This window comes from Trichosurus vulpecula, chromosome 4 (assembly GCF_011100635.1).
Source record: "Trichosurus vulpecula isolate mTriVul1 chromosome 4, mTriVul1.pri, whole genome shotgun sequence".
NCBI lineage: Eukaryota > Metazoa > Chordata > Mammalia > Diprotodontia > Phalangeridae > Trichosurus > Trichosurus vulpecula.
Genome location: NC_050576.1, coordinates 385,666,501 through 385,810,679, shown reverse-complemented (window position 1 = coordinate 385,810,679; position 144,179 = coordinate 385,666,501).

Genomic DNA, 144,179 nt, shown 5'->3' with positions numbered 1-144,179 from the left:
TACTGGGATGTAGTGGCCAGAAAGCCTCTCCCCAGCATGGAGGACATCTGAAGCATTAGAACAAATGTCCACTTCTGTGTGTCCTTCATTTGTGCCATTGTATGCTAAGGACCACTGGGCCTTTCCATTTGACTTGAACCTGAAATTTTCTTTATGGGGGAGACAAAGTCTCCTCGTATTAAAATGTATACTCCTGGGGGCAGCTAGGTGGCACAGTGGGTAGACCACTGGCTCTGGAGTCAGGAGGACCTGAGTTCAAATGCGGCCTCAGACACTTGTCACATGTATTAGCTGTGTGACCTTGGGCAAGTCACTTAACCCCAACTGCCCTGCCCCCCCCCAAAATGTATACTCCTTGAAAGAGGGTTATTGGCTTGCCTCTCCATTTTTATTCCTGGTAGCTTAGTGTTTTGCATGTAGCAAGCATTTAATAAATGCTTTCTTATTCATTCATTTGTCATGCTAATTAATCAAATTTCTTTTACATTAAACTAACGTGTCCTCTGCTACACTGAGAAAAGTAGACACATTTGTAACAGTTTGCGGACTACGGTTTTTGAGTGAGCGCTGAATCCCTGAATGCCTCAAACTTGGGGTGTCTTTTCTTGAAGCTCTCATGGGAGGAGATCGCCAGGTGCTGCGGGTAAAGAAATTGAGACCTAGAGACAATACATGTTCTGCCCAAGGGAATACACAAGTACAGGGACAGTTATTTAGATACTGCAGTCTAGTTGCAAAAGTCAGGCCCCATTAAAATTTGAATCACAATCTTTCAAACCAAAATTCTAAAAGCATGAGTGCAAACAGTTTAGATTTGTTCAGAAGGGGCTAATTTCGCTTGACAGCTTGAGTCCTTTGTAAAAATAGAGGAAACCCCTTTTCTTATCAAAGCAGTTCATGTAGATGAGAAATGAGCTTGTCTAGGAAGTTACACATGCATTCAGATGAAGGGTGTTCCACTCTAAGAATTCCTCCAACTATAGTTTGTTTTTTTTTTTTCCAGTTTTACCTCATGTCCTTAAATAAAGTTTGCAAGTTTCTTCAAAAGAGCTAATGATTTTTTCCAAACATCTACCTCATTCTAAAATTTACAAACAAATCCCTCAGTGAAACTTAGGACATGTAGCTGCCTTGGGCCATGTTGTTGTTTTCGTTGTTGAGTTGTTTTCAATGGTGTCCGACTCTTCCTGACCCCATTTGGGGTTTTCTTGGCAAAGACACTGGAGCGCTTTGCCATTTCCTTCTCCAGGTCATTTTACAGATGAAGAATTGAGGCAGACAGGGTTAAGTGACTTACCCAGGGTCACATAGCTAGTAAGTATCTGAAGCCAGATTTGAACTCAGGAAGATGAATCTTCCTGACTTCAGGCCTGGAGCTCTATACACTGTTAGTACTGATTACTTCTGTTTTGTAGGATTGTATTATTATCCTTGCAAGAGAAATTTTAGATTCTCAGAAAGTTTCCAGAAATCCTCTTACCTCCATCCTGCTTCCCCACAAATCTTTTTGTTTCAATTTATTTATTTAACATATTTAGTTTTCAGCATTGATTTTCACAAGAGTTTGAATTACAAATTTCCTCCCCATTTCTACCCTCCCCCCCACTCCAAGATGACATATATTCTGGTTGCCCTGTTCCCCATTCAGCCCTCCCTTCTGTCACCCCACTCCCCTCCCATCCCCTTTTCCCTTCCTTTCTTCTAGGGCAAGATAAATTCCTATGCCCCATTGCCTGAGTATCTTATTTTCTAGTTGCATGCAAAAAACATTTTTTTTTTGTTTTTGAACATCTGTTTTTAAAACTTTGAGTTCCAAATTCTCTCCCCTCTTCCCTTCCCACCCACCCTCCCTAAGAAGTCAAGTAATTCAACATAGGCCACATGTATATCATTATGTATTACCCTTCCACAATACTCATGTTGTGAAAGACTAACTATATTTTGCTCCTTCCCAACCCATCCCCCTTTACTGAATTTTCTCCTTGACCCTGTCCCCTTTCCAAAGTGTTTGTTTTTGATTACCTCCACCCCCATCTGCCCTCCCCTCCATCATCCCTCCCTTTTTTTTATCTTCTTCCCTCTTCTTTCCTGTGGGGTAAGATACCCAATTGAGTATGTATGGTATTCCCTCTTCAGGCCAAATTTGATGAGAGCAAGATTCACTCACTCCCCCCTCACCAGCCCTCTCCCCTCCTCCCACAGAACTGCTTCCTCTTGCCACCCTTATGCAAGATAATCCACCCCATTCTATCTCTCCCTATCTCCCTCTCTCAATATATTCCTCTCTCATCCCTTAATTTGATTTTATTTCTTTTAGATATCTTCCCTTCATCTTCAATGAACCCTGTGTCCGCTCTCTCTCTCTCTCTCTCTCTCTCTCTCTCCATATATATATATATGTACACATACATATATACATACATGCACATTCACTTATACATATATACACACATAAACATATATATATATATATATATATATATATGCATATTCCTTTCAGCTACTATGATATTGAGGTCTCATGAATCATACACATCATCTTTCTATGTAGGAATGCAAACAAAACAGTTCAACTTTAGTAAGTCCCTTGCAATTTCTGTTTCTTGATTACCTTTTCATGCTTCTCTTGATTCTTGTGTTTGAAAGTCAAATTTTCTATTCAGCTCTGGTCTTTTCACTGAGAAAGCTTGAAAGTCCTCTATTTTATTGAAAATCCCTATTTTGCCTTGGAGCATGATACTGAGTTTTGCTGGGTAGGTGATTCTTGGTTTTAATCCTAGCTCCATTGACCTCTGGAATATTGTATTCCAAGCTCTTCGATCTCTTAATGTAGAAGCTGCCAGATCTTGGATTACTCTGATTATGTTTCCACAATACTCAAATTGTTTCTTTCTGGCTGCTTGCAGTATTTTCTCCTTGATCTGGGAGCTCTGGAATTTGGCAACAATATTCCTAGGAGATTTCTTTTTGGGATCTATTTGAGGAGGTGATTAGTGGATTCCTTCAATTTCTGTTTTGCCCTGTGGCTCTAGACTATCAGGGCAGTTCTCCTTGATAATTTCTTGAAAGATGATATCTAGGCTCTTTTTTTGATCATGGCTTTCAGGTAGTCCAATAATTTTTAAATTATCTCTCCTGGATCTATTTTCCAGGTCAGTGGTTTTTCCAAGGAGATATTTCACATTGTCTTCCATTTTTTCATTCCTTTGGTTCTGTTTTATAATATCTTGATTTCTCATAAAGTCACTAGCTTCCACTTGCTCCCATCTAATTTTTAAGGTAGTATTTTCTTCAATGGTTCGTTGGACCTCCTTTTCCATTTGGCTAATTCTGCCTTTCAAGGCGTTCTTCTCCTCATTGGCTTTTTGGAGCTCTTTGCCATTTGAGTTAGTCTATTTTTTAAGGTGTTGTTTTCTTCAGTGTATTTTTTCAGTATTTCTTGGGGTCTCCTTTAGCAAGTCATTGACTTGTTTTTCATGGTTTTCTCGCATCCTTCTCATTTCTCTTCCCAAGTTTTCCTCTACTTCTCTAACTTGCTTTTCCAACTCCTTTTTGAGCTCTTCCATGGCCTGGGACCAGTTCATGTTTTTCTTGGAGACTTTTGGTGTAAGCTCTTGCACTTTGTTGACTTCTTTAGGCTGTATGTTTTGGTCTTCTTTGTCACCAAAGAAAGAATCCAAAGTCTGAGACTGAATCTGGGTGTGTTTTCGCTGCCTGGCCATATTCCCAACCAACTAACTTGACCCTTGAGTTTTTCGGTGGGGTATGACTGCTTGTAGACTAAAGAGTTCTATGTTCCACGTTTGGGGGGGATGTGCCAGCTCTGCCACACCAGCACTCCTCCTTCCCCAAGAACCCCCAACCTGGACTGGGCTTAGATCTTCAGCAGGCTGTGCACTCCTGCTCTGATCTGCCACTTAATTCTTCCCACCAGGTGGGCCTGGGGCTGGAAGCAACAGCAGCTATAGCTGCCCACCTCCGCTGCCCTGGGGGCGGTGGCCCAACCAAGAACTCCTTCCGCTCCCTCAGCTTTTCCCACTAACCTTCTCCGCTGTCTTTGGTGTTTGTGGGTTGAGAAGTCTGGTAACTGCCGCAGCTCACTGATTCAGGGTGCTAGGGCCCGCTCCGTCCGGCTCCTGGTCTGGTTGGTCCGAGCCGCTCACACTGGGCTCTGCTCTGCTCCGCTCCCAGCTCCCAGCTCCCAGCTCCCAACTCCCAGCTCTGTGTGGGATAGACCTCACTCAGAGACCATCCAGGCTGTCCTGGGCTGGAGCCCTGCTTCCCTCTGCTGTTTTGTGGGATCTGCAGTTCTAGAATTGGTTCAGAGCCATTTTTTATAGGTTTTTGGAGGGACTCGGCAGGGCAGTCACGTTTGTCCCTGCTTTCCAGCCGCCATCTTGCCCCACAAATCTTTAACAAAGAAGTAACCTTTTCCTCTTTCTTTAGTACTCTTATATCTTTCAGATGAGGACTATTTTACTCACTTACTATAGTTCGATTTGTATTTCAGGGATTTATGGACACATCTTTCCCCTTTTGGAATGGAAACAGCTTGAGAGCAATTCAATCCAATTTAACAAATATTTATTAAATGCCTTATATTGCCCTCTAGACTGTGCTTCTGACTCGTTCCACTTAGTTACCATGACTCAGTTCCCTTCTCATCCTGGAGCTTTCCTTAGGGCCTGGATCCTTCTTACTATGGAACATTTCTGTGCTATTCCTGCTCCTTTCTCTTAATTGAGGCACCTTCCAAGGCCTGCCATTTTGGTGATGGACTCAAGCTGACTTTGCTTAATTCTCCTCCCTCTTGGGCTGCTGACTTACAGGACTTTGCCACCATGCCCTTGCCCAGGTACCTGCACCCCACCTCCCCCAACCTTTTAGCTTCCTTTTGTGTTTTTTTTTCCTCCTGGTTTCCCAGGACTTAGGTGGCACAATGGTTAGTGTGTTGAGTCTAGAGTCAAGTTAGACCTCAATTCGTATCTGACCTCAGATCCTTAGCTGCCCGATACTGAGATGGTCATTTAACTTCAGTTTTCTCAATTATAGAACGGGGATTATAATGGTACCTACCCCCATAGTTGATGTGAGGAACAAATGGCACATCCTAGGTACTTATTAAATGTTTGTTTCCTTCCTTCCCCATTAGAATGTAAGTTCTTTGAGGGCAGGGACTCTTTCTATTTGCTTATATTTTAGAACAGTATCTAGTATATAACTAATGCTTTATAAATGTTTCTTGCTTTGCCTTGCCTACTATGTGCCAGACATTGTTAGGAACTGAGGAAGCAAAGATTAAAAAGAAAGAGACAGACAGAGACAAAGACAGAGAGACTGACAGGGAGGCAGAGACAGAGAGAGAGGGAGGAAGGAAAGAAGAAAGGGAGGGAGGGAAAGAGAGGGAGGGAGAGAGAGAGAGAGAGAGAGAGAGAGAGAGAGAGAGAGAGAGAGAGAGAGAAAAGAGAGAGAGAGGAGAGAGAGGGAGAGAGGGAGGGAGGGGGGGACAGAGAGAGAGAGAAAAAAAAAGAGAGAGAGAAAGAGAGAGAGAGAGAGAGAGAGAGAGAGAGAGAGAGAGAGAGGAGAGAGAAAAGAGAGAGAGAGAGGAGAGAGAGGGAGAGAGGGAGGGAGGGGGGGACAGAGAGAGAGAGAAAAAAGAGAGAGAGAGAGAGAGAGAGAGAGAGAGAGAGGGAGACGGAGGGCAGGAGCAATCCTGACCTCAAGAAGATTATATTTTACTAGAGTTAGGACCTTTTATTTCATTTTTGCATCCTCAGCTTCCAGCATAGTACCTAGACCATTTATGAATGTTTTCTGATTAGAATATTGAATGACACTAATAAGGAGAAGAGGCTAATGGGGTTTGAGAATTTCTAAGCTCTGCTGGCATTCTTAAAGCATCCCATAAATCCGTTTACCTTGAGGGTCTTAGAACCAGGCCCAGAATTAGCCCTCCTCCAATTTGCCTAAAACTATTAAGGAGTAATTAAGTGGTTAAAGGGTGTTTTCCAGGTTGTCTGAAGTTTGGTAAGTGGGCTGGATTAAAGAGAACAGGCTTGCTCTTCCATTAGCTGACCTTGCAAGCTAATAAATTCATCCTGCATTTTTCTGCTACTGCCAATTTATGGCATACAGGAAACTAATCTTGTACAATAACTACCTTCCTGTACTTAGTTCCTAAATAGAGCCAAATGGATTTGGTGGCGGAAGAACTCCGCAACAGTTCCTGTGAAACAGTGCTGAGCCCAGCAAGAACCGATAGAGGCTTGTTGCTGTTTATTGACTCTGACAATATAATTATGTGCTCATTTGGCTGCTTTGCACTTAAGAATAATAAATTTTTTTTAAAAAGCTTCTACACAAGGGCTACCACCATGATTTCAACATCAAACAAAAAAAATTATAAGTGTATTTGTTACATGCCAGATTAACACAATCACCTGTGATTTTCAGGCCTGGAACACATAGGCAATCGATACTACACACTGAAGGCTTTGATAAGAAATGTTTGTGGGCTCTGTGATATTTTTTCCCCTTAATCGCAAAGGACCTAGCTTAGTAATGACTTAATAATGGCATTGCATTCTCATTACAAAGTCAGATGCATTAAGAGATGAGAAGACAACAGAGAAGAGGAGAGTAAAGGAGGGGAGAAGAGTGGAAAGAAGGGGAGGGAAGAGAAGAGGGAAGAAAAAAACAGGAGGGGGGATGGAAGAAGAGATAAGAGGAAGGGAGATGGGAAGGGAGGAGAAAGAAGGAGAGGGGGAAGTAGAGGGGAGAGAGGAGAGGAAACTAGAGAGGAGGTGGAAGAGGACAGAACAAGGGATGGGGGAAGGGGAGAAGAGAGGAGAGGAGAGGGGAGGAGATGGGAGGGAAGAGAAGGAGAGGGGAGGGGAGGGGAGGGGAAGGGACCTACTTAAACCTATAGCATATTACAAACAATTCTGAACTTGATCGTTTTGGGGAAATGATTTTCTTCTAAAAACAGAACCTTTTAAACAGGCTAACACTGTTCGTACACACCTGACACAGAAGTACCACATAGGGTTGTCATTAAAGGTTAAAATGAAGACTTTTTTCCCCCTACTGAACAACACCACAATTTATCAGTCTGGTATGGCAAGAATTCCTAGCAACAGCTCTAGGCCTAAACTGTCAAACCTTTGTTCAGCAGTCAATTACAACCAGATTGAAACAGGTCTAAATTAAACGCAGAGTGCATTTACCAGAAGAAAGGAGAATAAGTACCTGTGATTTGGGGGGACCACACATAACTAGGCTGTGTTAGAGTTAGATTTTGGTCACTGAGAAGCAGTCTTCTTCGATTAATCTTTGAAATCAAATTGACCACAACTGTTAGCTCTTCCTCATCACAGAATGTGCTGCTGCTATCTCCCCAGATCTGATTAGTTCATTTCTATATTGATTAGTCCCAGGTGGACCAGATAAACTTTCTGTGTTAATTTAGAGTATTATTCTAGAGCTGTAATAAAACAAATGATCCCCAACGATATAGATCCCTTCTAGCAAAGTGACTGCCAGAAAACCCAGAACTACAATCAAAAAAGGGATGCTTTTGTCTGGATTCTTAGCATTTGAGTATCTGAATACAGAACCCTCCTTCATTGCTTCTCTTTTTCTTTTTTTCACCTTTGACACTAATTTAACTGGATTTTTAAGGAGGTAACTAAATGTTTCAAGGTCATGATATCTGGCCTGGCAGAGTCAAAAGAAGAAGCCACTTACTGGTCTATCAACTTAACCTTTTCTCATCTATATAATAGCTAAAATACATGTACCATCTATCTCACAGGAGTGTTCATGAGCACAGAGCTTTATAAAATGTGAAGTCTGGTAGAAACATGAGGCTGTTGGGAAAAGTTGGGATGATAGGTGTAAGTAAGAGAAGCTTAGAACGTGTATGATTCATATAGATGCTGTGGCTAATATGGAGATCCAAGGGGTATTGGTAGATCAAAGGCAATTGCCCTCCTTATCAATTTAATAGTCACAGGCTTGTCTTACAGGAGGCTAACCTAAATCGAGAAAGCACATAAGAGAAAAAACCAAAATGGGGATGCATTGCCTGATTCAGGCACCCAAACTGTTAGAGTCATTCTGATTTCCCAGGAGGAACCAGTCATCAGGGTTAAATTATGTCCACGAGGTGGGCTGGGCAAATCTCTGATTGCAAACCACTAGGCATGGCTTCCAAAAGTATAGGTTAGGGCAACACTTGGTGACTGACAGATGACTGACTCTCTCTGTCTCTCTCTTTTTACTTGACTCAAGTTAAGTTGATTTTGACGATTAATTTAGCATGAATCATTTCACTCCTTTTTTTAAGTCTTCTATCATCATGTGCCACTATTTGAGATCATGCTGGTCCATTCTTTTTATTTCTGTTTTGAAATTACTTTTATTAGGAACTTAGACCATCAACACACATGCTCATTTTCATATACAAAGAAGAACAAAAAAGAGAATTGTATACAAGTTTTTACTTCTCTCATGTACAGTTTGTTTTAAGCATCTATTAAACTTAACGTGGCAGTAACAAAATTGCTTTTCTGAATTTGTCTTTCTTCTCAGTATTTTAAATACTTTATTGATGTTCTTTCCTTTTTTGCATCTCTATCACTACCTACTACATCTCCTCCCTGCCACAAACACCAAATAAAAGCTCTCCCTTGTTTCCAATAACCAGGGTTGAGAAAAACAAATCAACACATTGGTCATGTCTGAAAATACATGTGTCATTCTCTACCTCTAGCCCATTACTTCTTTGCCAAGAGGTGGGTGGAATGCTTTATCATTAGTCTCCTAAGTCATGATTCATCCCTTTTACTTCTGGGTGTAGACTTATGTGTACTGAGGTTCCCTGTTCCCTCTTTGGGCTACTTATTACAAAATAAAATTAGTACAGTACTTTGGGCTGAAATGTTTGGTCTAATCTATAACTATAAATTCTTTCACTGAAACCTTTTTGCGTCATTCTTACTGAAGGCTTAACCAGTTTCTAAAGGGAAAGGACTAGTCAGTCTAGGAAAGACTCTTCCCTGAAGTGATTGAAATAATGATCAGATTAAGAGAAGGAAGAAGTCTTCTTTTGATTCCTTTCATAGAATTATCTTTAAAATTTACCTTTTACCATTGGGGAAGAAGAAAACTTTAAGAAAGCGTACTTAACCTTTTTTTTTTTAACTGTCCTGGACTTCTTTGTCAGTCTAGTGGAACCTATGAAACCTTTCTGAGAATTATATTTTTTAAATACATAAAGTAGATTGCAGAGGATGAAAAGGAAATGATTAGATATCAAGTGGCCAAAAGGGGATTGAATAGTTTTAGGAAAATCATTCTCTATGTTCCACTAACAATGAACTATTTTCCTGCTTCATGAATCAAAACTGTTAACTGAACTTTCACCTGAGCTCCCTTAACTGTGTTTTAACTTGTTGTGGAATTTTGTTTTGGCTTAGCACAGTGTCTGGCACATAGTAGACTGGGTGCTTAATAAATGCTTTTTGACTTGACTTGTTTGAGAAGACTATAATATTGTAAGAGGAAACTGGGTCAGAGAGATTTACAAAGGCATGGGGAAACTCTACCCTTTTTGCATTTCCTTTTCTTTTTCTAAGCAGAGTTAGTTAGAATTAGAATAATTGAATTAATAAATTTATCTTTGGCAAGCTTGTGCCAATACACAGAGTACTGAATTTTTTTCTTTTATATCAAGTATGGGTATAGTTCGCATTATTTCCAAATTCGTTCCTGGATTTTCAATCTATGCTTAATAATAATTTCACTCATTGGAATAAATTTACCTCCACCAAAGTCCTACTTTGGAACTTTAATTTGACATGGAGGTAAGTGCAGGCTCTCAATGGATGAATGAATGAATGAGAAATTTATTAAGTGACCTATGCTGTAGGAACTGTGCTAGATGGTGAGGATACAAATATAAAAGTTAGACAGTCCCTGCCTTCAAGGATGTTCTATTTAATGTGCAAATAGAGCACAGGGGGAGGGGAGAGGGGTCAAATCACGTCCAACTGTTTCAACAATCCGACTAGCAGCTGCTGTGGTAGTGAAAAACCAACACAAGTCCAACAACAAGAATGCTGCCAGCATAGGTTCTTTTGATCTCCTTTACAAAGGAAAGCAAGGTTAAGGGGCTGACAAGTTTACATTAATCCAGCATACAGACTTCATTCACTTAGTTCAGGGGAAAAAGCCAGCACCCTGAACTCAGAGCAAATACAAACAAATTACAAATATCAACAGACAGACCTTGTCTGTTTCAAATCCCAGTACATAGTTACCAGAGTTTAACAAAGTCCCAGCATCCGGGTTTTTCAAGCTGGAGGGCTCTTAACTACAACTGCCCAGAGTCTCCACATTAGCAGGCCCCTGAGCAAATAGCTCTGTCTTCTCCTTTTATACAGTTTCAGAATCATCAAACTTAGGCTCCTTCCATTGGCTCTGGTGTTAGCACCACCTTAGTTACCAATTCACACCCACATAGGCTTAGCACCTAATAGGGGTTTGGGCCTGGGGCTTAGCATCTAGTAAGACTCAATAAAAGACACTGAATTGATCAAAGGAAACAAAGGCCAAACTCTTCAAGGATCCCCAATACACCAACCAAGGTGTTTTTTTGTTTGTTTGTTTTTTTGGTATAGGTTTATGTATGTGTATGAGAGAGAGAGAGAGAGAGAGAGAGAGAGAGAGAGAGAGAGAGAGAGAGAGAGAGACAGAGAGAGAGAGAGAGAGAGAGAGACAGAGAGAGACAGAGAGAGAGAGAGAGACAGAGAGACAGAGAGAGAGAGACACAGACAGAGAGACAGAAAACAGAGATGGTGAGCAGAATAAGAGGGAAGTTGATTAACATGCCATTTCTAGAAATAATGGTAGTGTTGATATGATCATAGTCCTCAGAACAAGAAAGAGTAAAGAGGAATTGATGCAGCATATCCATGGCAGGGTAGAAATTGGCCAAGGTAATGATGGCTGGCTAAACATAGAGGCTCTCTCTAGGAAGGAAAACATAGTTTTAGAGCAGTCCAGGGGCAGCAGAACATCAAGAGTGGAAAATATCTAAAATGAAAATTCATGGTTGGGTCTAGGTCTGGCTAGTTGTAGGGGCATGTACCAATCAGACTAGCATAGCTCTAGAGAAGGAATTCTAACAACAGCCACAATAGCAATACCAAAATGGAAAGTCTTGGAGGAGAGACCCCATAATAAACCATGTGAGTTTATTATCTGAGGACCAGATGAGCTTAATTTAAAGACTCTATGACCTGAGAGTTAACTACAGGAAGATAGTAGCCCCGTCTATGAGGCAGACATTGCTCTTACTGTGGTTAAAAAAAGCCACTAATTTTACAAATTTTAAACTAAATTTTCAAGATGAGGGAGGCATGTTGAGACATTAATGGTATGACAAAGATCTGGAGCGTTTAGTGGACTATAAACGTAACATGTCACAATTGTAAAATGGCAGCCAAAAGAGCTAATGTCATCTTAGGCTTCATTAAGAGAGGCATCATTCCCAGGAATAAGAAGCTGATAATCCCACTGCAGCCTGACATGGCCAGGGCACATCTAGAATACTGTGTTCAGGTTTCTGTTATATTTTCGGCAAGGCATTGATAAGCTGGAGAGTGTCCAAAGGAAGGCAGCCAAGATGGTGAAAGAATCTAAGTTTCTGCTACCATAGAATCAGCTGAGAGAACTGGGATATTTAGCTTGGAGGAGACAAGACAAAATTCAAGAAGAACATGATAGGTGTCTTTAAGTATTTGAAGGACCAACCCATGAAAGAAGTAATAGGCTTGTTTTGTTTGATCCTAGACAGCAGGAGAAAGAACAATGGGACTGAAGTTGTACAGAGGCACATTTAAATTAGGCTTTATGGTAAAACAAAAAGACCCCTAGTCCTCCCCTTAGTGGTATCCCAAGATGGAAAAACACATTTGGGGCTCTCACTGAAAATCACCAAGTAAAGGCTAAATGACCAGTATGGAATGTATGTGTGCATGCATGCATGCATGCATATATGCACATGTGTATTGTGTACATGCATGTGTATGTATGTACATGTGCATGTATATATGTATATGTATGTTACATATACCTTTATACTATATACATATATTCATATAAGCATTTATAGTGTATAGATACCATATATTATATCATATATGCTATTTATATTATACTAATATAGTAGACATACTAATATGTTCACACATGCTCATATATGCATGTACTTGCACACACGTATACACATACATACATATGTGTGTATAATATCTATATCCATATCTATCTATCTCTGTGTGTGTGTGTGTGTGTGTGTGTGTGTGTGTGTGTGTGTGTGCTTTTTCAGGTTTGGGTTTTACTAGGCAGCCACTGACGTCCCTCTCAACTCTACAATCCTATGAAGGTGAACTGTATATACTATTATAGCCTATGACTGGATTTCAGTTGAATTTTCTTTCAAATATATTTATTGTGTGAGTACACTGGGTAAATCCGAATCACACAGAATAGCTTAAAGATAAAATATTCTTTAAACCCATTTTAATGGTTGCATTCTAAAACAGCCAGCCGAAATGTTGCTAAGCAGCAAAGTTAGCGTGGTGGCTGGGTTACTGTTCTTTCGTTGACTCAATCTGTCTTTGTTTTGGGCTCAAGGATATAAGTATCTCTTATTTTCCCAGAACCAGAGAATCTCTATTTCACATTCACCCACTGGAATGAATCTTTTCATGCTGTCTCTGAATCAATGAGCCTCGATAGGTATGAGAAGATGCAGGATATTATGGAGCAAAGATTTTATGGGTCTGAGAAGGAAGCACTGAGGACTTACAGCCTGAGTTAAAAACAGAGTATGTTCAGCATTTATCAGCAGTTGTGCTGGACCAGTGTGCAAAATGAACCTACAGTCTTTTTTTTTTTTTATGCCTGGCACTAAGTTTCTCCGTCTTCTTCTCATGGATTTGACAAGATTCCAAGAAGAGGTGCCAGAAGTTTCTGGAATTCCTCAGGAAGAGTCAACCTTTTCCAGTTCACATGGACTACTTGTTGATTTGGTCTCATTGTCCTTTATTTAGGATGTAGTCATACTATAATGGCTTTCAACACCGTGTAGTGCTTTGGCATTAGACAACATGCCTGTCTCATGGCAGCTGAGAGTCCTGGGGCCTGGGATCTTTTCCAGGTCAAAAGAGAACCAGGTTACATTAATACAGCATAGGAAATTATACTATAAAAAGGGATCAGGGAATGGCCAAGGTAGTGATTCATTTCCACCAGAGGTCCTCTTTCTGCCTTCATGAGTTAAAGTACCTCATGTGAAATGTTTTGATGCTTTGGAAGATCCCTGGTTTTAATGATACACGTACTCCTTTCTCATCCTGAATATTTTTGGTTCATTTTTCCCCTCTACATTCTCCATAGAAGATTTGGTCAATATTCTGGAGGACTTCCATGTACTTTCAGTGCCACCGAGGACACTACTTGGACCATATAACTATTAATATCTTTCGTGTTCAATCCATGACTACCCTTCATCTTTGTTTTTGGTCATACATGGTTTTTGATAATGTTATATATGCCACTAATCATATGCAGTCACCATGTTTCCTACTGGTAGGACCTCCTACAAATATAGGCCACCACTTCGTACTGCTTCATATCTCATGTATCCATCCATTTGAGTTCTGCCTAATAATGATCTTTATGAATGTCTTTGCCTTTACTATCAATCAGTCATTTTTACCAGATTCCAAATGGAATCTGGCATCATGGAAATGGCATCATTCTGTTTTTGAAGAGAATCAGTCACATGAAGGCAAGATAGAACATATCTATAGTCAGATTTCTATTCTATGATGCCTTACTTGAAAACAATGTCTTCAATTATACAGTTCTTTTTAATAGCCGGACTTTTATTTGCGATGGCTACTCACTTGGGTTTGAATGTGCATTAAGTTCAAATGTATAGCTTTTTATCCTTCCTCCCTGATTCCTATTCTCATATTCTACTCTTCCTCTATTTTACTCCCTTTGTAGCACTTGTTTCTGATTCTCTCTGGAGTTTTGTCACTGCGACTGAACTGCCTTCTCTCCCTGGAACTTTCCAGAATGTGGGGCCTTCTTACCTTGCTACATCTCTCTGACATCCTGGCCTCTTCTCACACTTATGAATTCCTTTTGCATGGCCTCCATTTTGAGGATGGACCCAGGCTGCCCATGCTTCTTTCCCCTCACAGCTATGCTTCTCACTTTCCCTATTAGGCTGCTGTGCAAGAATTTTAATCATCACACACATACCACCACCACCACCACCCCTTTTCAGCTTTCGTTTTCTATGCTTTTCTCATTAGAATGTAAGCTCCTTAAATAGGGACTCTCTTTTTGTTTTTATTTGTATCTCTAGCACTTAGCACAGTGCCTGACACTTGGTAAGCACTCAATAAATGCTTGTTGCTTCTTCCCACCTTCCCTTTTTTCTTTCACATCGGACAATAATATGTTAAATGTTGTCAGTTTAAATGTATTCTTTCCAAAGTAAACATTTGAGAGGCAGCCATGGCTAGAGAATGGTCAGGTCCTATCTTTGACATGCAGTGTAGTACAATGGAAAGAAAGTTGGCTGGGCAACTCTAAATCGCAGACACAGGCAAATCTTAATTAGTAAAGATGGTTTCTTATATCTATGAAATCATAGATCCAACAACAGCAACAAGATACAACTCTATAGAGATCTACTTACTTCTTCCAATAATAACTATGTAGTGCTTTAAAGTTTACATAGCATTTTACTTATTTATCCTGAGAGGGACGTGGTATTATTTATGCCCATTTTAAAGATGAGGACACAGGAGCTGAGGAAGGTTAATTGAGTTACCCTTGGTCACAAGGATCTGGAGCAGGATTTGAACTTAGGGCTTCCTGACCTGAGGCCTCACACTCTATTCAATGGGCCACCTAGCTGCCTTTAAGGTTCTATAAGTTCATCAGTAAGGGTACTCCCTCTATCAGTGTAGCTAACAATCCCTGCGTCTATCAATGCTTAAGCTGCTACATCTGAAAAATCTTCATTAATTAATGGTCAACCTCCTGGTGTTGGACTTTTCTGAACTGCTGGACCGGTTCTTGAAAAATTAACAACAAAAACACATTGTCCAACCCCTAGCCTAGATCATCCTTGAAGCCTTCCAACTTGGCAGGATCTGGCAGAGCCTGTTCTCTTTGAACACTGCCCCGGAGAAGCCAATGTCACCTCAATGCCATGATGAGGATTTTGATGAGGGCTTTAGTGGAGTATACAGAAGTTGTAATCAATCAAGAAAAATGGTGAAATTCTCCTGACAAGAGAGCTTATCATAGAATCCTGACTGCTACAATACCAGTCATGCCTCCTGGCTCTTAGAAAAACAAATAATAAGGGAAAAAAAACCCAACATTTTGCGGTTTTGTGCTTGGAATCTAGTCTGGGTACAGATCTTGGCTAGCCTGTCTAATAATCATTTTTGAGAGACTGTCACAAAGCCTATTAGAGCATTCAGTTACTATAGTGATCGGGTTAAGCTAGAAGCCAGCAGGTCTCTTAAACACAACTTGGGACTGAGTACAAAATCACACAATTTCTCAGCTAGACATCAGGACAAAATTTACTCTTGCTGAATGGAGGCAGTAGGCTGGCGTTACACTATTCAAAAATTTCACAAGCATCTCTCAGTCCCCAGTTAATTTTTCCTGTGGTTACTATTAAGCTGATGAACTTGAGCCAGCTTTTTGTTCAAGCCAGGTGCTTGGCAGGAGGGGAGCCTCAATTTCATTTTTTTTTCTTTCAGAGACCTCTAGTACTAGCTTTCATCATCTCCTTTTCTTTATAGCTTTGTTGATTGGTGAAAATATGTACATTTGTCTAAGAAACACGACAGGGAAACAAAAAGTCCCTAAGAATTTATAAAAGAATAATGAGCAAAATACTTACAAATGAGGACATAACAATGCAAACATTCGATTCTTCCCACCTTTCAGATGCAATGATTATTGAAAACATTCTTTCAATAATGGCTTCACCACTTGCCATCTCAACATATACAAGGTCCAAATTGGAAAGGCAGACTGTAGGGAATACTCAGTACTGGAGACCCAGCTTTCACATGAATTAATTGGCTATTTAGAAGACTTTTTTTTTGATGAGCATGCCTTAAAGAAGAAAGCATGGATGCCTTTGAGTACATCAGTGATGCTATAGACACCATAGGCTGGTGTTGTTGAAACGGAAAGAGTAAACATTTGGTTTTATCTCTCTTCTGCATCAAGAACACAGCTGAACCCAGGTTAGTGATTACCTACTCTCCAGAGAGATTATTCCTTTTAAGTAACTGGTACTAAGGTAATTAGGTTGAAAAGCAACCAAGCATTGCCTAAAGGACTCTGCATCCTGTTTACTAAGCCTGATGAAAACACTGTGCATGAGTCTCCCTCAGTGGTCTGAAACATGGCATCTTGCAAAAGAGTGGTTAACATTATTATTCTGGGTGGTCATTATTACCAAACAGTATTTTTCCTAAAGAGGAAAGAAGAAAACAGTTATTAGATTTTTTTTTAAAGCACCTTTTTCTGAAGAGCTCAATGAGTTGTGCAAATAACTTTCAAATGGCACTAATAGCTCATAACAGGAACACATTTCAATGTCCCAAGACTGAAAATGAGGAAGGGAAGTGGGAGGAGTAGGGAATGGGGTGAAAGGGGAAAAATAAACCTGTAGTTACTTCTGTAAAGGGAATCAGATGAGGGAAAGGCCACACTTCTCAGTACACCATACAGCGAACACTCATTCCATTAGGAACTACATTTCCTGTGATGCTCCAGATTCGAAGAGTTAGCCTGATGGCAGAGGACAAGACAAAGTTTCCACAGGGTGCCACAGCTGGATGGAGCACCTTAGCCTGGAGCCAGGAAGACATGAATTCAAGTCCAGCCTCAGACCCTTAACAGCTGTGCGATCCTGAGCAAGTCTCTTAACTATTTGCCTCAGTTTCCTCAACTGTCAAATGGGGATAACTATAAAATGTACCTTGCAGGGTTGTTGTGAGGGACAACCATTTCTAAGGAGCACTTAGCACAGGGTCTGGCACATAGTGGGTACTATTTCCTTCCTTTCTCCCACCCTACCACACCCCTCCAATAGTGGCACAGGTATGTATTCATTGTGAAGAAAGAATTAGAAATAAGTAGAAGCCAGGTAAAGGCAGAGTTAGCAAGAGTCTAGCTAACCAGAAACTGACCATATTTTTGGCTAAGCTGCAAAGAGGAGAGTTATCGGAAGTGAGTAAACTGCCATGGTCTTTACTATGTAAAGAAAAGTTGCTGCCAGAAGATAGAATCACAACTGAAAGCTGGAGCAAAGCTCCAAAGTTTTATCCTTATTTTCTTTAGTACACATATATACATACATACATACATACATACACATATATATACACACACACATACACACATATACACACATATACATATATATGTGTGTATATACATACACACATATATACACACATGTATATACACACATATATATATATACACATATATACATATGCATGTGTGTATGTGTGTGTGTGTATACTTTCAGGTAAGGAAACTCCCTACTAGTATAGTCTTGATTAGTTTCTTAAAGCAATGATGTTAAATTTAAATAGAAACAGGGAGGCCACTAAACAATACATATGCAGGCTGCATATTGACTTAGAAAACCATTTATTAATATTATCTATGTTTTATTGTATTTTAAAATTTATTTTGTTAAATTTTTCACAATTACATTTTGCTCTGGTTTAGGCTGCACTTGAGAATGTTGTGCCCCCATAATGTGTGACACTTTTGTCCCAGAGCACTAACCCCAGTGTGACTTGTCAGGGTCACACAGTCAGTATGTATCAGAAGCAAAACTTGATCATGTTCCTTCTTGGCTTCCATGTCAGCTTTCTATCCACTCTACCACATAAAACAGGCATTAAACAAAAGTTTACTTGCTTAACTGGTAGCCTACAATCGCAAGAGAGGCCTTATTTATTCTCTAAATGAGGACCAATTTGACCCTTTGGGAGGAACAGTCAGAACAGTGATCTGGCGAAGGTGGCCTGATTTCAATCTTACTGGTCTACACCTGAGAGTCCTGGTTACAATCCCATTAAACTCCCTTTTGTTACTCCACAATACTCTCTCTTCCCTGAATTCTCCCTCTACCCAAATAAATAGATATCTACCTTTCTGATGAACTCACAAAATAGTAAACTATATGTTAATTTAATCTGAAGGTTTTTACCAAATCCTTCCCAGAATTCCTCTGCTTCCTCAGCCTATACAACCGACGTCGGTGTGTAATTTGCAATTATCATTATGGTGGTCTTTTTTGCAAATATCAATCATGGACAGTGTTAGGTGAGATGACAGTGACTCTCAGGAAATCATGTTTCTTTTTGCCTTTGGGCACACAATAAAATCCAATTCTGTCCACTTCATTATTTGCCTTGCGAAAGAGAGCCTGTGATTTATCCTTCAATTTAGCTGCATCTTCCATATATCTTTTGGGTTCATTTATATTGAGAATCTCAAACTGATATAATTCAGTTCTTCCAGTCATCCCCTTCGTACTGGAAAAGCATTTTAAATTTAGAGCACTGATCATAGTATCATAGATCTAGAGTAGGTTATCTAGTACAGTTCCTTCATGTCGCAGGTGAGAGATTTCAGGCCTGCAGAGGTACAGTGATTTGCTGAAGGTCATACAGGTATTAATCAGCAGAACTATGATTTGAACCCAGCTCATGGGATTTCAAAACCAGCACACTTTACATTATTAATAGTGAAGGTTCTTATCCTGTGGTTTTTGTAGAGATTTCAGGGGGTCTGTGTACTTGGATGGGGAAAAAATGCATCTTTATTTTCACTCAACTTCGGTTTCTTTTATAGTAATATTTATTTTGTTAGATGTATTTAAAAACATTCTTCTGAGAAGGTGGTCTATAGGTCTGACCAGGCTGCCAAAGGTGTCTATGACATAAGAAAGGCTAAAAATCTCTGGTTTATAAATTATACATTAGTTTGCAAATTGCATTACTGTAGGAACTTACAAAGGCCATACCAGACTATGGGCTTTTTTTTTTTTTTGTATTTTTTGTCATTTCATGGGATGACATGGCCAAAGAGAAAATCTCCTGAGGGACAACCTACTGGTAGTAAACCTTTTACAATTTCGCTACTCATACCCTTCTTGAAGATTGGTGGAACCCTTCAGAGCTAGAGCTGCATGCTCAGCCTCTGAAAGCCCAAGGCCATTGCCACCTCCAGGCCACAATGATGTATCAGAGAAAGGATTTTGTGGAAATGGGAGAGGGGGAACTCATTTTAAGTGGCATTTCTTTCGAAGAAGAAAGATTTGATAATAATATAGTATATAGAAGAAAAAGGGGCAACTCAGTATTGTGGACCTCTTTCCAAGCTCTTCCTTCAAAAACAATAATTTTTTTTTCATTAAATTTTATTTTTAAAATAAACTAAGATTAATTTCTCTCTTTTCTACCACCCTCTTCCCTTCCCTCTCCTTCTTTTCAGGAACAGAGGGAGCTAGGAACAAATATGCATGGTAATTCAAAGCAAATTCATGCATAGGCCATATATAAAAAGACCTATCTTATTCTGTATCTGTATATCAAAACCAGTTTTTCTTCAGTCCCACTCTTCCAATGTTTCTCTTCCTTCTTCAGTTTATAGTAGTATTTGCTCTGTGGCCTAATTGCCAAAGTGGATGGATTTCCTGCAGTCCTTATTCTTAGTGACTCTCCTGGAGCCTTTAATACTGCTGAAGAAGCCCCTCTCAGACTTTCCTCTGTGGGTTTTCATGACTCTGCTCTTGCTGTCCACTGGTTCTTCTCCTATCTATTTGGCCACCCATTTTCAGGTTCATTTTTGATGAATCATTATCCATGTTCCAGCCCCCTGTCTATGGACACACACACACACACACACACACACACACACACACATAAACATACACATACACATATACATATACATATCCCAAGCTCTCTTCTTTTTTCTTTCTGTGCTCTTTCTCTGTGATCTTATTAGCTCTCATAGAGTCAGTTTGTCATCTCTGTGCTGGCAACTCACACATTTATATAACAACAATAACAGCTAACATTTTTATAACATTTTAAGTTTTTCAAAGAATTTAATATACAAAAATAACTAGTATTTATATAACACTTTAGGGTTTTTTACATATTTATCTTAATTCATCTTCTTAGCAACCCTGGAAAGTTGATGCTAATATTAACCCTATTTTGCAGCGAAAAAAATAGTCCTGAAAAAGTCAAATTTCAAATAAATTCATTAAACATTTATTAAACACCTGCCATGTGTCAAGCACTGTACTAAGTGCTGGGGATACAAAAAAAGGTAAAAGATAGTCCCTGACATCAAGGAGCTAACAATCTCCCTTTCCCTCAACCTCCCCCCCAATAGTATTTTATTTTTTCAATTACATGTAAAGATAGTTTTCTACATTCATTTTTATAAGATTTTGAGTTCCATTCTTTTCTCCCTCCTTCCTTTTCCTCCCCCCTCCCCAAGATGGCAAGCAATCTGAAATAGGCTATACATGTATGATCATACTAAACATATTTCCACATTAGTCATGTTGTGAAAGAAGAATCAGCACAAAAAGGAAAAATCACAAGAAAGAAAAAAAAAGAAAAAATGATATGCTTTGATCTGCATTCAGATTCCATAGTTCTTTCTCTGGATGTAGATGGCATTTTCCATCTTGAGTCTTTTGGAATTGTCTTAGATCATTATATTGCTGAGAAGAGCTAAGTCTATCAAAGTTGGCCATGGAACAATGTTGCTGTTAGTGTGTACAATGTTCTCCTGGTTCTGCTCACTTCACTCAGCATCAGTTTGTATAAGTCTTTCCAGTTTTTCCTGAAGTCTTTCTGCTCATCATTTCTTGTAGCACAATAGTATTCCATTACATTCACATACCACAACTTGTTCAGTCATTCCCCAATTGACAGGCAACCCCTCAGTTTTCCAATTCTCTGCCACCACAAAAGGAGCTGCTATAAATATTTTTTATACATATGGGTCCTTTTCCCTTTTTTTATGATCTCTTTGGGATATGGACATACAGATAATACAGTAGTATTGCCGGATCAAAGGGTATGCACAGTTTTATAGCCCTTTGGGAATAGTGGAGCTAACAATCTAATGGGGGAGATAACATACAAACAAATATATATAAAGAAGATATCTACAGAATAAACAGGAAGTAATTAAAAGACTGAAGGCACTGGAATTAAGAGTGATTAGGGAAGGCTACAGAATAGAGGATTTTAGTTGGTACTTAAAGGAAGTCAAGAAAGTGAGTAGTAGGAGTGGAGGAGGGAGAGCGTTCCAGGTACAGGGAACATCCAGAGAAAATGCTCAGAATTGAGTAAGGGTTTTGTTATGGAAAACCAAGAAGCCAGCATCACTTGATCAAAGACTGCATGTTGGGGAGTGAGGTGTAAGAAGACTAGAAAGGTAGGAGGGGGCTGATGACTTGCCCAAGGTCACACAGCTACTAAAGGTCTGAGGCAGGACTCAAATACAGATCTTTCTGACTTTAAGGCCATTGCCCTAACCACTTTGCCCCCAACCCAACTCCAATATCTCCCTTCAACTTCAATCCTAAATTACCAATTCTTAGGGGACATCTTTGACTGGATGTTCCATAAACATTTCAAATGTCTAAAACAGTATTCATAATCTTCTCCCCTCCCCCAATTCTTTCTTTCTTCTGAACTTCTGTTGAGAGTATCACCACTCTTTTAGTGACTCTGGTTTGCAACCTCATGGTCATCCTCAACTTTTCCTTTCTCCTCACCTTTTATATCCAGTTAGTTGTTAAGCTTTTTTTTTCAGTTTTAACTCCATGATATCCCTTTCATTTATCCTTTTCTCTACGCTTAAATTGGGGCACCTAGGTGGCACAGTGAGTAGAGCATCAGACCTTAAGTCAAGAAAACCTGAGTTCAAATCCAGCCTCAGGAAATTCCTGGGCAAGTCACTTAACCCTGTTTGCCTCAGTTTCCTCATCAGCAAAATGAGCTGAGAAGGAAATGGCAAACTACTCCATTATCTTTGCCAAGAAAACCCTCAATAGCATCACCAAGCATTGGACACAACTGGACAGCAATAAGGAACTACAGTGAGATGGCCATCACCCTAGTTCAGGCCCTCTTCACTTCTCAAGTGGAATATCATAAGTTTGTTCATTGGTCTCTCTTCAACCTGGCTGCCAAATTGATATTCCTAAAGCACAGGTCTGACCCCACATCTCACTTGCTTAAGCACTCCAGTGATTCCCTCCTGCCACTCAAATAAAATAGAAATTTCTCTTCTTGGCTTTCAAAGCCTTTAAAATCATGACTCTCCTTCACACATTTGATATTCCAATCAAACTGGACTATTTGTTAGTTCTCATACCATCTCCATCTCTTTGCACAGGTGTTCTGTTCTCCATATCTTAAATGTGCCCTTTCTTTGCTTCTGCTCCATAGAATTGAAAGCTTCATTCAAAATCTAACTCAAGTGCTGCTTCTTAAAATAAGTCTTATTTGGGGAAGGCCTAAATAAGCTATGGTATATGATTAGAATGGAATATTATTGTATTGTAAGAAATGACAAGCAAGATGATTTCAGAAAAACCTGGAAAGACTTACACAAATTAATGCAAAGTGAAACAAACAGAACCAGGAAAATATCATACACAGTTACAGCAATATTGTTCTGTGAGGAACTGTGACTGACTTAGCTATTCTCAGCAATACAATGATCCAAGACAATCCCAAAGGACGAATGATGAAGCATACTATCCACCTCCAGACAAAGTACTAATATTGATTCAATACAGATTGAAGCATGCTATTTTTACTTTCTTTTTTCCTTTCTATTAGAGTCTTTTTATACTAAATGAGTAATATAGAAATGTTTTACATAATTGCACATCTACAACCTATATCTGATTGCTTATCATTTCCTGGGGGGGGAGGGAGGGATGGAAGGGAGAGAGAAATAGAATTTGGAACTCAAGACTTAAAAATGTTAAAAAATTGTAAAAATAAACATTTTCCAAATAAAAAATAAGTTTAGCTTAATCCCCCAGTCTCTTCCTCCCTCCATGAAATTACTTTGTGTATACTTTTTGTGTATTTTTAAAATTTTACTTTTCTATGTACTTAGTGCTTCTACCCAATAGAATGGAGGCTCCTCGAAGGCAAATACTGTATTGTTCTTTATTTTAACCCCAGCATCTAAAATAGTGTCTGATGTGTAGTAAACATTTAATGATTAATCAATAAAGTAGTATTTATTAAACCCTTAGTATTTGCCATGCACTGTGCTAAGAACTGGTTGTAGAAATAAAAAAAACAAAACAGTCTTTGCCCTCAAGAATTTACATTTTAATGTACATAAAAAGTCACATACAATTATCCCTTCCATATAGCCAGAGTTAATGGTTCGGTGTCCCCACAATCTGGAAAATCCCCATAAAATTTTTTAACCCTCCTTCATACCAGAGAAGAAGTCTGAATTTTTTTCTTTTCTCTTCTATGGGGTGTTTACAATACCTTATTGTAAAATTTGGGCTAAGAATTTGGTTATAAGTTCTGCGTGATCTGCTGGTCATTGTATGTCTTCTGCCACTTTAGCAAAACTCTCAAAAAATTCCCATTTAATTTCTTATGCCAACCCATGATATATTGAAACCGCAAAGGGGAAAGTCGCCATATGCAAGAGATAAGTGTTAATGTAGAGTGAATACACAGTTGCCTTAGAGTGAAAACCTTTGCTAAAGCATGGAGAATTGAGAAAGGTATTCAGGAGAAAGTGACTTTTTTGAACTGAGTCTTGACGAAAGCCGAAGAATCTAAGAGAAAAAGATGACTGAGGAGAGCATCCTGCAGTGAATAAATGTGACTGGAAAAATAATTGTTAAGCTTCCCTAGGCTTTCGTTCTCTCCTCTGTAAAGTGAAAGGGTTGAACTCATTGTCCTCTGATGTTGTTTCCAGTTCTGGTTCTATGATGCTATCATTCTAAATGGTTACTGAATGAAAGAAAAATGCAGTGAGAATTTTTTAGCATCTTGAGGACTGACCTGTGGAATGACTTCCATCTTGAAGCACTTATATAGTTGCTATTTGCTTCCTAAAACCTATGCCTTTATCTTTGGTGATACTGTCAGAAATGCCTAGAATAACTTAATGTATTTCATTCATTCATTTGACATCTATTTAAATCTCAATTGTGTGCAGAATACTGAGCTAAGTACTGAGGTGACATATCCAGATAAGACAGAGCAGCAGTTCCAATCTTAAACTGTGACTAAATTATTTTAGTAAAATTAATTTTGGTTAAAACTATAACTCATTTGTATTATGATTTCTTTCTGTCTACCAAATTCTTTCCAAGTCTGGAGTTCAGTGGTCCATTTCATTACTATGAAAGTTTCCTAAACCATATGTTTACACTGGGTACCTTGGTACTTATTTTGACTGTTTGGGTGGAGGAAAGCCATTTTTTTTCTGCCTTAAATCACTTTTTTCTCTGCATTTATGGCTGCCTAACACATGATGGAAACAACAGCCTTAGGACACAGGTTGGAAAATATTTCCATTTAACTGCAGTGGCTATTTTGGGGACAGAAAAAGACTTGTTATCTTGATTTCTGTGACTGAGCACTACAAAACTAAGAATAATACAGGAATTTTGACTGATGATATGAAAAAAAAGACTGTTTATTGGATTGTCTTTCTCCCATTTGTTCTTAAATTTGTCTGACTCTTTCTGACATGCCTTTATTGGAAAAGGTTAAAAACTAAGTATGGCTCATAGATTGGTCTGCTGAGACAAGTACATGATGGTTTCTGAGCTGTGGCTGTCACTATTGTAAAGCATTTATGAGAAATTATCCCAGCTAGTCCACTAAGGCAGACATGTTCATCTCCAATAGCACTCAGCAGGGACAAATATGAAATCCACTTAAGGTTTTATTTTTTTTAAAGGTTGGCAAGATTGTGCCAAAATCAGGAATGAGTTAATGTGATCAAATGCTGGGATTTTTATTTATTTATTTTTGTTTTTCAATAGCATTTTATAAAATTATTGCTGAACCCTACAGGCAAGAGTCCCAGATGTTCCATATTCAACCCCATCTCTCCTTGCCAGAAAGAAAATGTTATGTTTGCAGTACCTGGCCATTTTGAGTTTGTGGTGTGAGAGAAGCCATCCAAAAAGATGACCAGATTTTGTTGCTGTTTATCCCAATAAGCAGATACACCACCTCATCTCTGGAGCATGCTTATATAAGCAACTTAGGATTTAGATATAAAATTTGATGGTAGAACAGAGAGAGCTTTTGTTTGCATTCTTAGATATTAGGCTCAGAATATATATATGTGTGTGTGTATGCATGTATGAGCATGTATGTATGTGTATGTATGCATACGCAAGTGTATATATGTATATATTATATGTAATTTATAGTGTTTAGTTTATTTAATATTATTTACTTAAGTATTATTCATTTGAATTATACGTACATGTATTTGTATACGTGTTTGTTTGTACATACATACATGTGCATACAAATATGTATGCGTGTGCATGTGTGTATGTATGGACACCAAGTTTGACCTTCTAACCATAACACTTCACTGTCTCTTTCTAAATTCTATTAGAGTTGGCAAATGATTAGTGGTACTCTCAAAAGAAATAGGGAAGTTGCTTCCACCAAGGGAGATTAGATAGGCTTATAAGCTTTGAATAAACTTGTCAGTTAGAACTGGTTTTTTTTTTCTGTTTTATATTATCAGAATTTAGCAAGCACATTTATGATTTTTGTTGCTGTTTGTTTTAAATGGACCTGTGATTTTGCAGGTGTAGGTAGTTCCTAGTGAGGAACTTTGCCAATGTAAATTCCAACCATTTCTCCAAATGTTAATTGTAGAGTTGCCTGGAGCACTAATAGGTTAAATGATTTGTCCAGGGTCCCAAAGCTAATATAAATTTCAGGGAAGACTTAAAGCTTAGGTCTTCAAGGCTGACTTCCTATTTATTGCCCCATGTTGCCTCTCCAAAACAATATAGACTATTGATTCTGATTTTCCCTTCTGATTTTCCTACTATATTATTTTCCCTTTTAATTAATATTTCTTTTTGCATGTGTAGGAATCCCTGGGAATTGGATTAAAATAAAGACACACAGTCTAAAACTCATCATTGCCAAACACTTTAAGAGATTTTGTCAGGATATCTTCAAACATTGATGCTCATTTTTCAGTTCTACCAAAAGAACATTGCTGTCTTATTCTCACCCACTTGATCCCAGTAGTTTATCCTTCTTCCCATTCTTTCAGGAACTTGGAATATGGGATGGTGATGTTGAGATAGAATATGGAATGTGTCTGGTAATGAATGCATGGTTCTGGGGTATGAGAAAGAATGGGAGCAAGTTCATTCCAAATTCCACTAGAGATTGTGTTTCCCTAAATCAGTGAACCAGGGAAGGTTGCTAGGATACCCTAGCCCCATCTCTTCCTAGGGAAACAGAAGGAGGGAAAAAATGGCTCACCTTTTGCCTATTTTGAAAGAGGAGAATGCCCGTTTCCTTTTCTTCCTTGCTCTTCTTCATAAGCAGTGGTAGGTTATGTAGGTCAGAGCTGGCAAAGTTAGAATACATTGCTAAAAATAAGAAAAGTTCACAAAAAAGGCAGCCTTAGCTCCATTAGACAGCCTTGATTATACTCTTTGTGCCTCTTCTGTGGGTCAGCAAAGGTATGCTTTGGGAATAATTTTCCCATATGTTCTAGAGAAATAGAAGATATACACATGTATGCATACACAGAGACACACACACAAAACATGGGAAGTCTTGCCCTCCTACTACCATTTTCATATGCACCAAAACATGCAATACTCATTTCTGTTTGTATGTGTCTATATGTAGATATGTGTTTATCTAGATATAGCCAATCGACATGTATGTTTGTAATATATCCCTTCCTCTATATAAATTTTGGTGATATATACACACGTGTTTTGGCACATATCTATATCTGATATCTATTCTAGATAGATATCTCTAAGCTACATAGATATAGATAGATATCTATAACCACATTATATGTGTTGGTGGTAGGGGGAGGAGGATAAATCTCCACATGTGTGTATATACATACACACACACATATATATACAAGTATATATATATGCACACACACATGTGTATTTATGGATATATAAGGAAAGAAAGGCAATTCTCCATGTTTAGGGATTAGAGGGATAATAATGATAATGATGATGATAACTAACATTTATATAGTGTTTCCTATGTACCATTCACTCTGCTAAGTGCTTTACAATCATTATTTCATTTGATCTTCACAGCAACCTTGGGAGGTAGGTGCTATGATTATCCCCATTTTATAGAGGAGCACACTGAAGCAAACAGAGGTCAAGTCACTTGCCCTGGGTCACATCACTAGTAAATGTCTAGTAATGAATTTGAACCCAGAACTTCTTGACCAGGTCAAGCATGACAGGACAACGTGGCATACTTGAAAGAACCCTGGGCTGGGAGTCAAGTGACAGGTTCAAGTTCAAACTCTGTCCCTCACCTATCCTTGGACAAGTCACTTCCCCCCAGCCTCAGTAACTTCATCTGTAAATTGAGAACTCTAACATTTTATAAATAACTCTAAAGGGAATAAGAACAAATCAGGCTGTTGAGTGATCTTATATAGCATTTTGTCTTTTTGCTTTCCCCTTCTGATCTAGTTTGTCACTCCTCTAAAAGATCAACAGAAATTCCTAGAGATTCAGCTTGTTGGTCCTATGCTATGGAAACTAGAAGCTAACAAGGCACCTAGTAGCAGCAACAAAGTTGGGGAATGTGTCTCACTTATACCACTAAATTTTTGCTCTTGGAAGGACCTCTGGATTACCTCCAAAATGCAAGTTAGGACCTCAGAGGGCTTGTTGGAGAATGTCTAGTTTGATGATATTTATTATGTGTGACCTTGGACAAATCATTTAATATTTCTGGGCATGGATTTCTTCATCTGCAGAATAAAGACTGCAATAGATGGCCTTTGAGGTATGTTGGACCTGGTGATGTTTTTCTGGAGAGGTTCTGCATCTAAAGCAGTGGTCTTATTTCATTTTTCATGCTTAGCAAGTTTGGGGAGCCCCATATTGTTCATAACAATGTCAATCAGTACATAAGTTATCACCCATCATTTCCTAGTCTTCCTAGAGCGAGAGGAACTTCTATGTACCCCCACTTCTTTTGACAGATCTTTTCAGAGCAGGCTATTTTAAGCTTTCCAACACATTAACCTCTCAAAATAATCTAGTTCTGGGTCTGGGGAGAATCTTTGGTGAACTCTCTGTACCCATTTTATAGATATTTCCTTTAATCTGTGACTTCCTGGGTAGCTCCTCCTTGAAATTCCACTGCAGCATCATCCATTTCTTTCAAGAGGAAGAAAAGAAAATGAGAAAAGAGATATGGCTATGAGTCACAATTTGATACTTTCCCCCTTAAATCCTTAAAGAATAAAGGGGTCATTGCTATTGGAGCTTCAAGCTGACCCTTCACAGAGTGCGATCTATCGGTTCTCCTCTTTGGCCAAGTCCCCCAATTAGAGTTAATTCCTTCCTAACTAGAAACGGGTTTGGACTGACTTCCTCTCCAAACACCCTGGGGAGGTCTTTGATGGAATCCCAGTTTATCTAAGTTCAAGTCAGCTCTGCTCAGACCAATTGGGCATGTTTGGGCTCATCTCTGATGAAGATAGATAAGGCAGATACAAACACATTCACTGCACATACGTCCCCATTCTCTCTGTCTCTGTCTCTCTCATCTCCTCTCTCTCTCTCTCTCTCTCTCTCTCTCTCTCGCATCTCCTCTCTCTCTCTCTCTCTCTCTCTGTTTCTCTTTCTTATCTCTTCCTTTCTCTCTTCTCTGTCTCTCATCTCCTTGTCACACGCGCACACACACACACACACACACACACACACACACACACACCCCTATCAAGCTTTTGGTAAACACATCTTTAAGGTATTTCATGGTTAATCTGCCTCAACCTTGTAAACGGTATATGTTTACTTCTTGGGGTTTTCTTTTTTTTGCTCTCAAAACTTTCTTTCATAGATCACTGCCTTCATTTGCTTTTCCTTTTCAAATGTTACATCTCGTTTAATAAGAACTGACAGGGACAGAACAGTATGTTCTAAGTGGAACCCTACCAGAGAATTCTGTTACAACATTGCTCCCATCATTATCACCTCCATGGTCTTGTGGAGTTCCTGCTGGGTGTGTTAGCCAAATGATTGTTTAACCCTTTTCTGCCAGAGCTGGGAGCAGTACAATAGAAAGCACACTTGTCTTCTTGTGTTCCTTTAAATGCATGCAGACTCACATACTCAAATGTAAACACATATAATTCACATTAGAACACCAAATACACTAATTTCAAACATTGCATAATTCTTCCCTTTTGCCTTGGGCAATTCAGTTTCCATGAGTTGGCAATGATGTTAACAAACAGAATATCTATATTTCTGAACTCTGCAAGCGTGCTTTGCTAGTGACAACATTTACCTAGGCCTAAAAGTTCCTTGTTATCTAGGAGCTGGCATATTCAATAATATATTTTACTGGGGAACTAGAGAGACTATAACAGCTCTTACTAGGAAATTAATGAAGGCAGAAGTATATTAAATGCAAGTCAGTATAAATCCAAAAGGTTCCACAACCATCATGTTGCCAGTGAGGTCAAATTAGCTCCTAAACAGAAAATGAGCTTCTTTAAGTTATATAATGGGAATAAGAAGCCACAGAAAGAAAGGGAGCCGTTAGCCACACAGAAGAGAGGAGAAAAGACCATCTCTAATATCTTTTTTTGCATGTAATCTCTATTTTGCAATAATGTACATTGTAATAATATAATATATTATGAATATATACAAATAAATCTTCTCCTTTTGGGTGGTAAAATGGTAACTTTTCCTGTTTATAAAAACATAAGCTGACAAAATAATTTTCTACTTTTCCACATCATTGACTAGAACTTTAGAATCTACTTCAGAGATTCTTAACTGCCTTTGTCAATGTAGGTTATTTTAGTGTATGTGAGTAACCTAGATAGACCATTTTGTTAAGAAGTAATGTGTGGGAGGGGAAAAGGAGAAGAAAGGACAGATAGGAAAGAAGAGAGGGAAGTGAAGAAAAGAAGGGAAGGAAGAATGGAAAGATGAGAGGGAAAAGGAAGAGAAGGGAAGGAAGAAGTGAAGTACCTGAAAAACAGGAGGGAGGCAAAAGAGGGAGAAGAGAATGGTAAGAAAGCAGGAAAGGAAAGCTGTGAGGAAGGCAAGCACACAGGAAGGAAGAAAGGAAAGAAAAGAAAAAAAGAGGAATAAAGGAAATAAAGGATGGTTCTTTTTTTTTTATACTATAATTCTTTTGCCTGAATGATTTATACAATTGCTCTGTCTCCATTTCACTTCTCCCTCCAAAATTCATTCAAGGATCAGGAGCATGCAGCAATTCTCTCTTGTGTTCCTAACCCTGGGTCATCTTCTTTGTGGAGACTAGCCTGGTAGATCATTGAAATCCCCAAGCATTGCCATCTGACCTGCCCACAGTTCTGAAATTTGCCATCTCTCCTCTGGCTGTACCCTTGGGATAATGGGACCCTTCTATCTGCCCTGCAGCTGAACATGTCTAGAAATATTGTCTCTTCAAATAAAGTTGGAGTTTTTATAGAGTTTTGGAAATTCCTACCATGTTGGAAAAGTTTCCAGAATAGCCCTGGCAATGTTTTTTTTTTCTCCAAGGGGGTCGGCATTCAGCTTAGCTAAGCTTGGCTGATAAACTGACCATTTGCTAATGAAATCTTTGGTCACAGAACCAATAGAAAATAGACTTCAGTCCTCTAAGACCCTTTTCTACTTCTTTAGTGACTGGAAGAGTGAGAAAAAAGGCAGGCCAGGGTGCTAACAATGATATAGTCTTCAGATTATCTTTAAACTTTCACTCAGCTGTTGTATAATAAATAGATCTTTGTTCAATGACCAACAAGTTGGGCATACTACTAGACATACAGAAATGTATCTACCTTGACAATCTCACTAAAAATGAAGACAGGATAAAAATATTGATAATAACAATAATAGCCATATGTACGCTTTAAGGTTTGCAAAGGCACTTTTATGTATGTTATCTCAGGTAGATGGTATTATTATCTTTTTTGGACAGATGAGGAAACTGAGGCACAGAGGGGAAGTAACTTTCCAGAGACAAACAGCTAGCAACTGTTTGAGGAAGGATATAAACGCCTCGCTCTAACTCCCCTGTTCTATCCACTCACTGTGCCACCTAGTTTTCTAACTACCAGAAGACAGAATCAAGTTGCAACTAAACAAAAGCACAGCTCACTGGTTGTTCTGGGAGGGACAAATTAAAAAAAAATGGGTTTATCTTTTGTTCAAATGCAACAAGAAATGTTATTTCATGGAACATTTGGTCATTGCATATTATAGTGTTCATAACAAGTATTTGCACAGTGACCACTATGCAAAGCAATTGTAGGCAATGTCCCAAGGCTTTTGCATAGAATAAAGAGGTAGAGCAATTCTGGGGCCTGAGTGAACCCCTCCAAATTAATTTGACATGTACTTTGATACCCAAGCTACCGTCATTGTGGGTATGAGTGAGGATGGGAAAATATATTGAAAATATGGATCAAGAATAACGCATGAGAGAGCCCAAATCTGCATGCACCCAGAAGCTTAATGCACATACATTATGAAAACTTTCAGAAAAGAATAACAAGGCCTTAAACGTAGTAAGCAATGAGAAACATCACAAAAATGAATTGGTTCTATTTTGATGGACTGCTTCTGTTACTACCCATGTGACCTGGGATGAGTCACTAAATCCCCAAGTCTCATTCTTTTCCTGTAAAATGAAGGGGCTAGATTAGATGAGCTCTGAAGTTGCTTACAGCTCTATACATATGACTCTGCTATTTTATATTCAGGGCAAGGAAGATGCCAAGGCTTAAAAATATTGAGAAAGTAGCTATGAGAAATGTAATTTTTTGTTGGGAGTTAAGTGATAGAGGCGGGAGATTAGGTAGGTTTTCCCAGGTGTTGGACAATTGGTTGCCTTGAAGTGAGGGGCTACCGGGGCGGGGGTGGAAAGAGTCCTTGCCCGAAGACCTAGAATCTAACGTGTCATATTGAAGACTGGAGAAGCGGATTTCTTTGGGGATGTGTGCATGAAAGTCTTTGCTAGTCAATTTCACAGCCATGAGTTTTTAAAAAATATTTTATTTTTTCAATTACATGTAAAAACAAATTTTAACATTCCTTTTTAAAAAATTTTGAGTTCCAAATTCTCTTTCCCCTCTCTCTTCTCTCTCCCTAATTGAAAAGGCAAGCAATTTGATATGGGTTACACATGTGCAATCATGCAAAACATATTTCCATATTAGTCGTGTTACAAAAGAAAACACAGACAAAAAAAAAACCAAAACAAAAACAAATCACCAAGAAAAATAAAGTTAAAAAAAAAAGCTTGCTTCAATCTGCATTCAGACTCCATTAGTTCTTCCTCTGGAAGTGGATAGCATCTTTCATCATAAGTTCTTCATAATTGTCTCAGATCATTGTTGCTGCGAATAGCTAAGTTGCTCACAGCTTATAATATTGTTGTTACTGTGTATACTGTTCTCCTGGTTCTGTCCACTTCGCTTTCTTTTTCAAATTTTGTTGGCATGGCCCAGATATTAAAATTTTATTTATTTAAGGGGGATTTTATAATTGAATCTTTATAAATCTTGAGAGTGCTTTTATAGATTAATGCCTAAATATTTTAGTCATTTGGTAATTATTTTATATAGGATTTCCATTTTTAGTAATGTATCTTAGATTTTATTGTTATTACATAGAAATGCTAATAATTTTGTGCATTTATTTCATAGTCTGCAATTTTGTTGAAGCTATTGTCTCAATTACCTTCTTTTCTGATTTGCAAAGATTTTCTAAGTATTAAGTATATTAAGATATTTTTGTCTCCTCTTTGCCCAGTTTTAGGCCTTTATTGCTTTTCTCTTATTACTATTTCTAGTGTTTTGAGAATTATATTATAAAGGAGAGGAAAGGGCATCACTTGCTTTACTCCTGTACTTACTGGGAAAACTTTTAGGGTATTGCCTTTGTATGTAATGCTTGCTTTTGGTTTCAGCTATTTTTTAAAAAATTAAATTACAAAGATTTCTATATGCCTAAACTTTGTACATTTTTAAAGCACAAATGAACACTGTATTTTGTAAGAGATTTTTTCACCCTTCATCTATCAAATTAATTGCTCACTTCACTTTGCATCAGTGTATGTAAGTCTTTCCAGGTTTTTCTAAAATTATCCTGCTCATCATTTCTTATAGCACAATAGTATTCCATCCCAATCACATACAACAACTTATTCAACTATTCCTCAGTTGATGGGCATCCTCTCTACTTCCAATTCTTTGCCATGACAAAAAGAGCTACTATAAACATTTTTTACAAACATAAGTCCTTTTCCTCTCTCTTTGATCTCTTTGGGATACAAATTTAGTAGTGGTATTGCAGGATCAAAGGGTATACACAGTTCTATAGCCCTTTGGGCCTAGTTCCAAATTATTTTCCAGAATGGTTGGATTAGTTCACAACTTGACAAACAATGTAGTAGTGTCCCAGTTTTCCACATTCACTCCAACATTTCTCATTTTCCTTTTCTGTCATGTTAGTATATCTGATAGATGTGAGGTAGAACCTCACAGTTGTTTTAATTTTCATTTCTCTGATCAGTAGTGATTTAGAACATTATTCCCCCATAGAACTAAAGACAGCTTTAATTTCTTCATCTGAAAACTGCTTGTTCATATCCTTGGCCTATTTATCAACTGAGGAATGTCTTATAAACTTGATTTACTTCTCTATATATTTGAGAAATGATCCCTTTACAAGACAAATTTGTGGTAATTTTTTTTCACAGTTATGGTTACAAACTATATATTTCTCTCCATTCTATTTTCCTGTTTATCATTCTCTCTCTGTCTCTCTGTCTGTCTCTCTCTCCTTTCACCCTGTTTTTACCACTGGTCAGGCACAAATAGTGTGTGTGAACATTTGGGGAGGTAAATGTGCTCATCTCACATTTCCTTTAAGCTGCTTCAATTCTGGTTTGCTCATAGATCACAGCACTTTCTCTGATATGGGCACACCATGCTGACTGGTCCTGTGCCAGTGTTTCCCATGTCACACAATCAATTCCAAAGTTCTTAAGAGAGACTTGAGAGTGTCCTTATATCACTTTTTTGGTCTATGTATAATCCTTCTAACTGCCCTAATAATGATAAAGTTCCTAGGAGTTACAAGTAGGAATATAAACAGTTTAACCTTAGTGAATCCCTTCTGAGTTTTCTTTCCTGTTTACCTTTTTGTGGGGGCCATCTCCAATCATCCTGATCTATATTTTGCCACTAGACCCAGATAGCTCCAGAGGAGAAAGTGAGGTTGGTGACTTTGCACAGCCCTCCCTCACTTAAATCCAATTAACTTGCAAGTCATGACATAACCTTCTTGAGATCGTGGTCCTCTTCTACAATGAAGGACAAACAAAAACAACGTTTCTATGCTTCTTTTCAGTCTTATGTTTGAATGCCAGATTTTCTAATTCAACTCTGGTCTTTTCATTAAGAATGCATGAAAGTCTTCTATTTCATTAAATATCTATTTTCCCCCTGAAAGATTATACTCAGTTTTGCTGGGCAAATGATTCTTGGTTGTAATCCTCATTCCATTGCCCTTTGGAATACAATATTCCAAGCCCGCCAATCCTTTAATATAGAAACTGCTAAATCTTGTGTCATCCTGACTGTGGCTCTACAATATTTGAATTGGTTTTTCTTTTTATTCTTTTTTTTCTTTTAGGGCTGCTTGCAGTGTCTTATCCTTGACCTGAAAACTCTGGAGTTTGGCTATAATATTCCTGGGAGTTTTCATTTTGGGACCTTCTTTAGGAGGTGCTCAGTGGATTATTTCAATTTCTATTTTATCCTCTGGTTCTACGGTATTAGTTTTCCTTGATAATTTCTTTAAAAAATGTTTGCTAGCCTTTTTGTTTTTATCATGGCTTTCAGATAGTCCAATAATTTTCAAATTATCTCTACTCAATCTATTTTCCAGATGAGCTTTTTTCCCCAGTGAGATATTTCACATACTTTTGTTGTTATTTGGTCATTTTCCCAGCCTGTTTCTTGACTTTTAACTTTGTGTTAAAGTTGGGCTCTGCTCCCAGGTTGGAAGGGGCAATGTCCCATGCTTCAGGCCTTTCTTGAAGCTATTTTCAGAGCTAGCTTGGGGGATGGGGGATCTGTAACTTTTTAGGTCTTCTAAGGTGGCATGATATAAGAAGAGGTATAGTCACTGGTCTCCTAGCCTTTGCTCTGGTCTGTAGGAATCCACAAGTACTCTTCTCAGTCCTGGAAGAGTGACCTGGATCCCTACTCTCTTGTGGCTTCAAATTGTAGTGTGGTAGTGCTTCTCTTTGTCCTTGGACTATGATCCATAACCTTATATGGGCAATGCAGCAGAGTCCTACTTCTCATACCATTAAAGGGTCCCCTGTAATTTCCTTCTGAACAGTTGTCTGACCTCCATTACCATTTGTGGGCTGAAAGCTCCCAGAAGCTGCCACCACTAATTCAGTCATCCCTAAGGCCTGTTACTGGCTTGCTGGGTGTGATTTGCACTGGGCTGTATTGCACTCTCCCTGCAGTGAGATAGACCCTTCTTGCTGATCTTCTAAGTTGTCTGGGCCTGGAAAATTGTTTCCTACCATCATTTTGTTGGATCTGTTACTCCAGAATTCATTTTGAGTAGTTATTTTAAAGTTGTTTGAAAGGAAATTTGGGAGACCTCTGGCAAATCTCTGCCTTTATTCCACCATCTTGGCTCTACCTCCTCCTACAGCTATGAATTTTGAAGGGGGCAGAGCCAAGATGGCAGAGTGAAAGCAGGGACACGCCCAAGGTCTCTCACAAATTCTTTCAGATATCTCTTGAGAAGTGAATCTGAACAGATTTGAGAGAGGTAGAATCCACTAGGAGACAGAGTGTGGCAGATTTCCAAGCCAGGAGAGTCCAGAAAATCAATGAGAATGATCTGTTTCACAAGGCTGGAAGAGCGCTGAGCATGCGGAACTACCCCTGATTGTACTGGAGCACCACACTGGAATGAGAGCAGGCGCAGCCTGTTGGCTGCAGTGATGATCCCCAGGCCTCTTGGGGCAGGATGGGATTCTGTTGGAACTAGGTGAGACAGAAGTGCAGAGCCTGTGGCAGTAGTAGCAGCCACTCCTGGGGCTATCAGCCCAAAGCTTAAAGGTTTGAAACTCACCTTATTGAACTTCTGGGAGCCGTGATGACTCAGTAAACTCTAAGAGCTCTCATCCTTCTCCTGCTGACTTTGAGTAACACAGAGAATACTTTCCTAGGAGAAACCCTGGAATAGAGAAGCCAGAAGTGGGGGTTCAAACATAGCCTTTTAGTTCAGGAAGCTAGGGAGACCCCCTCTTACAGTGATGGAAGATCAGTGCAGGAAGGGAGGGATCTCAGCAAGCTCCGCCTTAGCAGGGAGTGCCTGAGTCCTGTGGGGTGGGGTGGAGCCAGCAAGCACCAACACCAGGACCCCAGGTGTGCCTTTGCAAAGCCAGGGGAATTGGCAGACACCAGCGCAGACCGACTGCTGAGACCACCCATGCTACATAGTGCAGCCCTAGGAGAAGAGGAGCTTTCCAGTAGCCAGACCACCCCTCCCCAACACCTCACACTGTGAGCTTCAGTGTAACCCTGGGGAAACTCAGAAAGATATCACTGGGCCTTGATCCTTGGCAAACACCAGCCAGCTCCAGCTCAGCACCAGGTGAGCTGTAGCACTATACAGCTTCTAGCTGACAAAACCAGAGGCCACAGTGCACAAAGCCAGTAATCAGGCCATTAGCTCCCAACACAAGAAGCTTGGGACAGAGCCCCTGAGCCCCAGAAGCAGAGATCGACTCTAAAAGCCAGGAAAAAGGCAATAAAGAAGCAAACTAAAAAAAGACCATTGGATCATATTATGGGGACAGAGAAAATCAAAGTAAGGATTCAGAAGAGGACAGCATTGCCACTATACTCACATCTGAAACCTCAAAAGAGAATATGATCTGGTCTCAAGCCCAAAAAGCATTCCTGGAAGAGCTCAAGGAGGATTTTAAAAGCCAAATTAGAGAGGTAAAAGAAAAACTACAGAATCTAACAAGAGAAGATGAAGCCTTGAAAAGTGAAATTGGCCAAATGGAAAGAGAGATGCAGAAGCTATCTGAAGAAAATAATTTGTTAAAAATTAGACTTTGGCAAGTAGAAACTAATGACTCTATGAGGCATCAAGAATAAGTCAAATAAGATCTAAAGAATGAAAAAATAGAAGAAAATGTAAAATATCTCATTGAAAAAACAACTGACCTGGAAAATAGATCCAGGAGAGATAATCTAAGAATTAGTGGTCTTCCAGAAAGCCATGATGAAAAAAAAAGAGTATCTTCCAAGAAATCATTAAGGGAAATTGCCCTGAGGTCCTAGAACCAGAGGGTAAAATAATCATCCAAAGTATCCACCATTCACCCCCTGAAAGAGATCCCATATTGAAAACTCCAAGGAATATTGTAGCTATGAATTTTGAGGAGGTTCTTGACTTGGGAACTGATGTTCAAATTGGTCCTGTTCTAAAGTGCAGTGAGTTGTTTTAAGCATTAATACATTCTTCCTTGATGGTAACATGCAGAGTTTAGATGGCCACATTTTTTGTATCATGGGTTTATGTGTAGGTATGAGTCAGAATAGGTGACCTCTGAGGTCCTTTCCTACTCAGAGATTCTGTGACTTTATATCAAAGCTCAGACCAAGAACAATACCATTAAGTTAAAGTGAGTAGCTAAATGTACTATAGGGATTATGGAAAACTAGAATTAATTCATAAAAAAGTTTTAAACTTTGAACCAATGACCTTTTCACCATAAGGTACTATCTTAATTGCTATGATAACCTGTAGGGTTTCAGAGTAAAGAAATAAATGGGAAGAATGGGTCTTTGCCTTGATGGGTACATGAGGTTTGGGGAATTGCAGTAAACAAGGAAAAGTGATAGCTGTTTGGCACTTATAGAGGCCACTAATTATCTAAGATCTGATTTGCTGGCAGGAAAAAAAAGAACGGGGTTGTGAGGATCAAGAGGCCTATTGCCTCACGTGATACCACATATGGACATAAACAGTTTTGCTCTGATCTGCTTTCACACACCAGGAAAAAACCAATCTGGTCTCTGAGTCTTATTAATTTGGATTTAGACTGGGTTAATGCTTTTATGCTGCCAGAATCTGGAAAGGGTCCAAGATTGTAGAAAAACATACAGTGCAAAGCTACAGAATTTCAAGGACAATTCCCCTCTGTCCTCATAATTTCTTTAAAGAAGGATTCATTTCATACTGCATCTTTAACCTTCCTCTGTTTAAATAATAAAAAAAGGCTTTACTATTTCCCATGGCAAGGTTTTGTCTATGTTTTTACTTGGTACATCTATAATGACATTTACACTTTTACAGCCTAAATGTCACCTAACTACTTTTCTTTACTTACTTTTTATATGCATCACATGTGTCTAAGGAATCTTTATCTCCAGTTCCCAATAGTTAATTTAGATAATCTTTCATAAATCTGGGAGGTGATCTGTTGTCTATTCAGATATATGGAAGTATTTTTGCTTTTGGACCCCAGTTGGATAGGTTTAAACACTGAAGACATCATGAAAGATTTTTTCACTTTGGACAGTTCAATTTCTCACCTGAAGATTGAGGCAATTATTTCTAATTAACCCAGTTCCCTGATCCCTGTGGGGAGAGGCCTACAACCTGTAGAAAGCTCTGTAGGGACTAAGCTTTTCTTACGAAATAGGATGCTTGATGTTTTCCTTTTGGAACTATGTGTATGGTTTTGAGTAGAAGGGCCCCTTTAGGGGAGAAGGACTCTTGGTCACCCTTGGACCTTATGCTATTATTGTTATTAATTGGGCTATTAATGTTTAGTAGCTGAGCCTAGAGTATTGATTTCCCCCCACAGGAGAAGTACAGGAAGACAACTTGAGCCACCCTGGGGGCAATAAACTAGAATGGCTACACAAGTGCAAAGTCAAATCAGTTTGGGTTCTCACCAGAGGATAAAGGAGTGACATCTAGTCAAGCCCAGGTCTTCAATCTCTGTGATGAGAACCCCCAAACTCAGGAAACTCCCTAAGAGACAAGGCTTTTCCTCCTCCCAGAGTGGCTAATTCCCTACTTTTAAAAGTTATTTTTAGTTTGGAAGGCCTTTTGCAATGCCTAAGACAGGCAGCAACTTCTTAGTAAAACTTTGTAAAATATTGTTGGCTTGTTAAATTGTAAAATCATTCATTTGGAAGTGTGAAAGAATGTTAATTACCAGATTTTATTACAAAAAGTGCCCTTTTCTGAGACTCTTGAGTAAAAGGCCCTGGGGAAGTTATTTGAAATGAATATCCGGAACCTCCTCAAGTCACTAAAGAGCTATTTCGGATTTGGAACTATGGACATACCACTCATGCTTCACTAGGTTTTCCAGGAACCACAAATATGAAAACTGGGGGAAGATTGTAAGAGTGGGAATCTACAGAGTAAATCAATCAAATTACCCCATCCCACCTAAAGCAAGTGATAAAATATCCCATTATGCTAACCAATAGGGAATATTGACTCAATGAAAACAAAACAATCAAAGGCATTCCAACTAAATATGAAAAGGTCTTTATCAATTTAGTTATCTCTGAGGTGCCATTGCATGAACTGGAAGTGATCTTATGTTACATAGGAAGAGTGTTCAGATTGGCTAAGAAAACCTGGTCAGGGATTGTGGACAAAGTATCAAGCCATTTTGGCCCAAGAAAGATTCAGGGTCAACTAAGTGTCTGGCCAGAGAGGACCTTGAGAATTTCGGCATTCTGAAGGGCTTCCCAAATCCCCATAGCATCATAGCGTCTCTGGAAAAACTGAGAACAATGGCCTCAGTAGGAGACAAGGACAATTCCAAAGCTCTACAAATAAGTGAACAGTAAGCCACACCATGCCTAGGAGGAACATTTTAAGGACTTCAGCAAAAGAACTTTCAGGAGCTGTGCTTTTGCCACATGTGATATCTAAGCTTTCTATCTATCCAACTCTTCCCTGTACTCTGTGTGTGCTTGTAAGATAGAGTGTCATAGACTTTTGGGGGAAGGTTTTGCATTAACTGTTCTTTCTATCATCATAGTAAATACCTCTTTTGAAAGGCTACTAAAATCTAGCTGAATAAATGATGTCAAATAATTATATTGGGTAGAGCACACTAGAATGGGGACTCAAGTTTTTGGCATTTTATTTATTTTTTAAAATAAATTTATTTTTTATTTTTATTTTACAACAATCAGTTCCACAAGTTTTTGGGTCCCAAATTTTCTCTCCCTCCCTCTCCTTCTGCTCTCCCCCAAGACAGCATGTAATCTAATGTAAGTTCTATATATACCTTCACAATGAAGTTATTTACATAATAGTCCAGTTGTAAAGAAGAATTATAACCAGTGGAATGAATCATGACAAAGGAGAAACAAAACGAAAAAAGAGAACAAAAAGTTTGCCTCAATCTGCATTCTGACTCCATACTTCTTTTTCTGGATGGGCATAGCTTTTTCCATCATAAGTCTTTTGGAGCTGTCTTTGAACCTTGCATTGATGAGAGGAGTCAAGTCCATCAAAGTTATTCCTTACAGATACAATACCCACTAACCCATTAGAGGCTCTCCTAGAACCCTATAGCTAGAGTTCTATAGAACATAGCTATCCCTTGCACTGTAGGATGCAAATTATCAGTGCTAATGTTAGGATAGTAGGTCCATATCATGTGCTATATAAAGATCAAAAGATATAATGTATATAAAATGTTTTATAACCATAAAATGATATATAAATCCAAGTTACTATTTGCAATTCCCATTAAGGGCAGTGAATTATAAATAATAATAATAATAACTGAAAATGGCTAGCCTATCTTTGTGTCATTCTTGAATCTATTTTCTTGAATTTTGCATTTTTCTAGAAAATTTTCCAAAATATTAACATCTTTTCATGGCTTTGCTTAATATTACAAAAGAATTATTACTAAAGATTCCCATTTCAAGTTAAACATCGAAATAGGAGTTGTAAATTTCTTAGTATTGTCATAGAATTGTTATATATATTGATAAGAAGATAGAAAAATAAATCCTTTTTATAATTTTGGCCAATAAACTAATGTAATGTTACCACTAAAAATGAACATATATTTCTACATTTAGTGCTAGAAGAGACCCCAAAGGCTATGCAGCTTAAACCCCTCAATTTGTAGCTGAGGAACTTGAGACCCAGTGAGGTTAAAGTGACATCCTGAAGGTCACACTGACTTTAAGCATCAGAGATGGCATGCAAGCACTTTCCTACTGACTCCAAAGCTGTTGTTCTGTCCTGGAGACTAGCAAGTCCCCCTTCCTTATCTTGTAGATGAGGAAACTAAAGCTTTGATAGTTGAACCAATTTATTCTATATCATGCAGCTGATAATTTGAACCCAACTTTTCTGATGCAAGAGCTACTGATCTTTCCACTATGATAGACTGATTCAACTAAGAAAATGTAAAATAAAAACTTATAAAATCCCTCCCCCTCCAAAAGGGGGTGCTGGTAGAACAAGCATTTATCAAGTGTCTGCTACATGTTAGGCACTGTGATGAGCACTTCATTTGACCTCATACCAACTCTAAGAAGTAGGTGCTATTATTATTCCCACTTTACATTGGGGAAACTGAGGCAGGCAGAGGTTAAGTGAACTGCCCAAGGACATACATGGCATATTTATCTTTCAAATTCTAGGTCCAAGGCTCTATATACTATGGAACCTAGCTACCTGTGATGCATGACACATTGGAAAGAGTGTTGGACTTTACCAGAAACTCAAATACTTAGTGATTCTGTGACCCTGGACAAGTTTTTTTGACCTCTTTAAGCCTCAACTTGTTCATATATAAAATATACTAATTTTTCATAGAATTGCTTTGGGGAATAAAAACAATAATTTATAAGATTCAATGCAAATTATAGAAATGTTGTCATCAATATTCTCTCCTCCCCTCCCATCATCATAGTATGGACTTGCCCTAGGATGAGATTTAGCCAAAAATATATTTCTGTTCCTTCTTGCATGATTTCCCCAGACACAAATGCCTCACTTTAGCTACTGGATGTTTATTTTACATAGACTTATATGTGCATGAGGTCAAAAGCTGCTTAATTTTTGCACTTTTATCCCCAGGCCTAGCAGAGTATCAGAAAAATAGTTAACGCTTAAAAAATTTATTATTTGTTAATTCAACTTCCTGTCACCATTTTTTTTTTCTTGAAATAGGACATGATCTCACCTTGCTTCATCTTATTAATTCATCAACATATATGCATCTAAATATATATACATGTATATTTGTATAATCATATGTTATTCATTTGTTTATTTATTTTAAGCTGAAAAATCTTAATAAGCAGCACATGACCTTCTTGGGAATAGTAATATTTGGAAAATAATGTGCTCTAAATGAAAGTACAGTAACTCCTTATTTATCTACTGTGAACTTTCTAAATAAATTGAAGCATAACATCGAATCACAAAAAAAAAATTTTAAATTTTTTTTCCACATCTTGGATGTGAAATCTTTCAGAAACATATAATATAGTCCTTTGACTTCTTAAAAACAAGGTTTTTAGTTTTCTTAATTTCCTAATTTCATTTTCATTGACTCAAACTCAGTGTCATTATGAAATTAAACTACTTAGGAATCTGCTCCTAGCTATATCATGAAGGTACCATGTGATCTCCAAAAAGTCATTTAAAATCTATGATTGTGATGGAATACTACTATGCTATAAGAAATGATGAGCTCAACAATCTTAGAAAAAACACAGAAAGGCTTGCACAAAATAACGAAGAGAGAAATGAGCAGAACTAAGAGAACATTGTATACAGTAACAGCAATATTGTTTTAAGAATGATTTAGCAAATAAGTAATTTTGACTATTATAAATACCCAAATTTATTGTAAAGGACGTATGAAGAAAGATGCTATCTGCATTCAGAGAAAGAAATAAAAATACAAGTAGTTATAGAATAATTGTACATATATACCTATTTGTGTTAAATGGTAATCATCTCTGAGGGAGTGGGGGAGGGAAGAAAAAAAGGTAAAAAAGAAAAAAATTTACATGACATCTTGATTATATATTTAAAAGGAATAGCAAGTTATTCATAAGAGATTTGCAGTTTCATGTTCAATCATCTTTTTTATTATACTGTTGCAGAAATTATTGTTTTATTCCATAAATTAAAATAGAATAAATTTTAAAAAGAGAAAGAAATATTCTAGGGAACAATGTGGCAGAGGACTGTAGGTTGGCAAGATCAATGTATGCAGGGTAGAGAGCACATCCAGTTTGACATCAGTTTAGCCTATAATTAGGAGAAAAATAAGAGAGAATACCTGAAAAGGTAAGGTAGTATCCAGATGGAAAAGAGGTTTGAATGCATGTCAAAGGCATCTGTCTGGGGCAACTGGGAAGCAATTCAGATTTTTGAACAGAGGAGTAACCTGATCTGATACATGTTGGGAAGCTGTGGGAAAGCCCACAGTGCTCAAGAAATATGAGCCTTTATTAATGCTGTTATTATTAATTTTTATCATCATTAATGTCTAATTCAGATATTCTACACTCAGTAAATAACCTAAGCTAAGTTGGAGAAAGAAAAACAAACAAAAAAAAACTGAGTGTACTTGTGTATAAAACGCAATCATTGTACTAGATGACCAACTAAAAGCTCTTCCGTGATTCCATAAGCCATTCTACATGACAGTGATGCTTCGAAGGGCTACTGACCACCTCTAACTTTCTTTGTTGGCACACTAAATAGCCCCATACTGCTATGATTTTTTGTTAATAGGATTTAGAGCTGTAAGGGTCCTTAGTGATCATCTTATTCAATCTCTTCACTTCAAAGATGAGGAATATGTGGCCCCCAAAGTGTCCTTGTATAAAGACAAGGCTTTGGACACAAAGTCCACTGTTCTTTTCATTATATCTCACTGCCTCTGACCCTTGGGTTCAATTTTTGTATTTTATTTCTCTTGTCTCACCCTGCCAGGATATCAACTGTCACTTCCGGCAACTATGTGTGTCATTTGCCTTCTCAACTTTCTAAATTATTTTTCATAATCTCTTGTGACCTGGAAAGGCAATACATAAGTTAGAATTTTCTAAGTTATTGGTGATTTAGCCTTTGTGACAGGTCCTGAATTGCTATGAGGAAGTTCATGAAGTTTAGTATTCATGGACTCTGTGACCTTAAAATCTGTGACTTAGGTGTCTTTTGGGTATCCTTCTTGGTTGTGGCTATAGCTAAGTAAGGATCTCAAATGAATGACCTCAATATAAGCAAAGCATTGCTATATCCAAGTTCCAAAGATGGGAGAAGATGGAATTTTTTTGATACATCGATGGATTCATGGTCTCAGTGGACTAGGTACTACAGTTATCCTTTTTACATCATGACCTTCCCCATCATGATTTCCATATAGTGCAGGTCAGCATAAGAAATTAAATGGGAATTTTTGGGGAGTTTTATGGAAGCTGTAGATGACAACAACTGTATATGACACATGAAGGCCAGCAGATGATACAGAAAATGTTTAGAAATTTTAGAAATACATAAAATGTATATAAACTATCATATAATATCAACCTATTTTATCTTTTAATATCATAATAATTCAGACTTCTTCTCTTGGTAAAGGGGGGCCAAAACATTTTATGCAGATTTTCCAGATCACGGAAGCACCATGCCCCTAAACACCACGATGTGGAAGGGATAACTGTACGTCCATCTTTGAAGACTGAAATGTATCCATATCCTTTTATCCTGTGAAATTCTTGACCAAGATTTTCCCATAAATTCTGCTTAGGGGAACCATCTAAAATTTTAGCTGTGCTGGTCTGGTATGCTTATTTGTATTATCAATGTTATAAATATATTCATAAGGACTTCTGGAAGCCAAGACGTGAGAGTAAGGAGTAAATTGCTATAACTCTTCCTTTTTCACCTGAAAACAACCATAAAATAGTGCCCCAGAACAAATCCTGAAACAGTGGAGCTAGTGGAAAGATGGACTGGAGTGATCCTTTAGCTCAGGAGACTTGGAGGATAAGCAAGAATGGTTCATCTAATTTGGATAAAAGGGAAACACATTTCAGGAGAGGAAGTGTCCTAGCAAGCTAGAAGCAAGCCGCACCGTACCTAACCAGTGGGAGATCCTGAGCCCCAGTGTGGTGGAGCAAGCAAATGCCAATACCAGGATGCCCCACATGCCTTACCATAGCAAGGGGAATCAGAAGGCTCCAGCTCTGAGAACCACCATATGTTTTGGTGCATCCCCAAGCAGGTGGGCATCCTCCAGCTACCCAGACCTCTACATGCTTCAGCACAGCCTAGGGCAGATGGGGATCTTCCAGCCAGATCTCGTGCTTTAGCACAGCCCAGGGTAAACAGTAATCCCCCAGAGGCCAGACCTCCAAATGCAGTGGAGCCCTGGGGAAATACAGAAAAAACCCCATCTGGCCTCAGCACACTCCAGACACCTCCACTAGAACCCCAGCTCAGTGCCAGGTGAACTACCAGACTCCTATAGCCTTCAGCAGCACCAGCCACCTCCCACCTCATCCCCTCAACACAGCATCAGACATGAGGGTCCCCTGTGAGCCTCACAACAACATTAGCACAGTGCCTAGAAAGAAAAATATCAGATATTGGGGAGTCATAATCAGGATCACACAAGACTTTGTTACTGCTACATTAAAGGATCAGAGGTCATGGGATATGATATTCTGGAGGGCAAAGGATCTAGGACTATAATCAAGAATCACTTACCCAGAAAAATTAAACATAATACAGCAAGGGGGAAATGCCCATTCAATGAAATAGAAGGATTTCAAAACTTCATAAGGAAAAAACCAGAACTAAACCAAAAATTTGACCTCCAATATCAAGATGCAGGAGATGCATAAAGAGGTAAAAAGAGAAAAGAAAACATGAGGGATCCAATAGAATTAAAGTGTTTACATCCCTACACAGGAAGATGATACTTCTAACTCTTAAAATTAAATTTTATTACTAACAGGACAAATAGTAGGAATATACACAGACAGAGGGTATGGGTATAAGGTAAATTTGAGGGAATGATATAAAAATTAAGGGATGAGAAAGAGGAATATAATGGGTGTAGAAGGAAAGGAGAGGTAGAATAGGGTAAATTGTCTCACATGAAGAGGTGAGAAAGATCTATTACAGTGAAGGGAAAGATGGGAAGGAGGGCAATGGGCATTCCTTGAACCTTGCTCTCATCAGTATTGGCTCAAAGAGAATAATATATACAGTCAGTCAAATATAGAAATCTATCTTACCTGACAGGGAAGTAGGAGGGGAGGAGATTAAGCAAAAGAGGGTGAGATGGAGACTGACAGAAGGGAGGGCAGATCAGGGGAGATGGTAGACAGAACCGAAACACTGGTGAGGTGGGAAAGGGTGAAAGGAGAGAGGGTACGAACAGGAGGGAGAATAGGATGGAGGAAAATATACAGGTAGTAACCATAACTGTGAATATGAATGGGATAAAGTCTCCCATGATATGGAAACATATAGAAAATGGATCAAAAACCAGAATTCTAGAATGTGTTGCTTACAAAATAGCAGAGAGACACAGAGTAAGAATAGGGGGCTGGAGCAGAATCTATTATGCTTTAGGTAAACTAAAAAAAAAAAGCAGAGGTAGCAATCTTGATCTCAGACAAAGTAAAAGCAAAAAAAAAAGATCTATTTAAGAGATAAGGAAGGAAACTATATCTTGCTAAAAGGTACCTCAGACAATGAAGCAATAAAATTAGAAAAGCAAGGAATAGTCTACCTATCAGATCTATGGAGGAGAATTCATGACCAAACAATAGATAGAAAGCATTATGAAATGTGAATAGATAATTTTGATTATTTTAAATTGAAAAGCTTTTGCACAAACAAAATCAATTCAACCAAGATTAGAAGGAAAGCAGAAAGCTAGGAAACAATCTTTACAGCAATTGTCTCTGACAAAGGCCTCATTTCTCAAATATATAGAGAACTGAGTCAAATTTGTGAGAACACAAGCCATTCCCCAATTGATAAATGGTCAAAGGATATGAACAGGCAGTTTTATATAAGGATATGAAGAAGTGCTCTAAATCACTTTTGATTAGAGAAATGAACATTAAAACAACTCTGAAATACCACCTCGCACCAATCAGACTGGTTAAATGACAGAAAAGTAATATGATAAATGTTGGAGAGGATGTGGGAAAATTGGATTGCTAATGCACTGTTGGTGGAGTTGAGAACTGATCCAACCATTCTGGAGAATCATGTGGAACTGTGCTCAAAGGACAAGCAAACTGTGCATATCCTTTGTTCCAGTAATAGCACTATTAGATCTGTATCCCAAAGAGATCATAAAAAAGAGGAAAAGACCTACATGCACAAAAATATTTATAGCAGCCCTATTTGGGGTGGCAAATATTGGTCATTAAGGGGATGCCTATCAATTGGGGAATGGCTGAACAAGCTGTGTTATATGAATGTAATGGAATACTATAATACAATAAGAAATGATGACCAAGCTCATATTAGAAAAACATGGAAAGACTTCTACAAAGTGATGCAAACTGAAATGAGCAGAACCAGAAACTACTCTGCACAGTTATCAGCAATATCGTGTGATGATCAGCTATGAATGACTCAGCTTTTCTCAGCAGCATGTTGATCCAAAACAAGTACAAAGAACTCATGAAGAAAAATGCTATCCATATCCAGATAAAGAACCGATAGACTCTGAAGGCAGATAGAAACATATTTTTTTCACTTATTTTATTCTTTCATATGATTTTTCCCCTTCTGATGTGTTTCTTCTTCCACAACTGTGATGAATATGGAAATATGTTTTACATGATAGCATATGTATAAACTATATCCAACTGCCTACCATTTTCAGAAAAGGGAGAGCAAGGAGGGAGGGAGAAATTTGGAACTCAAAATCTTATAAGACTTTTGCAAAAATGAATGCTAAAATTTTTCTTGATATACAACTGTGGGAATAAATAAAATACTATTTAAAGCTATATATATATATACATATACATACATATATACATGTACATACACCTATACACATATACATACATATATATGCATATATATGTGTGTGTATATGTATGTGTATGTGCATATATATGTGTGTATATCTATTAGCTATATGATCCTAAAGAAGTCATGTGACCTCTCTCTGCTCCAGGTCACTCTTTAAAGACTCCAAGTCACTAAACAGTTGTTGATCTGCACTTGGTAGTCAGAATTTCCTGAGCAAAATTTTTCTACACCAATGGAATCACACTTCTGGACTTCCTCCCCACCCATAGAAAAATCTTGATAAGAGTTAAGATACACTTGTTATTCCTTATTCTCAACATGAAAATCCCTGGGGCTAGGGCTGGGGCCCCTCTAACCATTCCCCTTGTCCCTGTACAGCTCTACCCCAGGCTCCTTAGACAGAATGTTCTCAGGTATGGGGTTTCTGTGGTTCATGCCTCCAACATGTTTGGCCATGGATTTTCCTGGGGCTAGCAGGATCCCAGTCATCTTCTGTAGTTGCCTTGAGCCAGAGATTCTCCTCCTTACTTTGAGACTCCAGTTCTGCTACAAAGTGATCTAATCTAATTGCCTGTCTCTGACTTTACTCTGTATGCGATATTGGGCAAATCGTTCCACCTTTCTGACTTTGTTTCCTCATCTGTAAAGTGAGAAAATTCTACTTTTAGATGGCTCTGAAGTCCCTTCCAGCTTTAAGTCTATGATCCTGTGACTGACTCAACTCCTTTCCTGATCCTACATGTCCTTGATGATGTATTTCACTCTATTTCTTGCCCACATAATCACTGGTTGCTTGTTGCAACCTATCCATGCTCATCAGGTAAAATGCTTGGTATATAATAAGCAACTAATAAATGCTAGCCAACATCCTTGACATCTTTGACTATCACTTAGCACCCTTCCCACTCCCCCCTGGCCCTATGTCCAATCTGTTTCTCAGACATGTTGATTTTACCTTTGCAACATCCTTTAAATATATCCCCCTTTTCTCTTCTGAGGCTGTCATCACTCTGGTGCAGGCTTTCATCTCTTCACGTCTGCACTAGCCTGATGTCAGGTCTCCCAGCTATGAGTGTCTCCTTTTTCCAAACCATCCTCCATTCAGACGCCAAAGTAATTTCCTAAAGTGTATATCAAACCATGTTAATCTACTCAATAAACTCCTTTTGTTGTTGTTCTGTTGTTTTCCAGTCATGTCAGACTCCTTATGATCCTGTTTTGGGTTTTCTTGGCAATGGTTTGCTATTTTGCCAGAATGGTTTGCTGTTTTCTTCTCCAGCTCATTTTACAGATAAGGAAACTGAGGCAAACAAGGTTAAATGACTTGCCTAGGGTCACATAGCTAGTGTCTGAGGCCAGATTTGAATTCAGGAAGATGAATCTTTCTGGCTCCAGGTGTGGCACTCTAACCACCACACCACTTAACTGCCCCCAATAAATTCCAGTGACTCTCTATTGCCTCTAAGATCAAATACCAAAATCTTCTATTTGTCATTCAAAGTCCCTTATAACCTAGCTCCCTCCTACCTTTCCAGCCTTCTTACGACTTACTCCCTGCCTAATACTCTGATCCAATGACACTGACCTCCTTGCTATCCATTGAATCAATTCCTTCATCTCCTGCTTAGGTTTGTTCAAAGTTTGGCACAATTATGGAGAATTGAAACTATCTCACCCTCTTCAATCCTAGGTCAAGCTCGTTGTTCAGCCATAGCACCAGCCCAAGGTATGTGAACAAGAGGACTAGGTCGATGAGCTGCTTGTCTGACTATAGTTCACCATGTAAGCAATATGGAATATATCTCCCATTCACTGGGATGAATATTGAGAATAAACACCAACATATATTAATTAGAATGAAGGAATTTCAAAGGCAAATAATAGCTATTCCCAGTTCTACCATCAATTCAATCCTGGGGTAGTCTTTTAAGTTATTGCTCTTGAAATTCCTTATTTGCCAAATGAAGAGGGTGGTCATCCCTGGTCTTTTGTTCCACCCCTATCCTTTCCTGAGGAAAATGGAGCCCAGAGAGGCTAAACAACTGGTTTTGGTCACATAGCTAGTAAATAACAGGGCTGGGACTAGAAGCCAAGTTTGCCGAATCCAAGTCCAATATTCATTCCACTCCATTTCTGTTGTCAAGGTACTTTGTCCTTCTACTTAAAGAATGTGGGTAAAGTTAAGTAAACAGAAAGAGAAAAAATATACATAATGATTAAAATTATGTAAATGAAAAGAACAAAGGATAAAGAAACTGAATTATTATATAATTATATTGACCCTGGAGAAGAGAGAAAAATAAGCATTTATTGACTAGTATGTGCCAGGCATTGTAAGAAGTTTATAAATATTATCTCATTTGATTCCTACCAACAACCCTGTGAGTTGGAGCTATTTTTTTCAGTTGAGGAAACTGAGGCTTTCAGAAACTAAGTGATCACACAGCAACTAAGTATCTAAGGCCAGATTTGTACTTAGGTCTTCCTCACTCCAGGGCCAGTGTTCTATGCAGTGTGCCAACTAGCTGACTCTCATCTGGAGACAGGAAAATGTACCTTTCTCCCTACTTTGAGGAGTTAGGGAAAGTCTTAGGGTGTGAAATGTTGCATGTACTATTTGACTTGTTTGCTACATTAGATGGCTCTGATGAATTTAATTTCAGTTTTCAAAAATAATTTTTGTTATAGGTGGTGTTTCATTCACTAGGTGGGTGGGTTGAGAAGGATAAATTAGGAAATAAAGACTATATGAAAGGAAAATTTTCAAGGATTTTCCTTATGCTATTTTATTTAACTTTTTTTGGAAGTTTCATTCCATACTTCCATACCTCTAGAAGCCTGACTGGGAGTCACTAATACAAAATACACCTTTGGTGCACATACATTTTGGGAGGCTATTCACAGAAGTCAGCTAACACATATACTTGAGTATGAAAATGAAATGAAGAAAGTGCATTTGGTGAGGCTGTAAGTTAAGGCAGAAATAAGAGGGGCACACCTTTCAGCAAATCAGAGCCAGAAGAAAGTACAGAAAGTCAGAATCGTTAGAAACTTCACAGACAGTCTGATAAATTTCCCTCATTTGTACTGAGGATTAGAGAGGTGAAGGGGCTTTCTGAAGGTCACAAAGCCAAGCAGTGGTAGATGGGCCTAGAACTTACTTTCTCAATCATAAGTCAGTGCTTTCTCATGAACCACATCAAGTGCAAAAAAGGAATATTCAAATACTCGAATGAATGATCTTGGGACACGCAAAGCATTATTATATACCAATTACAAAGATGGAATAAGATTATATACTTTTTTTTCTTTTTAAGACTGAGTCTCCCTATCTGTCCCAGGCTAGAAGCCCAGACACTACTTACAGGCATAATCCCACTATTCATAAGAACAGAACTTTGACCTGCTTTGTTTCTACCCTGAGCCATCTTACATCTATCTTTTTAGGCCAGCTGGTGGCCACCTGTTTGTGGCGGCTCACCATATTGAAGCCAAACTTAGTGTGGGCACCCAATTGGCATAGCTAACTGCAGCTCAGACCTATTGAGCTTGAGATATCTGACAACCTCAGATACCCTAATGTCAAGAGATCACAGGTTTGCACCACCAGGCCTCCCAAGACTAGACATTTCAATTCTTCAATGGGTCCATAGTCTCACTGGGATTATAAGAATTAGAACTGGGTGGGGGGCTTAGAGACCATCTCATTCAACCCTCTTATTTTACAGATGAAGAAGTTATGATCCAAAAAATTTGTTACTCATATAAGTACACAGATATTGCAAAACCAGAATTTGAACCAAAGTCTTCTGACTCAAAGTTTAGTGATCATTTTATTACATCATACAATCTCTGAATTAATTTGTGTATTCCTTTTAATGAATAAAATTGAAATCTGCTCTGCCTGCTCATCTTGTACAACTCTCTTCTATATGTGTCTTAATATTTGCTATAGTGAGGTGCACCTGACTTAATACTTCAGACTCTCCTTACATTCTGGGGCTACCAATGAAACACATGTAATATTGTTTGTCAGCTGTTTCCCAATTTTCCTTCATGTTTGATGTGCTCCCCTCAATTACATATTTCTCTGATAACATCTTTTCCCTTGATTCTCCTTCCTAATTCTTAACTTATAACATAGCGTGTTCACATCCACCATAGGCTTCGCCATTGCCCATCGGCTGATCCTCAAATTCAATTCCCTAGAGACTGTAGTGCTCGATGAGACGTATTTTCCCTAGAAAGTAATGTCATTTTCTTAAGTTTTCCCTCTTCTCATCTGTAACACAGAATTTCCCAATCATGAGTGAGAAGTCACTACTTTAAACACTTACTTTACCTCCCTAAGAATGAAAAATCACAAGGAAATCACCACAGAAAAAGTGGAGCCATTTGCCCTGAGAACAAACTGCCCATTGTGTTTCATTCATTGACCTGATTTAAATTGTATCCATTTTTGGAAGATTAGTTACCTCGTTCATGTGGTTACATTTCTTAAATTATTTCTTTGAGAGGTGTGCTATTCATTCATAGTTGGGTGTGTATTTGAATTTTAAAGGGATTGCTCATATCCTTTACTTGATACTTTATAATTCTTATAACATGGTTATTATGTAGTCTTTCAAGAGTTGAGAATAAAATTCCTTTAATTTGAAATATATGTACAAATATATGTATATGCGTGTATATACATGTGTATGTGTGTGAATATCTATCTATATATTATATATATGTGTGGAGGGGTGGGGGTAGGGGGTGTGTATCAGCATGACCTAGTGGGTAGAGAGGGGGGTTGGAAGCCAAGAGTACCTGGGCTCAAGTTTCCCTCTGACAAATACTAGTCATATGACCTTGGATAACAAGCTTCACCTCTCATTGCTCTAGGCAACTATCTAAGGCTTTAAGTAGCAGAGAAGATACTGACCTTTGTGGGTATATTGAATTTTCTCATCTGACAGTTCCCATTATCAATGAACCACAGGTCTAATCCCTAGTCCTACATATGTAAATATGTGTGTTAATATTCCACTGAATTGCTCACCTCTGTCTGGTTCCAGAGCCTTTTCTTCTTAGTTCCTGAGTCTCTCTTCCACTCTTGTAAACACTTTCTTTGTAAAGTAATATTTACTAATTAGGACTTTCTATAAAATACCCTTTTCCCTTTGGTTCCTCTCAGCTTCTTTATGCATTCAATGAAATGCATATGAAGAGATTTATTATGACACAGAAAAACTGCCTTTGGGGTTTAGGAATTCATTCCTATGCAAGGCAGTGAGAGTTTCTCAGGTGTTCCAAAGATGTGGTTTGGGGCAAATTAATTTTTTGAAAGTACATAATAGTAAGAAGAAATTTCTAAGAAAATTTCCCCACTCATAAGTAATCTGATTCTGCTTCCTGCTTGGCTTGCTTGTATGGGATTGCTCATGCTGGGAATCACCCAAGTTTCTCTAAACTACCATTCTCTAAGGAAGTGGGAGAGCTTGTATGCAGAAGAAAAAGGAGAAGGAATCATGCTTTGGTACTGTGGCAAAATGAGCTCACAAGAAATGTGACTGAATTTGCTTACCAGCCCTTGCAAGTAGAAAGTGATTCTAGGCTTACAATTGTGTTTTAGGTATCTTAATACTGTGAAATAAGTCATTCATATCTTGCCAGCTAGGGACCAAATGAATCTGATCTGATGGTAATGTAAAAATGTCAATTGGAAATTATCATTTAAAATTTAAAGTTGTTTTGTTATCATATGATTTGTTTCCAAATTACATAAATACATTTCCAATTGTCCTTAAACACAATAAAAGACATTACTCTAGTACTTAGAAAAAGTTATGAAAATATAAATGTGTTGAATTGTATAGGTGAAGATTTAATTTAACTCAATATTTTCTGAATTAACTATTATGTACAAAGCCCTGTATTAGGTCTATGAGGATGACTAAAAGGGTCTCTGCTCTCAAGGAGCTTACTGCCTGATGTCCGTCCTAGACAAGGTATTAACACAGATATCCAGAACAGAAAATAAAGTGGGGTAAAGATAAAATATAGGGCTATTCAATTTGAGAAAACGAAGAAATCAATTTTGACTGGGTTGAGGACGTACAGGTAGCATTGAGTGACTTCATGGCAGATGTTGTATATGAGTTGGACATTGAAGGACCCACAGGATTTCAATAGGTGGACAGATAAAACACAGGCCACTCTGGATGCCAAGGAATGAAATGAGTCCAGGGAATATGGTTACCAGGAAGAAGTAGAACAAAAATCACCACTCCTATCCAGTTCCTTTGATTTTTATGTTTCATAAGTAGGAATACAAGAATGTAAAGAAATTAAAAGGAATTATGTCACTTTACTGAGAGGTCCCAGAATCACACCAAGAGAAAAGCAATTCAAAAGACAAATTCAATGCCTAAAGGCTTTTCTAGTGGCTGGCTAGAGTCTTCATTGCAAAAGAGATGACATGACCCCAGGCAATAAGATTGTCAGAGCTGAAGACTAGCAGAGAAGAGCCGTGAGAAAGAAGCCTCTTCACAGTTGAAGACCAGGCAATTGCGACAGTGAACAACTTTAGCTCAGTAGAGATTCCTAGCAGGTAGCAACTAAGATTAGTGGAATGTCCTCATCAGACATCTTATGTGCTTCTGTTGCGTTGGAAGCATGAATGGCCTTGACCAGGAATATTTCATACACATTTGCCACTCAATATGTGTTCCCTACATTTGTCTCTTTTCCACTGATAGTTTAATGACCAGTGAGAAAGTGTATCCTTGTGTGTGTAGAAGATCGTTTTAATCATTCGTTTTGCTATGCTGTTTAAACAAATGGCTCCTGCTTTGAACAAATATATCCTCTGCTTGGCTGGTAAAGAAGAATTAACAATCACCATACAATGGTGGGAATCTCTGAGCCATGTTTTTGAGTGGATACTGGCCTGTATAATGCCTTTAACCTGAAGCAACTTTCTGGTGACCCATCTACAAAGTGCCCCTCAGGTGCTACCTAAGTAAAGGCAGGTCTCGGGAGATAGGAAAGCACTAAATGGCTCAAGGAAAGAAGGAAATACAGTCTGGCTGGAGTAGAGGGCTCTGGGAAAAGAGTGGCATAATGTAAGGTTGGCAGAAGACTCTGGAATGCCTGAGTATAGAGCCTGGAATTTATTTGCTTAACAATGGGGAGACATAAAGGGTTTCTGGGAAGAATGGTATTATTAACAAAGAAATAGTGTCAAGTATGGATTGGTTTAGGATAGGTACGCTAGTTGAGAGGGTATTACTAAATTAAAGATAAGAGGAAATGAGGCTTTAAAGTGGGGGCAGTAGAGTTGGAAAGAAGGGATAGAGGTAAGAAATATTTGGAGGTACTTAATAATACCTGTCAAATAATTGGATCTATGAGGCAGCGTCAAATATAATTCTAATGTTTAAGCCTGGAGGCTAGAATGAGAACTAAGGACAAGAATGAGGTTTCAAGGAAAGATAGCTTTGTTTTTGACAAGTTTAAGTTGTTGGACCTCTAAGGCCTTTAAATTTAAATATCCATTTATTTTTTCTATACCTATATCCATATCCATATATCTAGGGGGCAAATTAGATGGTGTATAGAGTGTTAAGTCTGAAGTCAGGAAAGATGTGAGTTCAAACCTGGCCTTAAACACTAGCTGTGTGACCCTGGGCAAGTCACTTAACCAGCTTGCCTCAGTTTCCTCATCTGTAAAATGAGCTAGAGAAGGAAATGGTAAATCACTTCAATATCTTTGCCAATGAAATCCCAAATCAAGTCACCAAGAGTCAAACATGATCAAAACAACTGAACAATTAAAAAAAACACCCAAAATATTTATCTAGACAGATATAAGTATCTTGCTTTTCTTTTCCACTTAGGAATCTATGTCTGTCTATTTATCTATCTATATCTATACATATTTATAGATATAGATGTATACACACACATATATGTATTGGATCAATCTGTAATTAATAATTGAAATTGTGGGAATGGATAAAAACTTTAAGGAAGAGGCTACAAAAGGAAAAGATTGCCTCCTTATTTTGTGTCCCCCAATAACTGTTCCAAAAGTTTGCTTCTCAAGACACCAATATCTCCCACCTCCCACCCCCTCCCACAAACTCACTTAAAACAAATAATTTAGCCTCATGTTTCTTTGAGGAGATTATTCAACAGAGTTAAACTTCCTTAACCACTTTCCTCTGTTCTTCAAAAGTTCTCAGCAGTATCATCCATTCTCTCCTCCTCTCTGGTCCCAGAAAGATTATCCCGCCTCTTTACTAAATCAATCTCTATATCTGTGTCTTTGATTCAATTCCCACCTCCTCCCTCTAGGACCTTGCTCCTATTTCTCCTTTATCTCACCCTTCCAGGCAACCATTTCATCTGTGTTCTCTCTTTCATGGCCAAACTTATTGATTCAAAGATTTGTCCATATCTCTTACCTTCATTTCTCCATTGCCCACTTTCTCTTCAACCCTCATGGTTAGGCTTCTGCCTGCTTAAACTACTCTCTTACTTCTTACATATGGATCATCACTGGAAGTATCCTGTAGTTTACTTATACCTCCTTGTCTCTCTGTCAGTAAAGATAATTTAACTTAGCGTTGTGGTAGGTGATTAGAATGACTAGATTATAAACTTCTTGAAGGTAGGGTCTTGTCTTATCTAAATTTTATGAGTGGATGCTTAACAAATGTCTTTAGTGTTATGTCTTATCTATTACAACCATCAAAGTGCCATCCACATCTAAGCTTTGGTTGGCCCAGGTGAACTTTGTCACCGTTTGGCCTGATTTCATGTTTCCATTATCTCCTGCCTCCAATCCAGTCTATACAGTTACCAAAGCAATACTCCTAATACTCCTAAAGATCAGACCATATTATTCCACTGATCAGAAACCTTCACCATCCCCCTATTGCATCCAAGATAAAATGCACGCTCAGCCTAGTATTTAAAGTCCTTCAAAGTCTAGCTACATGCTACCTTTCCAGTCTTTGTTTTATATCACCATGTCCATCTCTCAAGCAGTTTATATTCTAGACAAACTGAACAAGGAGCTCTTCCCATCTTTCATCTCAGTTCATTTTCTCAGTCTTCTCCCATGCCTGGGATTTACCACTTCATCTCTGCCTATTGACATCCTTGTCTTCCTTCAAAACCTAGCTCAGGTGACATCTCCGCGGGATCTCTCCTTTGCTTCTATTGCATTTGGCCTTGAATCCTTATTTGGGCATGCCACACAGCCCCAAGTTGATTGTAAATACTTCAAAGTCTTAGACTTATTATCTCTTCCCCATCAGTTCAGACCCATGATTTCATAGGTATAAGATGCTCCACATAAGGAAACTCTCCCCATCAATGCAAATTAACAACTGGCGTCTAACTTAGAGTCTTAGAGATTTTACCATGGATACCAAGAAGGAAAATGACTCACCCAAGGTCATCCAGCAAACATATTAGAGGTAGGACTAGAGTTCAGGTGAGGCACAAGTGACTTCCAGGTCCTCTTTCTCTCTAGTCCTCACTAACTCTTGCCTTTCACATAGAGTAGGAATTTTTTCATCCTTTGTACTTTGTGTTCTAAGTTACTTACATAAAGACAATGTTTAATAAAAGGGAACTGATTGATGATTGATAACTTTGGCAACTTGAATCAAATCTGGGATAACGGCCTTTCATGTCCACATCCAGATGTTTATCAGTCAATTTTTCTCTCATCTAGATGCTTATTGATCGACTAGCTTTATTTTTAATTGAACATTTGCTATGTGCTTATGTGCTTCGGACTAAGTTTGTCCAATTAATACACATTTTTGCTGGATTTCCTTCAGTCACATGATTAAACATAGGCTGGATGCTAAGTAACACATTTACTTTCATGATCCATTCATCTCTGTCAGAATCGAGTCAACTCAAAGTTAAATATACTAAAAAGTATATTGGGCCAGAATGAGGGAGTCAGGCTTATCCTTGCTTGCCAAGTTTGATTTTCCTAGTGCCACTATCCCTGCCAATAGTGGATACGCTCAAACTGTTGGAACTGAGCAATACATTGGACTGTGTCAGAAAAAAAATAGCTTGGGCTCTAGAGCATCCCCTGAACTCTATTTAGTAGAAGGCAGAAGTGGGTTACCACACTGCACAGCTCACAGGCCTGATTTCCACAGTGGGTTCCTCACTACTGCTGAAATCTTCTGGTGGGCCACAAAAACCTCTCTGCCATCATGGCAGGTGTCTGCTGTGTAGTGCTGCTTCAGAAAACAACTTTTTTAGGATACCTCTTCTTGGGAGCTAGGTTTGTCAGAGCCAAAAAGCCACAGCTGGAAGGATTTATGTTTTATCATGATCATTTGTGGCATTAATTCAGTGCAGAGCTTTAGCTATGATAGTACTTTGCCTTCACCCCAAAATGTGAGTGAGCTTTAGAGTTTAGGACTGGAACATGAATGACCTTCATCGTTTCCTAGAAACATTCAAATGTAAGATTTATAACTACTTTTGAACATATGCTTCCAGTGATAGCCATATGGTAGGTTGTTCTCCTATTTTCCCAGCTGAGTACACTCCTTTGGACTGGACTCCATCATGCTTCCAGGAAACTCATCATCAGGAAATTCCTCTCTCTGAGACTGATTCAGCTTTGATACTCACTCTTCAACAGCACCCTCAGTTTCCTCTGTCCCTCTAATTGGAGAACTGCTGGAAGGTGGAGCAAGGAATTGTTTCCAAAGCTTCCATTTTAAGAGGGCTCCTAGGCCAATCATATTTTCATTTCCTACCCAATTGTACCCCTTTGTCCTAAACTCCATAGGCCTCCACATTAGTACCTTCCTTCTCTCTCTCCCCTACCTTTTCAGCTTTCTTCCCCTATAGGAATATGAGCATCTTGAGGGCAAGAACTATGTTTCTTTTTAGCACTAGCAAAGTACTTGGCACAAAATAGGCACTTAAATGTTTATTAAGTAATTGACATCATGTCCCCTTTTTAAAAGTCAATGCCAAGTGCTTCAGATGGGAAATGTCAATCAAGGATAGGATGGGAATGATGGCTTGGGTATTACCTGGGAAGAGGTTGCATTATTGGCAAGGATGACTTCCTTGTGAAAAACTCTAAGTAGATGCCTAAAGGACCTATATCATTCAGTAAGAAAAAAAAAACATAACTATTCATACTTTGGGGCAAGTCATTTGAATTGCATTGAAATCCTTCTCCAATGAGTCATCATGGCATGGAGATGATTCTGGGTTCGTAAAGGCTGTGCCAATGGAACACTAGTGCTGGCAAGTCTTACCGAGTTGGAAGGGCTTCAAGTATGGGTCCTATGATGATTGTATGTGTGTGGTTGGAGGACTGGCCTAGCTAAATTAGAAGAGGCTCATCACCAATTGGCTTTATTCCGATGAATTTTTTAAGTCAAACAACTCACAAGTCTCTTGTGTCAGTGCAGAAAGAACTCACACTAATGGCATCAAAAGTCCTGGAAATACTGAATAATGAATGCCTTATCTACTGGCAAAAATACTTATGTAGTCTGGAATATAGTCTAATCAGAATGTATTAAATAGTTACCTTTCTTTCTTAACTTATCACCCTTAATTCCCTAACTTCTCTCATCTAATCCCCAAATAAAATTTTAAAAAATCAAGGACAATAGAATAAAAATCAGGATTCCTATATCTCTCAGAATTTTCTGCCACATAGTATACTAGAGATGAAATCAGTTTCACTAAGTGTTTTGATCATGAGGGTTGGTTACTAGGGACTACTTAACTCGACATAGAAGAAAACAAATAAAGGGTAATGTTTAAAATGAATGGCTGCTGTCTGCGTTACTTCCAGAAGGAAATGTCATAAATCTAAAATATTGAATGACAAGAGTGAGGATCCAAAAAGATCTTTCTGCCTTCAGTCTGGGTGCCAGTTTCATCATTCAGGAGGAAAATTATACCCTGATCCTCAGATTTGGTCTCTGGTAGGTGAACTTTCCCCTAATATTGCCCAGAATCAGGCCTCCATGTCACTTCCTGGACATTCATATTCCCCTTCCTTCCCCTTCCCATTTCTTGCTCTCCTTTATTATTTTCTTTCCCCATTTGGATGATAGCTCCTACCTTGAAGAAACTCTCATGTTTGCTTATATTTGTATTCCCCTGCCCCTCTCTCTGTCTCTTTGTCTCTGTGTCTGTCTCTAAAAGGTAGAATTATGGGCTGAGATTAATGTAGCACCTGGGGGCATCTCTCCCCATATATTCTTCCATGGAATAGCTGCCCCAAGACCAAAGTACTCTCTGGGTCTGAATTTCCTTAAACCATAGCTTGCAAGCACCCTACCAATGTGTCTACCTTTAATAATCAGCCAAAGGGCACAATTACTCTAAAGAAAGAGAATTTAACAAAATTCCACCGTTAGAAAAATAGCAACAAAACCCCCAAACAAACAAGGTCCCCCAAACCTGTGGAAAGAATGGACACAGGCAACACACATGAAGAGACACACACATTGGAAACACATGTGGGTAGGGTACAAATGTAGAGGGGTACCTCATGCTTTAGATACTGAAGGGCCGCTGCTATCTTCTCAACTTCCTGCTCCACACTCATCTCATAGTCTCTGCTACCCTTGTTATATAATCTTCAGTGGGCACTGCTCAGTCAGATGGAGAGCCTTAGCCAGATGCTGTTCTGATCTAGTCTCCCAAGGTGCAGCTGTGGTGCTTCTATCTTTCGCTGGATGCCACTCAGCTATAACATCCATTGCCTCCAGCCAGCTCTTGGTTCAACTGAAATTCTTGGCTATCTCTTCCTTTTTGAGGCACTATGTCTCTAGAGTGAGTTGGCCTTAGATCCAGGAAGACCTGGGACAAGTACTGTCTCTGACACATATTCACTGTGTAACCCAGGACAGGACAAGTTAATTAACCTCTCAGGGCTCACTCTCTCTTTATAAGTTGCAGAGAAGGTGCTGACCAGAATTGGTAGTAGATATTTCTTCACCTAGGAGTTTCCTACACCTATGAAATCACAGGTATACATTTCTGTCCCTATTGTCTCCTTAAGGAAAAGTGGGGACTGACTCTTCTTTTAGCTGAAGTCCAATAGACTTTTTCTAGTACTTTTCAAAAGTCATAAACCCTTTCGTAATAAGCAGCACAAAAAAGACTCCATTCAGCTTTTTTTCCCTCGGTCTTGGCTCTGAAGTTTCTCAAAATGGGACCTTTCCTACTAGATGATGTCATTAGGCATAACCATTTCTTGAACTACATCTTCCCAGTCTAGGTCTCTGTGTTAGAGCCTTCACCCTTGCTTATGGCGAGCACTCCATATCCTTCTCAATTTTAACTTCGGAAGGTTAGACTGTGAACTTGGTCATGGTTATCTGCCTCATTCCTACAAAGAAGTGGAGGACTTGAGATCCCTTAGTTTTGAACTCTCCATCTCTTTGGTGCTCCCATATAAACAAATGAATAGGAAAAAAATATACACAAACAAGCTAATTCTAGCTCATTTTTCTCTTAGCTTCTCTGAGTCTCAGTTTTTCCATCTGTAAAATGAGTAAATAATAGGGCCTATCCCATAGGGTTATCAAATAGCATGTAAAGAACTTTGCAAGCTTTAAAACACTCTCCAATTGTTATTGTCATTCTGTCTAATGGCACTTCTAACTGCCTAACAGCTTTGTTGTTTACACATGTGGCCAATACAAAGCCTTAGAGGGACTAATAAAATGCAATTTAATGAAGATAAGTGTTAAGTCTTATCACTGGGCCCCAAAAACCAACTATGCAAGAAAAGGATATTTGAAGCATAGTTGGATAATATTTTGTCTATAAAGTCTTGGGAAATTTGGGGACTACAGTCTCAAGTCAGGTGTGTGGAGTGATCACAAGAAAGATGTGCTTCTAGGCTGCATCACTGAGGTATAGTGCCTAGAATAAGGAAGATAATAGTTTTGCTCTAGACTCTGGTCAGCCTACATCTGTAGTGCACTGGAAACTAGACTTTAGGAACGCAGTCGATGGTCTCAAGTACAACGGGAGAAGGATGACAAAGATAGCAAGAAGACTTTGAGACCGTATTATGCAAAGGTCAGTTTAAGGAGCTTGGCTATTTATTCTGGAGAAGAGAAGCATCATAGGGGGAATTGCTTTTGAGTATCTGAAGTTCTATAACAGGAAATAGGAGTTATACTTAATCTGTTTGTCCCCAGATGGCAGAACCAGTACCAGTGGGTGGAAGTAGACAAGTGTCAAAACATTTCTTCAAAATGAGAATTGCCTGAGAATAGAGTAGTCTGTCTTAGGAGATAATAAATTCCCTATCATTAGACCTCTTCAAATAAAAGTTAGAAATTACTTATGATGTAAGCTTTACTAACTTAAAACTGCACCAAGACTTTTGGGACACCCTGATGCTACTTCATACTACATTGCCGACTGATTTCTAGGAAATAGATAACTTAAAAGTACAGATGTTTAGATAAAATTTCTGTAGTTTTATGTAGATTTACAAAATGCTATACATTTTTATTTCATGGGATCTTTACAACAGCCTCTGTGAGGCAGATGTCATTGTTATGCCCATTTTTAGTAATGAGAGGACTGAGGATAACAGAGGTTAAAAAATTGGCCCAAGGTCTCACAGCTAATAAGTACATGACTCAGGATTCATAATCTGGTCTTCCTGACTCCAAGGCTAGCCCTCTATCCACCATACCACCTAGTTTGCTTTGTAAAGCAAGCATGCTTATTATAGAAACATTGTGGTCTGTTCACTGTTTGTTTCCAGAGTATGTTCCTTAGTTGGGGAAAATGTGAATTTTGAATTTCTTTTCCTGGTAAAAATAATACCATTTGTCACTCCTTTTTGAGGGAAGGGGGATACCAGCTCACGTTCTTAGTGCTTTAAGGTTTACAAAGTACCATCTTCACAATTATACTTCGATGTAGATGGTACAAATGTCATTTTGCAGATGAAGAAACTTAGGCTCAGATAGGTTAAGTGACTTCCCCAAAAGTCCCCAAGCTAGTTGGTATTTGAGTTGAGATCCAAATCCAGGTCTCATTCCACATTCAGAACTCTTTCCATCAAGGGGTGCCTCGTGTTTCATTGTTATGTAGTTAACTAGGGAAGGAGGTGGCTAACAGTGTTGGTTGCATATTGACCTGCCATGTGATAGTTTATAAATAGTCTTCTCTTAAGAGAATATAAAGTAAAGAAATGTAAAGAAAGGTGTGTTAGAAAGAACATTCAATGCTGTATCTTGAAACTTGGGTTTGAAAAGTGATGTTAGATAAGAATATCTCAATTCAAATCCAGCTTCAGACACTAACTAGCTGTGTGACCCTGGGTAAACCATTTAACCTCTGTTGCCTCAGTTTCTTCATCTATAGAATGGAGATGATAACGGTACCTACCTCCCAGGGTTTTTGTGAGGATCAAATGAGACAAAAAATTGTAAAGTGCTTAAGCACACAGCTTGGCATATAGTAAGTGCTGTATAAATGTTAGCTATCATCATCATCATCATCCTCATTATTAATCTGAATTCTTCCCTCTATAAAGTAGCACTGTGACCTTGGCCAAATCAGTTAACCCATGGGTCTCAGACTCTCTTACCAATAAATGTAGGTGTTCAACAAGATGATCATTTAAAAAAATTGATAGCACAAAAGAGCTGCCATAACTATGTTTGTACAGATAGGACTTTTTATTCTTTTTAATGAATTAATTAATTTATTTTTAGTTTTCAACTTTCAGTTTCATAAGTTTTCAATTTTCTCCATCTCCCTCCCCTCCGCCTCCCCAAGATGGCATGCAGTCTGACATAGGCTCTACATATACATTTCTATTAAACATATTTTCACAATAGTCATGTTGTATAGAAGAATTAGAACAAATGGGAGGAAGCATGAGAAAGAAAAAAAAAACAAAAGAAAACAGGACAAAACAAAAAAAGAGAGCAAATAGGATGCTTCAATCTAGATCCAAACTCCATATTTCTTTCTTTGGATGTAGATGGCATTTTCCATCATGAGTCTTTTGAAGTTGTCTTAGATCATTGCATTGCTGAGAAGAGCCAAGTCTATCAAAGTCAGTTATCACACAATGTTGCTGTAACTGTGTACAGTGTTTTCCTAGTCCTGCTCACTTCACTCAGCATCAGTTCATATAAGTCTTTCCAGGTTTTTCTGAAATCTTCCTGCTCATCATTTCTTATAGCACAACAGCATTCCATTACATCCATATACCATTACTTGTTTAGCTATTCTCCAATTGATAGGCATCCCCTCATTTTCTGATTCTTGGCCACCACAAAAAGAACTACTATACATATTTTTGTACATGTGGGTCCTTTTCCCATTTTTATGATCTCTTTGGGACACAGCCCTACAAGTGTTATTGCTGGTTCAAAGGGTATGGTATGCACATTTTTATAGCCCTTTGGGAATAGTTCCAAATTACACTCTAGAATGATTGGATCAGTTCACAACTCCACCAAAAATGAATTAGTGTTTTGGTTTTTCCAAGGACTTTTTATTCTTTCTTTAATCTCTTTGGGGCATGTTGCTAGCAGTTGTACAGCTGGGTCAAAAGGTCTGCACTCTTTAGTTACTGATTAGTGTGAACAATTATGGGTGTATAGTGGTCAGATGTGTTAGAATTCTCACTATTTGAAGTTATATTTGTGTAAAATATATAATCCTAGCCCAATGGAGATATGTGGTGAGAACTTGAATAATGCAATTCTACTTCATAGGATTCATATTAATCTGGGACCCATCTGTAATTCCAAAGTGCTTTCCAAAATGATTTGAACCATTTACAGCTCCACCAATAGTACAATGTGACTATTTCCCCATTAAACCTCTAATATGTGTCATTTTCTTTTTCTCATCTCCACAAATCTAATGGGTCTGAGATGGAACCCCAGAAATCCTTGCATTTCCATTGTTCTAACTACTGTTGATTTGGAAGATATTTTCATAAGACTATATTTAGTCTCAGTTTCTTCCCTTTAGAACTGTCTATTCACATCCTTAGATCATTTATTGATTGGGAAATGGCTTATATTATTATAAATTTAAATCAATTCCTTATATATCTTGGAAACAAGACCTTCATCAGAGAAACTTGCTTCAAAGATTTTCTAAGTTTCTTCCCAACTCTAAAATCCTGTGAACCTACAAGATTATAAAAGACAAAAAAAAACTACCAATCCTCATCAGTTAATTTACTCTAGAAAAGGATTGGCCTAGGAAAATATTGATTAAGCCAAAGCTTGATGCATTACAGATTATTTTAAGCATCTCTGATGGAAGCTTCCTTTCTGAAACTGGTTCATTTTAGTGTTAAAACACACTATGTGTTGCCAAACATCAACTTGCATCCTTTGTGACACAGTGCAGAAGTTTTGACAAGGCAGTTATCTTCCTGGGGCAATCATTTTCTATCTGGAGTGTGATGCTTTATGTCTCACCATTGTCCCAAAGACTGGAAAAATTCTTGTTTGGCTGAACTGGAAGAGATGATTCAGACTCTGAGTAGGCTTAGTTCAGTTTTCGGTAGTAGACTTGAACTGAATAAACAAATCGAATATGCTAATACAGCTTCTAGAAATGTTTTACACAAGTTTTGTGTATGTGTTGAAAATCACACTTAATAAACCTCTGAGTCTGCATGTGTGAGGCATTGGAGTGTGAGAAAGTATTGAACCAGGAAGCAGGATGCTTACGTTCTAGTTTTGGCTTTGCCTCCAACCACTTCTCTGTGGTCTGAGGAAAATCATTTCCCTTTCTGGGATTCAGTTTCCTCATTCATAAAGAGAAGAGATTAGAATAGATCATAACAACAACTCATTTGCATTATCCTTTCAAGTTTGCATAACAACTTATATGCATAATCTCATTTGATCCTCATTTCATTTGGAGGTGGCAGAGGTAAGATACCTGGGGATGCAGAGAAAGCCAAAGAGCAAATGGTTCCTGGTCTCAAGGAGATTACAGTCACATGGATGAGAGACAACAGAAATATTTGGCATTAATTAGGAGTAGTTTCAGAGAGTAGGAACTAAGACTGAAGTGGACTTAGAGAATGTGGTTTTTTTTTTTTTTTTTGGTACAAGGTAAGACTTTAGCTGAGACTGAAAAGAAGCCAGGAGGAGGAGATGAGGAGGAAGAACATTTCCACATAGGGGAAAGCTAGTGAAAACACTCAGAATTGGAAGATGGAGAATTTTATGCAAAGAACAGCAAAGAGGCTGATGTTAGTGGATTGCAAAATAATGAAAGGGGAAGAAGACTGGAAGGCTTGAAAGGTAGGAGGGGAAAAGCTTATAAAGGGTTTTAAAAGCCAAATAGAATATTTTATATTTGATCCTGGCAGTCATGGAAGTTTATTCAATGGGATTTGGTGGTAGAGGTATTGATATAGTCACACTTGCATTTTAGGAAAATCAATTTGACAGTTAAGTGGAGGGTGAAAGTGGAGGAAGGGGAGGCTTGAGAAGGGCAACAAACCAGTAGGCTATTGAAATAGTTGGAGAGAAGGGATATGAGAGATATTAGAAAAATAAAAGCAATGGGAGTGGGCAATCGATTGAGTGTGTAGGAGGGAGACAGAGACGGAGAGACAGAAAGAGAGAGTTGGGATTGAACCGACACCAAGGTTGTCAGCCTGGGTGACTGGGAGTATGATGGTATCTTCAAGAGTAACAGGGAAGCTAGGAAGGGTGGAAAGGGTTTGGGGAAAGATAATGGATCACTTTTGGATATGTTAAGGGATATCCAGTCTGAGATATCTAAAAGACATTTGGAAATCTAAGTCTGGAGGTTAGGAGAGAGATTAAGGCTGCATAAGTAGATCTGAGAGTCATCAGCATACAGATAATAATTAAAACCATGGGAGCTGATAAAATGACCAAGTGAAATAGTCTAGAGGGAGAAAAAGGGGGGCGGGCTGCAGGACAAAGACTTGAGGGACTCCCATTAAATAGAACTTAGCCATTCAAACAATGAAAAACCAGACCCCAAACACAGTTTAACTGATGAATAGTTAATTAATTAGTATGTCATTCAGATAATATTTATTGAGCACCTATTATGTGCCAGGTATCATATATGCTAAGCCCTGGAGATACAAAGAAAGGCAAAAACAAACAAACAAAAAGCCATTACTCTCAAGAAGCTCACAGTGTAGTGGTCGGTGTACACTTGGTCTTTTTCCTGAACAGTAGCCTCTATATTGAGCAAAGAAAGTAAAACAAAACAAAACAAAACATACTAGAGGGAGAAAGAAAAAAAAATCAAAGGCATTAACCAGAATGATGAAGAGGGAGAGAGAAATGATGACTTTATAAGAAAAAGAGGTGTTTCTGTAATACCTCTTATCAAACTAGGACAGGAAATGCCTTCTTTGATGTGACTTAGGCACTGGTAATAAGAAATGGAATCTGGAACAGATTGATAACATCTGTCCTTCTGTTTCTGAACAGCACATCATACTTGCTTATGACTGAAATGATTATATTGAACAGAAATCAATCTGTCAATATGCTCCTATTTTTTTTTCACCAGCAAGAAGCTCAGCTCCCGTCACAAAGTCAGAGACAACAATGGCTGCCTCTAGGAATTAAGCCCCTACAAGAAGCACAGATTTTGGAAGTGGCACCTTCTTAGGAGGTAATCACCACTAGTTAGCTTTGTCTGACCTTGGGATGTCAAGGGATGGAAATCTCTCTCTGATGAGTATGACTCTTGCTAATATCCTTTTGCTCAGGTCTAGCAGCCTCTGGAGGTAAGGTCAAGTAGTGAAATCCCTTCAACTTCATACTGTTTAGAAGAATATGAACTTTTTTTTTTTAATGAGAAAGAAACTACAGATGACAGGTCAGCAGCCTACAGGTTACCTTATCAGAGTACCCTTGACAGTTCTCAGAGTACTTGACAGTTAGCCTACCTAGACAAATATATCATTCAACAATTATCTAGTCTCCTGAGGGTTTGGAGAGCAGAGGAAACACATGAGTAACTTGACTCAGATTCAGAGTTTTATTAATGCAAAATGGTACCTAAATCCCATATTCCTTTTTTTACTCTCCTCCTCACTCCTTTCTAAAAAAGAGTATAGGGAAAATGTATCTTTCAGACTATCAGATTTCCTAGCCAAATCTAACAAACTGAATTGTTCAAAGCTTGCAGACCTATAGAAGCCAAATATTTAGGGGGAAAAATCCACAAAAATGACACAATGATCTTGAGAAAAGAAACTTTAAATGAAGGAGAAAAAAAGAAGTGATGCTTTGGGATCATTCAAGATCTTGTTGCCTTTTAATTTGAGATGACAAATTGACCTCACTATTTTACTGCTAATGATTGAGCATCACTAGGAAAAACTCTGTTACTATGGCCAATGCATCTCTCTGAGAAGAAACATCTAAATTGGTGTGACTTAGAGAAAACATGGCACTAATTCATGAACACATGAAAACTGTCACTTGGCCTATAATACTTAAAGTAGGAAATGACATAAAAAAATCAATTCCATATTTATTGGGTAAAATCACCTAGGTGGCTAGGCTCTATGAAGAATACAAAGGAGTTTAAAGGCCAGTCTCAGTTTATAGTCCAATCACAGAGACTAGACAAGGGTACTTGGATAAAAATAAATAGCAATCTATAAATGATTTAATATTATTTTAATAATATTTTAATATTGATGTAATAATAACTTAAATATTAATTAATAACAATCTTTAAATAGAAGGCAAAGACATCAGTAGAAGAATTGCAATAATAACTGATGCACAGGGCTTAAAAGTTTACAAAGCATTATATATACATACACACATACATAAACATCCATATGTGTGTGTGTGTGTGTGTGTGTATCTTATATAAGCCTCACAACAACCCTAGTGAGATAGGGATACACACACACACACACACACACACACATATATATAGATATGATTGTTTGTATATATGTGTGTATATGAGTATATGTATATGTGTATATAGATCTGTATCTATATCTATGTATACATACATAAACATACATCCATATGTAGATACCTATATCTATGTGTATAGATATGGATCTAGATATGTGTACACATACATAATACACACATATGTGTATGTATGTATGTGTATATGCATACATACATATGTTATATGGATGTTATGTTCACTTTATAGGAGAAGATGCTTAGACCCAGAGAATATGTGACTTATAGATGGTCACACAGCTATGAAATATTAGAGATGAGATTGGAACATAAGTTTTCATGATTCTGAGTCTGACTCTCTAGTTGCTATTTCAAATTGGCTTTCTATGATGAGACATTAGGAGTGATTAATTGCCAGCTGAGTTATTGAGATGCTAACTGCTATAGCAGTTCAGAGAAGGAAGAGATCACTGTAGCTGGTTCTGCCAAGAAAGGGTTCCTGGAAGAAACAGGGCTTGAGTTGCCTTTTGGATAGAGGACCTTCGGATAAGTCAAAGAGATGTGGAAGGGTCTACTATATAGGAAGAACACTATAAGCAAAAACATGGCAGTTGTGAGCTTGAGAAAGCTCAAGGAATACTTTGGGGACAGTGAATAGGGCTGTTTGCCTGAAAGTGAGTGTCTGTTTAGAGAGTAGCTTGAGGAATAACAGAACAAATATATTATGACTAAACTGAAAAGGGCCTTGAATGTTAGACTAAGAAGTTTGCTTTGTTTTTGTTTTTTATTTTTTTTCCTGGAGGGGGAAAGGCAGGGCAATTGGGGTTAAGTGACTTGCCCAAGGTCACACAGCTAGTAAGTATGTCAAGTGTCCAGGCTAAGAAGTTTGAAAAAGCATCCCGTTTATTCCTGTTGAGGGGCTTCTATCTAACTTCTCCTTTTCCTCTTTGTATTGATTAAATTGTATCCAGTTGCAGATGGCATCTTTTTAAAAAAATTATTGTCTTGACCTGTGTCTTTTATTGTTTAATGTTCTCAAAATGTTTATGGTTGTTTTCCTTAACTAGATTGCAAACCAAGCGTACGCTTTCCAGCTCTTTCTGCTCTTTACAGAACTGAGAACAAGAGGCATAGCTAGGGGAGGGCAATTAGGTCTTTGTCACAGGTGAAAAATTTTAACCTCCCTGCATATACTCATGCAGAAGAGTAGAAGAAAGTGAGAAGAGTAGGAACTCAGACACTTCCCGAAGAGAGGGGAAGAGAATGTTCAGGTTCTGGGCAGCTATCAGGTAAGAGACTACATCCTGTTTGCTCGTTCCCTCCATCCTATAAAGAAACCTTTCAACTGCCCCATCTCTTCCCCTGTCATCCTCTTTCCTCTATCTTTTAAAGAAAGACCAGCTTGTCTTCCACTGCTATTCCTCAGTAAGCAACAATGCTACGTTCCAGTGCAGTTTAGTAATAATTCTGGTACTGCCTCACTTACCAATAATTGCATAGGAGAAAGCCTTCTTTCCTATCCTAGGACCCCAAATTCCTTGTGTTGGACTAGATGACTTCCAAGCTTCTTTCCAACTCAGGAATTCTCAAAATAGTAATTCTCCTTCCCAGACAACTAATTTATCTTAGTTATTTTGTGTATTATTTTCACTTCATGAATTACATAACTTTTCTGAGAGGCATTTGATGCTCTTCACCCTCAGCATTGGTAGCCATGGGCACCAAAATTGCTAGTTATAGCACTGCCTAAAGTTTAATAACTTAATTCTAAAATGTCCATCTATTATTAGAAACATTAATAAGAAACAGGCTGTTGCCACAGCAGTTTGCAAAGAAGGTTGGCCATTCGATCTATCTAACAAGAGGAATGACAGGCTTGAGGATCTCACTTACAATGAGTATAAAGGGCAAAAGAAAATTTTACCAACAGAAAACAGGTTCTCAGGAGAGACAACATCTACTAGAGGTTCAAAGGGGTATTTGGTCATACCCTGGTGAGTGGTATCAAAATGCTGTCCTCACACTCAAATAGAAATTTTTGCTATTTTCTAGCAGGGTCTTTCTATTTCCTTTTTTTTTGGAGGGGGGGAAGGCAGGGCAATTGGGGTTAAGTGACTTGCCTAGGGTCACACAGCTAGTAAGTGTATTAAGTGTCTGAGGCTGGATTTGAATTAAGGTCCTCCTGACTCCAGGGCCAGTGCTCTACTGGCTGCGCCACCTAACTGCCCCAAGCACAGTCTTTCTAATGATGTCCTGGAAAAAAGACTTAGTGGAGGAATAATCATTATCTTTAATTATTTGAAGGATTGCGATAAAAATAGATGTTTTTTTTTTCTGATGGGGTATTCAACATAGTTCTGAATTTCAAGAGCAAGAGTGAAGGAAAAAAAATACAGATTCTTTGGTAATGGTCTATGCTTGAGATCTGCACAATGAATAGGGCAGTGAGTTAAGGAAATGAGGATCACTAAGCTATTACTAAGTTCTGAATTGTAATAAATGACCATACCACAGTCAAAACAGGTCAGGAAGCCCTTTGTAGTAAGAGATATGCTAGAATGTGAATTAGGACTGGTTTAATGATATGTGACCCCAGTGAGGACAGCTAATTTACTGGGTGTGGAGATGCGGAAGATGTAGACAATAAGAAATCTTTGTACACTTCAATCCCTGCCCCCTCCCAACTCTTTGATTCAGTGACACTGGCCACCTTACCATTCCTCACATAAGTCACTCCTTTTCCAGACATTTTCACTAGCTATTCCTCATGCCTGGTATATGTTTCCTCTTCATTTCCATCTCTTGCCTCTCCTGGGCTTCTTTCCAATCCCACCTAAAATTCCATCTTCTATGAGAAGCCTTTCTTAATTCCTCTTAATGCTTGTGTCTTCCATCTATCAAATTCCTCCAACTTACCTTGTTTTCATGTTGTCTCTCCTCTCTAACAGTGGGCTGTTTTTTGCCTTTCTTTGTATCCCCAGTACTTAGCACAGTGCCTGGCACATAGCAGACACTTGATAAATTCTGATTGACTAAGATATAAGAAGGCTAGATGCAAGTTCAAGGTCTCTGAGGAAGAACAGTGCCATTTGACTAGGAGTGAGCATAAGGACAACACTTAGAGTGGAGCTAGTTCCTAAAACCCACCATAGAGAAGATAATAATTTTTTAAAAAAGAAATATGTTAGCTAAATAGAATACAAGTTCCCTGAGGGCAAGGACTATTTAATTTTTGCTTTAATAACCTCACACCTGACACAGTGCCTGGTACATACAAGGTGTCTAATAAATGTTTGTCTACCAATTGAAGTTTGTAATATTGAGGAAGTTGGTGTGGACAAAGAATGTTTATCCAAAATGATGAGGAACAGAGAGACAATCGCATCTCATTGGTCCAAAACTGGCACTTTTAAGCAAGGAGAAGGCCATCTCATTTCTTTTCCAATTAATTAGGAGAAGAGTCAGCTTCCGTAGAGAAGTGCAGCTGGGGTAGATGGGTCTAATTTAAGTGAGAATCAGGGTTCACTTTGGTTGAGGAGACAGGTGGAGAATGGACACGAGATAGATGGAACTGTCCAAAAAAGCATAAGCAACAGCTTTGAGCAGAAAAGATAACGAGGATAAAGACCTCAGAAATAATAATAAAAAAGTATCTAGGTTTATTACTTAAGTAATAAATGATGATCAAGGCATTTGTTCAGATAAGAGAAAAATGTTTAGTCTCCGTAGATATTTGCAACACTACTTATGGAATCTCTTTGAGAGGGAGAGTAATAGTGCAGCATACCTGAAACATTTAAATATTGATGATGTGGACAATGGCTTTCCCTTTAAAATCTCTGGTGGAAATGGTTGAAAGCACAGAGCTAGTGACAGACTCTAGTTAGTTCCTGACCAAACAAGCCTGAGAGCGTTGAAAATAGCAATTCCTACTAATCTAAGACTTTCCCCTGTTTATTCTAAATGCTCACCCTTTGCTACACTCTTATATTGTGATATTGAAATTCAAAAGATTTGGCTGATTCAAGTAATGAGATGCAAAATATGTGGATATAAATATATTAATTTAAATCATCAGTCCAAATAAAATCAAGACTATATTCATGACTGTGAAATTGTACTAATACATGGTGGGTCAGGCCATTTTGGTCATCTCTACAATTAATGCAGATTGCTCAGTGTGGCTGTGATGATTAGTATTGAATTCAAAGAAGACTGGGCTGATTAGCCTGGCCATTCTGCTGTCTGGTTCAGCAGTTCAATATAGGTATGGCCTACACCTAAAGTTGTATTAAACTAAGAACAAACTTAGAAAGAAAAACAATTCTCTGCTTCATCATTTATTAAGAAGGTTCAAGTGGAGACATCTAGGTGGTGCAGTGGATAGAGCACCATCCCTGATGGTAGGATGATCTGAATTCAGATCTGGCGTCAGATAATTACTAGCTGTGACCCTGGATAAGTCACTTAACTTTGTTTGCCTTAATCCAACAGAGAAGAAAATGGCAAAACATTCCTTTATCTTCTCCAAGAAAACCTCACATGGGGTCATGAAGAGTCAGACATGACTGAACAATAATGGAGTTGAAGAATTTTTTTCTTTTTTAAAAAATGAAAGTTCTCTCATATGATGAAAACAAAGTGAAATTAACATAGTATTAACATAAAGAACAGTATGGTACACAAGGTCACAAAGAGTCACACATGACTGACCAAGTAAATGATAATTTTTAGAAAAGGACCATTAAAAACCAGCAATATGGCAGATGTAGCCAATCTGAGTTAGGAAAAGGGGTAATGAATGAGTCTGTGATTTAACTGGTATAAGAAACTTGCAGGTGAGAAAATTCCTTCTACTCACGCAGATGGATGGGTACTTCTCTGTAATTTATAGTCTTGGGTTTACCTAGAGCACTGAGAAGTTAAAGAGTTGGCTAGGGACCCACAGCCATCTTATGTCAAAGGCTTAATTTGAACACAGATCTGCCCTGATTTTGAGGTGAGCTCCCTTTCCACCACGTTATGCTGTCTCATTCTGAGTTAACAATATTCCATTCACATTCTGTTGCACAGTGTTTCCCTTTCCTTTGGGTGATCCTTCCCATGTCCTCCCATGGTTTCTCAGTAGGAGCACATGTCACAATGTTAGTAAGCCTCTGCTCTGCCTCAGGCCATGGAGAGGATACCTGATAATGTGAGCTCTATTTGTATATATATCCTTATAGTTGTGCTATGTAGGATCATTTCCTCAGTGTGCCTTTACTAGATTTTGAAGAAATTTTATTGCCACTAGAAAAGGAGGGTCTTATTTGAGATCCCTGAACTTTTAAAAAAAAGTTTGATAATGGTATTTCAATATTATTGGTGTCCTTTGTTATCTCATTTAATCTATTTTATTTATTTAAAAACAATATTCTGAGAAAGGATCCAGAGACTTTACTATACCAACAAAAATCTGGAGGGCCTGGAGATTTCTGACCTCTTCCTTCATTTTCCCAGAATGCAAATTAAACAAAGGGGTTAATGACACAAATAAGATTAAGAACCACGAATTAGAAGGATGGGGATGCAGGTAGTTCTGGGACACAAGTGCAAAAGTCCCTGCCTTTGAGGAGCTTAGAGGCTACAGGGGAACACAACATATTCATTTACTCGCTCAGTCACCAAGTATTTATTCAGCACCTATTATTTGCCAGGGACTGTGCTGGTCCCCAGGGTTGCAAAGAGATAAATGAATTAGTTTTTTTGTTTGTTCGTTTTTACCTCAAGGAGCTTCTACAGGAGAGAGATGAGAGGTACATTTGCAAGTTGATACCCAATACATACAAAATAAATCCAAGATAATTTTGGAGGGAGGAGACACTAATAACTAGGAACTTAAGATATGATCCATGTGAAAGAAACCTGCTACATTATGAGAATAACTGAAAGTAGTTATGCAAAATTATTGTCCCAGGATGCTTATGGACTGCTTATGGTTGGATGATTGAGAAGTGTGAACTGATGCTATGAGGAACCAGTTGCCAAAAGCCATCATGGCCTAAAGGAGTCTTTGAAAATTGGTAGCCACTGCTAGGAGTTAGGTTACCATTGGGAACAGAAGATAGTGCCAAGCTAGGGAGCCCTTATTATTCATAGTTTTCAGCCTTGATCTTTCATGCCAGGATGATGAAACTGTGTGGGAGTAGATGGAAAAATGCTATCATTCAGGGAAAGGTGGAGATTGAGTTCTTCTGTTATATTTATTACTCAATAGGATGAGAGAAAAACAATTTCCCTTGAGAAAACCTCATACAATTTGAAGACAGGAAGCTCTGGATGAAGGTTCAAGCCAATTGCACAGATTTCAAAGAGTAATGTGGTCTTCAGATTTCCCATTGGGAGCATGTGGTAAAGGAAAAGAGGGTTATCATACTAACAATTGTTAGTGCAAAGAAATAAAAAGAAAATAGATGTCTCTAAGTCAGGATCAATAATTACCTCATTGGCTGGTGGTCTGAAGTTGTTTACAAATTACATCAAAACCTCAGAAAAAACAAGTAAGTTCTAAGAATGCAATTAATATAAATCACATATATTAAATTTGATCAGATATAGCATGGGAATATGCTAAGTGCTATAATATTTTGGAGAAATTACATGTTAGATAAATGTTGATAAGAAGCATGATTTCATTTACAAAGACTGATAATGAAGACTTTTGTTTTTATGTCACCTTTGAGTAGTTTTAAACATTATTGTAACATGCCATTTATCTTGAAATTTTAGAAAGTATACTCAGGAATTTCAGAAAACAGAGTAATTATAGCATTATAGAATATATATATATATTATATATAGTTGCTATAATTACTATAAATACTTTGTAATAATTACTATATATAGTAATTATAGTATCAAGAAAGGATGAAGGAATGATTATGAAAAAGTCTAATCAATCAATGACCAGTTATCAAGAAGTTAGTATCGCTAGGCAGCTGGATGGCTGAGTGGATAGAGCACTGGGTCTAAAGTCCAGAAAACCTGAATTCAGATGTGGCCTCAGACACTTACTAGCTGTGGACAAGTCACTTAATTTCTGTTTACCTTAATCCACTGGAGAAGGAAATGACAAACCATTTCTCTATCTTTGCCAAGAAAATCCCATGGACAGTATGGTCCACAAGGTCATGAAGAGTTAGACCCAACGGAAGAACATAATTTGTATTGCTTGGTTTTGGGGATAAAAAATACAATAATGAAGGCTAAATGGCAAGGTACTAAATAGCAGTAACCAAATTTATTTAAAATTATATGGAAAATGTTGCAGTTTTTTCCTTTATGTCCACAGATGAAAAAATAAGGAAGAATTAGAATTATAGGAAATGTCACAGAACTTTAAAGTTAGAAGGAGCTTTAGCAGTCATTAGATTCAAAGTGATGCTTTCATTTTAGAGATAACAAATTGAGGCCCAGAAAGATGAAAGGCCTTTCTCAAGGTCATTCAGATAGGTTGTGGAAGAGCTCGAATTATAATCTAGGTCTCATGGTGTCAGGTCAGCATTCTTCCTTTTCTACCACAGGTCCTCTATAGTACTCCTGGCCCCACACTAAAGTGGATAAGGAGCAAAGGTTAAGAATCTCTGGATTTTTGAATAACGGAGTTTTAGCTATCCTATCATCAATCTAGAATGATTTAAGTCTTGGTCTGGCCTGAAAGTTATGGCATTGTCTCAAGGACCTCTCAAGGTCCCTTCTAGTACCAACATTTTACCCTCCTAACACCCCTCGGAAATAGTTAGAGAACAGATGGGTAAAGTGAGACAAAGGTGTATAAACTGTCTGCTTCAGGCAAATATTGCAAAGGAGGATGAAACTCTGGTCTTGTTGAACCAGTAAGGTAATAACAACAATGCAGATGGTAATTGTCAAAATGCCTATGTAGTTCTGTATCACAAAGTATACGAGACTCTCCACATAGAAGGTAGAAGAAGTAAACCATTTATTCAGACACCAGAGAACCAGATCCCACAAGCCATTTATCCAATCTACCAGAGCAGTAAAACATTCACGTACCATATGACAGCCTGGAGCCGTACCATCCCAAAACCTCTCCAATCCCCTGCTGGGATCTTCCCCAAAACAAACTTACAGGACAGCTAAATCAACCTCTTCAGTTCTAACAATCATGAGGGCGGCCATTAGCAGCCATAACATCTCTCTCTCTCTCTCTCTCTCTCTCTCTCTCTCTCTCTCTCTCCCAGCATTTCCTGTGACATAACTTCCCTTTCCTGTCAGGAAGCTCCTCCCACCACATGTGACTTAGGCTTCCTGTGACATAAGCAGGTCACATGGCCTATTAATGGATGGGAAAGATCTTCAAATCCACATTGCTACTACACTTGTCTTACCTCAACAAGCTTTCAGACTATGTTGACTTGCTATCTTTTAAACTAGAATTATGTTGTTGCCTTATTGGTGTTTATTTCTGTACGAAATAAACTGAATGAGTTTAATGTGTGCTTACTGCCACAACACAAGTCTTCTTAATTATTTTATCATAATATATCATTAGGGAAGAAATCTACTATTATGGCAGAAAAAAAACATAAAAGGGAATACAAGATTTTATTGAGAGTATTCCCTTGCCCAGAGACCTTTTTCCCACTTCAGGATTATGAATTTTAAAAGCTGTTTTCCCTGGGAACTCTAATGGTAGTCAAGAATGAGACTGCATTATTCAATACTATTAAGAATATTTGTAGATAATCAGTGACAGTATTCTTTTGAGCAAAATGGTTACTCAAAGGCTTACCTCTGACAATATATCTTACGTGAATATGCTAAAGCATTGGGAAAGGTTACTCACCCACAACTTATGCATGGCTTCCTAATTGTCATAAGTTACTTGGAGCCAGAAATGACAATTCTGTGCATGCACAGCAAATATTTCACCAAGGAAAGCATGTAGTAGACATTAAACACGAACACAGAGCTTCCCTATAAACTTCTGGGGACTCCAATGTCATGATTACTCCACATTTTGGCATGTCAGAGAAGACAATCTCCCAGTCAAAATTACATGAGAAAAAGTGACCCCAGGCTTAAAATACTTGTTGGGCATGTAGTTACTCCAAGCCATATCTTATGAGACTCCACTAATGTGATTGCTTTTACTAGTCAGCCAACTAATTCAAAGGTTCAACATTTTAATGGGATGGCATAGATATAAAAGTAGGAATAAAACCTTTGGTCCTTGCTTGTCCAACAAATTTAAAAACCCTGAAAAAACCCTTCTTTTTATATGAGGAGGAAGGGGCTCTGCTATTTTTCTTTCATATTGAAGCATTTTTTTGTGCTACATTTCTTTTAGAAAACAAAGCCCTAACATAGTGATCAAACTGGTGTGAGTGTGTGTGTGTGTGTGTGTGTGTGTGTGTGTGTGTGTTTACGTGAAAAACTCTTAAGAGGTTTTTGCATTGGAAAGAAGACTGGGAAAATAAATGAATTTTCATTCCTTTGGTTGAAATGGATGATTCCTCTCCAGATTGAAATTTTTGTTTTTTGCCCCAAGAGCCAAGTTGTTTGGAATGCAGAACAGACTCACTACCGCTCCTAGTAGTAAGTACTACTGACTACCTTTCAGGCTTAAGTGTGTCTTTGTAGTATCTACTTGTTATTCACTAAAGGCAGGTTCTCTATTAGAGGCCTCACTTTGACTTAAGGTTAGACTTTAATTTTTACTTTTGGTGACTTTTTGTTTAATTCCTGATTGCACCAAATTAGCATTTGTTTTTCAAGCAGTTAATGAACCTTTATTAAATACTTCCTTTGTGACAAGTGCTGTGCTAAACACTGGGGATGCAAAAGAATGGCAAAGACAAACAAACAAAAAACGCAACCATATCCTCTGTCCTCAAGGAGCTCACACACAAATGGCAGAGACAAGATGCAAAAAAACAAAGCGTATGTGCAAAATTTATTTAGCATAAAGCTAATCTCAGAGGTAAGGCCTTGGAGCAGTGGATAAGGGGACCTGGACAGGTTTCTACAGAAAGTAGAATTTTATCTGAGTGTGGGAAGATGACAGGAAAGCTCAAAATATTGATAGTATCCTAATTGGAATATAAATTGTTTAAAAGAGTTTGACCTAAGTATCCACATATTAAAAACCAAATGGATGAAGATGTATTGTGATGACTATGATATACTGTTGTATATATCACAGCAGCCCATTGAACTGGTTTCTTCAGTGTATGTATATACATGCATATATACACACATATGTGTCTACATACATATATATATATATATATATATATATATATATTTCATATAGACAAAGAACTTAGCTCATCAGTGAATAGATGAGCAAACTCAGTTCCATTTTGGAAATTTCAGTGTTCATAATTATCCCACACTTCTCCCTGCAAAAAAAAAAAAAAAGAAAAACCAAGCTATGTTATGAACATCACTACTTTCTGATGATATCATGTATTTCAGAATCATGTTATATCAAAAATAAAAATTAAGGATCAACAAAAGGAAATGGAAAGAAGCATTGTGGGCATGAGTGAAGTGCAGCATATTACAAATGATAAAATGTATGCATCAAACATGTAAGCAATATAATCTGGAAAACAGATGATCAACACTTGTGCTGTGTTTGTTTAATTGTAATATTAAGATTTGTAGAATAAACCCCAGCATATTGAATGAAATCCTTCCTCAAATAACCTCCTCTCCCTGACCTTGATGGGACAATGTGGATTGTGGCACAGGATTATAAAGTGGCGATGGATTGTTATCTGCATCATTAGAAGAAATACCCACATGGAAGAGACCACAGATTCCTTCACGTATTTTGTGTTGGAGGATTGGAGTTATTAAATGGTGAGAAATGAACTAAATGGATAATAAAGAAACCAGGGAAAGATCTGGAATGTCTGACACCCCCAACGTGCTAATTCTAGCTGAGCCAAGTGTTTGGGGACAGGGAAAAGGCTATGACATTGCAGATATAAAATGACATTGTCCACTGTTGGTCTTTTCTTTGAAGCTGATAGTATTAAATGTAGCTTTCTACACTTTTTATTGTTGTTCTGAACAGTCACTAAGTCTTGGCTTTAGACACATTCTTCCCAAAATCAGATCATGTTTTTGTATTCAGGTTCTGGGATTTGATAGCCCCTGGGCTCACCCCTGTGAATTTTTCTATTGTGCTACTTTTTGCTCCTTGGATACACCAAAACAGCATAATTAAGGCAGAACCTCAAAGGAGCTGTGGTATATGATATGTGAGCAGTTAAACTGAGCCTGGGGGGATTGGTTGCCTCCTACCCTCGCCACGATAATCATTCATAAGGCTTCTTTGCAACCCAATCACACCTACAGTTATCCTCCTGGCATTATGCCCCTTCTCTCTTGATATGCAAGTCCCTAACATCACCCAATATAGACCCCTAAGGAGACTCACAGCAGCAGCTGTGCAGATGTCATTAGAAAATTCTTTCTGTGTCCCCCTCCCACATTTATCAGCACACCTATGCCCTGGCCTTCAGATCCCCTCATGACTGTGGGATGTGCCCTTTGGAAGACTAGCTTTGAGGCAGGGGTAGTCATCTGAGCAGCATCTCCTCCTCCCTTCCTTTTTAACTTTGAGTGTAATAGATGAGTAGGCAAGGGCGAGTTGCAATCTGCATCCAGATTTCTTTCTCTTTCTCCTTTCATTTGAACTTTCTTATTATTGTCAAAGGCACCACCACTCTACCCACCCCAAACTTTACAATTTCAATATCATCTTAGACTCTTCATTTTCCCTCACAATCTATCTAATCAGTTGCCAAACTTTGACATTTCTCCATTGACAGCATGTTTTGTACTCAACCCATTCATTCGTTGTACTCACATATATTCAACCCTAGTTCAGGACTTCTTCATTTCTTACCCAGATTGTGTCATTTTAATCCTTGTATTTCTATTCTCTGGAATAGTAGGTGTCTAATAAATCCTCCTAGTATGAATTGCATCACATATCTGATGTACACGAATACACATGCATATACACATACCTTTTCCCAAATTGCAAAGGCTTCAAAGCTATAAAAATTTCCCTGACAAATGACAGTTTTGCGTTATATTGCTGGAATCATTAGAAACTATGCAAATGCCATTGACAAGACAAACAAAATCCTGGACCTTGAGTCAGAAGAGCAGCACTCAAATTCTGGGTTCTGTAATTTGTTAGCTAGCTGTGTGATATTAGATAACTCACTTAACCTCTCTGATTAATGGTTTCTACAAAAAGGGGATGATGATAATTCCTAGTACTACTTATCTTACACGTTTGCTGTGAGGATTAAATGAGATAGTGAACCTAAAGCATTTTGTCAATAAAAAAGATTGTGAAATGACTATGAATCAAAAATCAATTTCTCAATAACCACACACTACCAGATTTTGCAAACTGCAACCAATTCCATTCAGTTCTCTGATTGTAGACTTAATAACTCAGTTATGTCAGTTTCTGTTTCACTCAATCTTAAAAATGTCTTAGTGTACCTAAAACTATCAAATTAAGTTAGTATATAAACATAAAGAAATCATGAGGTCAAAAGAGTAGAACATGTCCAGTAGATTCCAGAAGCACAGAAGTTATATGGCAAGCACAAAACATTCAATTTTAGGCCTCCTTACATGTCCGGAAGAGGAACCCAATTGTTTCTACCAATGGAAAGGACCTGCCCTTGATAGAATCCAAGACATTATGGTTTAGGCACAGAACTCATGGAGGAAGGAAGGAAGGAGAATATCCTGGACATCTATAAACAACAGCTACTAGAATCTTCATTAGGTGATAAACATTGAATGAATGGCAAATGAAAAGAGGTTATTGAGTGACGGTGGTAGATTGAGAGCCTAGAAGTTGTAATGGAGAGAAAGAAATAATCTAATCTCCTCACCATGACTAGTGAGTCCTAGGGCATGAGTGAAAGTCTGACTAGTGTTGGCAAATGTACATAGGCAAACTGCATTATCAGGAGGGAGCTAGGGTTCAGTGAGTGGAAGACAACTGAGGGAGTGAGAAAGTGGAAGGTTTAAGGTGATATCTAGAGAGTACAATGGAAGAGTTGAATGGTTTTAGAGAAGAAGGTTGGGAGTCAGGGGTGAGTTGAGTAGGCTGGGAGGAGGGGAGTAGTCAAGGGAGCATGGTGAATGGGGCTTGATCAATGGAACCGGGGGATTCAGAATAACTGGAATATTATGGGTGTGACAGAGTATTAATTGTTGAGGAATGAGTTCAAGTAGAGTTCAGTAGATTATCGTTGTCCACAATGATTCAGCTATATGTCACAGTGTGATGGAATGGTCTAAGCAAGGCAACTTTCATGGAGCATTAGGGGGAAAGATAATGGCTGCTAAGGATTTTTTTTTCCAAATCAAGATAGTGACCTTCTACCCATTTCTTTTGCAATCGTGCAGAAGTGACACACTTATCCCAGAACCTTTTTGCTTCTAAGAGGAAATAAAAATTGCAAAAAGCCAATTTTATTACATTGTGGATTCATAATTGATTTTTCAAATTTATGTCTTGATCTTTGGCTATAGGTTGGGTTTATGTGAGCTCCTCAAGAGCAGGGACCTTTACCTTTCTTTGTATTCCCAGCATGGTAAATTGAGTCATCTTTTGTCTCAATTTTTACCTAGTCCTTATTCATTGAATGGGTGTGGCTTCAAACAAACTGAGACCTGGGAGAGACCTTAATTTAGAAAGGGGTGACCCATTTCATCCTGGGCCATCACCATTTGTCTTGACCTTTGTCTTGCTGCTGGACTCTGATGATTTTGAAGGAGAAAGCAAGGATGATGATTTTTTTTTTCAGCTCTGCCTCACTTAAATCCAATTCATGCACAAGTCAAGACATCACACTCATAATGTCATTGGTCCTTTTTGAGAACAAAGGAAGAACATAACATTCCTGTCTGGTACATAGGAGGTGATTGATAAATGTTTACTGACCAACTTACATATATTTTTCCATCAGATTATTGTTCAAGAATGCATACATGGCCAACCCTACTTGTCTACAGCTTAGAAAAGCCTTTATAGCAATATTTTGTCAGAACATGCTTAATCTTCCCCCCACCCATTCTTTTGCAGACCATAACAGTTCACCACCTAATATAGTGCTTTTCACCTGGTAGTCACTTAAAAATAATTTTTGAATGAAATATAATTCCCATGGGTCAACCTGCAGGTACCAATGGATTACTTTTGTTTGGTGAATCTATATTTTTGAAACCTCTGAGATAAAAGACCTTCCATGTTGACTTCTGACTTTGTTCTATTTTGCCAGAATTTACTCACCAACTGGAGAAAAGTTAAGCTATCATTCAACCCTGACAGGTATGTAAATTTGAGGATATCTTTTTCCCCCTCACTGGCTTCTTCAGAGATCAAAGAGAAAATTATTCTATGATTAAATTAACATGATAATGTATTGGTCCAGAGATTACTTTTGTGAGTTTAGTCCTGAAATGTTACATATTTTCATGCCTGAAAACTTACATGCCTGGAAACTCTCTTTGGTTGGTGCATCATGGCAGCACAGTGTTTGGAACTCTGTCACTGGCAATTAGAAGATCTAGATTCAAAATCCAGCAGTGCTTCTTACTATTCATATGACCTTGGGAAGCCCTCTGTCAAAATTTTATGAAGGGCAAGAAACCTTATTCTTTGTTCTGGAAATTTTCTAATAGTCTTTGGCAAAGAACAAAAGAAAACAAAAGCTATAAAGTTATGACCAGGCTATTAGTTAGTTTGAAGATCATACATGCTCTTAAAGCTGAGAGGCTCCTGGGAGGTCATCGATCAACCAATCAATGAGCACTGTTAGGCACTTACTATGTGCCAGGCAACGTTTTAGGCACTGGAGATACAAATACAAAGAATGAAACAATTTCTACTAGCAAAGACCTTATATTTTAGTGGAAAAATGACAAGTACATTTGAATATTCATGTATATTTATACATGTGTACACACATATAGCATGAATTTAAAGTTTACATATATGCACATGTAATAATTAAATACAACATAGTTTGGGTGAGAGGGCACTAGTAGATTAGCAGGGAGTTAGAAAAGACTAGTTAAATCCCTTCATTTTTATAGATCAGGAACAGAGTCCAGAGAGGTTAAGTTATTGCTTATGAGTATACAATTAGTAAGCCATAGAGCCAGGTATTCTCATCTCTTCTGACATGAGAGTCACTGCTTTTCCCATCCTACTTCATTTCTTTCTCTTCTGACTGGAAAAATAGGCTACAGGTTGCTCCTGTTTCTTTCAGTTAATCACACTTGAGAACAATCTTTCCACTGAGCTTGGCCTCCATGACTAGGCACTGCTGTTCACCTGATGTAACTACCAGAACTGCAGGGTAAGTGCCTGGGAGGAAATACTCAGACTCTGTAAGGATGCCCTTGAATTTCTAAATCTACAAAATGACCTATTAAGTGATGCCAAACATCATAGCAGACATGAAAGACAGCCTCGCTGTTACACAACCTACATTATTCACACCTATCACTTCTCTGCCCTTGAAATTCCTAAAGGGTTAAGAAACACCTCAGGCTTAGCTTCCTAAATTTGTTTGATGTTAGACCTTGAGTAGGGCATATAAGGGTTGGGACTTCCCAGGGGTGGAGCTTTAAAATGACTTATCCCACTCTATAATTAAATTCACTTTGGAGCAAGTTGCCCAGACAAGGGAGCCTAAAGTTATTTGGTTGAATGATTGAATCTTGGGACTATGTTTTGTATAATTTTAACATGTGACTCAATCCTGTATTCTGGCCATTTCAACTCTGTTCCAGTTTCTCATTTGTAAAATAAGGATAGGAAGATCTGTACTGTCTGCACAGTATTGTTTTGATCAGTATTGTTCACAATAGTGAAAATTTGGAAAGTGGTGTGGCTTAGTGGAGAGAGAGTCATTCTCAAAACTAGGAAGATCTGGATTCAAGTGTCTCTCTGACACATTCTGGGCAAGTCATTTAACTTCTCAGTGCTCTAGGCAGTACTCTAAGACAATCTCTGCCCTCAGACAGTAAGTCTAGTAATAAATGAATAAATGAGTGAATGAATGAAAAAAACTTTTTTTTATTAAGGGTTGCCCATATAGCAGGTGCTGTGCTAAGTTCTAGGGATGCAAATTCAAAAAAGCAAAATTGTTCCTGCTATCAAAGAGCTTACATTCTAATAGAGGAAGACGACGAGTATGAGGGAGTGGTGTCCAGGAACTGGTATTTTGGTCTGGGGCGTCAAAGTGATAGTGACTCAAGCCATAGAGTAAGTAGTAAGAATATAATACATAAATACAGGTAGCTATAACACATAATACTGCATTTAAATGCATTGTAGTTTTCCAGAATAAAATGTTATTTGAAGTCAAAGAGGGAAGATCATTTCTAAGTTGGGAATGAGGCAAACTTTTCTTTTTCACTTAAGAAGCTTTTGTTTATTTCCCCCCACTTAATAGTATTTTATTTTTTCCAATTATACTTAAAGATAGTTTTAAACATTTTGAGTTCCAAATTTTTTTCTCCCTCCCTTCCATAGTCCCTCCACAAGATGGTAAGCAATCTGATATAGGCTATATATATATTACGTGAGAAAGGAAAAAAGCAACAAATAGAGAAAATAGTCTGCTTCACTCTGCATTCAGACTCCATAGTTCTTTCCCTGGATGAAGATAGCATTTTCCATCATGAGTCTTTTGGAATTATCTTAGATCATTGCATTGCTGAGAAGAGCTAAACCTATCAAAGCTGGTCATCACACAACGCTGCTGTTACTGTGTACAATGTTCTTCTGGTTTTGCTCACTTCACTCAACATCAGTTTACGTAAGTCTTTCCAGGTTTTTCTGAAATCTGCCTGCTCATCATTTCTTATAGTGCAGTAATATTCCATTGCATTCATATACCACAACTTGTTCAGCCATTCCCCAATTGATGAATATCCACTCAATTTCCAGTTCTTTTCTACCACAAAGAGCTGCTATAAATATTTTTGCACATGTGGGTCATTTCCCCATTTTAAAAATCTCTTTGGGATATAGACCTGGTAGCAGTATTGCTTAATCAAAGGGTATGCACAGTTTTATAGTCAGGCAAATGTTCTAAAGGAGAAGATATTTTCAGTTGTGTTTTCCAACAATGTGTAGGAATTTAACAAAGATAGATAGAGAGAAGGTACCTCAGGCCTAAGAAACATCTGCAAAGCCTCTGAAGAATATCAATGAAATTTATGACCAATGTATGATTACAGATGTGTTGTAAAAAATAAATGGAATGATGCCTCAGTTTTCTCATCTGTAAAATGAGTCAATTCAATGTTGGATGACATGGTTTCTAAGTCTGATGTCTATATACTATGAAATAGAAACATATCAATAATTTTGCGTGGGTATTTACTTTTTATTTAGTTTTAAAAGAATTTTCATATCTAATATCTTAATTTTCATACTAAAAGGTCTATGAGAACAAAATGAGAATATGAGCACTGAGGTCTCAGACAATATGAATCCCTTCTTTCGGAGTCACCTCTCCCTCCTCTGAAGTCTCTTTGTTTGGACTTCTTATCATAGTCTATTTTTCTGTCCTAGTTATCATTGTATGTGTCTCATTTCCCTTACTGGACTGTACACTCTTTGAAGCCAGGGACTGAGTCTTACTTAACTCTGAATCCTGATCGTGGTTTGGAAGAGCATCTTTCTCTAGTAGGCAGCTGATAAATATGAAGTGCATTTGAATTTGTATAACACAGTGAGGTGACAGAAAATAACTATAATATGGAATGAGAGGATGAAAATGTTGCATGTAAATCCAAGTATAATTACTATTTATATTAATTTTCCAATTTGAGATGTACCTCTGCTACTTAAAATCAGCTTATCAGCCATTTCATAATATAGGATGTGTAATACTTCTCTCCCTATAGGGAGTTATAATGGTGGATCTTGACCTTTAGTTGAAGACATTATTTACTTCTATGTCTTATTCATGGGTCTTTTGAGAAGAGAGGCCAAGTATGGTAAACTCTCTTGATTTGAAGATTCAGGATTCTCAGATTTTTTTTTTAATCTGTAACCTTCTCTCTGGTAATACTACAGTCTACAAATGCTAGTGGACAACCTTGAGATTTGGGCATATCTTCCTGGTTAAAAGGAAAGACAATAGATATTAAAAACCATCAATGTCTGATCAAGGCTTGCTTAGTCTTCACTTAAAAAGTCAGAGCAAAATTCCATCTTGCTATATTTTATTCACAAACCCATCAAAGAAAATTAAGAAAAAAGGAAATTTACGTGATATTTTTGTTGTATTTTTGAAAGGAATAGCAATTTGTACTTAGTAGATTTACAGTTTCATATGTGATCATCTTTTTTTTATTATACTATGTCATGGAAATGCTTGTTTTATTCCACAAATTAAAAATAAAATTTTGGAAAAAAATAACATACTGTGTATTTTAAATATGCTTTCCTATTACACGAGATATAAATGTTAACCAAAATTCATAAAATTAGAGTTATAGCATTGTAGGATTTAGAGTTGTAAGGGACCCTAGATATAATTTAAAACCCTTGATTCTCATTGTGCAGATGGAAAGAAAGCAAAAATATGAAATCCAGAGAAGCTGAATTCTTCAAGATCACATAAATATGAAAGCTAGCATCAATTCCCCAGCTTTTAACTCCAAATCCATTATTTTCCCCATTTTCTCCCCTTATACAATATAATGAAAATTAGAGTGATACCATGACTTCAGTATTTTGTAAAACGTTCATCATATCATTAATTCATTGCTACCATAATATGAACTTGACTCAGTTCTAAAATCAAATGACTGGTGGTTTCAGTACTAAGCAGAAAACATCATTCACAGTCTGTAGTAGAACCAGGAGCACCCTAGATCTCAGAAGTCATGAAAGAATACCTAAGAATACTTCTGATGAGTCAGCTTGGAGTTTGCATTATTAGAAGTTCCAGGCTCTGAGAGAATCTGATTTTCACATGAGAGGAACATTGATGTGACATTATCAATTTTTGTGACGGGAATGTAAGTCTCTTGGAGGTAGGGAACATTTCTTTTTACATTTGTATTTCCAGTGCCTGCCATAGTTTTGACACTTCATTTATTTTAGTTAATTAATTAATGCAATGAGGAATTGAAAGCAAGATTAAAAGGGGAGAACTTTTGAAAGAAAATGAGCAGCTGTCTGAAGCATTTTGTGGTGGGAACCAATATTGAAAGATGGGTTTATTCACGAGCATCTCTAGACCACGTCCTCCAAATGGGAAGGATATACTGAATTATATTCATGGGTGACAATGGAACAGAGAAACACACTGCAGGTAGATCAAATGTGTGAATAATCTGATTCCATGGCAGGCATTTCTACTCTGAATTTTTCCAATAACTCATAAAGGAAATCCAGTGTAACCTTACCCTTTATAGTCTCTTTGTAGTCCCTAAGCTTCCTCTAACAACAACAGGGGTCCGGTAGTTTTCAATATGGTTTATGGTGTAGCTGGTATGCACAACATGCAACATTTGGTTTTGCTATCTTCTTGAAATGTACAGGTGCATCTGGAATTAATTCTGCTTCTTGGGAACATACCATTTATATTCCAAGAGTAGGCTCCAACATCCCTCCTTCAATTACACCGTAAAGATCACTACTGAGCACAGGGAAAAGAAATATATCAAGAAAAGTGAGACTTGGCCACTTTGAAGTGATTTTCTTGCTTGGGGAAATCACTTGCTTTGGATGTTAGTCCAAGATGAGTGCATCTCTTTTACCTTTGTGCTTGCATTAAAAAAAGTTGTTTATGTGTAAAATATCAAAAGTACTGCTTCTGATGAAGCCTGAACATTCTCAGAGGACAAATGCTGCAAAAATGGACTGCATACATTTCTTATGCTCATGAAATGGATTTTAAATATTGCAAAAACATCTTCATTGCCAGCGTACTTTGATATTAAAGTATTATTGTTATGCAAATTAGGACTCCTGGGGAAGGAGTTTGGGAAAAAAAAGTGACAGCAGAGCATGGGAGGAATTGAAGAGGGTAGTACTGTGGTGTTAAACTTAAATAGAAATGGGGGCCACTAAATTATACCTAAGAATCCCTGTGGGTCACATATTAACTTTTAAAAAACCATGTATTAATGTTACCTATGTTTATTGTATTTTAATTTATGTTGTTAAATATTTCTCAGTTACATTTAATCTAGCTAGGTCAGGCTGCACTGGAGAATAATATGGACCACATGGTTGACATCTCTGATGTAGTAGTCTTGGCTGGAGAGTTGGAGTCAGAAGACCTAGCTTAGAATATGAGCTTTCCTACTTACTACCACTATGACCTTGGGTAAATCAATTAACATCTCTAGGAGCAAGTCTCACCATCTTTAAATTGGGGATAATAATATGTACCATACTGAACTCACAAGATATTGTGAGAAAAGAAATTTGTCAAGTTCAAAGGGCTGTATGAAAGTAAAAAATGTTGTTCTCATCTGTATTTTTCCTTTTTTTCCTTTTTGAGTTTGACTTGGTTTGGGACAAAGGAAAGCAAAATGTTGATTTATTAAGAATCGAGTTGCTACTGAATTATAGACTCAAAGCTAGTTCCACAACTTGTTTTCCTTAATGTAATAAGTATTTATTATTAGGTTGGAATTTGTAAACTGTAAATCTACAGCTTTCTTTCAGTTCCTAGTCTAGTTGTAGAAAACACTAAAGGAATGTGAGAACTAAGTGAGCTCTTAGAAAGGAAAGGAATGATTGTATGGAATCATTAAAAACAAATGATGTCAAACTAATTTCATTTCCATTAACAGAGTAACTAGACTGGCAGATCAGACTATTCAGAATCTGTAAATATAGTATATTTTACTCTAGATTATACCATAGTGAAATAGATTTGGGACTATTTGAAAGTTTCAATCCATCACTAACAGTGGCTCCCTGTCACCTCTAGGATCAAATATAAAATTTTCTGGCATTCAAGGCTCTTCATAACCTCCCTCCCACCCTCACCCCCAGAGATATACCTTAAACTTTGCACCTCACCATGTACTCTGCAATTCAGTGACAGTGGTTTCCTGGTTGTTCCTCAAACAACACTCTCCATTTCCCACCTTTGGCCATTTTCAGTGGTTATCCCTCATACCTAGAATTCTCTCCCATCTCATCTCTGTCTCCTGCTTTCCCTGGCAACCTTCTAGTCCTAGATTAAATCCTACTTTCTAGAGGAAGCCTTCCCTAATCCCTCTTAATTCTACTGCCTTCCCTCTGTTGATTATTTCAAATTTATCTTGCATATAGCTCGGCGGAACATAGTTGATTGCATGTAGTCTCCTCCATTAGAACATGAGTTACTTGAATGCAGGGACTATCTTTTGACTTTTTTTGTATCCCCAGCACTTAGTTCAATGTCTGGCAAAGAGCAAGCAATTAATAAATATTTTTTGACTGACTGACTGAGTGGCTGACTTATAGGAAAGTCTCTGGCGGATAGCCTCAGAAATCTGTCTTTAGCCCTATGCTGTTTGATATTTTCATCATTAATTTGGAATAAGATTGAGCTGGCAAATTTGAGGGGCATTATGTTGTTTTGTAAAGAGTATTGAATATGGAATCATGAGGTACCTGTGTATGAATCCTGCCTCTGGAACTTACTGATGGTATGATCATAAGAAAACTACTTCCTCTTCTCTGAGTTTTAGTTTTCTCTGCTATAAAGGAGACATTTTAAAACCTTTGATACTCATATTAAAGGTTTGTGGTGATGCTCAAATGAGATAACATTTATAAATTATTTTTAAAACCTTAAAGCCAGATATAAATGACATTATTATTGTCAAATTGGTATGTGACACAAAGCTTGGAGGGATAGCTAAGACATTGGATGACATATACTGGATCAAAAATGATCTTGACAGCCTAGAAGAATAGACTGTATTAAAGAAGATGAAAATTTAATAAGAGATAATCATAAAGTTGTACACTTCATAAATCCAAGATGGGGTGGACAGATATGTGTCAACAGTATGACATAGCAGCCCAAAAAAGCTAATATGAGGGTAGGATACATAAAGAGAGGCATAACTTCCAAATTGATGAAGATAATAAAGCCAAGATATTCTGATCTGGTCAGATCATATTTATAATACCATGTTTAACTCTGGGCACTACAGTTTAGAGAATTGTAACAACAATGCTACTTGCTACTACTGTGGTTGTACAAGACCAATAACACCAGAACACAGAAGGGCTGCTAGCACAGGTTCTTTGATCTGCTTTCCCAAGGAAAGCAACTTTAAGGAGTTTACAATCTCACTTCAACTAAACATACATATATAATTCACTTAGCTCAGGGGAAAAATCAGCACCCTTAACTTCAGAGAGAATGCAAACAGAAATTACAAACACTGAAAATATAAATAGATCAACCTACAGGCTTTTGTCTGACCATAGCAATACATACATAGTTACCAGAGAGAGAAGCACCAACATCTGGATTTTCAAAGCTGGGGAGCTCTTTACTCTCCACCTAGAGTCTCTAAACCAACACTCTTCCAATAAGTGAGCCCCAAACAAAATGCTAAACTCAGAGTATATATATATATATACACTTCTTCAGGGTCAGAATGCTTCACACCTCTAGAGGGCTTCCCATCTCTTGAGGGCTTCATACCTCTCGAAGGTTTCACTCTTCTCATGACCTAATTAGCAAAAGAGTATGGGCCTTCCTACAAACAAAGGCAAGACTCAATCAAAGGTACTTGATTGCCTTCGTGTTGAGGAGCACTCCAAAAGGAAAAACAGTAAAAATCCAATTTTGCTTGCCTTTACAAGAAGATACAGACAGCTCAAGTTGTATTTAGAAGAGGGGAAATAGGATAATGAGCAGACTGGAGATATGAGAATTGGGTGAAAGAACTTGAAATATTTCTCATAGAGAAAAGAAGACTGTGATGTATGTGTGGGGCAACCTGATGTTGCCTTTACATTTCTGAAGGAGTTTGGAGGTATTTGATTTGTTCTTCTTAGCCACAGAGGGCAAGAACATTGGGAAATCCAAGTGATACCTCAAGGTCAATAGATCCAAAACAGAGCTCATTATGTTCCCTCCAAACCTATCCATTAGCTGGAATTCCTAATTATCTTCAAGCAGTGATATCAAATTCAAATAGAAATAGGGGTCCCTATACATAAGGATCCTTGTGGCTGCATATTGAATTGGAAAACCAAATATTTACATTATCTACTCTATTTTTATTCATTTTGTTAAATATTTTCCAATTGTTTTTCAGTGCTTCAGTCATGTATGACTCTTTGTGACATCATGGACCATAGCATACCAGGCCTTTCTATCCTCTGTTATCTCCTAAAGTCTGCCCAAGCTCATGTTTATTGCTTCCATAACACTATCTATTCATCTCATCTTCTTCCATCCCCTTCTCCTTTTGCCTTCAATCTTTTCCAATGTCTGGGTCTTTTCCAACGAGTCCTGTCTCCTCAATATATGGCCAAAGTATTTAAGTTTCATCTTCAGCATTTGTCCTTACAATGAGCACTCTAAATTATTGTATTTATTTAAGTATTGACTGATTTGATCTCCTTGCTGTCTAACAGACTCTCAAAAGTCTTTTCTAGCACCACACTTCAAAAGCGCAGATTCTGTAGCATTCAGCTTTCCTTATAGTCCAACTCTCACAGTCATACATTACTATTGGAAAAACCATAGCTTTGACCATATGGACTTTTGTTGGCCAGGTAAAGGGGGTGTCTCTGCTTTTTAGTATACTGTTTGGATTTGCCATAGGTTTCTGTCCAAGGAGTGTCTTTTAATTTCAAGAATGCAGCTGTCATCTGCAGTGATCTTTAAGTGCAAGAATACAAAATATCACACTGCTACCATTTCTACTCCCTCTATTTGACAGGATGTGATGGCATCAGTTGCCATGATCTTAGCTTTTTTCTTAATATATTAAGCTTTAAACTAGCTTTTATGCTCTCTTCTTTCACCCTCATCAAGAGGCTTCTTAATTCTACTTCACTGTCTGCCATTAGAGTAACACTGTCTATATATATGAGAATGCTGACATTTCTCCCAGCAACCTTAATTTTAGCTGTTGATTTGTCCAGTTTAGTATTTCTCACGATGTACTTCGTATGTAAGTTAAATAAATAAGGTCACAATATACAGCCTTATTGTCTTCCTCTTCCCACCTTAAGCCAATTTGTTGTCCCATGTTTGGTTCTAACCATTGCTTTTTGACCTGCATACAAGTTACTTGGGAGACAAGTAAGATGTTCTGGTACTTCCATCTTTAAGGAATTGCTACATTTTGTTGTGATACACACTGTCAAAGACTTTATGAAGCAGAAGTAGATTTTTTTTTTACTGGAACTCCTTGGCTTTCTCCATAATCCAGTGAATGCTGGCAATTTGGTCTCTAGTTCCTCTGCCTCTTTGAAAACCAGTCCACTCTTCTGGTAATTCTCAGTTCACATATTACTAAACCTATCTTGCAGAATTTTAAGCATAACTTTTCTGGCATGTGAAGTTAGTGCAATTGTTTGGTAATTTGAACATTCTTTGGCATTGCCCTTCTTTAGGAGAGACATAAACTCATCTTTTCCAATCTATTGGCTGCTGTTGAGTTTTCCAAATTTGTTGGCAAATTGAGTGCAGAACTTTAACAGCATCATCTTTTAGGATTTGAAATAAGTCAGCTGGAATTCTGTAACCTCCACTAGTCTTATTGTTAGCATTATATTGTTAGCAAAATAGGCCCCATAGACTTCATTCTCCAGGATGTATAGCTCTAGATCAGTAACGATATCATTGTGCTAATAAGTGATGTTAAGATCTTCCTTTTATAGTTCTTCTGTCATCTCTTCTTAATCTTTTGCTACTTCTCTGTCTCTACCACTTTTGTCTTTCATCATGTCCATTTTTGCAAGAAAAGTTCCCTTGATATCTCTAATTTTTCTCAAAGAGATCTTTTGTCATTCCCATTTAATTGTTTTCTTGTTTCTTTGCGAGGCTCATTTAAGAAAATCTTCTTATCTTTACTTGCTAATCTCTGGAATTCTGCATTCAGTTGAGTATATGCTTCCCTTTCTCTTTCCCCTTTTGCTTTCCTTCTTTCCTCAGCTATTTGTAAAGCCTTGTCAGAGAGACATTTTGTTTTCTTGCTCTTCTTTTTCTTTGGGAAGTTTTTTGTTGCTACCTCCTGTACAATTTTACAGACCTCTGGTCATAGTTTTTCAGGCAATCTATGTCCTAGATCTAATCCCTTAACTCTATTCATCACTTTCACTTCATATTCATAATGGATGCTATTTAGGTTATAGCTATGTGTTTTGATAGTTTTCCCTGCTTTCTTCAATTTAAATCTGAATTTCGAAATAAGAATGTCGTGATCTGAGCCACAGTTTGCTTTAGGTCTTATTTTAAATGACTACACTGAGCTTTTCCACCTATGGCTGCAAAGTACATAATCAGTATGATTTCAAGATTGGCCATCTGTTGATATCCATGTATAGTCACATTTTGGATTGTTGAAAAAGAGCGTTTGTTGTGAGCAGTGAGTTATCTGGACAATTTTCTTTTGTGTTTGCCCTGCTTCATTTTGTACTCCAAGGCCAGACTTGCCTATTATTCCAAATATCTTCTGATTTCCTACTTTATCATTCCAATCCCCTATGATGAATATGACACCTTTTTGTGTGTTATTTCTAGATGATGTTGTAGGTTTTCATAGAATTGACCAACTTTGGCCTCTTTGGCATCAGTGGTCAGAGCATGGACTGGTATTATTATGATGTTGAATGGTTTGGCTTGAATTTGAACAGATATCACTCTGCCATTTTTGAGACCTTACCTCAGTACTTCCTTTCTCACCCTTTTATTGAACATGAGGGCTACTCCATTTCTTCTAAGGGATTTTTGCCCACAGTAGTATATGTAATGATCACCTGAATTAAACTCACCCATTCCTGTCCATTTAAGTTCCCTGACACCAAAGATATTGACATTTAATCTTTCTATTTCCTATTTGACCATATCCAGCTTCCCTTGGTTCATAGATCCTGCATTCCAGGTTCCTGTGCAGTATTGATCTTTACAGCATTAGACTTTTCTTTCATCACCAGACACATCTGCAACTGAGCTGCCTTTTGGCTTTGATCCAGCTGCTTCATTCTTTCTGGAGCTTTGTAGTTTTCTTCCACTCTTCCCTAGTAGCATGTTGAACACCTTCTGGACTGCGGACCTCATCTTCCAGTGTCATGTCTTTTCTCATTTTAATATTATCCATGGGATTTTCTTGGCAAAGATACTGGAGTGGTTTGCATTTCTTTCTCACTCAATGGATCACCTTTTGTCAGAGCTCTCCTCTATGACCCATCCATCTTAGTTAACCCTGCACAGCATAGCTCATAGTTTCATTGAGCTATACACACTATACAGCTACACAATGCCAAAACATGGCAGTGATACAGAAGGGAATTTTTCTATTATTTTTTTTAAGGATAAAGAGATGGGTCTGACAAAACCAGAGGGTTTAAGTTGGAAATTCATGACAGGAAAGGTTAGATGAATGAAGCAGGGATGATTGATGTTGGAGTTGGAATATATAGCTGTGAGTCTATTCTTGGTCAACTGGAAAAGTCAATCATCATAGGATCTGGAGAAAAGGAATGAAGAGATGGAAGGAAGCCAGTGTGGTATAATGGAACCTGGGTTCAAATACTACCTCTAATGTTTATACCTATATGACATTCTGGAGATCACTTAACTTTCCTTGGTCTCAGATTCATGATCTGTATAATGAGGGATATGAGCTAGATAGACTGTGAAGTCCCTACTAGTTCTGGAGCTGTGATCCTAAGTAGACCAGAATAGATTATGGATTCATGGAATAGATTAATTAGATTAATATATTCATGGAAATCTTTTATCTCTATCCTCCTTTCCTCCTTAAACATCTTTAGGCAGGTGAGACTGGCTAAAATGATTATCAAAGGCAGCAGTAGAGAAAAAAAGGTATTACCTGTTGAAAATATGACAGACTAGAGATCCTTTTTTGAACTGGTCTCAGGCATGGGGTATGGCAAGTCTTGAACAAAGGCAAGGTTCTTTGAGAATTTTTTACTAGCCAGAAACTCTCACCTATTACTTAATAAACTGATCTATTGAATTGGCTGAATTAGCATTTTAGTAAGATTAATGTACAAACTGTCAACCTAAATTCCTTCTATTGATTCCTGATTGAGAGACTGTTCAGAGATGTTAAATCTTTAAGAAAGTTCTATCTATTAGCTAGCATTAAAAAAAGAAAATGAATTTAAAAATGTAGATTACCATAAATAATAAAAGCATTACAGAAAAAGTCATAATGGCAGGGAATGTAAAATAGTCCTCAGAGTAATTGAAAGTAATGACAAGAGGATTTTTTTTCCAGGAAAACAGAGGTTTGGCTGAAGGAGTAGTGTTTTGACAGATTTTTGACATTTGACCCAGCATGAGTACCAATCACAGCAACTGTCTTTTGGACATGAAATATAAATTGCTGTGATGCTATGGAACTTCAGACATGACCTTGAGCACCTTTAGAAGTTACATTTCTTTAGTGCATTGAAGTGCAAGCTTTTACTGGCCTCAGAGACCAGGCAGGTAATGCAGCTTCTAAAGCTTCTTAACTTTGTTCCAGGACTAGAATTATTCCCTGAAGTCACTGGTTCAATGCCTCCTTTTCCTATAGCAGTGTAAGTCACCTGGGGAAGGTCAATGTCTTCGGCTTGTTGGCTGACATTAGCTAAATAGGATTTACCTACCTTGGTCAAGAAAACAGATATGTGTCAAGTTTCCTCCCTCCCTCCCTCCCTCCCTTCCTTCCTTCCTTCCTTCCTTCCTTCCTTCCTTCCTTCCTTCCTTCCTTCCTTCCTTTCTTCCTCCCTTCCTTCCTCCCTTCCTTCCTTCCTTCCTTCCTTCCTTCCTTCCTTCCTTCCTCCCTTCCTTCCTTCCTCCCTCCCTCCCTTACTTTGTTTCTTCCTTTCTTCCTTCCTTTGTTTCTTCCTACCTACCTTTGTTCCTTCCTTCCTTGCTTGCTATTTTTGAGCAAAAAATCATAAGACCATAAATTTAAAGCTGAAAGTGGCTTGGGCTATCATTTAGTCTAATACTGCCATTTTACAAATGGGGAAACTGAGGCCCAGAGACATTAAGGGATTTGATAAAGGACACACACTAGCACACATAGGGATTGAATTCTTGGTTCCAATTCCAGCGGTCTTTTCCCACTGCAGTATTTAGACTACCTCCAACAGAAGCTTGTCTTAGCTCCCTGAGAATTGGGTTAGCAATCTTAGGTGATTTCTACAGGGACAAAGACTCCCCACCAATGTCTTCTTTTATATAGGTTTCCTATCTCTCAAAGAAAAAGCTAGATGGTGCAGTGGATAAGGTGCCAGGCCTTGAGGCAGGAAGACTCCTCTTCCTGAGTTCAAATCTGAGCTCAGATGCTTACTAGCTGTGTGACTCTGGGCAAGTCACTTAACCCTCTTTGCTTCAGTTCTTCATCTGCAAAAATGAGCTAGACAAGGAAATCATGAGCCACTCTAGTAACTTTGCCAAGAGAACCCCAAATGAGGTCAGGAAAAGTCAGACATAACTGAAAAAAAAACAACAAACAAACAAACCAAAAAAATGAACCTTCTGAAAGAGACATGCTATACACATAACTTCTTAGAATAACTAGGATTTATTTCTGACTCATCTCCAATTGGAATCTAGTTTATTCCCCAAGAGGAATGTAAGCTACGTGAGTACAGGGACTAATTTTGATTTCTTTTTCTTTGTACCAACTGTTCCTGGCATCTAGCAGGTGGTAAATGTTTTTCACTGATCAGCTGACTGAATGACTAAAACCTTGCCTCATCCTCAGCCTGAGGACAATTCTCCTGGATCCACTTAAACGGAAATAATTTTCACAAAGGTATAGATGTGGTTCCTTCTCCATCATCAATGTCATTGATTATTCCAGAGATCACTAGGTAACACTTTTTCCCCTTCATATTTGCTATTGTTATTTACTTTAATGTTGCATTCAAAGTGTGGAAGGAACTTAAATGCCATGGTTAAAATTTTTAAAAGGAGATTATGATTAAAGTCTAAAATCATTCCAGGAGAAATGTGTTCACACTATGGAATTTGCCTCAGGTCTTCTAGGAGTGACCCTGATCTCTCATCCCACCAGTTTTTATGTTTTATTGGTTCTTCATCCTCATTTTTTTCTTGTATTTGTCTAGTACTACCCCTCTCCGGGATGGTACTCCCTTATCACTCCATCACACATCGTAGTACTCTCTTAGTTTGGCTTCCTTTTCCTAGTGCCTTTCCATTCAATTCCATCCCACATTTTGAAGTTATATTCAGAATCTTCAGTGTTTCTTTGTCTATGTAACCCTGTCATAGGGCCATACAATCACAGATTTAAAGTCAGATGATTCCTCAGAGGCTGAGTCCAACCCTCTCCCCGTGCCCAGAGAAGCTAAATGACTTGCCCAGGTTCAAATATCTAGGATCTGAAGTGGGATTTGAACCCAGTCTTCCTGTTTCTTAGCTTAGTGCCCTCTTCACTATATGATATTGCCTCAGTGACTGTTGCCTAGAAGAAGATAAAGCCCAGAGTCCACAGTTTAGTTCCAACCAATCTCTTTTACCCTATCCACATGTGTTCTATGCATTTATCTATCTTGTCTACTAATTATCCCATTTGCAGATCATGCAATTCTGTCTCTGTTTCTTTGATCATATTATTTCTAGTGCTTGTTATGTGTCTACTTATGTCAAGGCAGCACTTTCTTCTGAGCTCAAGGCCCAAATCTTCTGTGAAGTTTTCCTAGACCACTCCATCTCACAGTGATGTCTTCCTCCTCTGAATTCCTCTAGCTTTTGTCCATAGCATTTAACTGCAACATTGCGTATGCCTCTTTGTGTCATTGGTTGTCTTTATATGAATCTATTCTGTTTCTCCAACTTAGGGCAGTGAGCACATCTCAGACCTCTTTGTATCGCTAGCACCCAGCACAGCGTCTGGCACATAGTGTTTGATAGATATCTTCTGATTTATTGACTCATTCTTCTAACTCAAGCCAACCACTGGAAAAGTGAGATGGAATGTTTTGTTTTGTTTTTCCTGAATATTTTGACACCTAGAATATGTTGACTCCAGACATATAACTTTGTGCTTTGCTCTGACACTTAAAGTAATTATTGCCTTAAACTCCAAATCAAAGAGAATTTTCTTCAGCCTTGTTACAAGTGTGTTTGGCCTTAGGAAAGATAGCAACATTTGGCCCTGCTTCCTCTTTTTGCTTTTCTTCATTGGTTTGGTTCCATGTGACCATCCTGGCATCCAAACCCACATAAAGATGTTTTGCAAGTGAAATTTTGTGCCACACTGTATCAAATGGATTACACTCATCATGCTAGACATATTCCATCAACTACACTTCTTTCATCTGTAAATCTTGTAATTCTATCAAAAAAGCAATCAAGTTGTCTCTGGAATGATTTGTTCCTCATGAACACCTGGTGATTATAGCTCATGCTTCCATTATCTTGTAGATGTTTTCAGATTTCCATCTTCCCCCACCCCATTATTTACCAGGGATTGAAGATATGTAACGATATTTCACATTTTCCATGTTTCACTGATTATATTAGAATGACATTAAGACAGAACACTGTATTGTGTTTCACAAATGAAGAAGTTAAAACAAAGAAATGCCATGCACTGAACTATCTTTGCTATAATTTTTGGTTTAAAAATTCCTAGACTCTCTAGAATTGTAGGTTCACTTTTGGCAGAGGAAATCTTGTCTACCCCCTTTTCTACATGGTCTCCCATTTCCTTTTTGTGGAGAAGAGACCTATCAACCGTAGTACTTTAACTTCCCAGATACAAAATATAAACCAGTAAGTATGGATTTTATTAATCTTAATTTGTAGCCAGACTTTTGTACTGCATATATCATTAATTTTACTATATTCTCTATCCTAAAAATGCAATTTTCACATACCCATAAATAAATTTCCCATTATACATAGGGGACATTCAAATTTTGGGCCAAATAACTGTAAAAGAGAGAAGATGATAGCACTTAAGTCTGAGATATCTGATTATAAACATGCTTTCCTTAAAGATAGCACCTACCATTTCTGTGTTTTTCAGGGTGCAGATTTCCAAATGGATAGCCTATGCATTTTTATTATTATGTTATTATATTTTATTACCCAGTTGGTGGCAAGGCCCGTTATCTGACTGGAGTGAAGAATGGGAGAATGGAGGAGAAGTCAGGCATTTCTCCCTCTATGTGAGTGTTTGTGTGTAGAGAGAGGACATATATCCTCTTAAATTCTTGTACCCAGTCTAATTAAATACACATTTATTAGACATTAACTCTAAGCTTATACTCTATACTATAATAGGAGCTGCAGATATGGAGATAAACAGGAAATAGTCCTTCCCTCAGAGTTTATGCTACATAGGGGTGAGGGAGGAGTAATTGACAAAGTAGACAGTTTAACCACTGCTTATTAGATCATAAAGGTGGCACGTGTTCTAGTTTGAGAGGGGTATGAAAGACTGAAGAGCCCTAAACCTTGAAAATATGACAAGGGCAAATTTCAAGTCTATATAAGAATATTTGACCTTTTGTCCTCCAGAGTAATCTTTGATAGCTTTCAAATGAGAGTCAATTTGTGGAAATGAATTGAAATTTAGGCATCAAGGAACTTGAGAAGATTTCCATCTAATAGTACCTAGCATACAGTAGTCATTAAATAAATGCCTTTTGATTGATTGATGTAATTAAACTTCTATTTGGGATTTCAAGTTGTTGATTCTAAATGTGTTCAGATGATATCAATGAAAGTAAGCCCTGCCCTGGAGCCTAAGAGAAATGAAAGCAGGGCTAAAGGAAAATATAATTGGTCTAAAGTAAGTTTACTAGACCCTCAGTTAGGCTTTGAGGGCATCATAAGTTAGTGATTTAACACTGAATGTGTTTGCTGTAAGCAAATTTTTGTGTTCTCTTAACCTAAAGTGTTAAGGGAAAAGTCTTAGGACAAAAATCCTACCTTAATACCACTACAGGGCATGGAGGTGACCCTGAATTCTTGAATGCTGTGCCCAAAGAATGCAAAAATCTGTTAGTTTCAGTGGTGGGATTCAAACCTGTTCTCCAAGGAAACAAACCAAGGCGCCACTGACACCCATTAACTGCCGGTCAGAACTAAACCTAAACTTAGGTACCAGTTCTACCGAACCTGTGCGAACCAGATGGATTCCACCACTGGTTAGTTTCTACCACTTTGTGAAAGCACATCTGCAGGAACAGATTTTGCCTATTATTGAAGGGCTAGTCTACTCAAGTTCTATCTAGCTAAGCGCAGAGTGGCTCCTAACACCAAACTGGCAATAATTGGTGAATCATTTGGTCAAAATACAATGTGGTGCTCAGTCCTAGGACACTGTCTTTAACTCTCTCAGTGAGAATTTTAGAATGATAGAAAAGTGGGGACAGGATGGTAAGATTAATACACAGAGATAATTCAAATAGTCCAGCTCTCAAGAAATAAGACATTGTTTTACAGGGGATGGGGAAAGGTAAAGCAACACATACACAAAAGTACATGTAAAAATAGATATAGATCCCAGGAGCAGGAAAAGCACTTAAAATGAGTTGACAACTCAACAGTGGTCTGAAGGAAATAGAGGATGCTGTGATATGAAGGTGAGGAAGAAGACTACTACCAGGTTTGGGGGGTAGCCTGTATAAAGCCCAGATATTAGGAAATGCAATGTTACATCTAGAGAACAGCAAGTAGGAATATTTATATAGCACTTACTTTGTTCCAGGCATTGTGCTAAGCACTTTATAGCTATAAGCTCAATTGATCCTCATAACAACCCTGGGAGGAAGGTGCTTTTATTATCCCCATTTTACAGATACAGAGTATGTAAGGAGGTAATGAAAAAATAAGCTGGAATAATAGACTGAAGCCATATTGCAAAGGGTTTTAAATGACAACTATGAATAGAATTCAAATCCAACCTTGGACGCGTAATACCTGTGTGACCCTGGGCAAATCACTTAACCTTGGTTGAACCAGTGTCCTCATCCATAAAATGAGGTGGAGAAGGAATTGACAAAACCACGCCAGTATCTTTGCCAAGAAAACCCCAAATGGGGTCACAGAGAGTCAGACATGATTGAAAAATGGCTGAACAATGAGGTCACATGACTTAGTGGATAGAAGGTGTCACCAGAGTCAGAAAGACCTGGGTTGAAGTCCTTATTCTGATACATACTAGTGATGTAATCATAGCATGTTATATAACCTTAGTGCCACAAGCTACTTTTTAAGACAATCTACAAATAAGTTGCCATTATGTATTTAAAGTTCCTACTTTGTGACAGGAACTTTATAAATACTCTCTTTATATATACTTTATATATACTTATATAGTTATAAATACTGTCATAATAACCCTGTGCAATAGATGCCATTATCTCCATTTTATGTATGAAGAAACTGAGGCAGACAGAAATTAAGAGACTAGGTGTTTGCCATTGTCATACAGAAAATCTAGCCCATTGTCCAAATGACATAGGAATTCCCCATAGATATTAAGCAGATTCTCCCATTTGTGGATCACATTGTATTGGTTATATCAAGATGTGAAAGAATGTGCAGTCTCCCAAAGGAGATCTCTAATCAATCAAACTACGTGACTAACCTACCCACACAGGAATGACCAGAAGAATGAAAGCCATTTGTCTAGAATATGATATTCAGTTAGAGAGACAGGCTTCCCCAACCCTCAAGGTTGGAATATCAGTGCATATGCCTTGGAAAGACGTTGCTTACAAGTGATGAACAGAGCTGAGAATTGAATAAGAGAGGAAAGAGGAAAAAAAAACAAATTTCATGCAACTTGGGAAATTGTGTAATTCGTTCAGAGATTCCAATCTACTCCTTGACACACAAACATTTCTCTTCTAACAGAATATTCTTTTGGTGTTGTTATATGGCCATGAAACATGGACTAACACACTTTATGGAAAATCAAAATTGCATGTCGCTGCAAGAGCAATGGAAAGTGAGTGTGAACAGGCTGTAGCATATCATCAAAAGAGAATTGTACACAAAAAGCATCTCAGAGTTAGCATCAAAGAGAAACAAGACCAGAAAAGGATATGGAGTAAGGAGAAATAACAACTTGCCAGACTCTTAATGTCAGGAGAACATGAGATCATAGATTCAGAGATAAAAGGGATCTTAGAAACAAACCATTGATGCCAACCATTCCCTGGTTTTACAGATGAGGAAACTGAGGGCCAGTTAGGTGAATTGACTTGACTAATTAGTGTCTGAGGTGAGATTTGTATCCTGACTCCAAGTTCAGTGCCTTCTCTAGTGCATTAATTGACGTTATGGTGGACATGGACATGAGTCATATTGGATAGGAAGATTTAGATAAAGTGTACTCTGCATAATTGAAGAGAATACTCAAATGTACTCCATGGAAGTACTGAAACATTAGTCTATATACAGGGAGCAATAGAAACAGGTTTAGAGGGTGCAGATTAGGGGTATTAGTAGGCATACTACTGCCAATGCTAAATTTATAAGTTGAATGTAAATTTTCAACCTTTTTGATTTTAGAAACCAACTGCTAAGACTTCTTAAACCTTTTTTTTTTTCAGATTAACAGTTTGATATGGCATTGATGTGGCGGTGGTTCCCAGTGTAGTGAGAAGGGAGTCTTTTCTTGGTGCTTGTAAGGGCAAGCAAAATGGGACTTTTTACCATTTTTTTTTCTTTTGGAGTGCTTCTTAGCACTAAGGCAACCAAGTGCCTTTGATTGAGCCTTGCCTTTGTTTGTAGGAAGGCCCCCACCCTTTTGCTAATTAGGTCATAAGAGGTATGAAGCCCTGGAGAGGTGTAAAGCCTTCAGTCCCTGAAAAAGGGTGTATATATATTATGAGGTTAGGATTTTGTTTGGGGTTCACTCATTGGAGGAGTGTTGGTGTGGAGACTCTGGGTAACCAGGAAGGAACCCCCCTGGCTTTGAAAACCCAGATGCTGGTTCTTCTCTCTCCGGTAACTATGTATATATAGCTTTGATCATACAGCTAGAAGCCTGTCCGTTGATTTGTGCTATTTTGCTCTGTTAATAAATTCTCTGCTCGTAATTTCTGTTTGTATTTGCTCTAAAGTTCAGGGTGCTGGCTTTTCCACCTGAACTAAGTGAATGATATGCACATGTTTGATTAAAGTGAGATTGTAATCCCCTTAAAGTTGCTTTCCATAGAAAAGCAGATCAAAGAACCTGTGCTAGCAGCCCTCCTGTGTGCTGGTGTTGTGGGTCTTACACCTCCACAGCTGCTGCTAGCAACATTGTTGTTACAGCTCTTGCTTCTAAAAATGACTTTTCCCAACTCTTACCTTTCAGAGAACCTGACTTTCAAATGTTATCATATTTGGCTCTGCCTTATTTTTTCTACTCGACTACAAATTCCTTGAGGGTGGGGGTTATTCATTGTCCTTTTTCTTGAAAAGGTAGTGTGTTGGTCTTGTAGTCAGAAATACCTCCCATTCCAGTCAGGCCTCAGACACTTATTGGCTATGTGACCCTGCCTGGACAAGTCATTTAACCTTTTACAGATTCCTCATCTGTAAAATGGGCATAATAATGCCACCTACATCACAGGAGGATTTTGCTTTTTGCAAATCTTAAAGTCCATATAAATGTTAACTGCTGAGACAGCTAGATGGCACGATAGATAGAGCACCGGGCCTGGAGTCAGAAATATCTAATTTCAAATTCAGCCTCGGCTACTGTGTGACCGTACAAAGAAATCACTTTGTCTGCCTCAGTTTCCTTAGCTGTAAAATGGGGATCATAATAGCACTTATCTCACAGAGTTGTTGGGAGCATTAAATGAGGTATTTGTAGAAAGTAGTTAACACGGTGCCTGGCACATAATGGATGTTCAACAAATGCTTGTTCCCTTCCCTTCTTAATCCCACAGCATGCAACACAGAGGTTTGTGTAAAATAGGAGTTATATTTAAGCTAAGGCAGCTAGGTGGTGCAGTGGATAGAGTGCTGGGCCAGGAGTCAGGAAGACCTTAGTTCAAATTCAGCCTGAGACACTGACTAGCTTTGTGATCTTGGGCAAGTCGCTTAACCCTATTTGCCTCAGTTTCCTCATCTGCAAAATGAACTGGAAAAGGAAATGGCAAACCATTCCAGTATCTTTGTCAAGAAAACTGCAAATTGGATCATGAAGAATGGGACACGACTGAACAACAACAGCAACGTCCTTAAGCTGCTTTGAAAGAGAAAAAACGCTTTAGTCAAGCAGTAAGGAGCAGTCTATCTATAAGGACACACGAGTTTTGGAATCATGGTCCTCATTGGTCCTTACCAGGAACAACATAAGTGCTTTGCAAACAGGGGCACAGAGCTCCTTATGGAATTGTACATCCTCAAGTGGAAAGGGAGGCAAAAGAAGACAGCAGCCATATTTTGCAAGTTGCATTTTTACATGTTGTAGACCATATTTGGTTACAAGTCAAATATGTAGCAAGATCTTGGGGACCACCTGGTATTAAAGACTATATCCATGCAACTTCCATTTACTTTTATTCCCCCTCATTTCCTTTTCCAATTTGTGATACATCTCATTCAACAGGAACATACATATACCCATGTACACATTAGAAGTGACTTGAATTTGAGACTAAGAAGATCTACCAAAACAAATTGAAATTAAACAGAGAACCATAGCAAAGAACTACATAATTACATGACCCTTTTTAAGGCTGTGTGTGTGTGTGTGTGTGTGTGTGTGTGTGTGTGCGCGCGCAAAGAGAAGGCAAGGGAGGGAACGTTTTAGGTCTCAGCCATATTTTTTCCCTTAGCATTTCTTTGGCATTATATATTAGAGTATAAACTGAAGGATTGTACAGCAACACGCAAGAGAAATGCTTTGAGCCACATGGGTTATATTTACTATAGTGTAAAATATTTCCAGCTATGTGCATTCCATTGCTTGAGTCCTACACATAATTCAAGCCATATGGACTGTAGTGCATATACTTAATCCAGAAAACAAGTAAGACTGGCTTCTATTTACTACAATTCCAGTCGGCTACAAGTTATAAGTCGTGAAACTGGTTGTACCTGATTCATTCTTTTCTGTCTAGGAGGCCACTAGCAATAAGTTGTTCCATTACGGGGAGGAAGAAATCTTTACTTTGCCCTTGCCCCTGAAAATGACCTCTTCCTCCTATGATCTTTTAAAGCACTTTCAAAACATCTTCTTTCCATAATTATTTGAGTTTTCTTTGTATCATCATCATTTAGTTATTTGTCTGATCTTCCCTGTTAAAGTGTAAGTTGCTAGAGGGAAGGAAGTTAAGTCTTTTTCCTGTTTTTTTTTTATTTTTCTAGCATTTAAATCAGTGCCTTTTACATTTAGTGGACCATAATAGGTGCAGAATTAATGGTTTCAGAGTACATAAATGAATGAACAAGCTCTTCCTAGGAGGTCAGGGCAACTTCTATTTGTTTCTATAATCAGTGAAGGCGGAAGACTCCTGTAACCCGTGAAAAAATGATTCTCTTGTTAGCATAGCAAATGAGTATCTGGCAAATACAACTTAGAATTCTTAATAGCATATGTATTGGGTGAGCCAATTTGTTTTGTTCTGTGCTTGCGCTGAGCTAAGCTATCACAAATTTTGTAGGACTATAAAATATCTGTGGAAATAACTCAAGTTTTACTTTGCCTCTTTTTTTTGTGTGTCCCAAATTTTAAGACCTAACACAAGCCTTCATTAGTGAATATGTTAGAAGTTCTGGCTTTTTCCAGGCCCAACACTGATCACACATTCTCTTGAAAGCAAAACCTACAAACAAAAGAATTTCTGCAAAGAACAACCAATTCTAGTTTGACCTGAACAACCTCACCAACTGCATGGCTATAAGGTCATTTATTATCAAACCTCTGACACTCAAAATCAATACTAGGGGAGGAGAGTTTCCTTTTTCATAGGTGATATTAAGTTTAGAGGTCAAGGTTAAGTTTGCCAAGGAGATTCTGAAAACAGAAAAAAATCTCAACTCAGAGTGTGTACCTACTCCATTTTCTAAAGTATAGTAAAAACACAAGGCAGGGTCCTTGGAATGAATGAGTGAGTGGCTGAATGAAGAAAAATCATTTATTAAGTGTTTAATATGTTCCAAGAATTTAGGCTATATATGCAAAAAAAGCATTTTTTTGTACTTTCACCTCTCTAGGAGTTTACATGCTAATAAACACAACATATTAGAGGAGGAGTTGGCAAGGCAAGATGTTTTGGTTTGTGAGTCTAATAGATGGTAAGGACTTGCTATTTAATGAAATCTTCCAAGAAAATTAAAAAGCAGTATGGCAGAATTTAAGTATTTAAGATGTGAACATGGGTTGTACTTTATTTCATTTTCTATCTCCAACTTAATTAGCTTAATGGCATGTAATAAATAATTGGATCCTTGATAGATTGGCACAAGCACTAAAGCCTTTTTTGGAGAACTGGTAAGTTAAGAATTAATGATGGCTAAAGTGACAATATGGTAGTCAATAAAGTGGGAGCTAGAATCCAAACCCAGGTGAATAGAAAAATCAAATCAAAGACATAGAGGGAAGGACAGGACAAGGAAGAAAGGCTGGAGATTTGTGCTTCAGAGTCATCTCAAAAGGTTCATGGGATTGAGTATTCTTAGGTGAGGTGAAACCAGGGATTCAAAATTGAGAGTAGAAGCACTATCCAAGGCTAAATATTGATCTGGTATTCTAAGAGAACATCCCTGCAGGGTGGGCTCTTTTGTTTTTATTAGAATTAGAACATATGGGGCAGCTAGGCTGCCCAGTGGGTAGAGCACAAGACCTGAGTTCAAATCTAACCTCGGACACACAGATGAGGATATTAAAACTCAGAGAGGTGAGATAATGATGCCAAAGGTGACATATTTACTTATTGGCAGAGCCTGTGCTTGAACCCAGATCACCTAACCCCCAACTCAATAGTGTTTCCATTTTAATTATCATGCTGATTATTGTGTTTTAAGGTTTGCAAAGCACTTTTTGTACATTATCCCATTTGATCTTCATGATCATGTAGGTAAGTCCAATTAGGTCAAATGTATTGTAACGGGTCATACAAATGGTAAATTCCAGAGGCAAGATTCAAACCCAGATCTCTCTCTTGATGCCAAGTCCATCATGCCTTCTAGTACACCATGCTGCCAAACTACCTCTGCCGAAGTGACTCACAGCGACTCACCACATCAATCTAGAGGTAGAGGGGGCATAGACAATGCACCTTCCCAGGCTAAGAGGATGCTGCAATGAGGAATTCAAAGTATTCTTTGCCAACCACTACTCTGAGTTGTCCTACTTGCACAATCACCACTCTGGTTTTCCCAGAGATTGAAGTGTCTTGCCTCAGCCCTGGGCTGTGCCTTTGCTTTCTCTTGGACAATTTCACTTTGGTCTGCTTATCTCTACCCTGAACAGCAAGGTTTTGAACATGGTAACTACTCCTATTTTTCCTCTTTGGCTGATGCTGCCATCTGCACGACTTCCCTGCTGATCATCTGTTACTTTGATCCCTGGCCCTTCCTCCCTTGTTTACACTGAGGCCCAGTTGGGGCTGCTGTTAATTAGTTGGCCGCTACATTGGCTTTACCTCAGCGCAGCATCATAGGCATGTCAGAGTACAGGACAAATATCTTATAAAAAATTGAGTATTCTATGTTGACCCTTAGTTAATGAGATTTAGCTATGGGCTATTATTTATTCCAGTGTCTAACACCAGCTAGGCTCCTTGTCTCTCTTGCAAGGTACATGCCACACCCTGCAGCTCTCCAGTCTTGAGAGGGTAGTAGAATTAAATTGTAGGAGTATGCACATAGTATTCCTTTAACAGTAGAGGGAAGTCTATCAGTTGAGGGCTGGTTAGCTTTGGAAGAATTCTATGAGAGAAGCCATGTCCAGCTGTCATTCACATCTTCTCTGTTGTTTATCTAGTATGTCAGTTTTTCAGAATTGTATTTTTTTCCCATTAGGTGTCTTGAAGCCAGAAAAACAAACAAATGAACAAACAAACTTTAACTTTACTTTTAAAAAAATTGCCTCACAAGTCTGGCATTTAAACACTTGTTTAAACGTATGCATACACATACAACTAAATGCAAAACGTATGGCAAAAAATCTGACATTTAGCTGAAGTAGATGCTTTTATTTCAGAGATGCAATGAAGGGTCTCAAATTTCTCAAGTGCCTTTGCTCGTAATCCACATGATACCATATTTCCCCATGTATAAGATGCACCTTAATTTGGGGGCCCAAAGTTTGAAAAAAATTGTATTACATAAAATTATTGAATTTATTCCATATTTGCAATCTGTCCCAACTCAAGCTGATGTGTCTTCCGACACTGAATGACAAAATGATGAAATTCAAGGACCTTCGGCTCATAGCTTTCAGGCATCTTTTGGGCAAGTCTGGTGTGTATGCCCATGCTTAGTCCATTCTGTTTCATGAATCTGAAGCACCAATTGTGTCCTCCTTTGAAATCAGTAACTTCTTTTTCATCAACAATTCTTCTTGCCTCATGCTGAACCATCTTTGTGGACACAGGAATTCCAATTGCCCTTTGTTCTTCAATCCATATCTTCAATTCCCTCTCCAAATCAGGCCATTTTGCTGACTTGCCTCTCATGGCGTGGCATTTTCAGCAGGGTTTCTTTTTCCTGTAGCCAGTCTTGGATTGTTTTCTCAGTTGAAGGAGGACCAAACTTACATTCAGCAGCACAATTTCCATTCACTTTTGCAAACTGAATCACTTTTAATTTGAATTCAGCACTGTACGAGAATCTTTTCTGAGCCATTTTTGGGAAGAACGTGGCAAAACATAACCTAACATACCGGTAACAAATGTGAAACAATGAGTGCGAAGACAACAAGCGCAAAAAAGCAGGAAATGCAAGTAAAAAAATCTTCAACCACTGTATAAGATGCACCCAGTTTTTAGACCCCAAATTTTTCGAAAAAGGGTATATCTTATACATGGGGAAGTATGGTATATTTATTTTATCTTGGGTCTGGAAACCCATGCAGATCACCAACTTGACTGCAGCTAATAACCTTAAAGAATCATCTCAGGGTACTGAGAAGTGGAAATAACTTCCTTCTGGTTCTCACTAGTATTTTATAGAAGCAGGATCTCCCTGACTCAAACCCAGCTTCTATCCACTAAGTCATACAGTAAGTATCTCAGGGTAATGTTTATGCAACCTAATTGACTCATATGATTTAGAGCTAGAGAAATCAGTTAGGGATCTAAATTTAAACCATGGGTTCTCCAAGTGTAGACCAAGGACCCCTGCAGGTCCTTTGATAACCTTTCAAGGGGTCTGAGAGGTCGAAATTATTTTCATAATAATGGTAGGACATTATTTGTTTCTTAAAATCCTCCCTTTTCCAATTACATATATACATATGAGGCCAGATTTTCTTTATATATTTCAACCAAAACAACATATTACAACAGATTGAATGCAGAAGCAGATATGAGAAGCAAGTTCTCTTCTATTGAACCAAACATTAACAAAATTTGCAAAAATATGCAAGACAGTACCTGCTTTTCTCACCATTGTTTTGGGAGAGTTTTGGAAAATATAGTTGTTTTTCATAAGAAATACGTCATTTATGTTACCGTTAGTGTAATAGGTTTGTTATTGTTTTTGTTTATTTCATAAAATATTTAATATTTGTCCATTTCAATTTACAACATGATAAATATTAATAGATACAATCCACATAAACAATAGATCTTTGGAGCTCTTGATAATTTTCAATTGTAAAGTGGTTCTGAGACAAACAAGTTTGAAAATTACTACTCTTGTTTAACCTCTGTATTTTACAGATAAACAAAGTAAGTTGACCTATTCAAGGTCACTCAAACAGAGCTGGAGTTCAAACCCATGTCTTTTGATTCTAAACGCAGGACTTAGGTATGATTTAAAACTCAAGGAAAGACTTAATTGAGTGGCAAAGTGTGCTAATCTATTTTCTCATTTACCTATTAATAATATGTAAATAAATTAATAATATCCTATCTATTAGAAGTCCATCTTCTCAGATTAAACTAAAGTGGAGAGAGAAAGGGGGGTGGGAAGAGAGAGAGAGAGAGAGAGAGAGAGAGAGAGAGAGAGAGGTGGAGAGAGAGAGAGAGAGAGAGAGAGAGAGAGAGAGAGAGAGAGAGATGGAGAGAGAGAGAGGGAGAGAGAGAGAGAGAGAGAGAGGAAGAGGTTCTAGAGAGAAAGGGAGAGTGAAAGCATCAAAGATGAAATTGGCAAGCTGGCAAATTGGCATCATCTATAATTGGTTCTGGCCCTGTATCTTACTTGAAAATACATGACAAAGTCAGAATTGTCCCTAGCAAAAATTGTGTGAATCTGAAAACAAAAACAAAAAAGACAGCTTTCACTGTGCCTGCGAACTTAGAAAGCTCAGTACTGGGCTTAATTGAAATGCAGCCTCAGCTATCCCCTTCCTACTGTCCTGCTTAGATTGCTTTCATCATGATGATGATGTTTGAATGGAAAGCAGTATAAAGCCACCACATATTTTTTTTTTTGGCATGAAGGTCTGGCACAGCAAGCAGGGAAAGATTTACAAATTTGTAGAGCAGTAAACTATTTTTGTATTGCTTGTTAGAGTTGATTCACATACCTTGTGCATTCCTCTGATATCTACATTATAACAACTCTTCTGCATTCATACCTCTCACCATTGTAAGAGAGGCGCGAGAGATTAATTGTAGCATAAAACTCTTCAACAATTTGCTGAACCTTTGCATTGCTGACATAAATCTTTTCCCCAAGTGCCCTATCATTAACTTGAAAAATCAACCAGGCAAAAATCTTAGAGTGGGTTCATGTAAATGGAAATGCATACATGGTTTGCGACAACTGGAATGGGGAAAAGAACCTGCAGCAAGATTATACATTAAACTTTTCCAGAATGTTTCATCCATGGAAGATGACATTTATCCTTTACCCCGTGCTATTTAGTTAGTAGCATTTATTTTAAGTTTGAGCTTTGTAAAAGCATGAAAAATATTTCCATTTCCAAGGTTTAAAATTATGCAAATAAAAATTCATTTTCATTCCTTGGTTTCAAACAGAAATTTCATATCCAGTTTAGGAATTTAGGTTCCAGCTAAATATACTTAGATTTTCTTCCATTTTAAAAGTACAAATAGAGGTAATCTATTTTGAGCTTTTTCCCATTAGAGTTTTAATTACATTAAAAATCATTCTTGTGATATATAAAAATGGTACAGCAACTGTTTCATTTGCAAACCACTTGAGAGCAAGTACTCTTTTGTGTAGTTTTATCATCAATGCTTACAAAAAGCAAGAGCTTAAGAGATGTTTGTTAAATATGTCTAAGATATGAAGTCTTCAATCATGGACTTACTCTTGCTTACAGTATTCCACATGTGCATCAATTCTTATTTAAATCAGACTTTTTTTCTAGCAAAGATTAGTATTTAATGAGTTACAAAAAATCAGAGGGAGATATACATTTTCAGTATTGCTAAACTGGAAAGAATACTAGAGTAGAAGCTAAGAAGATTTGGCTTCCAATCACAGCTCTGGAATTAACTGCTGAAACTTGATTTCTTCATGTGTAAAATAGATAGATGAAAGATCAAAAAAGAGAGAACAGATTTTTTATCTTCTCAAAATGAAAAAGCTTTTGCATAAACAAAACCAATACACCTAAGTTGAGACAAGACACTGTTGAGTTGGGAAAATAAAATCCTTGCCTCAAATATTTCTTTTTCTATGAATTTCTATTTATTCATGTATTTTTAATGTTCACTTAATTTTTTTAGTTCCAAAGTTTCTTCTTCCCTCCTAGCCCTCCCACAACCATTGAGAACACAAGCAATATGATATCAATTATATATTTGAAGTCATGCAAAATGTATTTTCATGTTAGCCATGTTGCAAAAAAATACAATAAAAAAACAAGAAAAATAGAACGACAAAAAACATATTCTTTAATCCTTACTCAGAGTTTGTTAGTTCTCTCTCTGGAGAAAAGCATTTTGTATCATGAGTCCTTTGGGATTTTCTTGAATTATTGTCTTAATTAGAATAACTAAGTCTTTCACAGTTGGTTATCCTTACACTATTACAATGTTCTCCTACTTCTGCTCACTTTACTTTGCATCCATTCATATAAGTCTTTCCAGGCTTTTCTGGAACTACCCTTCTCATCATTTCCTATGACAAAATAGTACTCTATCACAATCATATGTCACAACTTGTTCTGTCATTCCCCAGTTGATAGACATCCCCTCCATTTCCAATTCTTTTCCAGTACAAGAAGAACTGTTATAAGATTTTTGTACATATGGTTCTTTTCCCTTTTCTTTGATCTCTTTGGGATACAGAACTAATAAGGGTATTGCTGGGTCAAAGGGTATAGACAGTTTTATAGCTACTTGATCATAGTTCCAAATTGTTCTCCAGAATGGTTGAACCAGTTCATAATTCCATCAATGATGCATTAGTGTACCTATTTTTCCAAATCCTCTCCAGTATTTATCATTTTCCTTTTAGTCACATTAGCCACTCTGATAAGTGTGAGGTAGTACTTCAGAGTTGTTTTAATTTGCATTCTCTAGTACTGATTTAAAGTATTTTTTCATGTGGCTATTGATAGCTTTGATTTCTTCTTCTGAAACCTGACTATTCATATCCTTTGATCATTGACAATGGCTCTTATTTTTATGAATTTGGCTCAGTTCCCTATACATTTGAAAAAATGAGGCCCTTATCAGAGAAACTTGCTGTATTTTCTCAGTTTCCTGCTTTCCTCCTAATTTTGGCTGCATTGATTTTGTTTGTGCAATTTTTAAAAATTTCATGTAATCAAAAACACCAATTTTGCTGCTAGTGATCATTCTATTTCTTATTGGGTCATAAATTTCTCCCTAATCCATACCTCTGACAGGTAAAATTTTTGATGATTCTTTGAGTATGATATTATCATTTGTGTCTAAATCATGTACTCATTTTGACCTTATCTTGGTATAGAGTGTGAGATCTTGGTCTATACTTAGTTTCTGCCAAGCTGCTTTTCAGTTTTTGCAGCATTTTTTTTCATCAAAAAGTAAGTTCTTGCCCCAAAATCTTGGATCTTTTGATTTATCAAGCACTCGATTACTATGGTTATTTACTACTGCAAGTTGTGTGTCTAATCTATTACACTGATCACCTGATATATTTCTTATACTGCTACCAGATTGCTTTCATGATTACCACTTTGTATTGTTTGATATCTGGCAACACTAGACCACCATCCCTCACATTTTTTTTATTGATTCCTTTGATATTCTTTTTTTTCCCTAGATCTGTAAAATAATTTTTAGTAGTTTGATTGGTATGGCACTGAATAAGTAAATTAGTTTAGGCAGAATTGTCATTTTTATCATATTGTCTTAGCCTACCCATAAACAATGCCTATTTCTCCAATTGTTTAGACCTGTCTTTGTGTGAAATGTGTTTTGTTCATACAGTCCCTGAGTTTGTTTTGCCATGTAGACTCCCAAGCATTTTATATGTTTACTGTTATTTTATTTGGAATTTCTATTTCTATCTCTTTTTGCTGCATTTTGTTGGTAATATATAGAAATGCTTATGATTTATGTGGATTTGTTTTGAATTCTGCAACTTTGCTAAAGTTGTTAATTGTTGCAACTAGGTTTTTAGTTGATTCTCTTGGGTTATCTAAGTGTACCATCATTTTATCTGCAAAGAGTGATAGTTTTGCTTCCTTGTTGACTATTTTTATTCCTTCAATTGATTTTAATTGTCTCATTGCTATGACTAGCATTTCTAATACAATAATGAATAATAGTAGTGAAGGTGGTCATCCTTGCTTCATTCCTAATGTCAGTGGAAGGTTACTAGTTTATCCCCATAGATAAGGCTTATTCTTGGTTTTAGATAGATACTAATAATTATTTTAAGAAAGGCTCCATTTATTCCTATTCTTTAAAATATTTTTTAATAGGAATGGATGTTCTAGTTTGTCAAAAGCTTTTTTTTGCATCTATGGAAATAATCATAATATTTTTATTATTTTTATAATTAATAATGGTCAATTATGCTTATATTTCTTTAAATAATGAACTAGGCTACATTCCTAATACAAATCACACTTTGCCACAATGTATGATCTTTGTGATATGTTGCTGTAATGATCTTCCTAGTATTTTATTTAAAATTTTGCACCAATATTCATTAGGGAAATTGACCTATAGTTTTCTTTCTCTGTTTTTGCTCTCCATGGTTTAAGTTTCATAAGCATAGTTGTGTCATAAAATGAATTTTGTAGGACTCCTGCTTTACCTATTTTTTTCAAATAGTTTATATTGTATTGAGATTAATTGTTTCTTAAATGTTTGGTAAAATTCACCCGTGAACTCATCTGGTCCTGAGGATTTTTTTCTTTACAGATCTAATTTATGATTTGTTCAATTTCTTTTTCTAAGATAGAGTTATTTAAGTATTCTATTTCCTCTTCTATTAATCTGGACAATTTGTATTTTTGTAAATATTCATCCATTTCACCTAGATTATCAGTTTCACTGACATGCAATTGGGCAAAATAACTCCTCATAATGGCTTTCATCTTCATTGGTGGTACACTCACCCTTTTCATTTTTGTTACTGGTAATTTGGTTTTCTTCTTTCTTTTTTATAATCAAATTAACCAATGGTTTATATATGTTAGTGGTTTTTTTTTAAATAAAACTAGCTCTTTGATTTATTTGTTAATTCAATGGTTTCCTTACTTTCAATTTTATTAATCTCTTTTATAATTTTCAGGATTTCCATTTTGGTGTTTAACCAGGGATTCGTAATTTGTTGGGATAGTTTGCCTGCTTCCCTTACTTTACCATCTTGCTTCTGCCCCCAGAAGTTAACTCGCATATTTCTGATATCATTTTAGAGGTAAAGGAAATTGAAACTAAATCATTTCTAACAGATAAGTGGTCAAAGGATATGAACAGGAAGTTTTCAGTAGAAAAAAAATGAAAACCCATATGAAAGATGATCCAAATCACTAATAGGGAGAAAAATAAAAATAAAAACATTTATGAATTTGTAATTAATGAACATCAAAATAACAAATATCTTAAAAGATGGATTTTATTAATGTTAAAGACATTTTAGAAACACAGGCACAGTTTTGTTGGAATTGTGAAATGGTCCAACAATTGGGGCAATTTGAACAATTTGGAATTATTTTAGAAAAGTTCTTAGAATGTTTATGCCTTTCAATCCAGGGATCTCATTAGTAGGCACATAACCCAAAGCAGGAAAAGAAAGGCAGAAATTCCTCATGTATATGAGAATATTCAAAGTGACACTTTTTGTAAGAGTGAAAAATGAAAATAAAGTATGGGTCACTTAATTGGGTATTACCTGAACAAATTGTGTTATATAAACATGATGGAAAATTCTGTTGCAGCAAAATGGATAGAGGACCAATCTTGGAATCAGAAAGACTTGTGGTCAAGTGCTTCCTGTGACACATTTATTGTGTGACTATAGCAAAATTATTTATTAAAAGAGATAATAATTAAAAAGGACTAGCACTCTGCCTGGAACATATAAATAAATATATTTTATATTTTTAATAAATTAATCATATAAATGCTTATTCCCTTCCTCCTTCCCTTTCTAGTTAATCTCTCAATGTCTTAGATAAGTCTCCAGAATGGTAAATCATAGATGTTATATAGCAAAGAAGCTATCAGCATTGGTAGAAGGGTTTGCACCCACTGAATTCCCTATACTGATGAAGTCACAGGTCCAGACCAAAGCATGGGTGGGGGGGATTAAAGGAGGAATTCAGAAGTTCATAAATTTTGTGTAAACTGAGGCAACAATAAAAGGAGAGTGAATAAGTCATTCTAAATAATGACTATAGTAAGAACTACTCAGGTTACACACAATGGTCAATCTTGACTCTAGAAGGAGGAGGGAAGAAACATTTCTTCAGTGCCTTCTATGTTTCAGGCATTGGGCTTGGCACTTTACAAATATCTCATTTGATCCGCACGCCAATCCTATGAGGTTGCAATTATAATCATCCCCATCTTAACATCCTAGAGAATCCTGTGAATTGATCTTGCTGCCTCAAGTCTCCTTCCATTCCAGTCCTTTCTCCACTCAGCCATCACTCATATCCTCTTAAAGTGGAGATTTGAGAATGTCATCCTCATCCTTCCCTCATTCCCCCACCATCCCACCTCTGTGGACTCTGCCACAGTAAACAAATTCCAGTGCATCTCTGTTACTTCAGGGATCAAACATAAAATCCTGGTTTTAGCTTTTAAAGTTCTTCCTAACATGGCCCTGTGGCTAGTCACTTTATACTTTACTCCTTTCCACAAACTCCATGATCCAGATACACTGGCCTGGTTGTGTTCTTCACACATGACTCTGTATCTATGCCCTGTGGCTATCCCTCACGTCTGGAAAGCTTTCCTTTCTCACTTCAGCACAGACTGACTATTGACTAACCTTGGACAAATTACTTAACCTCTCTAGGCCTCAGTTTCCTTAACTGTAAAATGAGGGAGTTGGAGTCTATGGTCTTTAAAATCTCTTCCATAGCTAAATGTGTGAACCAGGAATTCAACACCTTGGGGAATGAAAGTTTTAATAAAACAAGATTGCAATGAAAAGTTTTAATTAGACTTGAAGCCAAACTTGATAAATAAGCTAGGTATTTACTCATGATTCTACTCTAGCTGAAGTCTAAAATTATATGTACTATCTCAATATTTAATATGTCTTCTTGAAACAAATTCTAAAATGAATTTTATAAGATGCAGTTCATTTTAAAAAAATGTTTGAATGATTATGTAATGAAGAATGTTAAAACCTCGAAATGACTTGGATCCAAGTAAAAAGGCCTGAAGGTATTATTCGGTTCCTTTAATTATTCACAAAATTAATATTTATTGATTGACTCTAGGGTATATAGCACTGTATTAAAAATTATAGGACGGGGCTACAGAAAGAGAAAAGCAGCCTAGACCTTTAGTATATACTCAGAACAAAAAAATCAAACAATAATCAAAGTATATTTCAGTGAGCAATATATAGACCATCATCAAGAAATCACAACATATATACATGTTTTGATCTGAGAGCTAATGTCCATATATTGAAAGGAAAAAAAAGAACAATTAAAAATTCATGTTTAGAGAGTCCCTTTAATGATTGCCAAAGTTAATCATTTATTTGTTTTAGGAAAGACCTCTGCCTAGGATTTAAACCAGTTCATGACTGAACAATTAAAAATTAATTGAATTCCCACATACCTCGCATTTCACATCACAGACCCTAAGAGTTAGTATGTTTATTTGATGTTTTGAACATTCTCAGATTTTGAAAGTGACTAGGAAAATAGAATAACTGGGTTCCTTTTGAGTAACTGGCAGTCTAAGGGCTTTAGGTAACTGAAATGTAGTAAAGAAGACAAAGAGAGGTCAGTAATGTTACAACAATGACTGGTAATTTTTACCTATAGTTCAAGCTCCAAAAGGCATATATGACACCTACCTTCTTACATTATTCACTCAAACCTCTTTATACCATCTCTGACAGTCATAGACATGGTAATAAATTTGTGTCTTTTATACATGTCACACTTAACTTGTAATGCCTAGTAAGGTTTTTATTAGGGCTTTAGGAGGGCCATGATTGGACTGCCCATGTAAAACAGGTCAGTCCTTAGATGTCCAAAAAATGTAACATGTACAGGTTACCATATAGGTCACCCAAAGACACCCAAAGTGTCACTCTTTTGCCTTCTAGGCTAGTCTAACCCTGATGGCCAAGATTGCTAGCATACCATATTATTTTTTACTTAGGAATGTTAGATCATAGAAAACAAATCTTGTCACCAACATTTGTGGAAATTGAATCAGAATTGCAGAAAGTATCCTCCATTAGAAAATTCATAGTAAATATAAAGCCAAAAGTCTAAATAAACTGACTTTAGATGCCATTAAATAACCTGAATCAGAAGGATATAAAATGTTTTTAATAGCACTTTCACCAGTGATCCCATTTAAACATATTTTGGGTGTTGATATTTACAAGAGAAACCCACATTTGTACATTTGGCTTATTTTGATTTGGTAACTCTTTTTTGGCTACTTCCAAGAACAAAATAAGTATCCTTTCATTTTAAAGAAAGACAATGTAAAACTTGTCTATTCTCTTCAAGGAAAATAATAAAAAATATAGACTAAATGCATGATATTAATACTTAAAACTGCACTGAGACTTTTGGGACATTGTATATAGACATGTAGGAGCATGTAAAATACATACAGATATGCATATATACAAATACACACACATGTGTACATATTTGCATGCACACAGAGTATCTAAAACTGGCTTTAAGGCTAACAGATAAGCACTTGCCCCCATCTCTGACACAATCCTTGAAATTTGGAAGCATTTTTACAGACATTCTGTGGTTTTTGTAAGACTGCAGAGCCTACCCCCTTGGGACTATCTTGTTTCTTGAATTGACAATTAGCAACATGAGGCCTTTGGGACAAACAAACAAAAGCCATTGTCTTCAAAACCAAAAATCTGGAAGCAGAGTGCCCTGAAAATTCTTTGTGAAGCCCTTAATTGTTGGTTCTAGCACGTGATAATAAGGTGTATGTGTTTTGAGAAGAAAGAATTTTGAGAATGCTATGGAATTTTTTCATCAAAGCTTTAACTATTACTTTTCCCACACAAGGAAAACAATTCCTTAGGAATGTATCTTTTTTCATTTCCTTTACCCCCCCTCCCCACCGGCCCACTGGACAATCGGTTTAGCAATGTATTTTCTCTGAAGGGGGAAAGAAGCAAGCCAAAAGTTTCTTCCTAACATTTGCCATATGCTTTATTGATTGAAATACCTTTTGGGCTCTTTGCCATATTAGAATTTTTTATAGCAAAAATGCAAAAATCAGCGTTCTTACCTCCACCGATGGTTTTGGCAGTGTTTCTAGGTACTGGAAACTTCTCTTAGTTACTACTGATTTGTTTATTGAAAAATATGAACGTCATCATATGACTTTCTATTGAATAATTGACAAAATACAATTTTACATCCCCCTTCTCCCCCTTCCCAAGCACCCCTTCTTCCAAACAAGCTTCTATTAAATTTGGCTTCTGTCACTATCTGAGCTGTAGGTTTCTGAGATCCAAGTTTGTGACCTAAAAAGGTCAGGATTGGTTTTTCAAGTCAATTAATTTGTGAAGGTGCCAAAGGTTCCTTGTAGATTCAGATGAAGGTCAAATTAAAAAAAAAACTCAGAATCAAATTAAGACAGAGATCACAAGGTTTCTAAAAAAGAAAGAGAAATTTCTATTTAAAAAAATATGAAAATGTTATGTTACCAATAACCCTCATCCTGATGTTTCCTGTAAAAAAAACTATTGTCCATTAATCCCAAATAATGCAGTCCTAAAACCCCTTAATTTAGGGAGTTAGTAAAAAAAGCATTTTTTACTATTTGAAAATTAGATGTCATATTTCCTCACTTTCCTACTCAAAGCCCTTCATTAATATCAAGAACAAAAAACAGCAATTAGCCTTTAAATTTAAAATTTCCTAAATTCTTTCCTAACAACAAATAATCTTTTTAAGATACAGGTCTGACCATGTCAGTCCCCTGCTCAAAATATTCAGTGGCTCTTTGTGTCTTCTAAAGTAAAAATACTAACTCCTCAACCTAGCATTTAAGGTCTTACATTTTAAGCCTCCATCCTAGCCTTCTAAACTCAATTCCTGTTGCTATCCTTCATACATTTTATGTTCCAACCAAATTAGATGTCTAGTATCTCATTGAGCTCTATGTGGCATCTCCAGTAATTCAAGTGAATCCCATTGTTGGCTGAGATGCATTTTTTTTTGTCTTTGAGAATTTTTACTTTTCCCAAAGGCTCTGTTTAATATCCACTCTTCAGGGAAGTCTTTGTTCCCCTCTATCCAACACTCTTTCTCTTACTCCTCAAAGTGTCCTAGAGCAGCAGTTACTTCTTGATGTCTCTTGTTCCTCGTGCTTCCCATATTGTATTTATATCTGGGCATGCATTTCATTTGTCCAGGATAGTGTCAATTCCTAGAAGACAATGGCTATTTTACGCAATCCTAGAATTTTGAGTTAGAATAACAGCCCCTACCATAGTTCTTTGCATGTTTCCTTTGTAACTAACTATACATACATACATGTATACACACATATGTATATATGTAACTATGTATACATGTATATATGTGTGTATATATATACACATACATATGTATATATACATACACATACATATATACATATACATACACACATAAATGTATACATACATACATACATACATATATGTACTCACACACACACAATCCTAGAATTTAGAGTTAGAGTTCCAGCCCCTACCACAGATATTTGCAGGTTTCCTTTATAACTAACTATATATGTATGTGTGTATACAAACATACACATGCATATACATACATATGTATATATGTGACTATATACATGAATATGTAACTATATATATGAATATGTAACTATATATGAATATGTAACTATATATATGAATATGTAACTATATATATGCATATGTATATACATACACACATTTTTTTTCTGTTGTTGTTATCATTGAGTTGTTTCAGTCATGTCTGACTCTCCATGCCTTCATTCAGGATTTTCTTAGTAGACATATTAGAGTGGTTTGCCATTTCTTTATTGAGCTCGTTTTACAGATGAAGAAACTGAGGCAGGCCATTGTTAAGTGACTTGCCCAGGGTCACACAGCTAGTAAGTATCTGAGGCTAGATTTGAACTCAGAAATGTGAGTCTTCCTAACTCCAGGCCTGGCACTCTATCCACTGTGCCACCTAGCTGCCTCAGTTCTTTGCATTTAGTAGGCATTCAATAAATACTTGTTGGATTGAATTAAGTAAACTTTAGTGTCAAAAGCTTTGCAATATATCAAACATTATTATTTATTAAAACCAAATGCAAACTGATATTCATTGCCTTTTATGATCTGCCCTTTGCCTACCTTAAGAGTTTGAACTCCCATTCTTCCATCACATGAACCCTCTGCTCTAATCAAATTTGTCTACTCACTTTTCCTCTAACCCTGATTCTTCATCTGGACTATATTCTGTTGTGCCACTATGGCATTGCTTTACCCTTCAAATCAGTAATCCCAGTATGGAGTCACACTGTCTGGATTGATGAGAGTCTACTATACCAAACCAGCCCAGACTCAACCACGGTGCTTCTTCATCCCCATCATCTCCTACCCTTTCCCCCATAATCTTTCACCTTCCACTTACTACTTTGGAAAGTATAATATAAATATGACTAATTATTGCTTCTGGAATAGGTATACAAATTGCCTCCCCTGCATTCCACTAACCATCTCTGTGACTTTCCCAATGAGAACACTCTTCCTTAGCAACCATCCCCCTATTTGTGTTGTATCCCTCTTTTAGAATAAGATTGTCTTGAGGGAAGGAACTGTTTTGCTTTTAGATTTGTATCTCCAAAAGTTAGCACACTGCCTAGCACATAGTATGGCTTAATAAATGCTTATTCATCCATTTTTTTCAGAATGTCACATTCATTCTTATTCCAATGAATTTCCCCAGGCTAAGTCTAAATTGTTAGATTCTCTGAACCAGAGTTCATATGCCATTCCCAACAGAAAGTCACCCCAGTCAGAAATTAATTAATAAATTCAAATTAAAGAAACACGCATAAAGTATATTCTGTGAACAAAGCTCTATACTAGGTTCTTAGGATATAACTTTGGGTAATTCACTTAACCTCTGTGGATCTCAGTTTCTTTGTATGTAAAATTGGGAGTGGAACTAGACAGTCACTGAGATACCTTCCAGCTCTAACTTTATGGTCCCCTATGAGATAATCCTTGCTCCCAAGACATAATCTAATAAGGGACATAATTCATGTACATAAATAAGTCCCTAGTTCTTCTGAACTCCTATGTTACTTAATGTATACACTACTAATAATATGCTTATCATGCTTTTGTAGTTATTTTTGTCTCCTACCTGAGGGGTCAAATTGGATTGGTAAACATGGGCCAATTCTATGTTCTTTGAGAAACCACAGCTTCAGCCAAAAGCCTTGAGAAAAGAATGGCTTGGGCTTCATTCATATCCCCAGTGCTTAGCACAGTACCTGGCACAGAGAAAGCACTTAATAAATGCTTGTGGACTTCATAACTTACCTTGGCTTTCTTGGGGGGAATCCACTGGGCAAAAGATATAGAGTATGTCAGTCATAGATCTACAAAGAAATGTGAAAAAATTTACAGCATACAGTTACTCTAACATGTGATAGGTCAAGGATCTTAGGAGAGGGCCACAATTCATTTGAGGGCTGAATCATATCCGATCATTTTTCAGTCATGTTTGATTCTATATACCCCGATTTGGGATTTCCTTGGCAAAGATACTGGAGTCGTTTGCCATTTCCTTCTATAGCTGTATTGTTAATGCATTTTTGATTAATGCGAAGATCTTTCTCATCCATTAATAGGCCCATGTGACCTACTTCAGTCACATGGAAGCCTAACTTACACGAGTTTGATTCACAGGAGCCTGGGTTACGAGGGTTGTGATGCCCTCGGACCCTGAAGAAGTGTATGTATTAGCATTATGGGTTAGCATTTTGCTTTGGCTTTCATTCATGGGAAAAGTGTGTGATGTGGCCAGATGAGATTCTAGGTAGCCATTAAGAAGCCTCTTCAGCTTTGAAAAACCCAGGTGTTGGTGCTTCTCTCTCTGATAACTACGTATGTACTGCTTTTGGTCAGACAGTTGGAAGCCCTGTCCGTTGGTCTTTGCTGTTTGTATTTGCTCTGTTTATATAATTTCTGCTTGTAATTTCTGTTTGTGTTTTTTCTGAAGGTGAGGGTGCTGAGTAATCTGTCTGACCAAAGAATTGCATAGTTACCAGAGAGAGAGCCACCAACAGCTGGGTTTTCAAAGCCCGGGGGGCACCACCATCTACCAAGTCTCCTGTGGTCAAATCAGATGACATCCTTCCAGTGAGTGAGAGCCCCAAAATAAAATGCCAACCTCAGATCTTATATACCCTATTCAGGGCTCTGAGGGCTCAGAGCCTACTTAGCAAAAAGGTGTGGGGCCTGAGTTAGTGAAAGGGTGTGAGCCTGCTTCTAATCAGGCCTCCCTTTGTTGGCCCCACCTGAAGTCTATTCAATGGGCTGAAAAGATCTTTCATTTACATTTATATTATACCAGCTCATTTTATAGAGAAGGAACATGAGACAAACAGGGTTAAGTGACTTGCCCAAAGTCACACAGCTAGTAAGTGTCTGAAGCCAGATTTGAACTCAGGAAGAGGAGTCCTCCTGACTCCAGGGCCACCATGCTAACCATTGAGCCACCTAGCTTCCCTAGGAATTTCTATATAGCCCCTTTCTACATAAAACCTTCAAGGGATGGTTCAAGAAAGGAGCTGAGGCCAGGATATTCTAAAGCTTGGTAGTGAGTGCACACAGGAGTAGGGCATGAGAGAGAGGATAAAGGTATAGATCAAAGGGAATTAATTGTGATGATGAAGCTGCGCCCAAGGAAGATTAGGCTATTACTTGACTAGTAGTCAGTAAAGGCTGGTAGTCTGAAAGAGGTATCAGGGAAGGAAGAACAGAAAAATGTTTTGTCTTTAGTAGATGCTTTACTCTGAGAAAACCTAATACAAATAAAACTTTCAAAACTGTGCCCTAATTGGGTTCTGGCGCATAATTTAGAATGGTAGATTTAGAGCTGAAGGGAACTATAGAGAGTTATAGGCCAAGGAGCTGGAAGAAACCTCAGAGGCCATCTAATCCAATCTCCTCACTTTACAGATGTGGAAGATGAGGTCCAGAAATGAAAAAAGACTTGTTCGGGGTCACACAGGAAATAAGCTGGGATTTAAACCTAGGTCTTACCTTTAGATCCTACATTTTTTCCATGGCACCATACTAACCTGACTTTGGAAGTGGTCTTACCTTATAATCCTATGGTCCCTACTAAATTGTAAACTCATTAAGGACCAGAACTGTATTTTAGATATCTTTGTATTCTGTCTCTCCCTCCCAACTTCTATTCAGCACCTACAATTTTTTTTAATAAATCATTTAAAATAGTGATTTAAACTGGTCATTCTCTGTCTTAAAATCCTGATAGGCTCTGAAAGTGTAAAACAACTAAGCAAGATGTAAACACTATATTGTTTTTTCTTTAGACCTATGCTGTTGTTTTGAGAGGCTAGATCCACTAGTCACTAAGTAATCCAGTTGTATAGACACACTCCCTAAGGTGTGTTGGAAAGGAACTTTGATCACCATGTGTGGAGCAAAGATGAGCATAGTTCTAACAAACCCTTCTGCTTTTTTTTTCTTTTTTTAGTAAGTAGGCAGATAAAGACAAACACCCGATTATCTTTGGCTACAAGATGTCAGTTCATTCCACAGCTCAGAGCCTGTTTCCTTACTGGTAAAGTGGGGATAATGTGACATATAATGTTTACCCTTTGTTGTTTAGGGTTTTTCTGAGCCTCAAAGGAGATAAGATACCAAAAGTACTTTTGTAAACTTTGAAGATCTCTGTAGGTGTTGGAGCTTGCTTGTGGCTCAAAGGTCATCTCAAGGTCTGGTACATCTGAGTTCAAGTCTTGATTCTGACACATAATAATGTGCAAGTCGCTTACCTCTCATTGTCTAAGGTTATGTTACAGGTCAATTGTTGATATGCTTTCTTGCAGAGTTTTCACACTGGGAGTTCTCTAGGCTGATAAAATCACAGGGCTGGACCTAAATAAATGTCAGCTATTATTTTAAAAGACAAGCTTAAGACCCTATTCAGGATTGGGCAGGAAGTAACTGCATGAATGCACCTATCTTACCAGAGGATAGAGAAAGAATTTTTCCAAATAACATTAAATCTTAGTTCCTTGAGTCTGCCATTATCCAGCAGATCTCTGTAGCAGTCAGGGCTATGTAGGATTCCAGGAAATTCCAGGGAACAGCAGGCTTGATTCATGCAGGTGGATTGTTTTTCATAAAGTTCCAGCACAAGGCACTTGAGTACAAAGGGCTGAATATGGTACAAATGAGTGCCTAACAATGCCTGGTACAAAGGGCCCTGTGTCCTTGGTAAATGATTAATCCTGAGCTTTCATAAACAAAGATGGTCTATACATTCCATAAACAAATGTGTAAAATAGAAGAATTAACACCTTGGAAAATGAAATGCACAACATCAGGTGGCTCGATGATGGCCTTGGCTTAAATATCTGAGGAGAGATTTTCATTAAAATGTTAGAATGAATTGAAATTAAGAGTGGAATGCATAGTGTTACAACATATGTAAGGTGTGTGTGCATGCATGTATGTGTGTATGCGTAGTGGCAGAATTTGCTTCTGTATTCATTGGTGTGAAGAACTCTCTCAGTGTGGAAATTGTCTTTATCAAAACAGAAGGCATCTCACCCATAACACCCTCTCCCCCTCCCTCTCCCTCTTCTTCTCCCTCTCTCTCTCCCCCTCCTCCTCCTCCTCTCCCCTTGTCCCTCTTCCTGTCCTTCCTTCTCTCTCTCTCTCTCTCTCTCTCTCTCTCTCTCTGTCTCTCTCCCTCTCCCTCTCCCTCTCTCTGGAAGTATATGGATGTGTGTGTATGTATATGTTTGCATATGCACACATGTATATATACATATGTGGAGGGGAGGGGAGAGAAAGACAGAGAGGGAGGGGGGAAAGCACAATGAATTCCCAAGCAATTGTCTTTAATACTATAAATTACAGACAGAGGAGTTGCCATCTGCCTTGATAAAGGCAATTTCCACACTGGGAGTTCTCCACACCAATGAACACAGAAGTAAACCCTCCTACTATGTATAAACACACATACATATGTTGTAACACTATGTATTCCATACTTATTTTATTTAATTCATCCTGAAATTTTAATGACTAAGATATCAAAGCCAAAGACTGTCCTACAGTCATCTGATATTCTTCATTTCATTTTCCAAAGTGTCATTTTTTTTACTTTACACATACACATGCACACACACACATAACATATATGCATTCATATGTTATATGTATATAGTTATTTATTTCCCTCTTGTTTAGTTTTAATTTAATAGAAATATATATATATATATATCTCAACTTGGTGTTCTTCTTTCCCAGCAGGCACTAGGAAAGAATATTTCTATACCCTTTCCTTCATCATCCCTTCTTACCAGATAGAGCAGAGAATAATCCATAGTAACGGCTAAGGCAGAAATCAAAGGTCGTTATAACTATCCTGGGCATAGCATTTCCAGACTGGGTATACACAAAGAATGGCCATAAATAAAAGCAACAAAGCTAAACTAAAATATACAGGGACTTAGACATTTTCCAAATACATTTTCCTTTGAAGTAGTTGCCCTGGAAGGAAGTACATTTAGTCCAAGGATGCTTGCTCAAACTCTTTTTGGAACTTCTCTTTGGGAAATGCCTTCAAAGCCAATTTGTGAATGAACCATATAAGAAAATGAGTCTCACTACCTTACACTTTAACTTCTTATATGGGAAAGGTAACCCAGGAGACCTTTCATTTCCAGAGAAATCAAGTCCATTGTATATGCAAAGAAGTGTCAACTTTGCCAAAGACTATAGAGTCATGCAGAAGTTATCTGGGCCTTAGTGACTTATTATGGAAATTACTATGCAAATGCAAATGAAATGGGCCAGGATAATGATAGTGCTTTCAATCTGTCACTTGTGTTAGTCTAAAGCTTGTCACCAGGAATGTTAGAGAAATGGTGCCTTGGCTCTATAATTGGGAAATGAGTGGAAGAGGTCTTGCCTTCTCTACTATTGGCCATGGGTTTTGTTCCTACATATATAGCAAAATGATTAAACTATGTTCTTCCAGTCAATTGAGCATATGAGACTATATTAGAAAGGCAGAATTTATGATTTGAAAGAGAATCTCATATGTGCCTAAAAGATCCGGAACCGCAGGATATAAGGAATTCTCTAGGCAGAAGGCAGGAGAACTAAAGCATGTATTTACACTCCACAATAACAAGCCCACAAACCAGCGTCCCCATTTTGATATTTTCATCAAAAGCTTCCAGGCCCAATAAGTCCGCCTCACAAGCGTAACCAGGAGGCCACAGAGAAGCGAGATGGTATAAGGCAAAATCGTATACATGCTTCCCCTCTACGGTAAGAAGATTACCCACTAGCCTCCAGTCAGCTCTGCTACCGGCAGCTCAGCTTCGGCTGTAAATGTCTCTGGCTCCAACCGGAAAAGGAAAAAAGGATCTTCAAGCTGTCCTCTCCCCTCTTATAGAGTTTTTGACATCATCAAGCGCCGCCTGAACGACCAGGGCCAATTGGTTCTTGACTTGGCCCTTCCCCCTAGCGTAGACCACGTTAACACACTTCCCCTCAGCCAGCCCCACGACTCATCACACAGGAAGCTCTGGTCCTGCCCCGGAAGAGCAAGCCCCAGCGTCCAGGGAAGCTCAACGAGGCAAGCTGAGTCATTCAAAGAAAACAAAGTCCATTCTGGCTACACTCCACCCCTCACAATGTTCTAGGATGCACAATCCAATCATAATTCAAATTAAATTATATATCCTAGAACACTGTGATCCAATTATGCAGGAAACTAAAACATCATTCATAATAAAGCAAAACATATCATTCAGTGACATTCCCAAATATTGGTTTACGATTCAAATGTGATCCACCCCTAGATCCCAGCCAGATAATCTCTTCAATCAATCATCCCAAAATAATTATTAATAATTCAAATGTCCACCCCTAGATCTTCGTATCCATTACATAGGATCAATAATATCATAACAATACAACAATATAGCAAGGATAACACAAAATAAGTACACAGAACACTATCATCATTCCCCCCCTCAAACAATTGGGGCTCAAAATCTTGGGGTAATGGGTGAAGGTCTCATTTTCCATAGTTTCTTCTTGCTGAAATTGGATGTAGAGGTGTCCCTGCCCCAAAGAGTCCCATTCCAGAGTTCAGTTCTTTAGCGAGCTGGCAGGAATTCCAAGAATGCTACGTACTTAGGCAGTCACCGGAAACTGCAGGGTGCTTAAACCTTCAGGAGACAGAACTAGCGACAAGGTTAACTAAAACAGAGAACAAAAAGAGTAGGCAAGTATGGGCTATTATCCTTTAAATAAAATCATCTCCAGTTTAGTTGAAATTTCAGTTATGCAGAGATCCAATATCAGAGCCAAACTCAGATGGGAAATGTTTCTTTTTAAACGGAACACAATGAGGAAACTAAGCCAAGAAGATCCCACCCTAGATGGAGACCAGGATTGTCCTCCCAGCCTTTCCCCAGATGTACAAGGGAAACCAGGAGGATCCCATCCTAGATAGACTAGGATTGTCCTCCCAGCCTTTCCCCAGATGTACAAGGGAAACCAGGAGGATCCCATCCTAGATAGACTAGGATTGTCCTCCCAGACTTTCCCCAGATGTACAAGCTTTCATCCGTTAATCACACAAAGTCACCTTCCCTCTGAGTGGCTTGTGTCAATTACCAGCATCAGCCATACCTGTGGGGTCCGTGAATCTAATATTATAGCCCTATTCACGGTAAAATATATGGTTCAGGGGCACTATTTGGTAATTATCTTCCCCTGAATAGACAACTGTTACAGTGTTGTTTTTCCCATGGGCTATGACTTCTGCAGCCTTTGGAATATCATCTGGCTTCTGTTTTACCCATACCTTAGCTCCCAACTTTATTCTATCAATGGAGCAAGCCCCTTTTGCCCCTCTAGTAGTTATTTTGGGAGGAGGGTCAGTTTTCACAAAGGGTATGTTTTCACAGGGGATAATAATCACTTGAATTATCCTATCATTCCTACCAAATTGTACAGGTTTTTCACCCAAATTCTGGAGTGTCACAACAATTTCTTTTTGATAATTCGAATCTATCACTCCAGCCAATACATGTACTCCTTGAGCTGCTAATCCTGGTTTAGGTAATAGCTGTCCAAAATGATTCTTGGGGATTCTCATACATACTCCAGTAGGGGTTTTTCTTATCTCTTTCATATTCAACCTAAAATTCTCTATACAATGTAAATCATATCCTGCCGAACCAGGTGTTCCTGGACATGGTAGGGGGACATCTTCCCTCACAGTCCAAAATTCAATATTTTGGATCTCACGTGTTTGCTGTTCTCTAATCTGCAAATTTGGGGTCATCATTCTGGCTAGAGGTGTACTCCCCCCTAAGGGCCTATTATTCAAATTACGTAAGGCAATAGACAAATTATCCTTCCAATGTAGATATGAATTATTAGAGCTTAATTTTCTCAGCTGTTCTTTCAACAATCCATTCATTCTTTCAATCAGCCCAGATGCTTGTGGGTAATATGGAATATGATATATCCATTCTATATTGTTCAACACACAATATCTTTTCACTTCTTTGCCCTTGAAATGTGACCCATTGTCACTTTGAATCTGCATTGGGGTTCCATAGTATAAACTTACAATATCTAGGGTTTTACAGGTGTTTTTCTGAGTTGCGTCCTTATAAGGACAAGCCACTAGTACACCTGAATAGGTGTCAACACACGTACATACATATTTACATCCTTTATCCTGGGGTAGTGGGCCAATATAATCTATCTGCCAAATTTGGGCTGGAACTTTTCCCCTTGCTATTTCTCCAGTTACTATCCTAGGAAGAGTTCGTTCTTTTTCTAATTGACATATACAACACCCCTCTGTTATTTGTTTTAACAACGCATGAGAGATACTGATACCCCGATCCTGTGCCCATCGGTGGGTGGCCTGGACCCCTAAATGGCCGGCGGTCTGGTGGACCCATCTTGCTAAGGCTGAGTCATCAGTTGGAGTTGGAGTAGGGACAATACATTCAGTGGCAATCTTTGCTAGTCGATCCGCGTGTGCATTGTACTCACGCTCTGGTGAGGTCAGGGTCGCGTGAGCATCAACATGAAAAACTGACAAATCCGTAACCAAAGACATGTCCCATATATTTTCCCATAACTCTTTACCCCAAACTTGTTTGCCATGAATCTCCCAATTCTGATTCCTCCATATAGGCATCCAAGTAGCTAATCCATTAGCTACCGCCCATGAATCAGTAAATATATGACACTGTCCTCCCTTCTCCATTCTGATGGCCTGATGTACTGCCATCAGTTCAGCATATTGGCTACTTCCCCCTATCCCAGAACTTTCCAGAGTTCGCCTAGTACAGGGGTTATAGGCTACTGCTTTCCAATGTCTCTTCTGTCCTAAATATTTTGCTGTCCCATCAGTAAACCAAGCGTGTTTCTTCTGTTCTACACTTAGTCCATCATACCCATTATTCCATTTCACTAAGGATGGCACCATCTGTTGCTTAGATTCAATGGGTTTTTCATTTCTCTCAGTGCCAATGTTCGCCACCGATTCATGTAAAGCAGAAACTCCACTTTTGCCTGCTCTGGACCTATTCTGAATATACCACTTCCATTTGATTATGCTTCGCCTCTTGTGCATGTCCAATTCTGTGAGAAGCTGGGGTACTCATTACCCAAGTCATAATTGGAATTCCAGGCCTTAATATCACTTCATGACCCAGGGTTAGTTGCTCAGTTTCTACTAAAGCCCAATATGCAGCTAACAGCTGCTTCTCAAAAGGTGTATACTGCACTCCAGATGAGGGCAGTTTCCTTGACCAAAAGCCTAAAGGTACACTTCGGCTCTGTTGTTTTTGCCACAGACTCCAATTTTCATAGTCATCTTGTACAGTCACTTGTAACTCCACTGGCCCATTTTGCATAGGCCATAAGTCCAGAGCTAATTGTATAGCAGCCTTTGCTTCCTCAAAAGCTCTACTTTGTTCAAGGCCCCAATCGAATTCATATTTCTTTCTGGTGACTTTGTACAAGGGTTTTAAAATCTGTCCCAAATGTGGGATGTGGTGTCTCCAATAACCAAATAGCCCTATGAACGTTTGGGCCTCTTTCTTATTAGTAGGGGTGGGAAAATCCTGAATTTTTTGTCGAGCTTGTGGGAGATTCTATTCCACTGTATCCCCAAGAATTTTACAGTTTGAGCTGGCCCCTGAACCTTTGCGGGGTTGATTTCCCATCCTTTGCTTTTTATATGGTCAGTTAATAATGCTAAACTCTCCTCCACTTCTTTTATATTCTTTCCCTGTATCATGATGTCATCTATGTAATGTGTAAGCTGTACACCAGGTAGCTTTAATTCATCCAAATGCTCAGCTACAATCCTGTGGCAAATAGTTGGGCTATGAATATATCCTTGTGGCAGGCGTGTAAATGTATACTGTCGGCCTTGCCAAGTAAAAGCAAACTGATTCCATTGCTTGGGGTCTATTGGGATCGTAAAGAAGGCATTGGCCAAATCAATAACCGCATACCAAGTCCCTTCATGTTTTTGTATTCTCTCTATTAAAGTAACCGTGTCTGGGACAGCAGCATACAAGGGAGGAGTCACTTTGTTCAGCTGTCTATAATCTACTGTCATCCTCCATGTCCCATCTGACTTTCGGACTGGCCAGACAGGGTTGTTCCATTGAGTAGTTGTAGGGACTAACACTCTTGCCTCAATACATTCTCTTATAGTGTTGGCAATTTCATCTTGCCCACCTGGCACACGATATTGCCTCAAAGTAATTACTTCAGAAGGTTCGGGCAAAGTGATTGGATCCATCTTGATTTTCCCCACTAAGACTGCATTAATGCCTATTTTCCTCACAGCAAATTGGTATTTCCCTTCAGGTAAATTTAAGGTCATACCCTTCAAAATGTCTATTCCAATGATGTATTCAGGAATAGGCACAATAGCCACACTATATTCTTTCTTGGGCAACTGTCCAATTTTGATCATCAATTTAACTTGTCTGGCTGATATTTCAGTCCCTCCTAGTCCTGTGATGGTAATAGGAGTTCCATGGCTGAATTTGTCTGGATTCCCATAGATAAGGGTGGCCTCGGCCCCAGTGTCTATTAATGCCCTAGTTACTGTACTTGACCCATTTTTCCAATATATGGTCAAGTTAATGTGAGGTCTGCAATCCAGCTTACGTATTTCCTTAATTTGGCCTGGGGCCTGGCCTGTTTTCTAGTATTCCCTGGCATGTGATTATGAAGGTTCACCATCTGTAGCATTTGCAGGAGCAGTTCTGATTTCCCTATCTCTCCTGTTATCGAGTGCTTTATCTTGGTACATCCTGTACAATTCATTGGTTGGAAGGCCATCTATCATTTCAAAACCTACCCCTGCTCTCAATAGAGCAGTGAACATTTCTTTTCTTGTCACTCCATTTTGGCGCCAAGTTTGCTGGCTATTCACCCTTCTCTCTCGAGTCTCCTAAGTCATGTAACTGTAAAATCTTATTTATCACCTCTGTAAGATGGCTCCCTACTTCCCCAAGTAACAGATTCAAAATTAGTTGTTTATAAGCAGGGGGAGCTGTCCTAATTATTAAATTCCTATGAGGGATTCCCATGGGATCATTGTAATATTTGTCTGCAGTTCCTGTCATAATAGCAGTCTTCATTACCTCCTCCTTTAGTCTCATGATACAATCTTTAAGTGAATACCAGGGTCTGTGCTCAGTGGGCCACATAGAATCATTAGTATATCTCTTATTGCATCCCGCAGCAGCTAATGCCAACAGAGTAGTCCTGCTAGCATCATCTCCTCGCTGATGATGTTCCCTAAAAGCTTGCTGAACTAGAGGATCGTGGCTGATACCTATGAATCTCATACAGTCCCTCTTATCTACTAATATTCCACCGGCCCCTTGATCACTGAGCCTTACCATCCAAGATATTAATGGTTCTCCTACTCTTTGGCTGAATCTACTCAAAATATCTGTGACCTCTTGTGGTGAGAAATCTTCCTGAAATTCCCTCGTAACTAAATTGCCGCCTCTGGTTTCTGTCCTCCTCCTCTCTACGGGATGAACGCTTGTCTGAGTATTTAACCATCTCCCATTCTCTGTGCGAGGGATGTCCTGAACCCTAGTAGCGTTTTCTGTCTCAGCCCCTAACATTGTCTCCTTTTCCCCCCACTCGCTTCCCCTGCCACCATGGCAAGGACAAAGCAGGTAGTCAGGCTTGGTCTGGGCTGAGTTGGGATGCACTCTTGGCTTATTTGGCCTCCTGTTGCTCCTAGCCACATTAATAGAAAAGTTCTCATCTGAGTCAGTGGGTTCTTGAGCAGCAATTTGTTCTCCTGCTATCTGAGATTCCCCTTCTTGCTGTGGGGTAGGAGTGCCCCCATCTCTTTCACTTAATCTCAATCTTTCGTATACTAGCCGGTAGGCTGATAACACTATCCAGCTTTGCCTAGATAGTGATGCCCCTGACTGAATCCCAACCTCTTGTAAACACCTTTCCAAATCCTTAGGATCTCCTCTCTGTAGCCTTGGTTCCCAGTTTTCACAGGTTCTGGCTTTTTTAGCCAATTCCTTTGCTAAGGAGGAATAAAATGGATCCTCCCACCCTGGGATATTCATCTCTTCCTCTGAAGTTCTTCTGCTTCTGAACAGAGATCTTATATCTAGCGATCCCATCCACCTCGTCGCCAAATATATTAGGAAGGCAGAATTTATGATTTCAAAGAGAATCTCATATGTGCCTAAAAGGTCCGGAACCGCAGGATATAAGGAATTCTCTAGGCAGAAGGCAGGAGAACTAAAGCATGTATTTACACTCCACAATAACAAGCCCACAAACCAGCGTCCCCATTTTGATATTTTCATCAAAAGCTTCCAGGCCCAATAAGTCCGCCTCACAAGCGTAACCAGGAGGCCACAGAGAAGCGAGATGGTATAAGGCAAAATCGTATACATGCTTCCCCTCTACGGTAAGAAGATTACCCACTAGCCTCCAGTCAGCTCTGCTACCGGCAGCTCAGCTTCGGCTGTAAGTGTCTCTGGCTCCAACCGGAAAAGGAAAAAAAGGATCTTCAAGCTGTCCTCTCCCCTCTTATAGAGTTTTTGACATCATCAAGCGCCACCTGAACGACCAGGGCCGATTGGTTCTTGACTTGGCCCTTCCCCCTAGCGTAGACCACGTTAACACACTTCCCCTCAGCCAGCCCCACGACTCATCACACAGGAAGCTCTGGTCCTGCCCCGGAAGAGCAAGCCCCAGCGTCCAGGGAAGCTCAACGAGGCAAGCTGAGTCATTCAAAGAAAACAAAGTCCATTCTGGCTACAGAGACCTGAACAGGGTGATGAAAGTAAAGAAAAAAAGAAAAGGGAAGAAGACTCTGGATAAGCATAATGTTACTTTACAGAATGCTAAACAGTTCTCAAAATACCATTCACATATCTCATGCATTTTGACTTCATGAAAATGTTCTGAAGTAGGAAGGGCATATATTCCTATTCCAATTTTGTAGCTGGAGAAACTGAGGCTGGCCAAGTTAAAGTAACGCCCATAATCACGTTTGTTTTAGTAGAGCCAACAATAGAGCCCCAAGTCATCTGCCTCCTGGTTCAGTGCTCTTCTTCCTGTAACACCTCTAGGTCTTCCCCAAGCTGGGTTATCTTTCTTATACTCTAGGAATATTCCAGGCTAAGAGAATTCCCTCAATTTCAGAATGCTTTGACTTCCCTTCAATGTAGAGACACAAATCCACACCAGAAATTCTTAACCTGGCATCTATGAACTTGTTTTAAAAAAATAATGAGTGATTTCAAAATGGTTGGCTTTTGTTGCAATGCCATGTATCTAATTTTTTGCATGAAAAAACGTAATTTTAAGAAGGAGTCCATTAGGCTTCCCCAGAATGCCAAAGGATCTATGACCCCTAAAAGGGTAAAAAAAATTCCACAGTACACTGGTCACACTATTTATCACCTGAAAAAAATGTTCTGTCTTCCTTACATTATGGCCTGCTGTCTTAGGAAATAGCCTTCAAATGACAATGATCACCCCTATCCCTGTGCATTTGCATATTGAAGGTTCACCCCTGACTCCTGAATACAGCCTCATCTCCTAGAACAAGCTACTAGTCCTGGGGATTTCTCCTTTGTTGCAATGTAAGCATTCATGAAAGACAATAAAACAGGAATGCATTCTCTTTTCTCTTTCTTCTCATTCCCTATCTCACCCCTCCCTCAACACTACCTCTAATCACCACACATACATTCATTTCAGAAATGGTGTTCCAAGAAATGCTCTGGGACTCCATTCTGATATCTTTCCTTTCTTATCTCTAGGATAGCAGTTACCCCTTATTGTTTTGGTTGCCAATGAATATTGTATAATCATGGAGCTTCCTAACATAATGAAGATTACAGAGTCATATTTTATTGAAATCAAACATATGACCTGCCACTTCCATTATAATATTTGGGGCATCAACATTTTTCTTTTATGTTCACTATCTCTCCACTCTTGCTCTCTATCAACTGAATTGATATTCAGTTCAATTGACATTCAGTTCAATGATATTCAATCAATCACCATACCCTTTTTATGGACTTCTACCAAGAACTCTCTGATATGCTGGAGACAAAATGCAACGAATGAAATAATCTCTACTCATAAGGAGCTTACATTCTAATGGGGAAAACAACAAGCACACGTGTTTGTGAATATATATGTGTATGTTGGGGAACACACACAAATACACACACATATATGTAATATATATATATATATATACATGTGTGTTTGTGTGATTAGAGAATAAATATGAAGAAAATAGATACATGGCAATTAAATCTAAGATAATTTGGGAGAGATGGCACTAGTGCTTAAATAGATCATGAAAGGCTTCATACAGAAGGTGATACTTGAGTTGTGACATCATCACCATCATCGTAACAAATATTTATATAGTACTTACTATGAAGCTTAAATGATGGGTTAGGTTGCAAAGGATTTTAGAAGCTATGTAGAAAGCTGTAAGAGATGATAAAAGGATAAACATGGGAAGGTGTATGAACTGAGACAGAGTGAAATGAGCAGAGCCAGGAGAACAATTTCTATAATGAAAATATTGTGAAAAAACCATAACTTTAAAACTAACTTTGGAATTTTGATTAAAATAATGACCAATGAAGATCCCAGAACACCATTGATGAAGCTTGCTACCTAACTTCTGGCCAAGAGGTGATACTTTCAAGATACAGAATAAGACATACATCTTACTAAATGGACCATGTGGTAGTTTTTTTTTTTTTTGCTCAAACATATATATTTGTTAGAAGGCCTTTATTATCTTTTCTCCTCAATTTTTAGGGTGATGGGATAGAGAAAGAGGTTACAAAAATTAAAGAGGATCACTAAAACATTTTTGTTTTGGAGGGGGGAAAGGCAAAGCAACTGGGGTTAAGTGACTTGCCCAAGGTCACACAGCTAGTAAGTGTCAAGTGTCTGAGGCCTGATTTGAACTCAGGTCCTCCTGATTGTAGGGCAAGTGCTCTATTCACTGTGCTACCTAGCTGCCCCAAAGCATTTTTAAATGGTCAGAAGATAACAGAAGGCCAGAAGAAATCCCAGAGAAGCAAGACAGCTTTGGAAGTTAAATGTTGAAATTATATACATTTTTTTCTTCTCCCTAACTTCTTTATTTCTGTCAATAATACATTATTCCAGTCAAGTATTTCAAAAAACCCAGATCACCTTTGATGCCTCAATTTCCTTTGTGCTCACCTCCCCCATAGAATCTTCAATTAGTCACTAAGTCCTACAAATTCTATCTCATTATTCCTCCCATCATGTCCTTTTCCCTTTTCACTACCACCACTTTAGTTTAGGCCCTCTCTCTCACCTGGAATATTTCAACAGCTTCCTGTCTAGTTACCATGCCTCCAAACTCCACTCTCCAATCATCCATAATGCACGCGACTAATGAATTTAATCATGGTAAATGACTGCTTTTGTCATATCATACCTCTGTTCAAAAACTGTCAATGGCTCCTAATTGCACATGGAATGAATTACGGTCTCCTCTGTAAAATCTCCCACTATTACTGTTTCTCAATACTTCCTGGTCTAATCACCACCCTCTGAATTTACATGGTACATGCTCATGGCTCCACCAGTGCATCTGAATCAGAAGTCAGCTTAGAGCACTCCCCTTATGTTCATGCCATCATGCCTATATATGTAGGGTCAGGGAATGGAAGCAAAGTTAAGAAAGAAAACAATTTTGAAGAATCCTGCTAAATCAGCCAAATAGTCAACTCAAATGTGAGAATGATGACAAAATTTAAAAAAAAGCAACATGATTGGGTAGACAATTGGGCAGAATCTAATAAGATAAAATTTAATGGGAAAAATATAAGTTTGCACTTAGATTCAAGAAATAGAAGAACAAAATGGGCAACAGTTTGAAAAAAATATAGGGGTTTTACTGGGCTGCAAGCTCAGTCTGATTCAACAAGAGAATCCAGCAGCCAAAAAAAAAACTAGCATGATCTCATGCAATAAAGGAAGCATACCTTCCAGGAGGGAGGCAGTGATGCTACTACCATATTCTATTTTGTTCAGCACACATTTGGTGTATTGTGGTAATTTCTGTTAGCTATACTCTATTAAGCATCTTGATAAACTGGAAAATGTAAAGAGGAAGACACCCGGAATGGTAAAGGACTTCAAGTCCAAGCCTATGGACAACAATGGAAAGAAATTGTGATGAAGAAGAAGAGAAGGATCAGGTGAACATGATGGCTGTCTGCAAGCAAATGAAGTTGTCATGAAATAGGGATTAGAGTTTTGTTTAACTCCAAAGGACAAAACCAATTGTTGTATGGAGGTAGCAAAGAGTAAAAATTCAGACTTGATAGAGGGGACCGTTTCCTCAAGGTCAGAGTTACACAAGTTACACAAGTGGGAAAGGTTCCCTTCTGAAAGAATGAGTTCTTCCCTTATTTGAGATTTTTAAACAAAAAATTCCCAAGTTCCTGTGAGCTGGGGTGGGGTCTTTCTAGGGATGAGTTGGATTAAATGGTCACTGAAGTCAATTTTATCTGTGAAAGTCTACAAATTTATGAAAAACAACAAGGAACAAATATGGGTAAATTAAAAACAAATTCTATATTTTAAGTTCAGACTCATCAGATTAAACATGAAAATGAAACACACTAAGATTTTGGTTGTTTTCCTTTCCAACCATATTCTTCCCCAGTGCATAGTGAAATATAGCAATTCACCCCAAATCAGGATGGAATTAACAAGGAAAGGAGTTGCTCCTTCTATGGTCCATTGCCAGAGAAGACTTGACAAGAGCTGAAAGTACACATATCCCAGCTAATGTGGAATCTTCCTCTCTGGGCTTTCTCCTCAACTCTCTTAAGAGAACTCATGGGTACAGTAACTATAATGTTAAATTCCCTGGGAGCAAACATTTTTTATATTTACTTATTTATTTTTAATTTTCAGTGTCTAGAATAATATGCCTTACTCAGTACGGGCTTAATATAGATTTGTTGATGCGAATTGAATTTTGAACCACACATCAGAATATTTGATTTGAGAAAGGCCTTAACAATATTTTTTTTCTGATTTGTAAAGGTAACAGGAAATTTGAAATTAGGACTAGTATAGAAAATATAAAATCTAAGTTTATACCTAATTGTAGGATTCTAAAACAAATAATGGAAGAAGGTAAGGGCAGAAGAATAAGTTGAAAAGGGATCTTTATGGGAAGGGACTGGGATTTGGGGAACAGCTAACAGAGAGTGGCAGAAACCTAGTTGGTACAAAAACTGAGGGTTAGATTATTGCAAAATACAGAGAACCAAAAGCAGGCTAGAGAACACAGTGTACTAGGAAAGCTTCTCTGAAGAACAAGAGCTCCTACTGTGTATACAACTTTCACTTCCAACTTTAGTCCCCAAAATGTGAAGCTACAAATAACCCCAGGTTAGAGGAAGTGATAACTGCTCTGACTATGATCTTGTGAGTCTCTGTTGACAAAAAAAATGGCTACTATGCCAGGTGCAGGAAACCCCAGCTGGGCCCCCACATCTGGTAACAGCTTTTGCATACCCTTAGGGTAATGGGCTGAGTCTCAGATACTTGTATTTTCAGAAATACACCCTAGGCAATCTCAGAATGGCCTCATCACCAGAGACTCAGCTCTTAGGAGATACTGAATTCTTATCCCAGGCACTGCCAAAGGATACAAGACACTGAGAGGAGGGGGCAAATAGATTTAGAATATCACTTTCCCAGTTATTTCCCTTCCAACCAGTCCCTAGAAAGAAGAGATGCATAGACACACCCATTAGAGGAACATTTTTCAGGACTCCAAAATGATACAGCTTTGACATAATCAAGGCCTGAAAACATACCAAATTCATCCAACCTAATTATTTATGATTAAGTAGCAGTCCTTTCTCTTCCTTTAAAATGCCTTTTAAAATAAAATCTCCATTCAGAAATAGTGGAATCTGCCATGCAATTCAGGTAAGTATGGATCAGATGCTTTTCTAGCCATAGGACTAACTGAGTTCACTAACTATGCAGCTTCACCTGGTCATGGTATTATTTCTATATCTATATCTACATATATATCTACATCTACATCTACATTTACATTTACATTTATACCTACATCTCTCATTCTCTATCTCTATCTCTCTATCTCTATCTCTGTCTCTATCTCTATCTCTATCTCTATCCTTCTCATAATGGGTTCCTGGCTACCAGCTGCCATAGCACATATGACTCCCTAGACATCACAAGAGATAAAACTGCAGCAATCATTGGTAAATTAGTGCCAACACAGCAAAATATAGTGGATTATTGTGTGTCTGCAGATCTTCTCAGGTTGCTTTGGGAAGTCACATGCAAGATACCAGAACACAGTTGAGAAATGATTTAACTCATAATGTTGAGTGAATGGTTGAAGCTTTCCATTTGCTATGAAAAATACAAAAAATATTATTGCAATTTTAATAATTTTTTCAATAATTCAGTCCTTCTAGTATCTCTGATTTCATCTTTGTGAATATTTCTTACCTTGATCCAGATAACAGCTCATCTACAACTTAGTGAGTGGTCACTGAGTTGCTGACTAAGTGACTGACTTAAGTGACACTGACTAGGAAATTCATCACTGTGTAACCCACCAAGTCATGTTTGACTATTAGTACATATATGAAAAATTATTTAAACATAAAAAGGAGATAGATAGAGAACTACCTGGAAATTCTGAAGGGGGAATATGATACATTTTTAAAACTTTTAGAGATTGTTAAATCTTGTTTTTATTATGAATAAATTCATGTTAAAAGTTTTAGATTTTCTCTACTTGATATAAAATGTATCAACAGTACTCCAACCTAGGGGTGTCAAACTCAGATAGAATCATGGACCACAAAACTATACATATGAATCCCTGTGGGCCACATATTAACTTAGTTTCAAAATATAATATCTATGTCTTATTGTGTTTTTATCTTTTAAAAATATTTCCCAATTACATTTTGATCTGGTTCAAGTTGCACTCTGGAGTGCTGTGTGTTTGACATCTTTGCTCCAATCTCTTCCAAAATTGTTTAAGGTTTGGCTCAAAAGTGAAAAACAAAGACAATAGAAGAGGAAAAGATTTTCTGGAGGAATCTATCAATTAACAATCACTAATAAAATGTCTACTGTGCGCCTAGCACTATGCTAAGCACAGGAAGACCAAAAAGTAAAAGAAAAAGTCACCACCTTCAAGCAGCTTTCCATTCTAGGGGAGAGACAAAATCCATACTAGTAAATCTGGGAGGGAGGGAGGTAATACAAGTTAGAGGTATCAGGAAAACTTTCATGGTCATGGTGTTTAAGCTGAATTTTTAAGCAAGCTAGGTATTATAAGAGATGGAGGTGATGAAGAAGAATATTCCAGGCACAGAGCTCATTCATCACTAAGAAAAGAAGATGAGAGGTGGAGGGCCATCTGTGAAGAACGGCAAGAAAGCCTTTAGGTTGGAGCGAAGAATTTGTGAAGGAAGGTAATCCATAATATGGCTAGAATGGTAAGTTGGGATCAGATTATGAAGGATTTTATATAGTAGGATTTAAATTTGATCTTAGAAGTAATAGAGATTTGAGGGGAGGGGAGCAAAGTGGTCAGACCAATGCTTTAGCAAAATCACTTTGGCAGCTATACAGAATGTGAACTGAAGAGGGGAGACATTTGAGGCAGGGTGTCCAGATGGGAGGTGATGATGGCTTTAACTAGGGTGAAGGACATAGGACTATGGAGTAGGAGCTGGGTATGAGCTCCTGTGTGCAAGTAGAATTGATGAAACTCAGCAATTCATCAGTTATGGGAGGTGAGGGAGAGTCAGTAGGCAAAGGTGGTGCTGAAACTACAAATATGGATAATAGGTAGGCTGTTGGTAGCCTTGACAAAAACAGAAATGTTTAGAAAACATTGTATTTCCCCTTTCAAGGGAAAAGGATGAGTTCTGTTTTGAATATGTTATGTTTCTGGCGCCTCTGGGACATCTAACTAGAAGTATACAATGGATGGTTGGATACGACGAACTAAAGCTCATAGAGAGAGCCTAGACTAGGTATAGACCTGGAAGTCATTGGCCTAGACACAGTAATTAAACCCAGGGGAACTGATGAGGTCATCAATAAAAGAATATAAAGAAAGAGGAGGAGGGCCCAGGTCATGGCTTTGGGAAATAACTACCAGTATACATGACTGGACAATAATTAAAACGGCGTAAGGAAGGAGAGAGACTAACAAGGAAGGTTTATATATAAAAAAGAGACTGCTTGTCATAGAATTTTCTGAACTGTGACTGTGATTCTACTGTTCTATTCTGATGCTTCATCATGGCAACAAGATTATTCTACATTCTCAAAAGTTATGATATTTGTTATGGAGGGTCTTAATGAGCTGGAGTATTTTTAATATGTCAATTATCTGAGAAACAGCCCAGATAATTATGGAGAGGCTAGCACTTCTCTACAGGTAGATTTCTATTTAGGAATTTGAAAAGTAGTGAAAACCATCTACTAAGACATAGAGCCATTGTGATACATATGGATTAAAGGAATATCTATACTGATGAAATCATAAGTCTTTTGAAGTACTAATGTATAAGTAAGTGAATGTGAAAGACAGGAAAAGAGGGGAGGAACGATGAGCTCAGGATTACCTAAGTGAAGAGAAATGAAGTAGTAAAGAAGAGACATTGGATCAGAAAGGCACTTACTGGTATCATTGGCCCCAAATAGGTTGACTATTGTCTTAGGTGAGAGGGTCAGATAGAGGTGATATGTAGCAAC